The sequence below is a fragment of the Ambystoma mexicanum genome, chromosome 14 (assembly GCF_040938575.1).
Source record: "Ambystoma mexicanum isolate Mex_15411 chromosome 14, UKY_AmexF1_1, whole genome shotgun sequence".
In the NCBI taxonomy this organism is placed as follows: Eukaryota; Metazoa; Chordata; class Amphibia; order Caudata; family Ambystomatidae; genus Ambystoma; species Ambystoma mexicanum.
This window is the reverse complement of record NC_090940.1, coordinates 116953821-117097999: the sequence shown is the minus strand read 5'-3', so window position 1 is coordinate 117097999 and position 144179 is coordinate 116953821.

Genomic DNA, 144179 nt, shown 5'->3' with positions numbered 1-144179 from the left:
ACCAATCCAATACATGCAAGTCACCAATAGTGAACAGGAACATTAATGTTTTGCTATTAAAAATGCCATGCCACATTGAATACACGATCCACTGGCTGCACAATGTAGACCAGTGTAGACACATAAAGCATGCCAGGCCCCATTTAGACATGCCTAGACTCATTGCACCAAAATGCCAGTCGAAGCAATAACACTCATTAAGAAGAGAGCACACATTCAAGCCTGGGTCTCTGCGGCCTCTAACAACACGGCCACACTCTTTAAAATCTGCAAGGAACTGGTCAATCCTGTTGCGGTCTCTACCTCTCCTGTTCCCTCCCAGGCCATCTGTATGGCTCTGGCCTATCACTTCTATGCTAAAACTCAGGACATCCTGTCCTCTATCTCCTCTTACTCTCCCTCTTCCTCTCTTGGCCCCCCGTTGGCCATCTGTACCTCTCCTCCTCCTTTCTCCTCCTTTCTCCTCTTTCTCTCCGACAACACCTGACAAGGTTTCTAGACAATTCCAATCTATAAAAGTGTCATCCAAACAAGTGCTCCCCTGCTCCTCCAGAACCATCAAGGACCATATCGACACCCTCGCTCCAGCCTTGTCTGATTTCTGTAATCATTCTTTCGCCACTGGAATGTTCCCCTATCCCCTTAAGCACTCCCTTGTGCACCCACTCCTCAAGAAGCCGTCTGCCGATCCTACTTGCCCAGCAAACTATCGCCCAATCTCCATCACCCCTTTCCTAGGCAAACTTTTGGAAAACGGCCCATCTCCCAGCTTACACTCCACAATGAATCTTTTGGTTGACACCATAACCATCAGTCTGGCTTCAGAGCTGCGAGAGGCACAGAAACTGCTTTCCTGAACACCCATGAAGATCTGCATGCTAACCATGATGTTTCCTCTAATTTTGACACAGTCAACCGCGGCATCCTGATCAATCGACTACGTGAGAACCTCTGGCATCACGGATCAGGCCCTGGAGTGTTTGACCTCCTTCCTCTTGGACAGCCTCTCCCAGGTCTAACTTCGTCTTTTTCTCTCCACCACCTCTCTCTCTACCTGTGGCATTCCCCAGGGCTCTATCCTCTCACCCTAGATGTTCAACCTCTACTTGGCCCCTTTGGCCCACCTGATCCCTACCTTCTCCTCTAACTTTCAGTGTTATGCGAATGAAGCTCAGCTTTCCTTCAGGCTGCTCTACTCTCTCGCTCATTCCTTATTGTCTATCCACGATTCAGGATTGGTGCGCCTCCAACAATCTCTGCCTTGATGCCAGTAAAACAGAGATCCTTCTCATTGGGACCCCTGCCCATACTTTCCCTTTTCTCACTCAGGCCGCCCACCTTGGGCCCTCTTCCTTTGCCTTCCTGCGAGGCAAAAACAACTTGGTGACATCATCGACTCCACTCTGTTTCTTTCCTCACATCTCACATGTCACCAAGAAGCCCCACTACCAGCTGCTCTTTCTCAAAGGGACTCTTCCCTTTCTCATTTTTCCCCAGAAGATCACTGTCTCCAGAGCCCTGTTTCTCTCTAGGCTGGACTACTGCAACAACCACTTTCTCAATCTGCCTTCCTCTTCTTTCCCCCCTCTGCAACTAATCCAGAACACGTCCGCAAGACTTATCATTGGCCTCAAGCCCAGGGATCATATTTCTCCAGCCCTGAAATCTCTTCACAGGCTCCCGGTGGCTACACGGATCAAGTTCAAGTCCCTTTGCATTGTCCACAAGGCTTTCTGGGGTCGGGGCCACACTAAATCCAACGCTCTCTTCCAAAATACCTTCCTTCTCGGGCCCTTCCCCCAGCTCCTCCAACTCTCTAAGGGTTAGAAAGGCATAGAGTGGGGGGTAGATCTTTCTCCTCTGCAGGTGCCTCCCTCTGGAATGGCCTCCCTGCCCCTCTCAAACTTGACCACCTGAAGTTCCGGAAGCAGCCCACAACTTTCCTTTTCTCCTATGCTCTCTCTCCCTCCCCTGCTGACCTACCCGACCTACCTGTCTGCTGCACCGACTGGTTGCTTGGTTACCATCAGAGTCTTACTGAGTCCAGGCTCTTTCTTGATCAGTCACCCTTGCACTGCCTCCAGGCCTACCACGTACTTAGGGTCTGTAACTCTAACCCTAGAGTCCCTTGTTCACCTTGCACTACCCAGAATGCACTGCCCTGGCTGCACTTACTCAGAACATTACTGCCCTGGTTTCCCCTCCCCTCTTCCTTGCACTTCCCCCTCCATTTGCCCTTGCATTTCTCTTTCTCGCACTTGCACGATCTGAATGACACAAGTCCTAGTAAGATTGTTTGTCTTCTCCCTCTATGATCGCTCCCTTGTCTTGTCGCACCTGGAAACACTTGTGTACAGGCATGTTATAAATGACATATATCATATATCATATTATTTTATCACAGATGCCCAGAAAAATATACAATGCTGCAGTAAGAAACGGCTAGACTGGCAGCACCCAAATGCCAGTCTTGCCTGGTAATTGCACTTAGCAGGATTGCTTTATCAGAAATGCACAGTTAAAACAAAATCATACCAAACTGAGGAATGACTAGACTGACTGCACCAAAAGGCCTCTCTAGCCACCAATACCACATATAACACCTGCTTAGCCTGGACATGGACAACCATTATGATTTATCACACAATCTTGCCCCCACACATCCCCTCTCCCTCCCACTTCTTAACCCATCTGCCAAAATCATCTCTTGGCCCAGAATTACCTTCACGTCCCCCTTCCTTGTCCCAGAGCTTACGTATGAGGCTCCTTGCCTCATAGTTAAGTACTGGGATGAGAAAGCTTGGGACTAGGAGTAATGAAGATTACACCTAGCTCAGTCAGGCATTACCTCCATGTATCTCTACCTAATCCCAGTACTTGTGTATGAGGCAGAGTGCCTCATATACAAGTACTGCCTCATACACAAGTACAGAGACGAGGAAGAATAGGGGTAGGAGTAATGATGATTACCAATGAGTAATCTAGGGATTCAACACAAGTAGTGGCGTAACACCATTGAGTTGATTGGGCTTCAGCATTCCCCCTGAAATTCTGGGCTATGTTGATTTAACCTGGCTGACCTTCAGAGCAGTTGCCGGACAGAACAGGGTACAGATGTTAAATGGCACCTGGGTTTCCCTGTTAACAAGGGCCCAGCAATGTAAATGATTTCACTGTTAGTACCTGCATTCAAATGGCAATTTCTTTAGGCAATTTAAATCATGATGTGGGTTTAGTACTTGCATGCCAGGGGAGTGATTGAAAGGGTAGAGAGGGAACAGGAGACCAGTCATTCTCACAGCAGTCCATAAGTGGGTGCTTTTAGACGTAACGGAGAGAGAGTTAACTGCTTGTTCCATTGAAGCTGGACTAGAATAGTCACATTAAAATGAGTAAAGAAGTTAGATGCCCCCACACACATGAGTTTGCCCCTCCCCTGCCACCCGTGAAGCTAGCTCCTCTCCCAACATTTGAAGGATTAGCCCCCCAAAATGTAGGTTTTGTTGCGCCCCTGAACATAAGCACACACACCATTCACCATATATACACACGCACATCCAGCCATCCGTACATTTAAGTGTGCACCCTTTCACCATACACTCTCACAGGCAGAAACCCATACATTTAAGTGTGCACCCTTTGACCATAGAGGCACACACACCCAGGCACCCACCCATATAATTAAGTGTGCACCCTTTCACCATAGACTCATACAGGCAGCCACCTACACATTTAAGTGTACACTTTTTCCAAATACAATCACACACGCACATGTCATGGGGTTTAGGGGAGCCCTATAACTTCAAAAAGAAATTGGGCCTCATGACAGGTCCGGCGGTAACCATGCCAGTGCACCCGCAGGGTGCCACCGTCCCTGTAATGATGTACCTGCGCCTGACTTCCCGGTAACACCTGGGGATTACAACCCTAGCGGACCAGAAAGTCAGGTGACGTTATATTGTAAGTCCCCGTACTCATAGAGTCGCTCAGGACTCTATGGGAATGGGGACCACGGAAGCACTCGCACCTTTGTTAACAAGGCTGGTGCTGCGTGAAAACTCTGTGGGCGGGTGCCATTCCGCCCAGCAGGTCTGACCTGCCAGGCAGGATGGCACCCACCCGCAGAGTTGTAGTTTGCAGGTCTGGAAACATCAGAGCTGGTAAGCTTACCGGCACCGTTGTTTTCGAACCGGCAAACCTAGAATGAGGCCCATTGTTTCTTTTTGACATCACTCTGACATCAAAGAAATTATTTCCGTTAAGGACCGAACCATAACGGAAATAATGTCTTTATGAAGGCAGAGTAACTTCAAAAATAAACTATTTCTTTTTGAAGTCATAGGGCTCCCCCCACCCCATGACATGCAGGCCTCCCGCTCTGCCTTCATAAAGAATTTTTTTTTCTGTTACTGAAATAATTTATTTATGAATACAGAGTGGATTCAAAAAGAAAAATGTGAAAAAAAAGAATTAGAAAAAATATTTGTATTAATTTTTTTTCTCCATGTAGGGCCCCCTCCCAGGACATGTGCTAGCGGGGCCCCCCACACCACAGGAGGTGTGGGGGCCCCATTACGCCAGTGGCTGTAGACAGTGACAGTCTGGAACGTTAACTTGTACTTTAACTTTTGCAAGCTTAGCTTAGCTGACATGACTGCAGCCCATATTTTACATGCTGCAGAGACACACATTCTGGGGGGGATAAATGCCATTATATCCCCCCCCACTTAAAATTGTGGGGGGGATTTGTCCCCCACATGTCCTACGCCCATGCTTGCACTGTATTCCTTCCTATCCGACGTATGAGTCCGGAATTCTACATGCAGGCGATGGCGCCGCTCAATGAGGCTACTCGCCACCAACCATTGCTGAGCTCTTTTCGCTCCCTCCTTCGTCTATGGGGTCCCTCCTCCTCTGTGTTATTGCTACCGTCAGGGCTCTCCTCCGTATTTGTGCTCGGTCACCTAGGCCGCCCAGGCCGTTTCTGAGCGGTCAGCCGGCGACAAATTATTCACTGCAGGGTGGTCCCCTCGACTGCAGTTTCCCCTGGGACTCACTGTGCAGTCTTGCTGCAGGCTCCGTCTGTGTCTGTGCGCCTGCTGTGTCCCTCTCCACGGTGCTTCATTCCTGCTGCGCTTCACTGGAGTTTGGCTGTGCCTCCCTCTCCTGCTCCGCTCTCCTCATCTGTGGGTCCAGGACTCAAGCAGCTCGGGTGGCGCCGGTCACCATCTTCCGGTGGGTGCGCTCCCGGTTCCGGAAGCTTCCCTTTTCTTCAGATGTCATGTCTCCCCCAACATTTTCAGCAAAGTTACTCCACTGCCATGAAGGTAGACAAGCCCGGCCTTAGGGGGGGGGCGAGCCGGGCGACCGCCCGAGGTGGTGCGCCCCCCAGGGCACCTTAGCCCCCGCCACGACAGCTTGGGGGTGTCTTTCAAGGGCTCCCCCTAGCTGGAGTAGTGGGAGAAGGTGCAGCAGTCGGGCGAATTCAAGGTCAATCTGGTGCTCAGCACCGGATTGACACCAAATGTGCCCCTCTGCCGCAGGCGCCTTAACCAACAAAAGGCACCGCTAGCCCCACACCAGCTTGGGGGAGTCTTTCAAGGGCTCCCCATGAGCTGACATAGTGGCGGCAGGCACCTCATTGTTGGTCAATGCGCCCGCGGCAGCGGAGCACATTTAGGAACAATACGGTGCTAATGCACCCTATTCATAGAATTGCCTCCTCTCCGGAGGGAGGATGTTTAAAAAAAAAAACACACACACTCTGTGGCCACGCCCCCGGGGGCCTAAGGCCGGCCCTGAAGGTAGATTTGGTGAGTTGAATTGCCCCCCAAATGGCTCTGTTCCCAATTGCCTGCCATGATGAGCACAGCCGCCATTGTCTGAGTCTGGAGTAAAGAGGACGGAGTAGGAAAAAGCGCCATTGTGGGCCTCATTACACGGAAGGCGGTAAGGGTTAACGGTCACCGGTAATTGTACCGGTGACCGTTAACCCTTACCACCTTACTAAGAGGGCCCTTTGCAGGTTGGTACTTTAATGCCTGCTTTTTAGCAGGAGTTAAAAACCAACCCGCAAAGGGACCAGGGTGCTAATTATGGTACCACAAATTCCGTAATTAGCACCTTCCCCATTCCCATTATGCCCTATGGGGCAAAAATGGGAATGGGGAAGGGCAATGGGGGAAGGGGAATTACCGCCCCGCCAGCCTTGGAATAGGACGGTAATTCCCCTTTCCTCCAAGGCGGTGCCGGTATTTTACCGGCATGGACCAAGGTCGCCTGCCGTGTAATGAGGCCCTGTGTCTCCACTGCGTTGCCTCTGCACTGGCAGAGGCGTCCACCCCCTTCCTGCCTCCTTCCCTTGCCAGAGTACGGATAAAGATGTTGTAGGCACTAGCCTGCAGCAAAATTTGCAAAAGAGGGATCTTGTTTCTTGGCTGCTCAGAGATGAAAGATAACTCATCGTTAGCTTTGTAATATGCTCTGCACTAGTTGGTGAAGGCTGCCTGGTCCACTTGCTGGAACTGCATGCAGTCTCTATCTCCGGTCTTAGCAAGTCGCGAGCGCACCATGGGCACCATTAAGATAATGGGAATCGTACAAAAATGTCGACCTGGGAACTGCGACGGCCAAAAATGCTGACTTTTTTTTCTTTTTAACCCCTCTCTTAAACCATATATATATATATATATATATATATATATATATATATATATATATATATATATATATGTGGGGGGTTTAGAGTATAATATTAATATGGGGAAGGGGATGCGGGGGGCTCCCCCTGTATATATATGTGGTGTAAAGGATTAAAAAAAAAATCTGCATTTTCGGCAGTAGCAGTGATCACATAGATCCAGATAAAGCACTCTCCTCTTCTGCATATGCAATTATATGAGCACAGGGCAAAAATGGCCCTGTTGCAAAAGAAATTCTTTCAATGCATGTTTGCAACAGGGTATTTTTTGCCCTAGTTCTATTAGGACATGGTATTAGCACCAGAATAAACATTTGCCTGGTGCACATATGGTTTGCCCTATGACACAATGAAATGTGATGTTCCACATGTAAGGATATGATATGAACGCGCCTATACACAAGTGTTTCAAAGCGCGACGTGGCAAGGAACGGGGAACAGAGGGAAGACAGAGACAAGGATCTTACTAGGCCAAGTGACATTGAGATCGCAAAAGTGCAGGGGAGGGGAGAAAGGGAAAGTGCGGGGGAGGGGGCAATGCAGTACATAGGATCAAGAGTCAAAATAAATATAAAAAATAAAAACAGTAGGTAAAGGTGCGGCCAGCTAGTGTCAAGTGCAGGGGTAAGTGCAGACATCAAGTGTCAAGAGAGCTGGGGGGACTGTAGGGATACAGATACAGCCCCCAAGTGCAGGGGTTGCCCGGGAGGCAGTGCAGGAGTGCAGCTGGCGGGGGAGGGGACTGGGGCCCGAGATCAAAGAGGGTAGCCAGACCGGGGCCCGAGATCAGAGAGGGTAGCTAGGTAACCAGTGCAGTTTCAGTCAGGAGTTCAGCAGGGGAGAGGAGGAGAGAAAGCAGAAGCAAAGAGGAAGGTCTTGAGGTGCTTCCGGAACCGGAGATGGTTCTCCTCAAGTTTCAGGGGAGCAGGGAGGCTGTTCCAGAAGGAAGCCCCAGCCGAAGAAAGAGATCTACCACCAACTCGTTACTTGGAGAAGTGACTGACCCTGAGGGAGTGGAAGTGGATGAGCGAAGAGCTCGAGAAGGAAGATATATGACACCGCTGATTTCCAGAATAACCACTGTCTACACTACTTGCATGTAGATTCATGGGGCCTCATTACGACCTTGCCGGTCCGGATACAGCGGTACTGGTAAGCATGCCGGTACCGTTGTATCCGGACCGGCAAACACTGAGTTGTGCTTGCAGGTGCCTTTCATTACGCCAGATCTGACCCGGCGGAATGAAAGGCAACAGCGAGCACAGCATGTCGGATGCACCGGCACCGTTATAAACGGTGCCGGTGCATCCGACCTCTCCATTCCCACTGAGCCCTATGGGGCTCAAAAGGGAATGGGAAGAATTTTTTCTGGCGCCCAGGAATGGGCAAATACCGGGTCCGGCAAGGTCATAATGACCCAGTAATTGCCCATTTCTGGGCGCAGAAAAAAAATGAATGCCGGCGGCAGCCGTGCCTGTCTTAATGAGGCCCATTGTATTAAAAAATGTTTGTGTTGCATTCCTGAAAATAGGGAGTGAATCGTATCCAGTGATTATCTCGCAGCAAAAAAGCTGGGGCGAAAAAGCCGATTTCAAGAAATTCATTTTCCGACACATTTATGGGTGGGGTGGTGGGTTATGGTTATATATGTGAAGGGGATAATAGGGAAGGTGTTGGGGGTCTCCCCCGCATATAGATGCGTGGAAAAATGAATTAGAAACCGCTGCATTTTCTGGCATTATCACAAACACCGAGTGAATCTGGTGCACTGGGACAGGACTGGGAATCGTCCGCCTATAGACCGTATTTCAGGCCTTATTGTTACCTTATTGCCCTTGTGTGCCTCATTGGGCTACATCATACATTCCCGCCAATCTCCGTTCATTTGCATCTGAGAAACCCTTGGTTTGGCTGCTTTGCTGTGAGTACTTGGAGTGACTCAGGTTCTTTATTCTTCGATTCCTGTGCCAGGTTTCTTCTGGTGTCCAGCGGGGCCACAACCTTATTTACTAGGCCCTTATATTTCTCTGGTGTAAAAGAAGCTGAGCCCCGGAACTGTTCAGATGCTGAGACTCCTTGGCCATGAGCAGTCTCAGGTGGATAGCTGGAAGCAAGAGGATTCGGTGCAACACAGGTTCGATCCCCGGGTCCGTGCTTAGAAACATTTGGGTATTAAGTGCTTTATGGGAGGATAGCTGAGGGGCAATGCCCTGGTCTTGGAAGCAAGAGGATTCGGTGCAACACAGGTTCGATCCCCGGGTCTGTGCTCAGAAACATTTGGGTATTAAGTGCTTTATGGGAGGATAGCTGAGGGGCAATGCCCTGGTCTTGGAAGCAAGAGGATTCGGTGCAACACAGGTTCAATCCCCGGGTCCGTGCTTAGAAACATTTGGGTATTAAGTGCTTTATGGGAGGATAGCTGAGGGGCAATGCCCTGGTCTTGGAAGCAAGAGGATTCGGTGCAACACAGGTTCGATCCCCGGGTCCGTGCTTAGAAACATTTGTTTATTAAGTGCTTTATGGGAGGATAGCTGAGGGGCAATGCCCTGGTCTTGGAAGCAAGACAATGAGGAGCAACACAGGTTCGATCCCCGGGTCTGTGCTCAGAAACATTTGGGTATTAAGTGCTTTATGGGAGGATAGCTGAGGGGCAATGCCCTGGTCTTGGAAGCAAGAGGATTCGGTGCAACACAGGTTCGATCCCCGGGTCCGTGCTTAGAAACATTTGGGTATTAAGTGCTTTATGGGAGGATAGCTGAGGGGCAATGCCCTGGTCTTGGAAGCAAGAGGATTCGGTGCAACACAGGTTCGATCCCCGGGTCTGTGCTTAGAAACATTTGGGTATTAAGTGCTTTATGGGAGGATAGCTGAGGGGCAATGCCCTGGTCTTGGAAGCAAGAGGATTCGGTGCAACACAGGTTCGATCCCCGGGTCCGTGCTTAGAAACATTTGTTTATTAAGTGCTTTATGGGAGGATAGCTGAGGGGCAATGCCCTGGTCTTGGAAGCAAGACAATGAGGAGCAACACAGGTTCGATCCCAGGGTTTGTGCTTAGAAACCTTTTGGCATTAAGTGCTTTATGCGAGGATAGCTCAGGGGCAATGCGCTCGTCTTGGAAGCAAGATGATGCAGAGCAACATAGGTTCTATCCCCGGGTCCGTGCCCGTTATTGGAGGATAGCTCAGAGGCAATGCGCTCGTCTTGGTAGCAAGATGATGTGGAGTAACACATATTCGATACCTGGGTCCGTGCTTAGAAATTTTGGGTATTAAGTGTGTTATAAATAACCAATTTCAATTTCTATCTCAGTAGCTGTCACCTTTGGCCGCCCTCCTGTTTCCGTACCCGGTCATTTTACAAAAAACGTTATAATGTCATGCCTGGGACCACAAATGTTATCACTTACGTGCTGTTGGCTCCCCTGCATGCAATTTTAAAACTACATAAGGTGGAGAAGGAAACAATAAAGGCGGGCAGACTTATCACTTCTCTTTCATGTGCCTGTCTGCTCATGAAATATATGCTTTGCGTTTACTGATGGATTCCCATGGAATCAGCCTGGACTTGAACAGATGCAAAAAGCATTGGAATCCATTAGTTGCACGCCTGCATAAAACGCTTGTGCAAGCATAAAAGAAAGTGCTCACAGAAGATGGATGAGGTAAGCAGAGCGGTGGTCTTTTCCCCACTCCTTGCGGCTTCTCCCCCTCGTCACTGCTGCAGGAAATGGAGGCATACAGGCATCAGTCCTCATTGCGAGTTGGCGGGTACACAGTATACGTGACAGTAATAACGTTCACCAGCACTTTTACTGGACCAGTCAACTGCAAATTTGCAGGTAGGGGTGAAGGATTTACCTCCAGCTAAGAGCGGAAGGTAAATATGACCCCTACCGGCAAAAAAACACCTCTATTACTGACATGGTAATACCGCTGCTGGTAATGGAGTCCATGGAATGGGGATTTACCACCGTTGGCAGCACTCGTAATCTGGCTGTAATACTGCCGGACTGAGTGCCGGTAACAGTAATACAGTTTGCCATTATGCTGGTGGATTTACCGGCAGGATACCGGAAAACTTGTAATGAGTCGCAATTATACCTTGTTTTTCCGCTTCTATATAAAGTGTGGCCCTTATCAGCAGTCGCCACCCCAATTGCTGAGTGGTATCTTCTTGTCATGGCAGTAAAACACGACCAAGGAGGGGAAAGACGTTCCAACATTTTCAAAAATAGCTAAATGCATTGCAACCATTGTGAGAAGGGGTTAAAAAAATGTGCTTTATAAGAAGAATCCATCGGGGAATCTTACAATTTAATTGTATCTGGCAAGTTATTTAAAGTATTTCTCTCATTAATAATCTTATTGATTTTTCCTGAATTATTTTCATTTAATTGCATTAAAGGAAGCCACAGTGGCTTGAATATTGTCATTTAAAAGCCAGTATAAGTATGCATAGAGGGGAAAGGATGGGAGGTGCAGTGTGTATTGATGTGACCTCGCCTAATCACAGCCAGACACTTTATGCAAGGCGAGCATAGAAGCATTCCAGTATTTGATCGCTTCATCTAAATGCAATTACTGGTTTTTACAAATGAAACAGGCTATAGACCCGATTCACAAAAGCATGGTCATGTACAGTTTGTGCAGTGCAAATTTTGTGCAGAGATGTCAAAGTCTGACACTTATGAATGTGTTGGTTCTCAGCATCTAAGCAAAAAGAAAGTGGTGATGGCTGGAAGGTTTAGAATGAATCTTAACCTCTGCCATTGCACTGGGCAACCCTCCAGACCATCGTTCTTCTCCTGCCAAGCCATTACAGAAGGGGAAAGACCATGTGCAAATCAGGCTTGGTCCCAGCATCCATGCATGTGGAGAGCTGGGGCTTGCTGACCTCAGCTGCCTCTGGCTCTCCCATGCTAAACTGGGTGAGAACCTGTTTGCTATAGCAGAAGGCAATGGCCCCCAATGCCGCAAGATAACAGCAAGGCACAGCGTGTTCAATAATGACCCTTCTGTGCATTGCACATTCTTCCTGGGCTTTTGAAAGAGGTGCAGAGTAAAGGCAGGATAGGTGTGCGCATTGGTGAGCAGGTCTGAATTGTGAATACAGAATGCAAAAGCAGACCTGAGGCCATGGTCTCTCATGCCCTGCGTTGCACACTTGTACAGTGCCAAATAAGGCTTCGGCAAGTGTGCATCACAGGTGCGCCTCAATGGATGCCCACTTGTTAATTGCCTATTTTCGATTCATGTGCATTTTTGGCTATTGGGTGGCACTGCGCTGCCTATAAGCCGATACGATTGGGACGGGAAGTGAAGATAAGAGAGAAGATAGAAAGGGGGGTGGGACACACAGCCTCTGCGTGTTGTTTGGCTTTTTAACCACCCTTTGACCACCTAAGGTTGTGCCAGTCCTTCTAGCCAACGCAGCCTGGGCGTGTTGTATGAATTTGTAACACCCATTGACCACCTAAGACCGTGCTAGTCCTTATATCCAACAGAGCCTCTGCGTGGTGTTTGACTTTTAACCACCCATTGACCGCCTAAGGCTGTAATAGTCCTTATAGCCAACACAGCCTGGGCGTGTTGTTTGACTTTTTAACCACCCATTGACCACCTAAGGCCGTGCTAGTCTTTATATCCAACAGAGCCTCTGCGTGTTGTTTGACTTTTAACCACCCATTGACCACCTAAGGTTGTGCTAGTCTATATATCCAACACAGTCTCAGCGCGTTGTATGAATTTGTAACCACCCATTGACCACCTAAGGCCGTGCTAGTCGTTATGCCATTTCCAGCAACTGCTTGCTCCTTGCTACCCCAAGCCCCGCCCCTTGGAACTCTTTGAGCTAGCTCTGTGCTTTCTGAGTAGTCTTCTTAAAGGTAATGGCTTAAGTGCAGTTAAGAATCAGCCCCCGGTTTATTGAAAATGCCTTAGGCAACTGCGTCTTCGGCCGCTTCATTTATAAGCAGCGACATGTGTGTCTATGGCACTGCCATAATATGCCCCGGGACTAACACCAATTCCCAGCTGTTGTCATCAGGCCGGGTAGTGGCATCATGGCAGTGCTTGGAAAACACCTAGCCCATGCCTACAAAATGTCCAAAACAATTGGCTCTGCCAATGCTTGTACCATTTGCCCCAGCTCATGTGAACAAACAGAATTAATCCTTTGGTAAAGGGCCATCTTTGCCTTAAGCGAACGTCTTTGTCTTGGGAGGATAGCTCAGGGGCAACGTGCTCGGCTTGGAAGCAAAATGATGCGGAGCAACACACTTTCGAACCCCGGATCCGCGCTTAGAAACCTCTGGGTATCAAGCGCGTTATAAATAACTAATTATATTAAATTCGTGGCTTTTCATCATAGAGTCCCCACCTAACTACCACTGCCTCAGCAGCATCCGTGCCCACAGCTCATTCATGCGTACACACAATGCTACGTGCACATTCATTTATTGTTGATAGTTTTGCAACTGTTATTTGAATTTTCAAGTATTGCTTTCACTAAATGCAGTAATTAAAGAAATGACTATGGGTGGATCAAATAGGAAAATGCAAAGCGCATTTGGGACATTGAGGAAAGTGAATCGCGCACAGTGCGTTTCCGATAGTTCCGTGGGTTGGGTCCCTGCTGTACTGATCTATGCATCGCTCTACTGGCCACTATGAACACTGACATATGTCTGAGCTGAGCTCACGCTTGTATCTGGCCCAGAGAAAATGCACTCTGCAGATTGTGTTTGCCATGCCATGGACTCCCTTTAAACCAGTGAAAACGCTTTTATGAAGCTATTTTTATTGGACATTATTTCTGTGAGTTTATTGAGCGTGAACCGAGCGCCCGAAAGCAAAGGAGCCCGTTTCAGTGTAATAGGGGGAAGCAAAGAAAGGGGGAAGTTAGGAGCAAGGAGTATAACATAGGGGCAGGGGCTGAGTGATGACTGGGTGGTGGGTGACAATCCAGAGATGCAGGCCAGAGAGGGCTAGACTCTGGTAAAAGTAGTCGCACCCGAGGGTTTAACATAAAAGATGGTAAAATAGCGGTGAGCAGAAAGAGTGGGCAACACAGCAGTGAGGCGTAGAAGAAGGGGTGAACGCTTGACCCAGCCGCAGGGAGCAGGCCAGGGGTAGGAGTCATTATGCGGGAGGGGTACACAGAAAGGCCCCGATGGCCCACCTCAAGTCTAGGGCAGGGATAAAGTCATAGATGTCGAGAGGGGGGGGCAAGTCCTTGAACAGGAAGATCTTGATTCCCCCTCCTGAATTGCAGAAGCGTGGGATTGAGTGTGATAGTGTTGGGCAGGGGGTTCCAGAGTGTGGGGGCGTACACAGAAAAGGCCTGCCTTCTGGTCCTTTCTTTCCTGCTGGAAGCCTCCCCCATAGCCTGCATGTGAACTGAAACAATCCGGGAACTCAGCGGTCCTGAATTCCCAACCTCCATCACGTGTCATGCATTAGTCAATTAACATGAGACATATCTCACGAGGCAATCTATTGTAATTTTAACATATGTGTAAGATTAACCATTGAATAACCGTGAAGTGAGCCCAAGCACTTGGATGGCACTTCTAGGCTCATGCACATAACTAAATCCGCATTCACAGAATGCATAGATATGTTATGCAGAAACTCGAGGGATGAAGGTGTTATTTACGTCAGGTGCCACCTCCACCTATGGTTTCATTCTGCCATCCTCAATTTCTTTTGTGTCTGTGTGTTTTTATAACACAAGGGGAGATGGGGTGTCTGACTGGACTTGGGTCCTACAGAAAGTGCTTTATACCTTCAGTTCAATCTCTGCCCATGTCAGTTCTGTGAAATTGATCAAACAAGGCGTTTGCTCCTGGATGACGTGAAGTTCATGATGTCAATGAAAAGATTGCAAACACCAGTATTTGTGCGGTTAAAAGTGTGTTATGAGGCTAACCCTATCTTGCAGGCATATCCATTCCACAGACCCTCAAAGAGACTGCATATGAGTAGAGTATGAATGTGACAGCGCAACACTATGCTGCATGAATTCTTGCCCTGCTTTTGGGATTCACAGCTGCATTCACGACTCCAATGCAACTATTTTTAAGCTGCATGGAAGTTCAGAAATATCACATACAAAAGACTACCAACCTCAGCTCCATGACTTATCATTATTATTTATTTAATGGTTTTATGTTGTTTTGTTGATACAAATTCGAAAGTGGCAAAATTGTTTGACCTAAATTTGGTTGTTGCATTTTGTTTTTTAATTTTGTATAATGGGGGGGTCTCCTCTCAAATGCATCTCCCTCTTCCCTACCACCCCCTCCCCTTCTGGCACTCCTGTCTACCCTCATATAAACACCACTACCAAAATGAGGTTGAGCAAAAACCACATATATCTTATTTAATATCCTGAGACATTCTTTAATGTTAGAATAATCCATCTCCAGGAAAACTGAATATATTCAATAAATCTCTTCCCAGCAATAGATTTGCAGTGCGCTCTGCTAACAATGGGCACCGTGTAATGATTTGTCCCTTTCATCCCATGACTAAATTTGCATAAGAGGAGCACATCTTCTCCTCATCACTGTCACACTCTTTTGGGACTTATGTTAACTTTCGGCATTGACTGCATCATACAATATAGACACTTATATTTACTTTGGAAAGATCAAATGCAACATATTTTCACTTCATGTTCTGATTGACATTTGAATAAGATTTTTCCAATTATGACAACTGGATGTTGAAAAACATTCACATGTTTACATGTGGCTGAAATAGGAATTACCGGAATTGGTGTAGATTTGGATCATTAGGAACTGATGATGAGCTAATTATACGCATGTTTAGAACTAAAGTCGTTTAGCTAACGTTAGTATTGTTTTCATAGTGATCGATATTAGATCAAGTTTATTATGGAATTTATTTTAAGTCTCTAAAAAAAACAGGAATATTGCTTTAGTTGTCACCTATAAATCATGAGACAAAAAAGTTATGAACATTTTGAAAGCAAATAGTATTCAATTCAATAAAGCAACGATTTAGAACAATCCATTTATAAATTAATCTGAGGGGCCTTTTCCAAGATCTAACGCAGACTCGGAATACTGCACCCCATTTAGCTAATCCAAGAATGCTTGCTATGAGGGTAACCAATGAAAATGTTGTTGCATAAATATATACATGCATTTATCTGGAGGAATTGTTCATAGAACAGATTATGTCAATTTGACTGCATTACAATTCACCATGTGTTTTAATATGTGTCGTTTGGTCTATTGTGGTTGTCATGGCCTCAGCCCTTTCCAATGATAACTAAGATTAAAAAATCAAAACAAAGAGGCAGATGTTACTATTTACATTTTGTTTTATTGTGTATTGTGGTTAAACAATTATTAAAACCTTTCACACAAATTATAATTCATAATGCATAGTCAATAAATGACATTTAGTTAGCAATCTCAGAACATTAAACTATTAAAATGATTCATTCATCTCAGAATACTTTCTAAAAATTCGAAAATAGCAATTGTACTATTTCTTTATATTTCTCCCATTGTTTATGGGGTTTTGCATCCATATGGATGTGCGCTACCAAATTGTTTATTTTACATGCAAATTACCTCTTATGATCTATTCATGACATTGCTTTATTATAACAATTAAAACAATTCTTTATTCATAAATGAAGTATTCTTTACAAAAAATACACTGCATATTCTTTTTCAACACACACTTAACAATATCACTTTTTTTTTAAAATAGAGCTCGGGGTTAGTAAGTGCAAAGTGCAATGCATTTTTCGCAATCATTCTTCACAGTTTAAAAACCTCGACACTAATTTGCTGCACAACTAAATCACAAAATATTCAAAACAAAATATCTCACACAGTATCATTGAATTCTCCACGAGTCAACCCTGTTACAACAGCTACACAATAATATTATCTGCGGCAAGGGTTTAATCCTTGTGCTCAATGTGAGTCAATACCATTCTATCTATTACGACACTGTGTGTTTCAGCCATAGAAACTGGGTCCAGAACCCTCATCTGTCCCATAATCACTCCTTCTCTGCAGGCCTTCATCAGGACTAACATGGTACATTTGTAAGAATCAAATGGATACCTGTCGTTTCTCAAAGTCTAGGGCTCAGCAGGAATGCACAGACTCAGTGATTGCATGGCCTGGGGCACGAAGCTCCAAAGCACACAAAGAAAAACATAGAGACTTTTCTCATTGCAAATAGAAAAATCCTAAATAGAAATTATAGTAAGTTCTTGTGTTCCCTGGTGTAGGATGGTTTGGACAGTTGGGATAAAGTGACCTGGTAAAGCTAAGTTTGCTTTCTTACTCTAGTTAATTTTGGTGATCTGTTTCTTATGTCTCTTTGGCCAAAGCATTGCCATTGGTGGGTTCTTCAAGTAGCACCATCAGCACCTATTTTAAATCCTGTTTTATAGCCAGAAATGGCTCAGCTGTTGCTGACTCTTTAGTCCATTGTGCCTGTAGATTAGGTTGTTGGAATGTTGCTTCTTAAGTCACCAATTCTTTTAATCCTTGTTTTCAACTTTAACATTTCTGTATGTGCAATTTGCTTTTGGTTTGCCTGTTCAAAAACATCTGTCAAGAGTTTGAAGAAAGCATCGTAGTCGCCTAGCCAGGTACTCTTATTAGGATGGTGGTGTGGCCATGTCATAGTGTCCGTTCAGAGGTATTGATGCTCTGCTAATGATCTCTGCCTTAATGCCAGTAAGACTGAGATCCTTTTCATTGGGACCCCAGCTCCCTCCTTCCCTCTTACACTCTGGCTACCCTCCATGGGTCCCCTCCCGTACCCCTCCTGTGAGGCAAAAAACCTTGGTGCCATCCTCAACTCCTCTTTCTCCTTCTCTTGTCACATCAAAGATCTTGCCAAGAAGGCCCCCTATCAGCTGCACCTCGTCGGGGGCATTCTCCCTTTCCTCACAATCCCCCAGAAACTCTATGTATCCTGAGCTCTGGTCCTCTCTAAACTGGACTACTGCAACAGCCTCTTAATCAATCTCCCTTTATTCTCCCTTCACCCCCTTCAACGAATCCAGAATAGGACTGCAAGACTTGTCCTTGACCTCAAGCCCAGGGACTGCATCTCTCCAGCCCTAAAATCTTTACACTGGCTCCTGGTGGCTGCTGGGATAAAATTCAAAGCCCTCTGCATCATCCACAAGGCTTTCTGGGGCCTGGGGCCCGCTACACTCAACTCTCTCTCCCCATATACCTCATTGATAGAGCCCTTAGGTCTTCTAGCTCTAACTCTCTGTAAATCACCCTCTTTTTGAAGCCGAAACTTGGGCGGGGGGGTGGTAGGTCTCTCGCCTACGCAGGTGCCTCCCTCTGGAATAGCCTCTCTGCCCATCTCAGACTTGAGCCGGATCTCGTTAAGTTCCGGAAGCTTCTCAAGACCATCCTTTTCTCTTCAACCTCCCCTCTCCCCCTCTCCTGCTAATATCCCCCTCTGCCTCTTGACTGGTTGCCTGATTGCTTCAGATTCTTACAGGGCACTAAGCCCTCCTCGACCAGTCTATGCCTGCACTTGGTTCTCCCCTGACCCCCCACGTCCCAACCTGCACTTGCCCTTTTGGGCCCCCTCCCCTCTACACAGCCTGTCTGGGCCTGCCTCCTTGAGCCCTTCCAGCCCATTACCTTGCGTTTACCATTTACCACGTGAACTTTCTTTCCCCTGTACTCTCTGCATTCCCCTGGATCTGTCCACCTGGCCCTCCTGGCCCTCACTTGGGCCCTTCCGCCCTGACAGTCACTTCCCCTTCCCCTCTGCCCCACACTTCTTGTTACTGCACTCGCACAATCTGAATGTCACAAAGCCTGGTAAGATCGTTTTTGTTTTTGTCATCCCTGTCCCCTCATAACCTCCCTTTGTCTTGTTGTGCCATGAAACACAGTGTGTATATGTGCATTATAAATACCCGATAAATAAATAAATATGTTATGAAGGCCTCCTTGGTCATATAATTGGGAAATTGCTTGAGCTGAGCAATACAATGTAGATTGCACAGCGCTAAAGAATTCCAGAATTCCTTCAAATAATCATGCATATTTCTCCAGTGATAAAATTGCTACAGTGAGAAGACAGATTACCTTCTGTTTCATTTGTACTGTGGACCGGAGGATTACGAGAGGTCGCATGATCTCCTATGTTGTCCTTTTCTGTATTGGTAAATGCATTTTGCATCAATGTGAGTGTTAGGACTGATTTTCTATACTCTGGCCTGGTGGACAGATGTATAGAGGCCAGCCTATATTGTAACAGAAACAACTCTGGGAAGCTGTAGCCAAACGTGTTTAGGTAGCAGTGACAGGAGATCTAGGCTAAATTCTTCAGAGGTGTTAAGCTTGTAAAGGGTCCACAATGAGGTCCCACAATAGGAATCACAGATTACACTTAGACACAGGATGTATAAAAATACAGTTATTTATTTATGGCCAAAACACACTGTAGAAAAATGACTGCTAGCAGGTAGACTTAGCACACAACACTATCAAACTAAATACATCTATACATTCACTTTGTTATAAGGATTAATGCACACCAGAAACTCCTGCAAAGGAAAGGTTAGAATAGAATTATGCACAAAAAGGGATAAAGAGATGATCCCAAACTAAAATTGTCCAGCCCTAAGTTGTCTGGGGCCTTTGGCCCAATAGTTCAGGTTAATGTTCCTGGGACGTTATGAGGCAGGAAAAAAATGCAGGTAGGGTCTCTGGGGTCCAGTGAAGGGTTCTTAGGGTTAGGGTTCAAGTTAGACTAATGCCCAAAAGTATCCCCAACAGTCAGATGTCTTGCGCAAGCAAGCAATGACAAAGCCAAAAGTGTTAGAATTAAGATTTATTATAAGCCCATTGACTTATAATGGAAGTATAGGGTAGGATAGAAACTCTGTAACTTACCCCTGTACTCCAATTCTTCCCCAAATTTGGCAGAACAAAGGAAGATGGTATGATGTTGCTTTTCCTGCCAAAGGTTGCAGTCCTCGATTCACAGGGGTTGTAGGTTGGTGTCTTTCATTGTTGCAAGGACTCTCTGTCAAGACCGGTGGGGGGGTCTGTACTTCCGCTCTCTATATGGTAGAGGAGAGGCACAGAGGACCCCAGCCAAGATTCTCAATTATGGTAGCTATGGGCGAGCAATCAAGGCCTAGCTTCTCAGGAGGTGATGCAGGCTGGTTCTTAAGTACAGTGTATCCCCAAGCCCCCACAAAGGAATGTCCACACACTGTATTACTGAAAACACAGTCTTTATATAATTAATATTCAAGGGTCATGTACACTTATCACAACAACGCACTTTGTGCTCAGGAAAACCAATAATGGTAAATATCTACAATTCTAAAGTGGTACCACTAATATTAGACCTCATTAAAGTGCATTCATAATACTGTATCAATGGCACGCAGATCAATGAGAAGGAAACCAGCAATAGAGAGAGGAGAGATAACAGATGGTTGAAACAATAGGCAGAAGACTGGCCCTCGCTACTGGACACAGTTCTGTGTGGAGATCCCCCCACCTGGGCAACCTGTAAAATAAAGAGATATAACACAAGCCCAGTCCATATATTGTTCAATAGTCTTATTCTCTCCTACAATGTTTTTACCCCCCCAATGTACCTGGTGGAGTCGAGTTCTTCGAAGAGGCGTCGACAGATCCTTCTTGAGCGACCCCCTTTCAAGCGGGAGTCACAGATCGTCGAGAGGCGTCGGGAAACGTCGAAGACCTCGGGGTTCGGCGACGGGGAATCGACGGCCCTTCTTGAATGCCTTCCCTTTCAAGCGGGAGGCACGGGGCGTCGAACGTCCGTCGACAAACGAGGTAGAACGATGTCGAAGGGGCGGCAGCTTCGTCCGAGCGGTGCTCGTCGGCGTCGGGGCGTCGGCGTCCTGCAAGGCGGAGGTGTGCGGGGCACCTCGATGACAATAGTTCTGGACCGCAAAGATTGTAGAGACGGGAGCCCAGCAAGGGCGTCGGGTCGTCTGAGTCTTTGAGGTCGTTGGGTGGCGGGAAACCCACCGGCAGGTTTCTCCTCGGCGCGTTGGTCGTCCTCGACTTTCTCCGGCAGGATAAGCGGTCGACGATGCGGTCGAGGGAGTCCTTCGATTGAATGTTCTTAGGCAAGGGAGCGGACGGCTCCGGTCGTCGGCGGCACGGCGTCAAGTGGTTCCCACGGCTGGGCAACACAACTTCGACGGGCCTCCAGCGGTTACACAAACCTGCGAACCCTGGTCGACGGCAATGGACTTCGACGGCGTCGATGTCCGGGTGCTTCACTTCGATTTCCTCGGCGGTCCCGTCTCGGGTCGGCAGCCTTTCGAGGGTCTGACTTCCAGGGCGCTTCGGTGAAGATGTAGCGGTGCTCGATGATCCCTCGGAGCACGGGAAGAGGGCGCCTTACCAGGTCCTCTCTCGGGTCAGTCCTCGACGAATTCGGCAACCTTCAGATCTGTCGAAGCAAATGCAGCAGCAAGTCTTCTTCTTCCAGCTGGACGTCGAGGATCAGCAGTTCCAGTTACTCTTGAGTGGAGACTCAGCTTCTGAACGCTTCTGAACAATTTCCAGTGGTGAGAGGTCCCCAGATATACTATTCTGTCTCTCATCCACACTGCTGGCACACACACTGCAGCCAATCACACAGAAGGGCATTCATGCAGTCAGTCAGCCAATCAGGCACACAGTGCATTCAGGCCACACTCCTCCCTTTCAGACACTCACAACAAGGAATGTGGATTGGGACAAGTACCCAGCCATTCAACACTACACACTGCATTCAGGCCAGTTTCGGGCAGGGCTGTCTCAGTCTTTGTCTCACATGCCAGAAACCAGACAACCACAACAAGGAGTGCATATTGGTCACACACTCCATTCACCCAGGTCCCACCCACAGGAGGTACCCACAACATACAGGGAATGGGAAGGCTCCAGTCAGTCTAGCTGGGCCTTCACAACAACACCATATATGGAACTTCCACCCAACAGCCAGTCAGGGGGAAGGGACAGAGTCAGGGCTTCCCAGGACTTTGGGAAAACAAGGTAAGAGGCAATAGAAAGCAAGAGGCCACAGGGGCCATCTTGTTTTCCATCAGGAATCAACTGATTCTAATGGCAGGGCCTGGGTATCCCAAAATGGAGGACACCCAGAGCACCTGTCAATTTCAGCATGGAGCTGCCACCAGCCCATACCCTGCTCTGTGGGCCACCCACAGGTGCCCAAAAACATACACTAGGGGCACAGGGTTGTACCCCTACCCATGGGTGCCATAAGGGTATCCCATGGGTCTGTTCACCAAACCAAAAGAGAGAGCTGCACTGCCAGGAGTCCCAAATGGACTCATGGGCAGAAAACATGACAGAACACACGATAAAAGGCAGTAAAGGACAAGGATTCAGAGGCCCTGTCCCCCTGATGCATTTCCAGCATCACACTCTCGATTGAAGAATGCAGTAAAACCCGATGCAGCACCCCTCTCAGGACTGGACTCGGGTCAAGTAAGCTATTTCGGATGGTGGTCACAGCAGCAGGGTGATGCAAAAGGACTCAGCATCCGCGGTTGGACTTTTCCTCCCATCTCAGTCCCCTCGATGCTAGGATGCCGAAATTATGCAGGAGGTAGTTGTGTAGGGCCACCTGAGGATCCCCGAAGTTTCAGGCTGAAACTCGGTATGGTGACGCTTGCAGCACATTAGCCCAAAAATGAAGTTGGTCAGCCACAGGACGGTTCCAGGGCACTTCTGAAGGCTACCTTTGGCAGTGCACCGAGCAGACGTCAGGAATGGATGGTCCCTCCACTCCAAGGGTTGTAGCTCCTTCTCAGGAATGCTAAATATCACAGGCAAGACAGGGCTCCTCCAGGACAGCAGCAGAAGTTGGTTGCCAAGCCTCCTTCGGTCAGGCCTCAGGTTTCTTCGTGGGTCTCACAGCTGGACAGGCTACTTGGCTCCTTCAGGTTTCTCCAGGATCTCTGAAGAATAGGTGCCGGGGTCCTCCTCTTATCATAAAAGCCAGGTAAGAGCTGCTGCCCTTATTAGCCAATAGCAGGATTAGCCCAAACACACACACCCCAGCAGTGGTCCAATCAGGACCACTTGTGGGAACATTCATGCATACCACTCAGACACACTAAAACCAGTTTGTGTATTGGGACCAGACAGTCCCAGCCCACATCCTGCCAGCAAACACACACAATCCTCCAGTAGCCTGCCTAAAGCTTCTGCTTTCCTGGGCACTGGAAGTCCTTTTAAGGATTTTACTGGCCTCTCAGGCCAGGAAGAAGGCTAATGAACAAGATGGCAAAAGGACAGGCAAAAAAACATGTTGCACAGCTATGTTTGGACACTAGCCACAGTTAGTAGCTAAACGTGATAAACGCGGTAAAGCTAAAACTGCTACCACCAGCCTACCCTTTAAGCACACCTAGAGTAACCAAAAAGCCTCTTAGTGTTAGGTTAGGCCAAAACAAAAATGGACCCTATTGTACTGCAGTGTAAACTGCATTGTACAATGATACTACAAGTGATACAAAAGTAAACGTAAACAAAGGTAGTAACAGTAACACGACTAAGGGAAACAAAGTTTCCCAGTACAGACAGCCTAAAGGACATATCAGTTTCCCCATAACATATGAGCAAAAGCCAGTGCAGTGAAACTTAAGGCTTCACTGCACTGCAAAAAGAACAGGTCAGACAAGAAAATGAAAGCAAAATGTTTGGGGGTTGCATAAAGATGGAAGGAAAAGTCCAGTAAAGAGAAATCTTTCCTAACACACGCCCCCCCCCCCAGACTAAGGGGCAGGGGGAACTAACCCACCCCTGGATGGGTCCTCTGTTCCAGTCGGTTATTCCTGTTGGACAGCCCATAAAAATTGCTACATTTGGGATCTGGCCTAAGCCCAGTAGTGAAGTTCAAGGCCTGCAGACTCACGAACCACCTGAGCCACTTTGGATTCTCTCTCCTTAACAGCTTTCAACCACTTCAAAGGTGTAGGGGGAGCATACACAGTGAAGTGAGTCCATTGGAGGTAGGACCTCAACTTCCTAAGGCACCATACAATGGAAAACAACTCTTCTCCTCTTGGGACCAACTGAGTTCTCCACTTCTAAACCGGTAGCAGATTAGACATATAGGATGTTCCTCACCTTTGTCATTAAGCTGTGAAAGTTTTCCAACTATCCCAATGTCATAGGCATCTCTCTGCATTTTAAAAGTTATCTTCCAATCAGGAGCCCTTAACCAAGGGGCCTGACCTAAGGATACATTCAGGATAGTGAAGGCCTTCTCACACCCAGGAGTCCATAAGAACTCTTTAGGTCCCCTATGAGTAGTGAGGGCAGTAAGAAGGACAGCTATATTACTGTAGGCTGCCACATTGCTCCTGTGTTTCCCAGTGAAGCCCAGGAAAGTCCTCACTTGGGCTTGGGTAGAGGGGTCACCTGTTCTGCATATGAAGTACTTCCCTGTCAAGAGGTTGCATCTTGTCCCCACATACACCAACTTCATGCTTGAGGATGGCCAAGGGCTCCTGTTCAGTTTGACACTTGGCTGTCTTCCTAAACAAGTTGGCCTGATGAAGGCCCTGACACCCAGTCGCTTGAGTTAGACACAGTTCCTTTCAAGTGGGGGTTGATCTGCCATGTGATCCAGACATGTATTGCTGTGATCCATGTTCCCATTCAGAAAAGGGGCTTAGCTCATTTGACATGTGTCAGTTGCAGCCACCAATTCAGAAGTCAATACACTAAAGTAAGGCTATGAACAGGCTGAAACTGCTGTCTCCTCCTCAGCATACACTGCAAGGAATATGTTGCCATGCCCTGCAGACAGATCATGACAGGAGCCGTACCTTTCAATACAGAGCTGATCCACTAAGTTGTTACCTCTTAGTGAAAAGTGTGCAACTGTCTTGGGGACAGAACACAGAGCTCTAGTGTCCATACAGAATTCAAAACTGGCTTTACCTGTATACCCCTCCAGATCCTCAGATCTGGACTCTGGACAGCTTGAGTGCTCAAACATTCTTTGTTCCAACACAGGGTGGATCTCACCAACTGTCAGAATTTTCTCTTGTTCGAGCCACCATGATACCCAAACATGGTGGGTTCACTTACTCTCAGAATACAGTCTGGTATACACCAACCTGTTAAAAAAGGGTGTCAGTGACAACAAGGGGGGAGATTGCTTCAGCAAACTCTCCAGCTCACCTTGCTGATGTGGGGTCAGGTGAGGAGACACTAGGCCACCCTCACTGAAGCCATTAGAAGGGCGGATTTGACACAGAGTAGGGGGACGCACATATTTATCTGGCCCCACTCTATAGCCATAAGCAGGGCTCGAATTTTATACCTCAAGATAAAATCCTCCATACTAATTCCAGGAAACTGTATGGCAGCCTGTCCAAGTTCACCAAAAACTTGAGAATAGTTTACATTGCCAAGCTGTGAAACATGGCAAGGCCCAGACCACTGGCAGGTGGTCAGGGATTTACAGAACAGGTTTGACAGGAGAAGGTCCCACCTCCTTCTCTGGGGCTCACTGAGAGCTCAATCAATCTCCTGAGAAATCTGACAGATCTCTCTCTCAGACCATCCTGTGGATGACAACTCAGTGACACTTGACAGGTCACTTCACCATCCTTCCAACAGGTCTGACCATTACTGAGCACAGCAGAGGAGCTACCTCTGCAGCTTTCAAGCAGTAGGGTGTCAATGACTGACTTGGCAGTCATTCCCTGTGGTTTGGCACAAGGGCATATGGGATTGGGATCAGCAATCACCATTAGCAACCTATTGCCTGATGTCTCCAGAGTCAAAGCGTTAATCAAATTAGGCTTTGTCTCTGGTAGCAATGAGTTCACTCCTATAAGTGAACTCTGGAGTAACTGAATTCCTGTCTCAACCCTGTCAGGCTGGTGACAGAGAGTGCGACTCCTACAGTGGTTTACTTCTGGGACCCCTATCATGGGCTAGCAGGAATGTGTGTTAGACCACACAGGTGATATCCTGACACTAGGATGCATCACCAGAGGAGTGTCACACACCAACCTCAGGAGGAAGGGACTCACAATCTGAGTAACCTCCAACCTCTCAAGGTTTTCTCTGTTGGGCTCAGTGGGCCTACTTTGCAGTAACCCACTGTCCTTGGGAGACCTTTGCTTTATTGGAGGAGAATTATTGGATGCAGGCCTTTCTGCATAGGCCTAACCATGATGGTTTTCTCTTTTGTTGGCCCATACTTCTCTCTCTCCTGGGACTCTCCTCTACTTGTATACTAGGCAGCTGAAGCGGCCCATAGGATTCTAGGTTTTCTGGGGGTCCCTCTTCCAAGCTAGGAATTGGGACTCTTCCAACAAGCTCAACATCAGTTGTTGGTAAGGCAGGGGGAATATTCTCCTTCCTTCTGCCTCTGTTTCCGACTCCTCTGACCATGGGTTTCCCTTAGGCATAGGCTTTCTCTTAGGCTTGGCTAAGACAGCCTGATTTTGAGACCTAGTGCTTGAAGGGTCTGGTGAAGGCCTATCAAGACCTAAGTCTTGAAGGCTCAACTCATCCTGCACTCTTCAAGGAACCACTTCCCTCATATTGACAGATACCCTGACCATTCCTCTATTCACAGCTTGAATGACAGGTGCTACTGGAACATTAAGAGAGGGCCTACCAGCCAACTGAGTATCCCCAACAAGAACTTTGGCAAGAACCTGGGGGTTTACCATGAAGGAAGATACATCAGTAGGACTGGGACCAGTGTTCCTAACATTAGAGGTGTTTACACCTCCTACCTGAACACTATCCTCATAAGAATTATTACTATGTAAAAGGACTGGGATGGCAGCCAATGCTCCAGCATTACTCGTTTCCAAGAGATCTAGACTACCTTCCGACTCTTCCTCTGAGGGAATGCAGTCTAAAGGGAAGGACACCCAGCTACCTCTTCTTCCTTATATTGATAGAAGGCCAGACTGGTTGAGTGGACCCCAAGGTCTTACCCTTCCATTTGGGGTCCCCCTTCCTGTGGTCACTTGCTCCACAAGTGTAACAAGTCCCACTGGCACTTCACACATAGGGAGGCTTAGAGAAACCACTCACATGCTTGGGAGGATTAGTCCTACTACCCGGACCTGATTCTGATGAATTCCCCTTATTAAACATTTTGTGGGCCTTCTTGGACATTGTTTTATCAGTACCCCAACCCCTTATGCTTTCTGTTTCTTTCCCTCCTCCTGCTTACCTGAAGCAGGTTGTCCTTATGGGACACTTTATGTGAACCCCATAGGTCAGCAGCAATGGCTAGCCTCTTTGGATTTAACGCCTTTGAGTCAGCCAAATGCTGCTTAAGCTCTGGGGGACAAGAGGCAAAAATGTGTTCAAGCATGACCAAATTGATCATACCCTCAAAGATGGTTACTTGATAGCCCTCTATCCAGCCACACACTTTTTCGTAATGAATCAGCAACTTTATTTTCTTTTGTATTCCCTAAACCTCCTCAAGTATTGGGCAGGAGTCTTCCCAAACTTGAGGATCAAAGATTGCTTCAGTTTTACAAAGTCTAATCTATCAGCCTTTGACATTTCCATAATGGCACTACAGCCAGAATGGGGCAGTCTGCTGATCAACCATGCAATCCTGTCCGCATCACTCACTTCTTGTACCTCACATGCATACCCAAAGTTACAAGCCAGACAATTGTGTCATTATTCTCTTCATACATACTTAACAGATCTTTAGGAAACCTAGGATGCGAAGAGAACCCAGAACCATCTCCAGATCCTCTGGAAGAACCCTGCCTTTCTGCCTTTCAACCCTCCCAATTTCCAATTTGGCCATTTCAAACTCAAGCTCTTTCTCTTTGAGCCCAAGTGTGTCCTTTTTCAAACTGAACAATGCATCAGCATCTGAGGAGGTCACAGCCAGAATTTCAGAGGATGCACTTTCTTCCTCCTCATCCTCAACACTAGCCACTGCAGTTGCAGCAATTACATTACTGGTGCTCGGTCCAGCTCCAGCTCCACTATCAGGACCATTTGTTAAGTTAGGCACAACCTTATTTCTTTCCAAGTCCAGAATGTTTACAACCAACTCTGCTTTACTGCCAGAAACTGTCAAGCCACTCTCAGCACACAACTTGCTCAACTGATCCACTTTTGAGTGATTGTCTCCATTATATTTAGTACAGTAGGTAACTTGTATCTACAAGGCAATCAAAAATTATAGTGTTCTGTGTAAGTAATTCCATGACACGCCACCAGTGATCTACACGTGGTACCCAATATAGATCCTTTTCATAAAACACCCAGGTGTTATGTGGAGAGGGTCATCCCTCCACTGTACACCAATTTCTTAGGACTGATTTTCTACACTCTGGCCTGGTGGACAGATATATAGAAGGCCACTCTATAATGTGACAGGAACAGCTCTGGGGCCAAATCAGTTTAGGGAGCAGTGACAGGCGGTCTAGGCTAAGTTCTTCAGAGGTGGTGAGCTTGAAAGGGGTCCACAATGAGGTTTCACAATGGGAATCCCAGATTACACTTAGACATAGGATGTATAAAAATACAGTTATGTTTATTTATTTAAAGTGCAAATTGGTTAATTAAAACCTTATACACTAAAACAAAATTCTAAGAGAAAGACAGCGATTACAATAATTCATGAAAGTTACAATTAGACATGTATACATTCATTATCAAATCACATTCCACGCAATTCCTTACTTATTAAAATGTCTAATCTAAAGTCATAAATTCATTGTTTTCATCTAGACCAATCACAGTCCTTACAGCGCTTTAGGTATTTTGTTAACCACCCCTCTTTTCCAGATTTAAAATGCTGCCCCTATATACACCAACGGGTCTGCCATATATATCAAAGATCAAAATTGGTCCGTTACAATCATATTTATGTTGCATATCAGATCTTTATAACCTTTCACATAATATTCTTGAAGCGCTTGGCATTCTGTCAACAGATGCCTCGAAGTTTCTATCTCTCGACAACCATACCTACACGATCTTTTCTCTTTGGGTATGTCTGTCCATGCATCAGTATATTCATGGCAGAGTAATATATTAAACCGCAGCATTATTATGAATCACGCAAACTCTGTTTCTGACCTTTATTAAGTAATTGCGAGGGACCGAGGGTTTTAACCCCTGTGTTGAGTACATTTTATACCTTTGCTTTTTTCTCAAATTAGTTAGATTTGCGCTAGCGTCCCAAATATAGGCTTTCTTTTTAAGCTCTTTAAACATTGGCCAAATATCACTGGTCGTTGTAGGTAATTTCACATTGACAGTACTATGGAATCTAAGGATAGTGGATTTTAGACCTTGGATAACTATATTACCCTTTTCTTTCTTACTTATGGCTTCTCCTAGTAAGCTCATCAGAGTTACCTCTTTGTTATTCTGAACCACCATTTTCACATATATCTTACAGCAGTTTACTTTCCTTAGTGTTTCCAGTGAGGTGATGCCCAATTCACATCTGATTGCTTCAATTGGCATTGATCTAGGTAAACATAATGCCGTTTTCCACATTTTCCCTTCTATCTTTCCAAGATTCCCCATACTTTTTTCCTCTATGGATTCCAAGGCATATAGAGCCCCCGGAATTATGCAGATTTTATGGCTTTCCAAAAACCTTCCACTGAATAGCCCCCTTTCGTGTTCATATAGCTTCGAAACAGATTCAATTTTTTGGGTTACTTTGAGCTGTATCATATCCAAATAGATATTATGAGGGGGGTTATTTACAAGAGGCATTCCTAAGTATGTGTAGTTTTCGACCACCTCAATTGTTTTGGAGTCAGCTCTCCATACATAAGGAATTTTAGGTAGCCTACTTTTCTTCCCCTTAAACACCACAATCTTGGTTTTTCCTACATTAATGTTTAAGTTATTTTCTTTTGAATACTGTTGTATCGCATTTAGCATTCGTTGCAGGCCCACCTGTGTCTTATCTAATAAAACGGTGTAGTCCACATACATTAACCAGCTAATAAATAATTTTCCTATTTTTGGGGGGAAATTATTTAAATTCATAAATCTCTCACATATCTGCGACATAGTGATTGTAGAGTACTGGAGAGGTGATGCAGCCTTGTTTCAATCCCATATTAATTTTAATCAGTGGGGAATATTTAGATCCTTTGTCCAGGCATATTACCGCTGTGGTTTCCCATACATTTATTTTAAGAAATGCAATATAACCGGACATATTTGCCATTTGGCTAATTTGTCCCACAGTTTTTTCCTATCTACACTATCAAAAGATTTTGTATAATCTATAAAACACACATATGTTGGTTCCTTTCTTGCCCAATGTGTCGGATATGATGTAATTTAATGTAACCAAATTATCTAGGGTGCTATTATCTTGTCTAAAGCCCATTGGTTGCATAGACAGTAGTTGGTTCTCTTTGCTCCACCTGTTGATATTTCTTAATAGCAATGAGCAGAAGATTGTACAGCTACTGTCTGCCATAGCCAAAATTTGATAACTGTCTGGGGACATTCTGTCCTCTTTTTTGTATAACAGGACAAAAATATTTTTTGCCAGCTCTCTGGGATTTTTCCACTTTCCCAAATAGATGAAAATAGGTAGAACAATAACCATGCCCATCTATCAGGGTTTCGTTTGATGACTGTATCTGCCACCCCATCCGGGCCAGGTGCTTGGGAGGATTTCATTTTATTGATTACCTGTAGCATATCTTGTTTGTTTATACAGTTATTTATTTATGGCCAAAACATACTATAGAAAAATGACTACTAGCAGGTAGACGTTTCACACAACACTATCAAACTAAATACATATATACATTCACTTTGTTATGGGGCATAATACATCAGAAACTCCTGTAAAGGAGAGGTCAGAATAGTATTAAGCACAGAAAGATCCACAAAGGTGATCCCTAATTAAAATTGTCCAGCTCTAAGTTGTCTGGGGCCTTTTGCCCAATAGTTCAGGTTAAAGATCTCCAGCAGTTAGGAGACAGGAAAAATGCAAGTAGTGTCTCTGGGGTCCAGTGAAGGGTTCTTAGGGTTAAGGTTCAAGTTAGACTAATGCCCAAAAGTATCCCCAACAGTCAAATGTCTTGCACAAGCAAGCAATGGCAAAGCCAAAAGTGTTAGAATTAAGCTTTATTATGAGACTATTGACTTATAATGGGAGTATAGGGGTAGGTTAGAAACTCTGTCACTTACCCCCATACGCTGATTCTTACCCAGACTTGGCATAACAAAGGAAGATGGTCTGATGTTGCTTTCCCCACCAAAAGTCGCATTCCACGATTCACAGGGGTTGCAGGTTCGAGCTGATCTCCGGTTGGTGTCTTTCACTGTTGCAAGGACTCTCGATTGAAGAATGCAGAAAACTTGATGCAGCACCCCTTTCAGGACTGGGCTTGGGTCAGGTAAGGTATTTTGGATGGTGGTCACCGCAGCAGGGTGATACAAAAGGACTCAGCAGCCGTGGTCGGACTTTCCTTCCTATCTCAGGTCCCCTCCATGCTAGGATGCTGAAACGTCGCAGGCGGTATTTTTGTGTGGCCCCCCGAGGATCCCCCATGTTTCAGGCCGAAACTCAGTACGGTGTTGCCGGGAGCACTGTAGCCCAAATACAAATCTGGTCAGCCACAGAACGGTTCCAGGGCACTTCCAAAGGCTTCCTTTGGCAGGGCACCTGGCAAATGTCGGGAATGGGTGGTCCCTCCACTCCAAGAGTCACAGCTCCTTCTAAGGACTGCTATAGATCACAAGCAAGACAAGGCTCCTCTAGGACAGCAGCAGAAGTGGGTTGCCAGGCCTTCTTCAGTCAGGTCTCAAGTTTCTTTGTGGGTCTCGCAGCTTCCTTCAGGTTTCTCCAGGATATCTGTAGAATGGGTGTGGGGGTCCTCTTCTTCTCCTAATAGCTAGGTAAGAGCTGATGCCCTCACTAGCCAATATGATAGGTCATGATATGATAGATTATTTATAACGCGCTTAATACCCAGAAGTTTCTAAGCGCGGGCCCAGGAATCGAACCTGTGTTGCTCCCTGTCGTCTTGCTCCCAAGGCGAGCACCTTGCCCTTGAGCTATCCTCCCGGGACCTAGCAGGACTAGCCCACACACACACCACAACAGTGGTCCAATCAGGACTACTGGCATGAACATTCATGCATATCACTCAGACACACCAAAACCAGTTTGTGTATTGTAACCAGACAGTCCCAGCCCACATCCAGCCAGAAAACACACAGCCCTCCAGTAGCCTGCCAAAATCTTCTGCCTTCCTGGGCACTGGAAGTCCTTATAAGGATTTTCCTAGCCTCTCAGGCCAGGAAGAAGGCTAAAGAACAAGATTGCAAAAGGACAGGTGAAAAACCATGTGGCACAGCCACGTTTGGACACTAGCCACAGTTAGTAGCCAAACACAGTAAATCCCAAAATAAGTGGGGGAAAGTCACTGCTGCCACCAGCCTATCCCTTTAGCATGCCTAGAACTACATGCCCAACTAAGTTTCCCAGTACTGACAGCCTGAAGGACATATCAGTTTTGCCCATAACATATGAGCAAAATCCAGTGTAGTGAAGCTTAAAGCTTTACTGCACTGCAAAAAGTGCAGGTCAGATTAAAAGATAAAAGCTAAAAGCTTGGGGGTTCCATAAAGATGGAAGGAAAGGTGCAGTAAAGTGAAATCTTTCCTAACAGTGAGTCTTTCAGTGAGTTCAACTGCCTTAATTTCTTCATATAAATCATGTATTGCTTGTGCAATGTGCCTAAAGGAATTGTCATCCATATGCATGGTGGGAATATAATTATTGAGCTTGACAATCTGTCATGGACTAAGTCTCTTCTCCCACCATTGACTTCAATGATAAACCTGTGCTTCCCTGTTCAAGGCCCAGAATGGAGGCAAGACCCTTGATGCCTGGGGCCTAGCGAGATGCGCCGACTCAGTGATCACGTGCCTGGGGCATAGCCCTTTCAAGCACACAAAAGAGAGATGCAGTCGACTTTGTTGACATTGTGCCAGTAGCAAAATGTCCAAATAGCAATTCTAGCAAGTAACATGACAATTCTTACCCTCATTTGAGTTGTAGGACACCAGGATACAAATGAGAGCCAGCCAAACCAGTTAGTCGCTAGATTCTTCATGGGTAAGCATCATAAAATCAACTCTAATGTACCATGGGTGAAGAGAGGATAAAAAGAAAGCCCCAGTAAGCAAGCGCTCGATTGATAGGTGTCTTGGGATGCCATGGGTAGAGTAGGGGGAATGAAGACGGGCTGCCGGCGATGAACCGGAAAGCAGACTGGCACTACTAGAGGCATGAGGAGTCAGGAGCAAGAAAGAGCCGTTGAGAGGATTATGGAGGCTGGGATGAATCCATCCCCCCTCAGTTGAGATAAGTTCAGAGGGCGAGTTCAGAATACCAAGGGGGAGGGTTCGTACACGATGATGTCATTTAATGTCATCATGCCCAGGGGTGGACTGGGAACTAAAAGAGGCCCTGGAAATAATTACTGGGGACCAAAGGAGGCCCTGGAAATAAAGTTCAAAGTGGCCCTATTTGACACATTTTCCGCAAGCCCAATGCTTTTCCTATGAGAAAATTTGGAAACACCACACAAAAGAGGCCTAGGGTGCAGAGGCCCACCGGGAAATCTCCAGAGTTCCCTAAAGGCTAGTCCACCCCTGATCATGCCGGTAGAAAGCCTAAACCCTGCGCTGCCAAATGTCCCGCTCACTTTCTCTTTCCCATTCTCCATTTCTTCCAGAATCTCCATGAATTTCTAGTATCTTCTACTCTTTATTTTGTTCCTCTTTTTACTCTCTCTTCGACACTCTTACTGTTTGTAGTTGTGATAGTGGAAAACGAGCAGAAATGGGAAATTTGAGAAAAAATTGATGTAAAAAACAGAATAATAGTTGAAAGAACAAATATTGACTTAGTAACTATTTTTAGCTCAAACGCTAGTTCTCAGCTGGGTCCATTCAACGATCTATTCCAATAGAACATGGGAACATGGATGTTTCTACAGACAGGACCTATTCAATTTACTTTGGGGATGTTAGTTGTTTGGTGACCAGGAGAGTGGAGCTGGTGGATCCAGAGGGTCACCAGATGTGGAGACGCCCTGAACGTATGGCCTTTACCAGGTGTCTTCCTTCACTATAACGGAAACAAAGCTCAGCCAGCTGTAACGGCCTACCTAAAATCAAGAACAAATGCAATGGTGGTCCAGATAAGGACACGTAACTGGTCACCAACTATTTGAAGTTGGGAAGGAACAAGCCAAGGTAACAGGACTGCAGGACTTTCAGTGGAAAGTAATAACTACAAGCCTGGACATGTCAAAGGGTTTCACTACCTAGAAGAACATGTCTCTCTCCCTAGAAGAAATCTAGCTATTCTCAATCTTGGACTTCTTCCCTGAGGATTTCAAGACACAATTTGAAGACCCTCTCACCCGTCAGCTGATCAAACTGAATACTCATGTGATATGCAAAGAAGAGGAATCAGAATAATTCCTTCGGCCAATGTTTACCGAAATCCCCAAAACCAACTAAGATCCGATAAGTTCCATAAACTGTCACCCAATTCCATTCTATTCTGACTGTACAATCTCTGCAAAGTGCTTAACCAAGTTTGTGTGAAAAAATGCCATGCCTCCTCATCGGTGCAGACTAAATGATCTCGGGGAAAATCTACAGTTTGACCTGAAAAGTGCTTTGCATGCCCCCTCAAATAGCCATATGAAATTCTGGTACATTTGACAGTCTGCAGATTTCTTTACCTGCCCAAATTTAGTGTTATCCATTCTTTTTTAGTGTCTTCCTGGAAGTTTGAGACAGAATTGGCTCATTTGGGTGGATTCTTATGGAGAGGAGCTGGATAGGGATGTTAGGAAGCAAGAAAAAAAGACCTCTAATCTGCAAATGTTATCCGGGTAAGGTGGAACAAAAAAACTCTGCTGTAAAATAGCTTAATAGGTCAATAGACCTATTGTGGAGATTGGTGTGACACCTGGAAGTCCCAGGCTAGACCCTGGGTAGGAACAACTCAGCCATTCATGTTAATGAAGTTGGTAAAAGTGGTTAATTTCATAGAAACCTCTAGAGTCAACCTCCTGTCAGGCGTGCCTAGATTAGATTTGTATCATTTGATAAGTACCATTGAGGTGAATAATATTAAAATATACACAACATCACCCTCTCGCTCTCTCTTTCTCTGTCTTTTTCTCCCCCTCTCTCTTGCTCTCTCTTTCTCCCTCATCCCTCAAATGGCATGGTCTGAGAGACTCTTATCAGGTATTACCCTGGAGTTTTCTGCAATTTGCCATTTTCCCCTGCTTGTGTCTTCTGCTCACTGTTTCTGGTTGTCCCCTGTTCTATTATGTGCCACTGCTTGCTATTTGTTTCCGTTATGCTAATCTTTTTGCATCTCTCACCCGTGACTATGCTGGCTATGGCAGAGGGGGTTTAAAGTCTGAAACATCTGGAGAGCCAAACATTCCAAATCCCTGGCCTAGCCTAAGAAGAAATGTCCTCACTTTCAGCAACATTCGGTGCGGCAATACAAAGATCCTTGTTACTGGTACTTACTGTTTGCATTTCGCAATCCCCTTCATTCCCTAATCTTGGAATGGAAAAGAAGAGATAAGCTTATCAAATGTACTGGATTAACTTTAGAGCAGCTGATATGAAGCTCTCACCTTGTGCCGTTGACCTCCTAATCACCACACCAGGCTCAGTCACATGACTCACACCTTTTTTGAAGGAAGAAGGTGATTTCTTTTTTTTTTTTTTTTTTTTTTTTATTTTCATTTAGTTTATACAAACTTTAGAAAATCTTTTTATATCAAAACTTATATATCTACAATATGCAATGTCCAATTACTCCCTCAGCTCTTTCCGGGGCTCGAGTTTTCCCTTAAGATTTCTCTATTTCTCATGCTTCATTTTCATTTCTCAATGTCTCATTTATCAAGCATTTGAACGGCGCCGCAGTCTCTTGAAGCGTCCATACTCCGAGGTTCTTTTGTATACAAATTATGTCTGGGTTTGATCCTCCATTTTCCCCCACATAATTTCTATTTGTTTCAAGAACAGTGCGAGTGCCACCGCCAGTTTTTTGTTGTTACTGCAGTGTAAAAAGAAGGTGATTTCTCAATGATCTTGATGTGCAATCTAAATTAGACATAAGACTTCCATGTCTTAAATTAGCATTGGATAAATCTAACTCATCTAGGGGAATGCTGAAACCGCATACTTGTGAATCTTATTTCCCTCCATAATGAACTGCACAGAAGCACTCAATATTAAAGTAAGCACATTTAAAATTGAACTTTTAGTTGTCAAATAATGTCACTCACGGCCATCACGGTGGAACAGCCTGAACACCATTTATTTATTTTATTTAATTTTAGCATTTATTTCAGCACACAAAGCCCGCAGGCTTCTAGGCGCTAGTTACAGGAAGTGCTTATGAAAGGTAGTTACAGGTGCATTGAATAGACAGCACAGGGCTACACAAGTCATAATAGGTAGTTAAAGGTATTACATAGGCAGCACAAGACTGAACGAGTCATAATAGGTAGTTGTAGGTATATTACAAAGCCAGCACAGGGCTGCACAAGTCATAATAGGTAGTTATAGGTAAATTGCATAGGCAGCACCAGGCTGAATGAGTTAAAATAGGTAGTTACAGGTAAATTGCATAGGCAGCACAGGGCTGCATAAGTCATAATAGGCAGCTAAAGGTATATTACATAGGCAGCACAAGGCTGAACGAGTCAAAATAGGAAGTTACAGGTAAATTGCATAGGGAGCAGAGGGCTGCACGAGTCCTAATAGGTCATTACAGGTAAATTGCATAAGCAGCACAAGGGTGGACGAGTCATAATAGGTAGTTACAGGTAAATTGAATAGGCAGCACAGGACTGCACAAGTCATAATAGGTAGTTACAGGTATATTACATAGGCAGCACAAGGCTGAATGAGTCAAATAGCTAGTTACAGGTAAATTGCATAGGCAGCACAGGGCTGCATGAGTCATAATAAAAATGCAAATAAATAAATAATAGGTTGTTAGAGGTAAATTGCATAGGCGGCACAGGGCTGCACGAGTCATAGTAGGCCATCAATACATGACAATTCAAAATACATGTGAAGAGCACACGTAAATTCAAAATTCAAAATACTTGTGAAAAAGCACACCTTGAGTGAAGAACTGGGGAAGACGTGGAAGAAGAGTAGTCCAGTACAGTCATGAGTGAGGCCGGTACCCACAGGTGGAACGAGAATCAAGTTAGTAATAATGCCTGTGAGACATAAACATGGGCAGTTGGTGTGGGCATATACTGCATTAGAGCGTGCAGCGGCGAGAGATGCACGGGCTTGAAAGAAAATCCCAGAGAGCAGTCGAGGTGCTCTCTGGGATTGTTTAATAATTTAACAATTATTAAAAGTCAATTATGGCACATTTAGTCATTTGTGTTATAGTAGGCCCGAATGGTGCAAATTAATGTCCTTAAGAATTGTGATTTAAGCTTAATAAACCACTGAAACTATCCCCCCCGACAACCAGTTATGGAAAAGCTTCAAATAAAAAGATAAAGCTCATGAAAAGAAATTGAGCTGAACGATCTGGTGATGGAGAGTCCTTTCCCCAGCCACAAATTAGTGAGGCATCAATGTGATGCTTTCAATAATGTGCCCTTCGCCCATGCTCATTGTGCCCGGGCCCAAAAATAACCGTACAAATGTAACTCCATTTTATCTGAAATTGTAGAGACCTAAATGAGCTAAGACTGGCACTTTGGGAACATAAAACATACACATTTGAAAGCGGGGCTACATTTCCAGGATCATATTATTACTACAGAGATTTCGGGATAAAGCAATCACGGCACTGGACATCCCAGAGATTATGTGACAATCCTAAAATTGGAGGATTCTCCAGATGTTTTGGACTACTACTCCCATCAGCCCTAGTCACCATAGTCAGTGCTGATGGATCATGGAACACAAGACAACAATATGTTATGGTATGTTATTTGGCATTTATATATTGCTCTATATATCATTGGTGTGTCCTCAAGGCGCTTGTGGGTTAAACGCCCTCGGGGACTGTAGTCCAGGTCAGTCGAGAGAGCAGGGTATCATAGGGTGCTTGGGTGCACTCAATGGGTGCGCAGCTGATGCGATTGCCTGATGGTAGCTGCATCTTAACATTAGGTGTGGTGGTATTGAGATCAGTTGAATGTGTGCAGTTTGGAGGTTGGTCTCCTAGACTATATTCTGGCTTTGTTAGGCCTGTGTAGGATGCTTATGTATGCAGCTAGGCCGATTTTTCATGGGGTACAGCTGCGTTCTAGCAAGATGTTGGTGTGTTCATGGAGTTCTTACGAGCCCACTGTTATTCACACGTTTGTGATTGCTGCATTCATAGTGACTTATTAGTCATTACTCAGTATCTCCTTGAACATTTGTCCGCAGGTTGCACGGTGTCAGAGGCCTTAAATGGTCTCAATCATCTTTATAGAAAGAGACAGGTTTTTAAAGCTTTGCGGAAGGCCATATAGTCTTGGGTGCGTTGAATGTGTTGGGGGAGTGAGTTCCACAGAGTTGGAGCCAAGGTTGAGAAGGCAGATCCTCCAATCCTGGATGAATTGGAGGATGGAATAATTATTAAGAGGGCAGTGCTTGATCTTAGGGTGCGTGATGGGAGGTAAGGTTTAATCTTCTCTTTTAGGTACGTTGGGCCGGTCTTGTGCACTGCTCGGTGGGTAATGCATAGGGTTTTGAAGGTGGCCCTTCGTCCAACAGGGAGCCAGTGGAGGATGCAGAGAGCGGGGGATTTGTGGTCTCTGTGTCCCAGGGGGAGAAGGAGTTTGGCGGCAACGTTTTGGGCTCTTTGGAGTTTGTTAAGTTGGTATGCCGGTGCTCCCAGGTATAAGGAGTTGGTATAGTCCCGTCTCGACATAACAATAGACATAACAGTGGCAAATATGTTGGGCTAGGTTAGGTAAGGGAAAATGCATCTAAGGAGTTTGAGGTGATAGTGACAGGATTTTTATGCATCATTGATCTGACGGGAGAGGGTTAGGCCTGAGTCCATAGTAGAGCCAAGGTTTTTGAATATGACCAAAATAAGACTGAAAAAACAATTGCGATGAGTTAGAGCAGATATTAATGTCAAAGGAGCGATGTGTGTTTTCTAAATGTGCTACGTTATCGTTAATTATGAGTGTAGGACTCAGGAGAGTACAGGTTGGTTAAGCGCAGAGTTTTCTTGTAATGGCAACGTCTAGAACTGACAAAGCATGGTACTAGATGTAGTTAGTTGGTGAGTGGCTGTGTGATGGACATACGAGGTGCTCAATCAGGCCTTTATAGTGTGGAGGCTTTCACTAGATTAGTTTGTAAGAAACAAACTCTACATCAGGGGATAGTACTGGAGTTGCTAAGTCAGCTGACAGGAGTGTCAGCGCTCAGGGTATTACAGTGTGTATGGAATTATGCCTGGGGAGAACATGGGGTAAGTGTTAGGGGAGGGACAGAGGAGACATGATGATCAACAACACTTCCAAAATCAATTCAACCAATAAACACCTTCCGCTCTCTTCTGTCTTCAGTATTATGTTATACAGGGGTTCTTGCCCAACAGGTTTCAGTCTCTTCTGGCTAATGTTATATTATTTCTTGTTTTCTCCGCTGTCATCAAATCCCCCCTGTTCTATTGGACACCACTAGTCATGGTGTTTCTGCACTGTTAGGTCCACTGTTCTGGTTCATGAAGATATGGCGTGCATACCCTGGTTGTTAAAATACCCTTTGCCAATAAAAATAAACGTGCACATTTAAAGAACAAACTTCAGGGTGACATGGATGCAATACACAATCTAAAAACCATGGAGGGTGATAGTATCATGCATGATATCACAACTGACATCATTGATGTCATCTCCAATAACATCACAAATGACATGACTAATTATATCGGTGGCGAGTAAAGTTACAGTCACTGTAAGTCTCATTTGTAATGAAATTGTGCATGGAAGAGAGATTGAGATTTAAGAAGCATGTGACAAGGCAGCACTCATGGTTATACATTGCTGGTGGCTAACATGAATAGCAAGGCTTGGGAGCGTGCACACAACTAACCGACCCACACATGTAAAGCCCCATGGCACATTTTCTGTTCATGTTGAGCTGCCAACTGCAAGTGATTTCTGTTTGGCTTTCTATCAATAGATTTTCCATTTGAAGTCTGAGGTATCAAGGTGTGCCTGAAAGGATAAAAGGGAATTCTATTTGCTGTTCCTTCTTCTAACCTATAGACCCAGCATATGGTCTCTGTCCTCACCCCTTTCTCCTCCTCAGCCAATACTGGCATCACCAGATGGGAAGTGCTCTTGGCTCACTTTGCATCTTCCAAATGCATCATTGTCTATCATAATGGCACTATCATGGCCCAGAGGATTCAGCCCAACTTCTGACTTCCTGACAGGTGTCTTTCTTCTCTCTTCCACCCCCCCTCTCCTTCAACCCATCCTTCCCTCATACCCCTCTCCGCACCCCCCCCCCAGTAGTGGCACACCACCTCTGTGCCCCCTCATAAATATTTTAAAGGGGGCAACCAGCTTCACTTAGCTACCCTCAATTCTCGCTCTGCCATCAAACACTCCTCTGACATCTGTCACCCTCCTTGAAGACCTTGACCTTGATGTCCTTGCTCTCAGTGAGACCTGGTTCAAGGACAGCTCTCTCACTGCTTTTGACACACTTCTCCCTGAGGGCTACAAGATCTGGTCCAATCCCAGGACCTCTTGGCCTCGTGGTGGAGTGGCTTTGATCTTCCCTGAGTGGGCTCCTGCCTCAATCATCCCTACTTAAACCAACTTATCCTTTGAAGGCCTAGTCTGCAGGCTGTCCATCTCACCTACGTTCTCTCTTACTCTTGCTATCATCTACAGACCGCCGACCGTCCTCCCTCTTCTTCTCAGAATGGGCCGACCTGTCTCTCTCTCTTCTTGTTTCCTCCCCCAAACGTACCTTCCTTCGGGACTTTAACATCCACCTTGACTCTATTGATGTGGTCACTGTTCTCTTCTGCGACCTTTGCAGCACTCTTTCCCTCTCTATCCTTCCCTCTGGCCCAATCCACTCTGCTGGACACACCTTGGATGCTCTCATATCAACAGACATCCCTCTCTCTAACCCTCTCACTACCCCTATCTCTCGGTCTGACCACTCTCTCCTACTCTTCCCACCTTGACCTACCCTGTTCCCTAATGCATCTGCCTGCATTGCCAGTCTCCTCTGTCAATCGACCAATGAAGCATGTGACGGTCGCTGCATTTGCCTCTTCCTTCATCCCTCCTCCGTCCCCTTCATTAGACTCTCCTTCTGACTCTGTTCTAGCTAACCTCCATCTCTCTATCTTTAACTCCCTGGAAATCCTTGCTCCCGTCATGAGGATCCGCATGAAGGCTACCTCCAAATGCAACTCTTTGTATGACTCTGACTTGGCCGGTTTGAAATGCAAGTGCAAAGCTGCAAAGCAGAAGTGGCAGGAATCTAGCTCATCCTCTGACAAACTGGCCTGCCGCCTACTCCAAAGGCAATACCGTCTCTCCATCTGCTCCAATGAGAGGGCTCATGTCCAAGCCTGCATCTCTGAAGCCACCAAAAACACAAATGAACTCTTTGAAATCTGCAAGGGACTTGCCAACCCTACTGCAATCTCCTCATCTCCTCCTCCCTCCCAGGCCCTCTGCCCTGCACTGGCCGCCCACTTTTCCTCAAACTCTGGCCATCCTGTCCCCTCTGTCACCTGCTCCCTCCTCACTCCCCCATCTCTCGCCTCCCTTGGGCCCCTCTCCCCATACTCTCCTCTTTTTCTCCTATTACACCAGATGAGATCTCTATAGTTGTCCGCTCTATGCAGGTCTCCACTAAACAGGTGTGGCCCTGCTCCTCCAGAACCATCAAGGGCAACACTGCCTCTATCTCTCCAGCCTTGGCTGACTTCTGCAACCACTTATGTGCCACTGGCTCCTTCCCTGAACCCCTCAAGCACTCTCTTGTGCACACTCTCCTAAAAAATCTATCTGCTGACCCTTCTTGCCCGGCTAACTATCGCCCTATCTCTATCACCCCGGTATTTGGGCAAACTCATGGAGAAGCTGGTTATCCCACAACTGACCCTCCACACCAAAATGGCTGGCTGCCTCCACAACTACCAGTCTGGTTTTAGGGCTGCCAGAGGCACACAAACTGCTCTCCTGAACACCCGTGAAGACCTACTCTTTAACCTGGACTCTAACACTCCCTCTGTTCTGATCCGTCTCGATCTCTCTTCTGCTTTTAACACAGTCAACCACTCCAACCTCATAAAAGGTCTCCATGATAGCCTAGGCATCGGGCACTGGTGTGGCTGACCTCCTTCCTTTCAAACAGACCTTCCCAAGTGCAAATGGGCCCTTTTCTCTCCTGCACCTCACTCTCTACTGTGACATCCCTAAGGGCTCTATCCTATCACCATGGCTCTTCAACATCTACCTGGTTCTCTAGCCCACCTGATCTCCACTTTCGCCCTTCATTTCCAGTGTTATGCAGATGACACACAGCTCTCTTCCATGCTGCCTTCCTCTACCTCCTCCTCCCTCGTACCTGACGGCCACACTGCTATACAGGCATGGTGCTCTGCCAATGATCTCTGCCTTAATGCCAGTAAGACAGTGATCCTTCTCATTGGGATGCCTGCTCCTTGTTTCCCTCCCACTCTCTGGCCTGACTCCCTGGGTTCTCTCCCCTCACCTACTTGTGAGGTAATAAACCTTGGGATCATCTTTGACTGCTCTGTCTTTCTCTCCACAAATCATGGACCTTGCCAAGAAGTTCAATTTTCAGTTGCACCTCCTCAGGGGCGTTCTACCTTTCCTCACCTTCCCCCAGAACCTCAATGTCTGCAGAGCACTGGTTCTCTCTAGGTTAGACTACTGCAACAGCGTGTTCATCAGCCTGCCTCTTTCCTCCCTTTGCCACCTTCAGCTAATCCAGAATAGGACTGCAAGACTTATCCTTGGCCTGAAGCCCAGGGATCACTTCTCTCCAGCCCTAAAATCTCTCCACTAGCTCCCGTTGACCATAAGGATCAAATTCAAGACCCTTTGCATCATCCACAAGGCTGTCTGGGGCCTGTGTCCACTTAACATCCAGCTTTCCCTCCCTAAATACCTCCCGGCCAGAGTCTTTCGGTCTTCTGGCTCCAACTCTCTGCAGGTCAAAAGCTTCTCCAAGCAGAGAGTGGGAGGTAGATCCCTTTCCTCGGCTGGCTCATCCTTCTGGAACGGCCTCCCTCCCCCCTCAAAATTGAGCCAGATCTTCTTAAGTTCCGGAAACTTCTCAAGACTTTCCTGTTCTCCTCTTCCTTCCCTCTCTCCCTCCCTTGCTAACTCTCCATCTGCCACTGCAAATCGGGCCTGGTACCCTCAGAGTCATACAGGGGCCATACCACCCGCTAACTGTCCCCCAGCATCCTTTGCCAGCACTTTCCCTCTGGCTCCCTTCCCCAGATTTGCCCAACTTGGTCCTCCCTGTCCACCACACTCACCCCCCCTTACCCTGGCACTTGTTGCCTTGGCCCGCCCAATACTTACCCGCCCCCACCCTTGTGGGTTACCCACTCCTGCACTTCTCCCTCTACCCCCTCCCTCTTGCACTTACCACCTTGTCAAGCACTTGCACGGTAGGATTGTCACAAGGCCAATATAACTGCTTTTGTTGTTCTACATTTTTGATTCCCATGCCCCCCCCCCTTCCCCAACCCCTCCAAGATCTTGTCTTGTGCTGCCTGGAAACACATGTGTATAGTCACCATACAAATGTCCAATAAATAAATGGAATATTGTCTTTACCAGTTGGAAGTGTTTCTTAGCTGGGTCGGACTGGGGCATACAATTGCCTCAGGCACCAATGAAAAAGTGGCCCACAGTTGAAAATTGCAATTCACTCCTTTTGTGACAGACTGTTTGAATAGCACAAATGTGATGCAAATGGAGCATTTGAAAGATATTAATTCAGTAACACTGGTCAAAACTACTGGCCGCATGGTGAAGTAACACATCAAACTTTTCCACCTGGGCCAATCAAGTGGCCCACTTTGACCCCACAAACTGGCCCACACCAGCATTCTGTGTTTGTGGTTATGGCATTGCCCTATTGCCCAATAGGACAGTCTGAGCCTGTTTCTTAGCCTTTCAATTCAGCAGCTGTTAATACATCTGGATATGCAGAATTAGGGAGAGGTGACTTCAATGGGGTAACTCATAATTAGGGAGTCCAATTACTAAGAAACAAAGACATGGAGCCAAGATGGAGGCCCATGCACAGCCCCCACCCACACTCCATAAGTTACACGGGTGCTGCTAGGCCCCTGAGGGGCTTCTCTGAGTGGGAGCGTACTAGTAGTCGTTAAAGGCCTATACCTTTAAGGAGGAACCACGCCCTGTGCACCAAAGTCATTTTAAATACATCTCGTAACAGTGTTAGATGAAGGTTATTACTAATTACTACTAATTATTACAAATATTTACTTGATGACGTTTTTACTCCCAATGTTTTGCCTTATGCCTGTCGAGCGCTCTGTGGCTCCCGAGCTAGGTTAGCGCTATAAAATATATGATAATAAGTGCTAATTTAAACTTGTGCAGCAATAAGTGAAACTCTTGTGATACTGTGCAAATGATTTTCGTGCTCTTTCGGAGGAAATGTATAGTGTATTTTACTGCCATATACAACCATAGTAAAACTGAACTCCTGTTCATTCTGTCCCAGAGCTGCGAGCTCCCTGCAGAGGCAGGAGGAGAGGATGTGTGTATTTACTGCGCATAATCAATCTTAAGTCTTTGATGGTTACAATCGCTGGTCACCTGTCCCACTGCACCTGATTCTGGGACCAGGCAACACAAGGCTGCCACCCAGAGAACCACCTTCAACAGTAAAATGCTCCCAATGGTACTTACTAGGCCATCATTCATGTAGACCACCTCAACACAAAGCCTAAAATACGCAACACACAGTAGGTAGCTGATGCTCCCATTCTGCTAAATTGCATGCCAATGTTTGCAATGACGTGCACACAGCTCCCACACCTCCTGCCATTTTTGGAATTTCTCATGTGAAGTGCAAAAAGAATGTGTGAAATGCTAACAAAGACACTGTTACGCCTCTGCATTGCAAAATGAGTAAACGCTGCCTGAAATGTATACATGATAGGCAGCGTTTACAATAGATTCCTATGAATCAACCTTCTTTTTTGCTGGTGTAAAAAGCAGGCGGCTTCCATAGGAATCCACAGCATTTACACCATCATGAAATGCTGGCATAAATGCTGCCACAATTGCATTGCGGAGAGGGTGGGAGAGGCAGAAATGCATATTCTGTTCGATGACCCCTCTCTGCCATACAAATGAATGAAAATGAGGCGTGGCGAAAAATACGTATGTAAAGCGCTTTGCGCTGTCTTTACACATGCATTCTGCAAAAACACAAGGCTCAACATGTGCTCTAAATGATTTCATTATAAAACATATCAATGTATGCATATCCATATATCATCTACTCGATAAGATGAATTTAGACACAATTCCGAATGTTCTAGAAATATTGTATGATAAATGTCATCCATAACTGTAGAGTACGTCCTTCTCCTCTATTCATTCCATTCATTCCTCATCATCAAACCACATAAGTGTATAACAACATCATCCCGAACCAGAAGCATTCTAGCGACACTGGTTTCGACGCCAGGGCTCCTTTATTCTCTAGCACTGCCTTCCTTGGGACAAAAACTCACCTCGACAGAGCCATTCAAGTGAAAACTACTTCCTTTTAGATGTCTTTGATTATACTCCCACGTTGCCATCACAATTCAATAGCTCCGGGAAGTTAACATTTAATATACTCAGTTCTGAATTTCATTTTCTTTGATCCTGAAATAGCCACAATACATTAAAACAATTATTCAAGGGGAAAGGAAAACAATCAGTACAATTCTCTTTAAGGGCACTGTGATTAATCTGATGAGGTCCTCACTTCCTTCCCTGAGGTGACCCCCCTCCCATATGGCAGCTTCTACCTGATCATGACCCTGGGGGCTTCTATATGAGGGAGGACCATCTGGGGGGAGGTACACCTTGGGAGAGTGACAGAACATTGTCAGAGGAAAGCACATACCCACCTATTCCCCTTCAGGGATGTTTCATCAGTCCCCCATGCCTTAATGGCATATTGTTACACTCATCCCCCACCTCCTAATAGATATATTATGATAAATCCCCAAACTCTCATTAGGGAGAATATGTTGGCAACAAGGATGAGGAAGAGGCAGGGAGTAATGAATATCACCCCAGGAGGCTCAGTATTCACATCCTGTAAACCATTCAGAAAGTAACTCTGTAATGACTGACAGGAGGAAGAGCAACAAAGTAATGAGGATTATGAAGACCGGGCGACCAACGCAGCTGTCTAGTAGTTGACAAATGACTAAGCAAGTCAGGAATTTCAAAAGCGGACTGTCTGCAGGTGATGAGAGGAAGGAGAGAGGAGAGCAGCATATGCCACGCTACCTCGCAGTCCTTATGACCGCTGAGCACTATGTTGAAGGCAAGCAAGCATTGGCAGGCGAACGAGGGGTGAAAATGATACGAAATCAGAGAAACCAGGGTGCGGGCAGACCGCTGCAGAAACAGAGAAGGCAGCAGGGGCTGCTCACAGCAAAAGGCGACATAACAGCATTGCAGCCCTTGACAGGGCGCACGCAAAGCCAGGACAGTGCAGCAGGGGAGAGGAGAGAAACACTGGAGACAACAGGTGAGCCCTGAAAAGGAAGAAGGGTTAGCGGGTTGCCAACAAGCATATTTCAGTCCACTGAAGCAATAGAAACAAGAAGTGAACCAAGAGGAAGCAAGTGGGTTACCAGGTGGCCAAATAAAGTGAATCACTTCTCGAAAACGAATTGCGAGGGAAACAGCATTGTTGCTAAAGATGTGTAAGCATTTCTAAAACAAGTTGTTTATGGGTTATTGAACCCTACGTTGTAAGAAAAAATGACTCGCTTAATAAAGTCCTGTTCAAGAAGTATGCCAGTTAAAGTGAAGTATCTGCATAACAAAGTAGGTATGTAATACAAGAGTGAATCATATAACAAAGTCCTAGCAGAGAAATATACCAGGTGAAGTTTAGTAGTTGTATAACAAAGTCCTGGCAGAGCAATATACTAGGTGAAGTCAAGTAGTTCTGTAACAAAGCCCTGGCATAGAAGTATACCAGGTGAAGTTTAGCAATGGTGTAACAAAATCCTGTCAGGAGACTGTACCATGTGAAGCTAAGTTTGTGTATAATAAAACCCTGGCAGGAGAGTATACCAGGTAAAGGTTGAAGTATGTATAATTAAGTCCTGGTAGGAAGGTACACCAGGTAAAGTGGAAGTTAGGCATTTGTGTGAGAAGACCTGGTGGGAGAGTATCCCAGGTGAAGACTAAATACATATTGTAAAGAACTTCAAGGAAGGCCATGCCCTTGAATTAATGAACTGTTGTGAATTGGAAACAGAAAAAGAGAGCCTTTAAGAAGAGATATTTGTATAAAAGGAGAAGAGAACGCTTGTGGAAGGGAGCTGATATCCCAAGAGAAGCAAAGCGTACCAAAGGGAGAGAAGAATCCTCTTGGAACCTAAGAATTCTTTTTGAAGTGGTGTAAATTAAGATACAAAATTTGACCCCTGGAACAGTGAACATTGATTGTTGGAAACACTTTTTGTTGACTTTGAACTTTTGTATTGAACTTGAGCACTTGGAAACCTCAATAGTCAATTCCCTATACATTGAAGTTTAGTTAGAGTGTGAGAGGCCAGAATAGGATTACGGACACAGGACAGACCTTTTATTTGAGCATGTTTACACTGGACAGACTCATTCGTTTTGTTGCAGTATGAAAATTCCTCCTAGATTAGCAATAGTGAGGCATTTTCCCACCTCATTTTATGTTACTAAAAGTTTGTAAACACAAACATGTCTCCTCTGTGTCTCATTCCTAGCTCCTCACAGCATTTATAACTTCAATAACTGAATCACAGCATCTTTACTTATTAATTGGGTCTCACATGTCTTCATTGTAATGCGCACGCTGTTAGTATTCAATCCACGGGTCTAAATTTTGCAGATTCATAATCTTAGTCCAGTGCCAAGAAGCCACTGATATAACATAAGAGTGTAGCATAGTGACCAACAGTGGTGCCAGATGATCTGCAAATTTAGCATAAACCCGAGGGGTGTGCAGCGGCAAATCGTAACTTAGTCCGGGGTGGCAAAATTCCTTGCTCTGGTCCTGTGTCATAGTATTCTGAGACACAAATCTAGTAGCCCAAATCAGAAAAACGTCTGCCTCTCACCAGCAACTGGGCAGATACACAGAATACCATGCAAGGGCCACACTTCTCCTCAAAAGTTAATCTAGCAATGCAAAACACTTCTGCATGGGCATATTCACTCTTGTGGATGAGGTCAAACCTAGAAGGGATGCAGTGGCATGTCTGCCACAGAACAAGGCGCGCCCCAACCGAGAATAGGATGTGCTTTGGTATTTGGCAGATCTGCACCTCTTTTCCCTTGGCCTGGTCTCCACTCCTGTAGATTAGGCGTAAGCTCAATGGGCCGGGAGGATAGCTCAGGGGCAACACGCTCGCCTTGAAAGCAAGAGAATGATAACAACACAAGTTCGATCCTCTGGTCCGCGCTTAGAAACCTCTGGGTATTAAGCGCATTATAAATACCCAATTACAAATGCTACCTACACTGCAAAAGGCCTGTCACTGCAAATGCGCTCACTGACCCCATGTGGTTTGCCGGCTGTGCATGTGGCCGGTGAGCAAAAGTATCTTCATGTACTTGGGCCGGCCGAGGGACCCTTGCACCCGGCCAGTTCACCCCTGAAGGGAAGTAGCGTACTTCTATCCTCCAAGGTCAGATCTGCAGGCGCAGAGAGGCCCGGGCCAACATACCCTGCATTTCCGTACCTGCACAGCTTGGAGACCTGGTTCCACCTTGCTTGTTGAAATTGAAATCTCTCATTGCAGCCAAGTGCCTTTTCGGGGATCTTGTAGGCTTTTCATACGCTTTTGCCAAAAACAGCTTTTGAATCTAGATCCGACAGCTGAGTTGATACGTAAACATTCATTTTGTAACAACGTCCTAGGGGTGTTTTGTCTGTCTATTTCCTTGAGCCGGAGCAGATGAACTCATCCCAGGTCCTTACAGCAGCTGGTGCAGGCACTCCTCTTGTGTGTTTCCTCTAAAACCTGTTATTCGCAGCCTAATGTATTTGCCAAACCACTTGCCTTCTTGGAAGTCTTGTGTTCTCTTTAGAAATAATCGATCCTACATCAGTGTGTCAACAGCTCCCAGAGTACTCGCAGATCACACGCTGCAGCTGTTTAGGCAGCGATCAATAGCCGCCGGATGAGAAACTCGCGAGCCATTTCTCCAATGGCACTCGTGGTCGGGTTCCAAATTTCCCCCAGTATTGACAGCAATTCGCAGAGGTGGCAAGCCCTTCTCAAACAGCTCCAGAATCTTTGGGGCTCGTTTTGGAAGACCCCTGCGCCTGAATATAGCCCCAAAAGGCAGGTTTAAAGGCGTTACATCTGTTTTAAGGCCTCCAATCACGCTCCTTGGCACTTTCATTGTTTTCGAGGGGTGTGGAGGACCTGGAGTGGGGGGGGGGGGATCTGCGGTCGGTGGGGGCAGAGGGGGTGCGGTCGGGGGGCCGGGGTGGGTGGCAGAAGCTAAATTTCCACCACCTGGATTCACGCCAGCGTGAGATTTTCATGCTGTTGTTATATCAATGATTTCTTCTGCAATCCGCATGCTTTTACAGTAAAAAGCGGGCGGATTGTATAGGAAATCATTGTAAACACTGCCTGCCATGCGTACATGGCGGGCAACATTTACTCATTTTGCACAGCACAGTGCAAAAGAGAGGCATAAATCCGCTTCCGGCGTCACTTTACATTGCTCCTTTGCACCCCACAGTGCAAGTGACAATAATTGCCTGTAGGGGACCTGTTTTCAAATAAGTGCAAATGTAAGCGTTCCCCTCCAGGCGATTTAGGCTCATTTGTAAAATGAGCTCCATTGAGTTAATGCGGCTTGCTAATTGAAAGACACAATGGGCCTCGTCACAAGTTGGCCAGTATACCGCCCAACTTTATTTGCCATAGTGCCCACCCGTCTGGCAGTATTACCTCCATATCACGGATTGGATTCTAACCATTACTCCCCAAATTTTTAGTGCAATTACTGCGTGGCAATATCGGCAGCGGTAATTGCGCCGAAAATGGGCATTTTCCCAGCATGTTTGCTCCCAGCTCTGAGCTGGGGGTAAACTCTCTGGGCTCAAGATTTGGCAGACCCTTAAATGCTACCGCCCAACTCGTGATGAGGCCCAATGCCAGTTCTCCTTATGCATTATCAGCAATCATCAACATGGATTGCGAAAGCCAACAGTATTGGCTTTGCTAAATGGAGCTCCTTTTGTCATACATGCCTACTGCCAAGTCCCAGGTAGACATACCAGAGTGTTGGCCTTTGTGGCAGAAGGAGAACTGACACAGAGGAGAGGCACACAATCCCTGCACTCTGATCCTCATCTGCCTCACCGGCGTCTTTCGCTGTGTACTGTCTGTGGCATGTCACCCCATTCTACAGCACTGTCGTTGATTACATCTGGTGCTTCAGACCCACCCGCAAGCTAAGACTAATGGTGGCACTAAAGGGCCACCTACGAGCAAAAACTAATGGCAGCACTAAAGCACTAGATTTCAGCTAACATTGTATAGCCTCATCAGGTGGTGCCAAAACTAATGTTGGTGCATAACCGCCACTTATGAGTCCAAACTAACGATGGCATTAAAGAGCGCTCACTTCGACCACTGCTCTAAAGACACCTGTTGACATCCCTACCCTCTACAATGCCTTCTCTTTCTATTCCCTTTAAACCAATGGACTAATCATCCTTCTTGATAAGGGCAGCAAAGATCATTTGAAGATCTGCTCCAAAATCTTGCTTGCAATAATTTGGAGCACTGATTCCAATGTATAACAAGGGGGGGGCGGGTCTGGGAAACTCTCTACCAGCACGAACACAGCCCATTGACTTGTTCTTGGGTGGATGGCCCCTGGGAGAGTCTCAACCAAATCTTTAGCTCACTGTTCTTTTCACAGAGAAGACATTTCCCCCATATCAGTCTTTGTCCTGCCCAAGGGCAGTCCAGCACCGAAATGCTAGGCAATTCTCCCCTGAACAAGAGTGCCACAGCAACCCCATACACATGTTTCAGCCTAGTTGGGCATCATCAGTGAGGTGAAGCTGTGCCTCTCTAAGAACAGTGAACAAGGGGTCCACCTCTGAATCACCCTGGTAACTTAGGGTTAGACCCAAAGTTAATTTATGCAAAACAAGGGGGGAGTCTGGGAAACTCTCTACCAGCATGAACACAGCCCTGTTTGTGCTGGTAGAGAGTTTCCCAGACCCCCCTCTGTTTTGCATACCAAGTAACTTTGGGTCTCACCCTAAGTTACCAGGGGAATCCAGATGTGGACCCCTTGCTCACTGCTCTTAGAGAGGCACAGCTTCACCTCACTGATGATGCCCAACTAGACTGAAACACGTGTATGGGGTTGCTGTGGTACTCTTGTTCAGAGGAGAATTGCCTAGCATTTTGATGCTGGACTGCCCCTACAGCAGGACAAAGGCCGATGCGGGAAATTTCTTCTCTGTGAAAAGAATAGTGAGTTAGACTTGTTTGAGACTCTCCCAGGGGCCATCCACCCAAGAACAAGTCAATGGGTTGTGTTCGTGCTGCTAGAGAGTTTCCCAGCCCCCCCCCTGTTTTGGATTCCAATGTATAGCCTATTGATCAGGCAGGGATTAGTTAGGGTCATTCAGTGCTCGACTAAGGGTATGCCTTGGCCCATTTATGATATAGATACACAAAGCTACCCAGAAAACCACTATGCGTGCTTTGTAGATTTCACTGCTGACTTTAACAGTGTTTGTCGTGGCATACACCACAAGCAGCTATACACCCGGGAGTCCCAGCTCGGTTAACAGAATCACACTGAGATACCTGGGTGAACGTTGCAAGAGAGGACCACACCACAGAGACATGTTATGAACCGCAATGGATTAAGCTGAGGCTGCGTCCTCGCACCATTAATGCTCAATTGGTTTATTTCTGATCTCCCAGGCTCATTGTGCAAACTAAAGGGGTTGCCTCCTCTCACGGATACACTGCAATGCCCCAGCTTGCCACACGCAGGTGACCTCGTATTATTGTCTAGAACCCGAGAGGGTCTACAGCGAGTCTTGAATCCGCTTGTGATCCGGTCCATGGAACACGACCGTCGATTTAACATCACTAAAAGCAAGGTTCCTGTGCTTGGTCAATGACTCAAGTCAACTTCCCAGAAGTTCCATTGTAATAAGGATGTGGAAACAGTGAAACCATCCAAGTGCTTTTGTCTGCTTTTCAATGGAAATTGCATTTGGAATAGAAATCGAATGCATCTAACCTTATAGACCGTGTCAGCGAGGAGATACAAATTTGCTTAGCAGGAGAGTCTGCAAGGGTATTATTAACTGTTTAAGACCAAGATTTGCTCAATCAATTTGTATGGGGTCCAGATATGGGGACTCCGAGAAAATATATGGCACAGGGTTGAAGGAAATATTGGTAGGAAATGCCTAGGCATGCTGAACAGAATACCAGAATGCCTGATTAGGCCGGAGATGGTATTCACAAGTCTTAAGGGTTCCATGTGTTAATATCCCCGCAAAAATATCACCATACAAAAATATCGCCATATTTTTGCAGTGATATTAAAGCATGGAGCATGCGGGGGACACCCTTGCATCCCCCACATTATTTTTAAAGGAGCGGGGGACACCCCCACAACCCCTCCTCTCAAAAACCATAAAAATTATCCCCCAAAAAATATTGACTATGGCCGTTCCAGACGACCACATATACGCCAATATTTTTGGTGGGGATAATATGTAGTGATACCATCTTAAGTCATAGGCATTGGCCACCAGTTGGCTAAATTAGAACAACATGGCACTAAAACACTGAGCCACATGTTGAGTTGAGCAGAATTAGCTGTGTTAATTCTGTCAAACTCGAAGATCATTTCCACCATCAGAATTGGAGGTAAATCCTCCAAATTCTTGTTATTCTGCAGTATGGCATCCCATAGGAAACCTTTGGGGACTGGAGGAATTGATGCTGGATGTAATCCCTCCAGCAATAATTCTCCATTGTTCTGGAGGAAATACCTCCAGTCATTTCTCCTTATTTACCTCTACACTCTTGATATCAAGGCGCAGAAATGATTGTAATTCCGATTCTGCCATTTTATGCCCCAACCACAATTCTCAGAATGAGGCCCATTTTAGATCTGCCCAGTCCCAGGTCTTCCTGGGGTTGCTAAGGAATCTGGTGTTACTTTCTTCCATGATCTTGAGCGAAGCTGGGTGCATTGGAGCATACTTAACGTTCTGGTCGCATGGCTTCCTCTTGACCATCTTGATCATCTCTTGACCATCTCAAAGGATTGTCTGGCTTTTTGAATGATCTGGGGAAGTCCATAAAAATTGCTACTTGATGCCCATCACCTTCGATGGTTGATATTTTTTCTGGTCTGTCCTGTAGAACTCCATCTCTGTCTCAGGAGTTTTGTGACTATCTTTACTTTACTTCATTATATTTATAATGCGCACCATTGACCCGGAGGCTTACGGGCGCAGAAACAAGACAGACATCAAACAATATGACAGGGCCCAAATCATTAGGTGATTGTTCTAACGTAGCAGCAAAAAGCAGAGAGTCCTTCTGACTGAATAACAAATAAAAACAGATTATCTCAACAATAAGGTCTTCAACTTTTTCCTGAACATTGCATTCTGTCTCAGTGCGCCCTTCACCCTCCTGCCCCCCCACACCAGGGTGCGGACAGGCTCCCTGTCAGCTCTCTTTATTGAGAAATAAACAAAGTGGACACTGTGTCCAAACCCCTTCAGGAAAAGGTCTTCTGGATAGAGCCCCATCGTTTCCCCCTCCACTTGTTTCGGTAGGCAAACTGTGTGACCATTGTTCCTCCTAGAATGCTCTTCTGCGTCCACTACACTTTTCTCTAATGTCTGGGTTCTATCAAAAAGGATGCCCATGTTTTTGAAGGGTTGTCATCATGCCTTCCACTTCTGATACCCTCTGTACCGCCTCATTAACCAACAACACAATTTTAGAAGATCCTGCCTCAGCAGTCTGGCATCCAGACCAATGGTATCTAACCTTTGTTCAGTTGTCCCTGGAGTCTTTGATTGCCTTGTGGATATTGTTATTTGTGTGTTTCCCCAGTGCCATACACCTAGATCCGGTGCCCTGGGTGTATTTGGGGTCCCTTGGTGCCTTGGAGGATACCACTGTGAAGGTGTTCATATTGCTCTGTTGACCCGGCCACCTACGCTTGTCTATAACCATGAGAAGCAATGTGAGTGTGACTATGCAGCCACTGATCATTCAGGGAGACATGTGTGCGCACGGCTCAGGGTGCTCCCATTCTACACGGGGGGCCCTCATTCACTGCGCAGAGAGCTCTGTAGCCTTGACTGCATCTCTCTGCCGCTCCAAGGGCACTCCTTGTCTACCACTGACCCAAGGTGCAGTATTCCCCCGACAGGGTGTCCATTCCTAGTTCAGGTCCCCCAGGCAGGAGAGAAAGTGGGGGGGAGCAAGAGAGAGCAAAGACTAGACATGTACCCTTGCAATATCCCCTTGCGTCCCACAGGACCTCCCACGCTGGGGGTGTTTCGGCTAAAATCTCCTCCTTCTTTTTTCCACCTCCCTTGGAGATGCGCTCCCCTGTGTTGCAGGGGGCCTATCCTAGGACAATGCCTTAATCCCTGATCCTTTTGTTATTGGGTCCAAAACACAACAACCACCAGTCCTCAGACAGCCAGTCCTCAGACAGCAGTGTGCTGCGCTACCGAGCAGGCGGGAGACCATGCAGCCTGTGGTAATTCCTCCAATGGCCTCCTCTCCCTCCAGCCACCACTTGTACTGAGGTAATTTCTGCCCCACGCAGATGCTCCTATGCAGGGGGACAACTTCAGACGGTGTGGAAGCCTACATTACCCTCCCCAGTAGAAAGGTATCATATAATATCTGAGTTAGAAATTCTCGCCCCACAGGCCTAAAAGAATGTAACATTCCAGGTCAAAATGGGCCATCTGAGAGGATCAACCCAGGGAAGACCTGAAATGTGCATTAGGTAACCCATGCTCTACCGTTACACACAGGACAGTCATTCTTGGCCTTGTTCACAAACTGGAATTAAAGTTTTGTTTATCACAGAGTTATGGATTGTGGCGTACTGCTTCCAGGATTTAAAATCATTACATTTACGCGAGGAACGGGACGGGGTGCGGCTTAGCAGGAATCTACTCAGAACTACAAGTCCATACCTCTCATCTCACTCTTTTGATGGGTTTCACCCGCCTTGTAATCAGTGGGCTCACCTGTCAAGCCCCCTACACGCCCATACCATACGCCCAGGGGCGGCCAGAGTTTTTCCGTCTACGGATCCTGTGTATGGAACAGACTAACCCAGGAAATTCAGCCAGCTCATTTGTTGAGTCTTTTTCAAAAAAACATCAAAGACCCATCTTTTCAAATGAACCTAGTTGTGAGCTAGTGCCTTTGACATTGCTGGACTCTGGTTGTTGCCCTTTAGTTGAATTATGGTTTTTCTGTTTCTCTTGATGACCAGTTGATGATCCATCTGTTCCGAAACACAATAAGGTTTGTCAGGTGCATGGTATAATTAAATCAAATCAAACAATTCAATGGGCTCTCAACCCCCAAAAACAAAATTGGGTGTTTTCACCAGCGGTGGCAACACAACATTTTGAGAGCTATCCAAGTCAAATGTCACCATCAGAGTGGATCCCAGCTGCAAGCAGTCACTAATCTCCATCTCTGCTTCACATAATTGTACTTCCTATGTTCTCCTACTTTACATCCCTCCGAGACATGATAGCTTATTCTCCTCTAAACTAATAGATCTGTATTATAAGAACTGAACAAGGAGACGTGAACCTCTGGTTTGAGGATGCAGAGGCTGTTCCTACCAAGCCCCTCACCATTCTTCTAGAGCACCTATCCTTCAAACAACTCATGCAAGGGACCACACACAATGCGTTAAACATCTTGGATGTAATTTTCAATGGGGGCGTGCCAATCAAGGTCAGCACACCCCTGCGACTTGCATGGTCAGATCACGGCATCATTCCCTTTGAGCAGCCATGAATAACTCTTCAACAAAGATGGCCGACACAACATAGAAACCGAGTACTGCTTCTATGTGAATGCATCTATCTGAGACTCTCGGCGAGACAATGGACTGGACAAACTGGGGGGTGATTGGTGGGCAGTAGATGGTGGCTGGATTTTGGGGGGTTTATGAATTGTGTGCAGGGCTGGGGGCTTGCTGTGGCCAGTGGGGAAGGTCAGTGCTGGTTAAAAAAAAACACAGCCGGTGGTGGGAGAACAGAGCTGCCTACATTTCAAAAACAAAAACCCAGAGATTTACGTCACCTGTTTCACTGCCCATATCCACCCAGGATACAATGTGTTTGTAGCCAATCACGTGCAGGTGTGGGTGGAGTTGCTGGGACAGCTGGAAATTCCAGGGACTCCACACTCATCCCTGGAGACCCAGAGAAGAGCTTAAAACCCCAAAGTCTCCGGGCTAAACCCGGTGAGAGGCCCCAAAAGCCAACAGGGAATGTGTTCTTTACCCTGTGGTAAAACCTACACTCCTGGCCATCAGAATGGATGCCGCCTCTCCCATTGGTGCAAACTAATGCAGGTGCTAATTCCCCTTGCAAGCACACTTTTCTGCTATTTTAATAATTTCCTACCTTACGGCCAAGACCTTCATCTAAATACTTCTTACGTGTGCTTAAAAATCCACACCGGGAGTACCACATACACTGCAAGGATCTTGCCAATAGCCTATTGAAAAGTGTAGAAGGATTAATACACATATTCTGCACTAATTAGGAATATTAAATGGTAATTCAAATGACAAGGACATCTACCTTGGACCAATATAAAACAGCATGGTTAAGTATTAGACTTAATACATTTTCAGTAACAAAAATCTAGTTTCTGTCATTGTTATTCTATTTTTTCAAGCAATGGCACACATGTAAATAGACCATTTAATATTATCTGTTAGAAGACACCCTGTAAATCCTCAAAAACTCATGTGCATCTTTCGGAGAAGAGCAAAGAATAGGATCTATGATGTTTCCTCAAAACAATTTGTTTGCGGGAAATGCTAGGGAATAAGTTGCAAGCAACTGTTAAGTGACTGGCAAAGATCGCTAGGTAAGAGTGGTCAACTGACAATAAATAAGTGCAGGCCTGTGATATCACAGGGCAATGGGCGGTGAGGCAAGTGCTGGGAGCGGTCAGAGGCTGAAGGCGATTGGGGGTGGGAGGCCAGGGCCCAGGTGGACACATAAGGGCACTGGTCACCAATCTCAGCAAAGGTTTTAGGGAGGGGGAGAAGGAGGAGCTGAAAAGGAAAGTCTTGAGGAACTTCCGGAATTTGAGGAGATCCGCCTTAAGATGAAGAGGGGAGAAGGACTGTTCCCTAGGAGGGAGCCAGCAGAGGAAAGAGATCAGCCACCAGCTCGCTGTTTAGCGAAGCGCTTGGTTTGTCCCGGAGGAAAGTAAAGATCTGGAGGTAGTGTATTTAGATAGAGCCAGTTGTAGATATTAATTAGTAAGTTTGTGATGAATTTAATCATGCCAAATGTACTGTACGCTGTCATTGCAGTGTCAGTATAATGATATCACAATGTATAGCTCACAAAATAACTGCTGGTACATTTTTAATTTAAAAAAGGAAAAACGTTCACTAGAAAAAGCAGCAATTTGAAAAAACGTTTTATTCTTCAGAAACCTACAAATATTTTAGTTTTGAGTTAAGAAAACGTGAAAAATAACGTTTTTATTGTTCTAGTGTTCTGACTGCTACATTTTCAAAATAATTGGAAAAATATCCCTCCAGAATGGCTAGCATTCACAAAACAATGTCGTCCTTTTCTTACAATTCAGCGTTCTGCCCATGGTTGATGCCAGTTCCACATGGGATGATACACTGTCCTGTGAACCTCTATGTGTTCTGTGAACGGCATTACAGGATGATCATCCCCCAATAAATGAAATTTTGAAAAAAAAGTCCATCGCTTGTAAAGTAGTCAATATTGCCTTATAGGCTAAGGCAGGGCTAATTATCTCAAATGATAGCGACCACACTTGTTGTCTATATGGCTATGAGCAAATACTGCTAATGACAATATAGGTCGTAGAGTTGGGGTGGTGGAGTAAACATGCTAGTTTAAGTTTGTAAATTAAATGTGCAAAACACGTTAGTTAATACAATGATGTTTTATATTATAGTATTTAAATAACAAAATTGTCTTTATAAGGTGAACATTTTAATTGTAATCTTTGTTGAACTGGGATGGTTTTGACATGAGCATTCTTTGGGAGCAATGCAACAGTAAACAATTTCTCTATATGTAAATGGAGGTATTAGTATAAATGACATTATTTGAAAGGGGTTTATTTGAACTGCTTTGTCTGAATAACGGAGAGAATTGTAATTTTGATATGTATTCATTTATTCATTTGTATGTAGTGAAAAGGTTTATTTTAGAACCAAAACCCTAATAAAGAAAAATTGAGGTATTTGTCCAAGTTTTAGGTTTCACTTTGATACCTTTAATTGGATGTTGTCTGTCACATTGAAGGTGCAGTAAAACAAAAAAAGATATTGCAGGGATGGAGGGTCTTGCAGAAGGAAATATTGCATCAAAATCTTGCTAAGAAATTGCATAGTGTTTTCCTGAGTGCAGGGAAATGCTTTCTGCTCTTTCCCAACCTGCTTCTGAAATCAAAATACCTGGAAACATTCAATATTGATTGCTTTCTGCACATACTAACTGGCTCAGAGTATAATAATAATGACTTCCATGGGCTAATGTTACCGATCAGTAGCTTGGGTAAAGAAACGCGGCTGACCCCCGAATACCCTGAATTTTCAATCTATTCTGGTGATTCTGGTTCGGCCAAATGTTTAAGGGATTTGGTTGACAGATTCAGGTTAAGCTCTGAGAACGAGAGTCTGAGAACCCAGCGAGCCGGCAAGGCAGACAACAGAGAAAGTGTTGGGAGGACTGGGTGAGGAGAAGGTCTGACGTGGAGGCATGACCATGTTAGTACCATGGTGGGCCAGGCGCAGTCAATCAACACTGAGACCAGTTCAGCCAGGAGCGCTAAAAGCTCCCACCCACCAGCATCCAACAGAAGCCTGCAGAGATGCCGAAAGTGGGACTAATGTGAAGCCCGAGACCTGGAAGCAAGAACGCAAACCAATTTACCCGAGCGAGTGCCGAGCCCTGCATGGTCTCCCTTAATGAACTAAGGTACTGGGGTGAACGAGAGAAGCGGAAGGACACTGGTGCAACCTTCATCATTGGAAATATGAGGGATGAGTAAAGCACATGACAAATAAGGTTGAATGTGAAGCAGAGAGGACGTGGAAACAAATATGATGGGAAGGGGGGAAAAGCCACAAGAAATAATTATTGAAGAATAGGGAGAACACTCCTTAAGAATGTGTAACATGTGTTGTGAACCAAATAACAATAAAAAGGAATCCAGTAGAGAAACCCAAGAGAGGGGGGGGTCCCTAATTCAGATAAAGATATATCAGCCCTCAGTAAGGTTGGATATCAAGAACGTGAGAGGTGTAAAATAAAAGGGAAGAGTGTGAGAGAATATCTCAAGGAGAACTAAAGTATAACATTGTATAGAAACCAGGAGCCAAGAACAGTTGGGAGGAGCTACAAGAGCTCCTGAATAAAACCACATGAGATTGTCAGAGGAGATCAGTATAACAAATATATTTGTATATTGAAGTTATATCTGGATCAAGATAAACCCTGTAGAAAGCCCCAACAGAGACGGCAAACAGGGAAACGACGAGAAGGCGAGAGACATTACTTTGGCCAACTTTAGTTGTTGATATTAACGGTAGGGTCAGTTAGAGTTAGGTTTGGACTGAGGACATTGGCCCTCATTAGGACCCTGGCGGTAAGGGGTTTACGCCAGCGTTAGCTGCGCCGACCCCTTACCGCCAACTACGAGTTCCCAAAGCGCCATGTTCACTTTTACGCCCGCTTTTTGCGGGCGTAAAAATCCATGGCGCTATGGGACCTTGGTGTTAATTACGCCACCGTAATGTACGGTGGCGTAATTAACGCCTTCCCCACTCCCATTGAGCCCTATGGGGCCGAAATGGGAATGGGGAAGGGTAAATGGGTCAATGGGGACTTACCGCCCCGCCAACCTCGGAATGGGGCGGTAAGTCCGCCATCCGCCATGGCATAAACGGACTTTACGCCATGGCGGAAAAGTCCGTCGATGGCGGAAAAAATCCGCCAGGGTCGTAATGAGGGCCATTATCTTTGGACTTCCTGACGACAGACAAGCACCTTTAGTTCCTTTAGTTAGTTAGGGAAATCCCTGTAGCGAGGGGGAGAGATTGGGGCCTTTTCTGTATAATTTGATTAAAAGAATACAGAAATGTCCACATTGTGTCTTACACCTTCTTCCGACCTGTCACATAATGCATTGGCACTTTGTTCCCTAGCAAATGCGAATTCTTTGAGCTTCTGATATTGGTCATTGTTCCTGATCATTCAATTGAATTTATAAGTTGGGATGAATTTTCAATTTATTTTTATACCCCTGAAAATCTAAATTTCGTAAGTTCTTAAATTATTGTTTACATACACCAATTGCACTTACATAGGCATTAGCACTTTCATATCAATACATGTAATGGGTATTTTAATAAGCGTATTAAATTGTGCATATGTTTTTTTAGCATTGGAATTGTATTCATGTGTAACTTACTTTCGCATTTTGAAATATTATGCATGTATTTTCATGTGCTCAATATTTATACATTTGTTTTGTATCAATGCATGTTTTAATACAAATATGTATGTGTTAGCAGACATTATATGAAGGATGAGTTAATACCATAGAAATTAAGCTCTTTCAAAATCTCTGCCTGTATGTCAGATTTAAGCATGTGACATTTGATGAGTTATGGAAAGTAATGATTGTCTATTTTGCTCTATCGGTTTGTTTTATTTGTTATGTAACTCTGATGAAGCCCGAGATAGGGAGAAACATGTTAGTTCTTTGAGATGTTCTCTTTTCTCCATGGAATAAATAATTGGACTATTATGATATGATATATGGCATTTGTAACGCGCCTATTTCAAGGCGCGATGAGGCGGGGGAACAAGGGGAGACAGACAACGATCCTACTAGGCCAGGTGTCATTCAGATCGCGCAAGTGCAAGGGTAAGGGGACTGGGAAAAGTGGAAGGGGAGAGGGGGGGAAAGGTGCTGTACATGGTTAGTAGAATACAAGATAAATAATAGGGCCAGGTAGTGGCAAGTGCAAGGAAAGTGCAGTACATGGTTAGTAGAATACAAGATAAATAATAGGGCCAGCTGGTGGCAAGTGCAAGGTAAGTGCCGGGAGAAGGGGCTGAAGGAATCAGAGACAGTCCCGTAGTGCAGGTAGGCAGTGCAGGGAAGAGTGGCTGGGCTAAGGACCGAGATCAGTAAATTTCCTACCTTGCTGGGGTACCACTGTTTGTGCTGGGGGGGAGGGGTGCTTCCCCTTCAATCCCTTTTAATATATATTTACCTTTGAATTCTCTTAGATTTGTAATGAGTTTCTTTGCATTACAGAATTGTTGTTTTTACACTTTACTACCCGCTTCTCTTTTTCCATTGTTCCAGTTTGTATATCGTTCAATAAAACATATCCATATTGTAATAAACCTAATATCCAACAACAATATTTCCTAAAACTGGTGGTATTTTTAGCCCAGGTTGTAATTATCAATGGTGTTAGTTAGCACCAACAGTGATTCATACCGCTGTCAGCAATACCTTATTGGAAATCCAAAGAGATTACCCCCAGTTTACTGTAAACACTATGTTTCAATGTCTTTTTACTCCTCATTTTTTCAGTGCACAATGTTACATTTTTACCTTTTAACCATTTTCAGATTCATTGCCGCAGAATGAATCCTGGGGGAACCCACTGCAATCCCCATTAACTTCCCAACCCAGACCCCACCCAAATACATCATTATTCTCTTTCCCCAAAATACTTTATGTATCTTGTTTTACAAATGTATGTTGCAGTTGAATTTGTTTAAAAAGATGTTTCTACACTAAAAATGTGTGCGACTATTGTTTTGCTGAATGATCGTTTTTGCAACAAGTGCCTCACTTTGACATTTGGAGCAGACTCATGGTATTCCAAGGGCCCTAAAAATAGACTTTGGTTCGTCTGCTATTTGCAAATATCCTTCTTCATTCTCAGCACTGATCATTTGGAAATGTGTGATGCTTTGAAGAACCTCTGAGATGTTCTTTTTATATATATATTCTCTCTCTCTCTCTCTCTCTCTCTCTCTCTCTCTCTCTCTCTCTCTCTCTCTCTCTCTCTCTCTCTCTCTCTCTCTCTCTCTCTCTCTCTCTCTCTCTCTCTCTCTCTCTCTCTCTCTCTCTCTCTCTCTCTCTCTCTCTCTCTCTCTCTCTCTCTCTGTTGTGGCGTGTACCTGAGAGGTTGGGGGGTTCGAGCCAAACCTCCAACTTCAAAATTCTGAGAGTGTTGTAAAAAATGATTACGGTTTTAATTACCGTAGCACCCAACCATGCAAACCCCGGACAGGGTTTCAAAAATGAAAAAATGCCCGGACCCGGGTGATTTCCCCTGACTGTACCGGGAAAACCCGGACGTCTGGTCACTAACAGACGATCATATACTATAATTGTATTCTGGGACTGCAAACATCAGCACTGCACCCCTACACCTTAAATAAACACAATGGGTCTCATTACGAGTTCGGCGGTAACCATGCCGCTATTGGCATTGCTGCTTCCGAAATCGCGTTGGGGTCCGGGTCCTTGGAATGAGGACTTACCGGGCCATTCCGAGTTCAGAAGGCCCGGTAAATCCTTCCCTCCAAGGACCCGGACACGGTCCTTCCCCATTCCCATTTCAGCCCCCATAGGGCTGAATGGAAAAGGGAGAGGGAGCAAACAACGGGCCATTACGAGATGGCCCGTTGTTTGCTCCCTCTTCCCCTCGCGGGACCCGGTAAGCACGCCTGGTTTTCCCAGGCGTGCTTACCGTGTCCCGTGAGGGGAACTCGTAATGCGGCAGTACAGAGTGAACTGCACCGGCACCTTTTACGGCGCCGTTCACTCTGTACCGCCAGGGTCGTAATGAGGCCCAATGGCTCGCAAATACACAGTTGTGACATTTTCAAAGCTTTAAACCTGGTCGCAGGGACATCACAAGAAATAATCCATGGGGAAGGTGAGGGAGGAGAGGACCAAAAGAAAGGAATGTAATTAAAGGTCCCCTTTAAGCAACTAGAGTGTATCTATCTTTTTCTGAGAGACAAGCAAATGTGCATTTTTGAAAGAAGAGAGTCCTACATTTCTGCCTGTTTTTAACAAAATATTCCCATAACTGTCTCTTTAAATGTTAAATGTGTTTTATGCCTCGAGACGATGAACATGGCAGAGGTGCAGGTATTAATCACAATAACATAGCATAACATAACTTTCTTATGCAATACTTTGTCTATTAAACCCATGTTTTAACAGTGCTCAGTGCTTCAGGTACGCCCCCTTTGGAGGTGGTTATACCCAGAAAATCAAAAACATCTTTCAAATAATAGGAGACAAAAAGCGAAAAACTTACATACAGTGCAGTGTGTGGAAAACATGACTTCCATTTCTGGAGCCTAAATGTTATTCTTGAACATGCTGATCGTAGACTTCCATAGAATGCAGTGCGTTGAAACCATGACTGCCAGGTCGTGAGCCTAACTAGTTTTCTTGAATGTGCTGATCATAGGCTTCCATACAGTGCGGTGTGTTTAAACCATGACTTCCATTTCTGGAGCCTCAGTGGAATTCTTGAACATGCTGATCACAAACGTCCATACAGTGCAGTGTGCTAAAAACCATGACTTCCAGGCCTGGAGCCTCCATGGTATTCTTAAAATTCTGATCGTAGACTTTCATAGAATGTGTTGTGTTGAAACCATGACATGACCAGATTTTAACCAGGCCCACAAAAACAGCACAGCCCTCTATCTGATATTTGCCAATAAAGAGGCGACACAGAGGATGTGGTATGCAAAATGCAAAGCAACGCAGCTGTTACTGATAATATGCAAAAGCTGTGGGAAAAACAAAATTAACAGCTAAGCTCTCACTCAAGATTCTCCAACATTTGAACAGGAAACAGCAGTTTATATAATACAAATGAGTCACTACTGATTTCATCATGATCACCAAGTTACAAAAACATATCTCTACTGTTCATTGGCTCTTCTTACTAAGCTCCATATATTTCCTACACGTCCCAAAACAATGATTGGATGGCCCCCTATGTAAGGTCCCACCCAGAAGACATCCCATTTAATGTGCACCATCCCCATTCTTAAATATCATTGGCTAGCAGTAAAACTACTTCTGCAGTGGGGCAACTGTACATGTTTATTGGTTGGCATGTGGTCAGGCTATCCTTGAACTGCCAGGCATGAAGAAATATGGATGCAGATGGGGGAGAGTAAATTGTGTATCACTCTTTTTTCTTAATTAAATGAAACAGCCCATGTTATCACTGCAATGATGTCTCTCTGAAGTGCTAAGACTTTGTCCTTGCAAGCCTGCCAGGTTCCGGCCCTCCCAGTCTTGCAACAGTAAATGCGTCATCTTGCCATGGCATATTATGAATAACTCTTGTTAGGAGCCATTTTACATTGACTACGTTTCAGATTTCCCTTTCTGTATTTATTTTTATTTTCGCCACATCTGTGCTTGTGCGTTACGCTTAGCCGATCACTGGGACACAAATCTGTCAGCTACTAGGATGTTTCCTGGGCAGCTCATTTTGTCCCATGGACTTATTTGAAATGTTTGAATGCTCACCGCCGTAGACACTATCTTCTGCAATTCTTTCCTTCATGTAACCCTCCTCTCCAGTTCCTTTGGCCTTGGGATTCCTTTTCACTAGCTATCATAGCCACTGCAGATTTTTCTGAATTAACTGTATTTGTTTGAATAGCGTGTTTTGCAGTGAGGCCTTCTTAAAGCTACAGAACGGTGTTCTCAGCTGTGCTTTGTGCATTTTAAAATGGCATTGTATTCCCTGCAGGACACATTTACTCTTCTGTCTACATACTGTGTCCTGGTGCATGCCTGTCACATGCCATCCCTCCCTATGGGTACGCAGCATCCTTTGTCTACCTGCAATCTTCTGCTCTACTTGTGTACTGAGTCCCTCAACTGTGTATACTTTTTCCAGTCACCTAATCTATAAAAGCACACTATTTTGCCTTCATGCTAGACCCTGTCTATTTCCTACTTGTGTAGCGCAACTAGGTATTTTTTATGGCAGCTGAATATCCAGGAGAGTTTAAAGTGCAATTTCAAATGTGTCCTTCCTCACCTTATATGTTGTTACTTCTGAGGCAGGTAAGAGGGTGGAGTTTCAACATGCTCTCTAATCAATAACTGCCTCTTAACACTCCCCCGAGTCATCAACCATTCCTTCATTTTTCTCATCACATTATAGCAATACTTGGGCAGCCACATTTTGGTGCCCTCCCTCAAGCTACCTCCTTATACTGTGTATGCTGCTGGACTACATGTCATAAGACAGCACTCGCCATTCTCGTCACATTTCATCCAGCGCCCAGTGTTATTCTCGGTATCTTTTGGACATGTAAACAATGCTCCAGGTAGTTTAACTGGATGACCCAATGGGTGCATGTGACAATAATCTTCATCATCCGTTTGAGTGTACTAATGTACAGTGTCATCCACATTAACCATTATTGTCATTTGGAGTGCCTTTTTGCCAGCCTTTTTACTGTGGCTTATTGCTATTCTCAGGATGCAAAAAGCTATAAGGACCAGTACCAAGATTGACAACGGTAATTTGAAGGCATCTATTTGCCAGGTAGGCATCCAGCAGAATAGGTAACTGAACCAGCTCTCGCACTCAAGGTCATCCACTTCCTCCTTCATTTTATCATGCAGCTCTTGCAAGGAGTATATGGCCTCTGTGAAGATCCCATTCTCCTCATCGTGTGCAGGTTCTACATACAGCAACTTGGGCCTATCTTTGTGCACACTCCTCCCTTCATATCTGTGAGGAGGTGCAGAACATATCTGTTCTGTAGAATCGTCAGTCTGACCGCTCTTAACTGCATTAACTCTAATTGCATTGAAGCCTTTCACTGTGGCATTAGGAGTTTGTAACAATTCCCACCTAGTTATCTGGATCTAGTGTGCATTTCTGCCATTTGCAGGCCATGCATTAGAAAGGGTGTGAAGAGCATTGTTAAATCAAATATTTATGCTCTTCTGGAATTTCATTGAATGCAGCATTGGCCTTCTTGTAAAAGTAGACAAATAACACAAGTTCCACTAATACGTGCTTAACCCTTCTATAATGTTATAAATGGAAATAAGAGGCCACTTAGAGGAATTTTGCCTGAGAACTTGTGCTGATTTATTGTACATATACTGCATATGTGTAACACATGATTATCAATGATCTGATGGTATTCACTCTGATGACAAAGGTGACCAATTGTTTGTGCATGTATGTAACAAATGAGTATCAATAATACTGATAGTATTTACACTTCACAGATGTCAAGTAATAATGGTAGTACTGTACCACTAAGGTGCCAGAGAATTGCCTGTACCACTAGAGTGACAATGATTGCCAACACGTATTTCAACCTTTTCAACTCATATTGCAAACGTAAATAAGTGTCACCTGTTTCAACAAAAGTATCATAATACTGTGTCAGTGAATAAAGAAGACATAAAAATAGACAACAGAGGAAGATGAGGGAAGGGAGAGAAAGGGGAATAGTTAGTAATGAATTCCAATTTCTGATTAGATACTGTTTATGCATCTGAAACATTTTCTTAAATCAATTATCACAAATGTGATTCCATAGCATTACAATTCATGCTTTGAACATCATCAAGTGATCTGATTTGTAACTTTTCTGTTTCCAAACTATCTCTTCCTGAAATAGTGACTTGTTACTTCTAGGACTTTGATCAACTAATGTCCAATTCAATTAAAACATATTTAAACCATATTTAAATCATATTTTAACTGAGAGTGCATAGGAGCCTGCCTCAGCTCTCGATCCCAAATTATGGTACACATCAGAAAAGATCATAATTTATAAATATGCCCATAGACTGACTGCTGCTGCTGAGGCAGCTATTAGTAAAAGATTTCTAGCATTGCATGAGGTGCAGTTACCTGACATTAATATTTGCTCAAATGCTGCTGATTGATAGTGTTGATGGCTGTCCCTCATTCATTGGAACTTTTCTTTTAACTTCGGCGTGATTAAATGCTTGCTGTCTAATAATACGAACAATTTCCAATGTTCGGCTGTGTAAGGAAGTTACACTTGTATTATTATTTGAGAAAAGGGGGGAGGCAACGACTCTTGATTATACCACACTATTAAAAAATGTGAGTGATTTGTTAATTGGCAAGTGATATTCTTACCAATCTGCCGCCGTATAAAAGGCTCTGCTAGATTGTATGCGTCCCTGCATTTCGCACTGCTCGCTGTTTCAAAAGCCTGTTCGTACTCACTAAGAGATATATTCAATGCTGTAAAACATGAGCGTAATTTCAGCTGTAACATATCGAGTACTGGTCTTTAATTCCATATATTCTAATATTTCCGGTCTGTGGCGCATGTTTCTTACCTTGAATTTGTCTTCAATGACAGAGAAACTGTCCGCTGCTTAATGCTCGCACCCTGCTCCGTCCCCGGCAAAAGCCGGCATGCTAAAAACTCAATGTTTATATGTGGTCCAGCCCGTGAGTCATGTGATCTATCACATGACAAGTTTCATCAGCGCAAAGTAGTTTGTGATATTTAAAGTGCCATGACTAAAAACGGGTGTGTTTTATTGAGAAATATGTAATGAATTAAATATTAAGCAAGCCATTTTAACCTCATTTTGTGCTTTTATTTTGTTTTAACACACATGGTGTATGGTTATTCCATTTCCTACATGTCGCAAAAACGTTCCCTGTAAAACTGTTTGGTAACAAATGAATACCATCATTGGACGGTGCTTTTGAAAGGTTATGCGTACTTACATATAGAGAATTCTAAGTGGAAATATCAATTATGATTTCAATCCCCTTATATTCAAATTTGTTGGCCTCGGGGTGTGCTGCAGGCTCCAGTGCACCTCTCTATATATAGCTATTTGATCATTTCTGACATTGTAATTAACCATTCATAATATTTGGGTCTGATAACGTGTACTTGAGTACTTTACTTTTCATTCCCATATTCTACATCATGTGTGCCTCTTTTACATAGTTGCTTATGTATGAGAATTCTGATCCTGTGAAATACTTTATTATGGCCAATTGTCCTTGAAACTGTCCTCTGGTCTGGCATACTGCGAGATGTACCAAGCCATGTGCTCTCGATTGAGGTACTTCTTGAGGTATAAATAGTTGTGAAGCTTGCATGGTTTTAGAAATAAGTGAGCAAACAAAGCAGCTCTCACTCGATCTCGCTCTCCCCACCTTCTCCATTCACCTATACCAAGAATTTCTTTCAATATTTATAGAGTTATCAAAGTGCAATGTTCACTTTTGTTTTGTGAATTCAAACTTTCGAATGTGTATACTAAACTGCAGAGATGCATTAGCTATGAAGGGGATCAACGTGTTTGAGGACACAAAGGCAGAAATATGCCACTTGCATGACTCATGGTATTTCTGGTATACGGAGTGTGGGATTTTAGATGAGTTACAACAAATAATTGAGAGTGTGGGGTGCCAGGAGCAAAAAAGAAAGTGTGTGGATTCTAATCACCTAATTATTAACTTGACAAGACCAGAGTTAGAGCAGAGGCTTAAGCAGGCCACTAGTGTGGACTATCACATATCCAAGCAGGCAGGAGAGAATGTCTATGCATATGCGACACAGACCCCGCCTCTAAAGCAGCTCTAAGGGAGTCTGGGCCCACAGGGAAGAGGGGGAGTAGGGCTGCGACAATGGGACCGAATGAGGAAGAGACCCAAAGTTATAATCTGGGGGGGTCAGACTCCAATTTCAAACCAGGAAGTTACTCGGTAGCGGGACCCATTAAAGGGGGCAAATGTCTCTCTATTATTGTGGAATATTGCAGGGGCCAAGTCCAAGTTCTTAAGGGAAGATGTAAGGGACCAAATGCATCGGTTTGAATTTGTTTTCCTATAGGAGATGTGGACATAAGGTAGGCTGTTCTTGGATGTTTTTCAATAATTCCAGATCCCAGCATTAAAAAACACACAGGGTCAGTCATATGGGGGGATGGCAGTCTTTTTTAAGTCCTTGTATGAATGCTGTCATGTCAACCCGGGTACTCCAAATTGTTGCTTGCAGCTGGTAAAAGTTAGCTTGGATGTTAATATGAAAATCGTCCTGGTTAACTTTTATAACCGCCCACCAAGTCCAACAAGGGGCAATGCCTGGTTCAACTTAAGCAACTATTTGATGACTATATTTGCGACTTGGATCAGGGCACACACATGGTCTTGCTGGAGGGGGATTTTAATGTCAAATGTGGCAGTGGGCCCTCACCAGATCTATTAGATAACACAGAAAACCGTTTGCGGGGAGTAACGGGACCAGAACTGATGGATCCCTGAATGTGTGGGGATGGGCTCAGCCTAATCTCCTGGCTGCACGAATGGAACTTAAGAACAACTAATGGCCGCAATAAGGGTGACAGACCAGGAAAAATAACCTCTAAAGGAACCAAAGGCAGCACAACTATTGACTATTGCTGCCTCCCAATACGTTTTTGGAACATGATTAAGGATTTGCATGTTCTAGAGGATGAGTGGAGTGATCATCACCCGCTGGTGTTGGAGCTTGTGATCGCCAAGCCACAGGAGAATGGGATCATCCCACACCTTGATGCAAATATATTGGAGGGCTCCAAATGTATGATAAGGTAGTGACCAGGTAACAAAGAGAAACTGTTGAAGAGGATTTATAACACTGCTATACCATTCCTTGGCCATATGCTAGAGGGGATGGTTGAAACCCGGCTATTAACTAGTAATCTGGACAATTTTGATTTTCTATGCAGGAAACATACTGCAGGGTGCCAGAAGGAGGTCACAAAAATTGTCCAGAAAAACAAGGAGTGCAAGAAGACAAAATCATCTTTGCTGGCCCTCTTAAAAAGGAAAGAGTCAAATAGACACCTGATCAGACTCGCAAGAGCAAATTACAAACAGGTAGTAGCAGAGCGCAAGCGAGGACTGGATAAGGAAGCATGGTGCGACTTTGTGCTGGCTAGTAAATCCAACGATACCAAGATGTTTTGGGATTTAGTCTATCTAGGGCCTTAACATAAAGATTGGGCGATGGGCTAGAAACCAATGTTGCAGATGCAGACTGGTACGAACACTTTGCCACCCTTTATAATTTCCTAGAGGTCGTAATGGGTGTGGAAAACACTGACCCTGATGAGGCATCTGAGTCTCCGGAAATAAGCCAACATAGAGAGGAAGGGCACTCTGTGTTATCTAGCATCAAAGAAGTAGCAGATGCAATTGCCCAACAGAAACTCAGCCGCTCGCCGGGATCGGATAGTATTCCAGCTGACATGTTCAGAGAAGTAGGATTGTGGGCACCAGTATTAACAGTCTGTTTTAACGCCATGTGAATGAAGGTGCAATTTCCAGAATCATGGGGGAAGGCGAAAATCCACCCAATTTATAAAATGGGCCCAAAAAACACTTTGGTCTCGTAGAGACCGATCTCACTCCTCGGCTCTCTGTTTAAGATCTTTGGAAGAGGGCTGCTGGGTAAAGTCGAATCGTGGGTTAACACGAGCGGTACTCTTGATGAGACACAACCAGGCTTTCGCCGAGGATTAGGGACAGATGAGCAAATCCTGAACCTGTACCTGATTCTGGCTAACTCACTCTATTTAAAGTGTGAGCCAATATATCTTGCCTTTATGGACCTAAGCACAGCCTTTGACAAGGTTAACAGGAACAAGCTGGGGGCTGTGCTTGGGTCAGAGGACTGTTTGGTGGGGATAATGGACTTGCTGATTGGTCTTTATAAAAGTACCCAGGCTTGTGTGAGAAGTGGTTTCTCTGATCATTGCACTTCTTACTTCCAGGTCCACACGGCAGTCCGACAAGGATACGTGATGGCTCCCATCTTGTTTTCTCTATATATCAATGGGCTAGGGGAGGTGTTTATGCAAGCCACTACGGATGTGCCAAAAATGAATGGGAAGCTATACCTGGTCTTGTCATATGCTGATAACACGGTCCTAATCGATCGTACACCAAGAGCTTTGCAAGACCTTGGCACGGCATATACAGATTTTATCATTGGATCTGAAGGTTAATGCTTACAAATCGTCTGTTATGTTGTGTCATCTGAGTAGGAAGTGTCCAAAAATGGCACCAATCTGTACGAATGGTGTCATAATCCCAAGAGTTATGTTCTTTGGCTACTTGGGGATATATCGGATTCCATATTTGAAACCCGCTGCTCATATCGAGAAGCAAGGGGCCAGGTTCAATCAATCTCTTGGAGGGGTTCGGAGATTTATATCGATGTTGAGTTGCAAGCCACTGAACCTGATAAAGACGTTATACACAAGCAAAGTAAAGGCAGTAGCAAAATATGGAGCATCCCTTTGGGTCTATGGTAATACACATAGTATCCAAGTTACAGAGAATTAATTTTTTTAAATCATTCTCGTCCTCCCCCAATTGGCCCCAAACTATGGTGCACATACTGAGCTAGGGATGCCTTTTTTGGGTGATGAAATGGAGCTTGAGCCAATCATGAACTGGGGCAGATTATGGGCGAATCCAAAAGCTGCAATAACACATTCTTCGATAAAAAATCTGATAGCCAGAGGTGGATCTAAGAAAGTCCCCAGGATATCACAGGTAAGGAAGTGGTTGGTATAACTGAATGCTGAACATCATTTGACCAACCCCATGCTAATAAATAAAGTCTTGGTGACCCAGCTTAAGCAACAAGTGCTATTTATCCCTAGGGCTGAGAGAGAACACATAGAAATACAAAAGGGCACTTATGTAAACCTATGAAACCTAGCAATTATCTCAACTGACTCAATACAAAATTATTTATTATGGGAAATCAATCCGGCTGAGAGAAATCTTTCAACTCAAGCTCGATTCAATTGCCTTCCCATAAGATCCATACTGTCCCGATGGTCAGGGGGAAGGGAGGGCAATGTGTGTCCCTTTGGGTGCAAGGCAGTAGAGGATACCCTGCACTTTGTGCTCTTGTGACCAGTCTTTATGGACATTAGAGCAAGAACGCTGGCACAAGTCTTTAGAGAGAGACAATTTGCACAATGTCAACCTGTTTTGTTATATCTTCTGTGGGCAAAGAATCCGTTTGTGAGTTGGTTGCTACTGTTTTCTTTTAGACAAGCATTAGCCTGAAGGGCATGTGTGTTGTCTTCTATTTCTACTTTATGGGTGCCCAACACTTGTCTAGCCCATAACAATAAAGAGGGTAGGCACACAGGATTGTGTACATATTAAGAAAACAGGTTGGAAATGTACAATTTCTTAGTAGTTGTTTATAGTTTTTTTTATCCATATTTGTATCAATATTAGATGTATTTGTAACTCGGTTATACTGGTATGCACAAACAGAGTTTATAATATAGTATTTATGCAAGTCTTTTGTAATTGACATTTGTTTATTGCTAATGTGTGTATATATGCGTTTACTCTTTTATGGCAATATTGCCGAAATAAAGTAATTTTGATATATCAAAGTAAATTTTCATGTAATATTCATTGTCTGCAATATTCCTCACAGCCCTTACTTTCTCCACAAATGGCAAAATACCAATTCCTGCTCTAGCTGAAAATGTGACTGTTTTTTTTTACTTCTTCACTAACGTTATGCCATAGGGACACATTTACACTGTTATCATCAATCAAATGCACTGTGATATGAAATAGAAAATAAAAACAACAAAAGAAAAAAGAAAACAGAAAGATCATAATAACCATAATGTCATCTGTTTGTAAATGTGTCCTGCAACGTATCAAGAGCAAGTGAGGAACATAGGGATATGAAAACATTTTTATAGGCTTCTTAATACCTTGCATCAGTGAGTTATTACCTTGAAATAGTGACTGAATATATATAATTTCTTTTTCACCAGCATTAATAATTATGATGACATTGTTTTTTTTGTTCAAGCACTTGCAACCAATGATAATGACAATAATAAAAAGAAACATTTATTTTTTTCTTTTTTCAAACCACTTTCACCATTATGTGGTACGTTAATAATAAAAAAATACAAATATAAAAGTGTGAAAATAGTCCCAAAAGTATAACAATATAAAAAATAGTCCTTTATACTAGACTGGTTATATATTTGAAAATGCTTGCATCAAACTCCTTTGTTACTGTTATAGTGATAGTTCAGTGTCAATGTTTCTCAAGTGGTGCAACCTAAAGTATGTTTCCTTAATTCTCGAGTTCCTTATTTTTGTCACATTAATGCTCAGCACGCACTTGGGCTCTGGTCCTGGGTCTGTTATCATTCTCTTCTCCCATGGGGTCCTTGTAGCTGGGCAGGGATGCAGCACCCTTGTATGATTTTACGTTGGTGATTTGAACCCAAGCTTTGTCGTCTTCCAGCTTGACTGATATGGGAGTACAATAAGTCACAACATGGAGACCTGTGAACCTAGGGTGGTGCCACTTATGTACAAAATTGCAGCACAGCACAAGGTCCCCAGGAAATAACCAACGAGGTGGGATAACTGTGGCAGGATTCAATTCTGTGCTGTCATCTTCTGTGCCTTTTGTGATACCCCTGCCTTTCCTTTACATGTAGAGAAATGAAAGAGGCAATTAGTCATGGACATCAAATAGTCATGTAATTCATTTCCTAATAGTCACAGCAATCTGGGCATCTGTCTGCACATGTGTGGGCGGGGTAATGGGCATATGCATCCTGCGACCTGTCACCAGCTCTTGAGGAGTAAGGTGATGGTCTTTGCCTGGCTGATTGCGTAGGGCAAAAACAGCCAACGGAAAGCAGTACAGTCAGTCCTTATGCAGTGTATCTCGCAAACTTGGTATGTGGTCCTTCAGAAGGCCATTGAGGTGCTCCACAATGCCATTTGCTTGCAGGTGGTAGGCCTATGCCTGATGCCTAATAGGAATGTTACTTTTGCAAAAATCTCATTTGCGAAATGAGGTTCATTATTTGATCCCAGCACCTCCCACACTCCCTATCGGGGGAACACATTTTGCATACAAGGAATTTAGCGGCAGACATGGCATCTGGGTGGGTCTATCCATCTAGAGAAGGGACTCACCACCACAATTACATATTTGTACCCCCTGCATGCTTGGGCCATATCAAAGTAATCCACATGCAGGTGTCTGAATGGACCAGTTGGGCTGGTTATTGTTCCTCTCTGGGTCCTAAGTGTATGGCCTGCTGTATATGTCTGGCAAGTTGCACAGTTTAGGATGAAGTTTGCCACGTGTTCGTGCAGCTTGGGCACAAACCACTCACTGGAAATCTGAACTCTAATGCACTCTTCAGAAATATGTGCTGGATAATGCAATTGCTCCAGTGTTACTGTGAGTAACTCCAGTGGCATTACAGGCTTCCCTGTGTTTCCCTGTCACCACATAAGATCCATGGGCACAATGAACAGTCCTTCTTTTCCCATAATGCCTGCTCTTCTTGTAATGCTCGCCCTTGTATCTCTATTAACTGTGATTTTGGCAGTACATTGTAACGTTTGGTCACTGCCATCATTTTTGCATGTGGTTTCATGTATTTTGGTACCTCTGCTATGTCTGGCAAATATGCTGCTCATTTGGCCTCAGTGTCTGCTGCTGCATTTCTGCAGGAAATTAAATCTGGCCTCTGATGTGTGCTAAGCACTTTACCACGGCAACCTCTGATGATTTGGATAAGGCAGAAATCAATGTTTCTAATGGTGTGGCATGCTGAACGGGTGTACCATCAGCATGCAGGAAGCCCCTCCTTGTCCACTGTGACAGTCCAAAATGCACTGTGTACATAACATAGGTGGAGTCAGAGTACACAGTAACTCCCTCACCCTCATGTCTCTCTAGTACCAAAATCCTTGCCATTAATTCTGCTGCTTGTGCTGAAAAATGCGCAGGAAGCCTTATGCTTTCAATGGTCTCAAACTCCCCATTGTCTTTTGCTCTTACTATGGATGCTCTTGTCATTCTTGTCTCTGAACTCTGGTCTTTTTTTTAACTGCCATCTACAAAGACTTTCATTCCTGTTTCTAAGGCCACCTCCTTGGCACAAGGTATCTCATCATGATAGTCTGTGTATGTTGTGCAGTCAATTCCATATTCATCTTCCTGCACAGAGTCTGCTATGTATTTTGCTGGATTTACTACATGACGTCTAATAATCTTAAAAGATGGATTTGTTAGGATTACCTCATATCCCAAGGCACTCTGTGTAGTGAATGTACTTTTAGCCTTCTCAAGTATTGCAAAAAGTGCATGTTCCACATATATTGTTACTGAGCAGCCCATTGTCGCAGTGGATGATTTCTCAATTTGAAATGGTGCTGCAGCCAAAGCTTGTTCACATGGATAGTGGCCTTTCATCACTGGGTCTAACGGCCTGCTTTAATATGCCAAGGGTTTGTGTCCCATCACATTTTTTGTGTGAGGACCGCCATCATCACTACTCCATTGCAATGAGACAATATACAAAATTCTGTTTTGTAATCTGTGATTCCTAATACTGGTTCTGAACCTATGGCCTTTTTTAGTTCATCAAATGTACTGCTTGTTTCGTTTGTCCATTTTACGGGATTTTTACTTTTCTGTGCTTCCTTTAGCCCTTCTAACAGTAGTGGGATGTATGAGTTGTAGTCAAACACCCATACTCTGCAATGATTGCATAATCCCAAAAACTGTTGCAACTCGTTCCCTGTGTTTGGATGAGGTGTATTACTGATGGCCTCTGCTCTTCGAGGTGTAACTCTCCGCCCTTCTTTTGAGATTGTTTGGCCCAAATAAAGTACTTCTTCCCGACAATATTGCATTTTCAGTTTGTCAACATTGTATCCTTTCTCAGGTAGCAACGTCAATTGCTGCACTGAGTCATTTCTGCACTGTTCCTGAGAGTTGCCAGACATGAGCAAATCATCTACATATTGCATGATGGTACTGGGATTTTCTATGTTTCCCAAATACATCTGCAGCACCTTGTTGAACACACTGGGGGATTCACACTACCCCCGTGGGAGACGACAATGTTCCAGTCTTACTCCTCTATAGGTAAACACAGTAAAATACCACAAATCTTCATGATGGGGTATACTAAAAAACACATTTTTCAGATCAATCACTGTGAAATGTGTGGCTGTGGGTGGTATATTACATAATACCGTGGCAGGATTAGGCACCACCAGAAATTCAGGCTCAACAATGTTATTCAAGGGGCACAAATCTTCACAACCCTCCCTGGGATTTTGTTCACTGGGTATACAGCAGTGTTGGTAGGAGATTTTGATTGCCCGATCACTCCCTGTTTCATGAGTGCATTTATTGTTTCATAGATACCCTCATCTGCTTCTTTGGGCATTGAATACTGTTTCACTCTAGGTGAAATTGCTCCTTTCCTCAGTTTTATTTTTACTGCTCTAATCCCTTTTAACAACCCCACATCATATGGACTGGTCGTCTATAGTGTGCTGGGTACCTTTGCCAAATCATCTTCCACAAATGATGGTACTTTTTTTAGCTAGCATTATTTGTTGTGGCACCTCTGTATTCTCTACTCTCAATTGGCATGGTATACTTATCTCAAACAATAACTCATCATCAGAGTCACTGCAGGTAAACAACTCATCATCTGTCAGCTGGGTCAGTCTGTGTGATGCGTCAAGTGCAATTACTGTGCACCAACTCGCCCCTTCCTCATCAGTGCCATGTAAAATCACTCTGTCCTCCCTCACTACAGCCATCTCTAGCTCAATTGTAACCAGTTTCCCTTCAGTTACATCTGTAGGTATCTGTGCTCTGAATAGAAACGCTGTGGGTTGTCTCAATAGCTGTCCCTTAATGTGGGGGAAGCCATGCTAACATCACTTGTACTCCATAGAAAAATATTTCTGGATCCACTGGTACTCCCCTCTGTAGTTTCTGCCCATAAAAGGCTTGTATGTATTCCATCAATGTATGGAAATGTATGCCTGTTGTAGAGCATATTATACCATCCTCTGTGAAACTGACATGTTGAATTTGGCCATAAGCTCTCTTCCCAATATGTTAACAAGTGTCTTACGAGAATACAGGAATGGCATAGCTACTGTAGAGGAGGAGGTACCCGTCTTCTCCCTAGTCCCTGTCCCCTTGGCACCATCATATTGGTATGGCAGACAAAGAGCCATGATAGGGAACCCATGCATGAATCCTTGCAATATTCCTGTACCACGTTGTGTATATGTGAGACGATGTGTGCTCAGACAACCCTTCAGAGTGTACCCGCAAGCTGACATAGTGGAGGAAAGTTACCAAGAAGGATGTACTTTGCAGAGCTGTCGAAATGCAGCCATGAACAGAATGGATGTGCATTAAAACAAAGTCTGTCAACAGCGAAAGAAAGTCTTAAAGAAAGAACATATGCTGAAACAATATGAAAATACTTAAGAATGACGATGTGACTGAAGCACTAAGAGAAGCATGTACTCCATGATGGAGTACTCCCGAACACAGAAAAGAATGAAGTGAACTGTAAATGCACTAAAATGTAAGTTTGAAAGAATACATAAAAGCTTGCTTATCAGAGGTATATATTCAATGTTTAGGGTGAGCATTAGAAGAAGATGGATGACGCCTTATGCCAATCAACCCAGCTACTCAAAATAGCAGCCTAGGATTTTAAAGTGGAAAGATGATGAAGTTGTTTTCCCTTGCAAAATAGAGGAGTAAATTTGCTTGGAACCAAGGATGCTAATTTGAGAGATGGAGGAAAAGCACAAAGGGAGTCTAACGAGCAGACCATGTGCAAGGACATATTTCCCAAAGATTAGGAGGAACAAGAACAGTTATGGATACCAAATATTGGACAATTAAAAAGGCATGAATTTTATATGGGATAGAGTGAGCAAGTCTTTAAAGGCCAAGAGGAGCAACTGCACCCGGCATAATTGAATCAAATGGTGTTAAATGCACTGGCGATATGGACAAATTCATGGTCTTGTAACACGTGACTAAGAGCTCACAAACAAGGGCTATTCATTAAGTGTGAAGCTAAGAAAATGGTGTGCCTATACTCCCTTGAATATCCCAAGACAGTGCCATCTGGCAAGGTCAGCCTTCAAACAGAAGACACTGGCATGAGGCCTACTGATGAGAGAGGGTAGACTAATTGGGAAAACAAGGGGTGAGCTGACGTATCTCCAAGCACCTGGGTTTCATTTCTATGTACGCGCTGCTAGAGAGCCAAATGTCCAAGGTTGGATTTGGGTTGCCAACCAATCAGAAAAGCATGCCATGCACTTTTACATACAATGTTGCAAAGTATTATTCTCCTGCCATATTCTCTGCCATGATGGGTATATTACACCACGTGTATAGAAGTAGCTCCGGGTGTGTCTCACTGATAAGATACCGCCAATGAGGGATTAACACGCATATTATCTATATGTAACTGTGCTCCCCTAATCCAATCCCACCCCTCGATAGGTTTGACAGTTTGCCACGTAGGATGATGTCAGAAATGACGCATCTAGCATTATATAAACTGCGTATAATCGAAAAGACATTGTGATCTTGCATAAATCGATCTGATGAGTGTTTATTCGCCCTGCTTTACTTCTTTGAGATTAAAGCAGTATTTTACCATCTCATTTGAGCCTGTCCAGTTATTTGGTCTGAAATATTTTATTGGTAATTCCATCTAGCACACAGACGCTTCAAGGTGCTAGAGCACACTACTGTCTGGTCTTCTACTGTCACAGGCAAGCTCTCAGTGAAAGGAACCATATTTGTTGCCCCAGAAAAGCCTTGAGTGTCCATCAAAATTCCCGACATTTGGAACCTCCCCTCTCTGACACAGGATTTTGTCGCCCCAGTGTCAACAAAGAAGGGAAGAGTCTGGTCGCCTATAGATACCTCCACCATTGGTTCCTGTTCAGGGTCTGTGATTAATGATAGGGCACATCAAGCTTTTCTGTTGGCTGTCCTATTGGGGATACATGTTCAGTCCTGTCCCTGTTAAAGGGTTCCTCCGAAACACCATCATTCCTCCTATCTGGGGGATTTGAGTCTGTGGCAAAATGTTTGTATCCCACTGTGTCACTGCTTATTGTGATTGCACTGCATTCTGTGGTTGCTGTGGAATCAATGCCTGCTGTGGCGCTATCTGCGGCTATATCTCTGGCCCTTGTGGTTGCTGCACTGCTTGCCCCTGCTGTGCTTGTGTCTGGTCTGGTGAATATTGCGTGTAGTCATAGTAACCATAATCTTGTTGCGATGCACCATATGCTAATGGATATGCCATCCCCCTCTTTGCCCATATCGTGTTGCTCCTTGCTCCATTGCTCCTCTACTTCTGCACACTTGTGAAATATGTTCTACTTTCTTACATGTCCAACATACTGCTCCCGGACCCCCAGGTCTTCCAAAGCATGGATGTCCCCCACCTAACCCTCCTTGTGGCGCACCAAACCCAAATCCTCTGCCTCAGGGAGCAAAACCTCTGGATAAAAACTAATCTCCCCTCTTCACGCAAAGTGACCACACATGCCCTGCTGTGGCATGACTGCTCCCAGTCCATTATTTCCATCTCCTGCATTTGTCAATACCACTCCTTCTACCACTATTTTTGATACTTTCTTCTGCATCAATTTAGTTTCTTCCTTCTGCCTTTCTTCTATTTTCTTTTCATCCTTCTCCTGCTTTAACCTAGAGTCATGGACAATTTTCACTTGTATGTGTTACCATGGTCTCATTTCAACCCCCAAAATCTTTTTTAACTGTCTCTGTACTTCTTCGGGAGGGCCCTGACATAAAATATGATAAAACACTGGTATACTTTTTACCCCAATGGTCTTTAGTTTCCAAACACCAACGTTCCTTAATGTCCTTAAGATAGGCAACAGGGGCTGTAGTAGGCCCATCTTCTTAGTCATTAAGGCACTCATGTCAGATTGGTCTGGAAATAGCACCCTCAGTGCCTTCCATACCTTGGTTCCGCAATTATTGAATGGTGACCGGTCATATTTAGTGGTATTTTGTTCTGTCACTATGGAATAGCCTGCTTGTTTCTACACATCCTCTGTCTAGTCTCCCATAAAGGAATGCAAATAGGCTTTTCACGTCACCTGTAGCTAATGCTATCCCAGCTGTCTCTCGCTCTAGTTTGTAGATCCACTTGCCCTCCCCAGCTGTAAGTGATGGCAGCTTATCCATCAATGTATTTTTGTCTATCTGGTTCCATGGGGTGTAGTGGGGCAGCCCTAATCCCTTGTGGAGCAGCAGTAATTGTGTTATTCCTTTCTTGTGCAAAGGTGATGCTGCGGGAATTCTCCTTTTCAATGTCTCAGCTACATGGTGTCGCTGGCGTTCTGGCAAGTCTCTTAACAAACTTGGTGATCTATGGTCTTAATTTATAGGGAGTACTGATGTGTGGGGTGGATATATGCTTAAATTTGGGCCAGGCAAATCTGCTATCTCCCTTACTGCTGATCCTGTGGTATCCATTAGTGGGGCTTGTTCAGTCTCCTCTCCCTTTTAAATATCATCAATGTCTACCCAATCTGTCTCTCTGCCACTTTCTCAGCTCCTGTCATCCTCAAGTATGAGATCAACACTCGCTCCCTTAACAGGCTCCCTTACATATGTTGCACTAATTATCTCTGGCAACATATCTCTGCCCCTGGTCTCTGGAGTTATTGTCCCACTTCCTTCTCCCCACATTTCTGGCCTCATATTTCCGCTCACTCCTTGGCTCACCTCCCTCCTCATTTATTCAATTTCTTCCTTTTTTCTTGTTATTCTCCTGTTCTTCTCATTTAGTCTCTATACATAGTCATCCCTTTCTCCTACCTCCATTTTCCTTCTTTGCCTTTCTTGTTCTTATCATCCATGTTCTCTGCTGCATCTCTCTCTGTTTCCTCTCTCTCTCCCTTTGTGCATTTGCTCTATCTCCTCCTGTGTCTCTCTACTGAATTCCTCCCCGGCTGCTTCCTTCTTTTCTGCACACCCACTGCCTTCACATATTTCTGTGCCTTTCCATTCCAGTTTGAGCAATATTTCTCCTCCTTCTCCACTACCTTCATTACCTATCGGTACACTTCTCACCCTTTGGCCATCTATCTGCATGCCTCTCACTCTCTGGAGCTCTTCCTCTGCTTCTCTTTGTTGCTTTTCTAGGCTATATAGCCCTCTATTCTCTTCCTCATCCCTTAGCTGTGCTTCTATGCTGTACCTTGCTTCATTCCCTATCGACACTAATGGTGCCTTTCTTTTTACTACATTCAACCTCCTCCTACTATTGTCACTTTCCTCATCAGGGGATTCATATCTGGGGTTACTATATCCCAAAGCTGCCACTTGTAGTGGGTATATTCCTGGGATTGTCAGGGCTGTGGTGCTCTCCTCATATAGAGGCGGGACTGTGGACTGTTTGTAAACGCCTGCCTCAGCTGGCGAAGGCGGGGCTGTTGGCTGTGCGTGAGCACTCTCCTCAGAGGGAGGCGGTGGCAGCACTGTGGGCTACTTGCGCTCTCCCTCATGCACATTAAGCATCAACTCTTTCTTAGGCCCCTCTGTCTCTTACTAAAATACCTTCCAGAGCTCTAATATACCTACCCTGTTCTTAAGCTTCTTGCCCTTGTGTACGGCATGTAAGTAAGTGCACATGTGCTGGAGTACATCTTTCGAGTGGGTGCCCTCTCGTGGCCATGGTATATACATCTTGCTAGCAGTCTCTTTAATCCACTCTTTGTGATACTTAGTAATGTTGGTACTATATCTAGGAAATGCTTTACATAGGTGGATTATTGGGGTCTCTGACATGGTGACAGCTTTTAAGCAGTACACAGCTTGGCACTATACAAATGACCAATATGAACAATAAACAGTTTACCAATAATCAAAATAAACTTCTTTCCACAACACACTGACACTATCCACTTGCTTACACCCGCTCCAAATATATATCACCATAAAGTCAGTTTTCATTATCTGAGGCCACACCACGATACTTCAATCCTGCTTCTACGTTACACCACTAATAACAGCTCACAATCTAAACCAAACTTACCGTCATGAATCTCTTCCTGAAAATACTATCTGCTATGCTCACAATATACAAGAAACACCCCTCTACAGGACCTATCTCACAACACAACAACAATGCCGACAATCAACAATTTAATCAATTTAAACACAATACAACACAATAAAATACAGCTGTCTTCTGGTTTTCCACCGGGGGTATCCTTATCTGTCTATCTCTTTTATTCCCCCGGAAAAGGAGGTTGGCACCTCAAAGGCCCTGCTGTGCAGCCTTCCAAGACCCTTGTCCAGGGATATCCTTTATCCACTTCTCTGTTTCATAAATACTACATAATACATTTCCCCTCCCCCAAATGTTAACCCACACATAGCATACTCACATCCACAGATCTTTGAGTGTTGCCAGCGTCAGGGGTCCCCACCAGTCTGGCTGCTCCTCCTCTAAATCCAGCGGCGAGTCCAAGACTGGGGCAGGAATTCACTCAAAAGCAGGCTCCTGTCAAACTCCTTTTCAGTTGCTCAAAGACACACTCCAGACTGCTTTGCTGTCCACGATGCCTGGGGTCCCAACAATCCACCAAAAACCCTAAAGAACCATCCTCTGCTACCAAATGTTAATCAGGCCCCAAAAAATAGGACAGTTCTCCATCTGATATTTTCAATAAAGAGGCAAAACAGAGGATCTGGTATACAAAATGTGAGGCAACCCAGCTTTTATTGATAATATGCAAAACTAGGGGAAAAACAAGATTAACAGCCAAGCTCTCACTCAAGATTCTCCAATGTTTGAACAGGAAACAGCAGTTTATATAATACAAATGAGTGACTACTGATGTCATCATGATCACCATGTACATTGTCTCTCCTTGCTAAGCTCCATATATTTCATATACGTCCCACAATAATGATAGATGGTTCCCTATGCAAGGTCCCATCCATTAAATGTGATACATCACCATTCTTAAATATCATTGGCTGGCACTAAAACTACTTCTGCGGTGGGGCAAGGGTACATGTTTATTGGTTGACATGTGGTCAGGCTATCCTTGAACTGTTGGGCATGAAGAAATATGGATGAAGATGGGGGGAGAGGAACAAGTGTATTGCTTTTTGATCTTAATTAAATAAAACAGGCCATGTTGTCACTGCAATGATGTCTCCCTCGAGTTCTAAGACTTTGTCATTGCAAGCCTGCCAGGTCCTCCCTGTCTTGCAAGAGTAAACGCGTCATCTTGCCTTGGCACTTTATGACCAACTATTGTTATGAGTCATTTTACTTTGACCACGTTTAAGATTTCCCTTTCTGCATGAATTTTTTATTTTAGCCACATCTGTGCGTGTGCGTTACTCCAAGCCGATCACTAGGACGCAATTCTATCATGCACTATGATATTTCCTGGACAGCTAATTCTGTCCCATGGAATTCAAACACTGCCTGCGTGTTATTGTAACTAATTAATTCAAATGGTTGAACACTCACCACCGTAGACACTGATATCTTGTGCACTTTGTTCCTTCATGTAAACATACCCTCTGGTTCCTTTGGCCTTGGGAATCCTTTTCACTAGCTATCGCAGCCGCTGCAGATTTTTCTGAATTAACTGTGTTTGTTTGAATAGCAGGTTTTGCTGTGAGGCCTTCTTAAAACTACAGAACTCTATTCTCAGCTGTTATTTATAAAGTTTAAAATGGCAACTTGTCGGGTTTTAGTCTCTGCAGGACACATTTACTCTTCTGTCTACCTACCGAGTCCTGGTGAATGTCTGTTATATGCCATCCCTCCCTGTGGGTACCCAGCATCCTTTGTCTACCTGCTGTCTTCTGCCCTACTTGTGAAATTAGTCCATCAACTCTGTACACTCTTTCTTGTCACCCAATGTATCCTATTTAAAAGCACACTATTTTGCCTTCATGCTAAACCCTATCTATTTCCAACTTGTCTAGCACAACCAGCTATTCTTTATGGCAGCTGCATTTCCAGCAGAGTTTAAAGTTCAATTTCAAATGTGTCCTTCCTCACCTTTTATATTTATTTCTTCTGAGGCAGGTAGAGGCTGGAGCTTCAACATGGTCTCTAGTCAATAACTGCCTCTCTACACGGGTCTGAAGCCTCAGTAGTACTCTTGAACATGATGGTCATAGACTTCCAAAGAAGGCAGTGGGCCTCATTACAACCTGGCAGCTTCGGATCGCGGTGATTCCGTGACGGCGGTAATAAAGTTTCCATGTCCCTAAGGTTGCGGAAAGACCGTCCGATTACGTGCTGTCGGTCGCGCGCACCACACGGACGCGGAAACGTTGTTACCGCCGTCACGGAAAAAGCCACGGAAATGGACATAGCGCTGCCACAAGTAGCGCAAAACCTATGTCCGCCTCCGTCGGCACGGAAACGGAAATACCATGATCGCCAAAAACCGGAAACAGAGAGGCGGCCATCATATAAACCACAATCCATTGCCATCCAGAGTCAGCACAAGCACAATCCATACTGTGAGAAGGCAAAAGGGACCACCAGCATGTCTGCCAGGATTCCAGCGCAGAGGCAGCGCAAACCAGTGAGGCGGAGCTAACTGTGCTCGTGGAGCACATAGTGGAGCATGCAGAGATGCTGTTCAGTGCCGATCAACGGCGTGCCACACAGCAGCGGAGGAAGGAAGTGTGGGCAGAAGCAGCACGCAAGTGCACCGCTGTGGGGGTGACAGTGAGGAGCGTCAAGGACTGCCACAAGCGGTGGGACGACCTCAGGCTGAGGGTTTGTAACCTCATCTCCACACACCGCCAACGCAGCCGTGGGACAGGTGGAGGACCCCCTTCCCCACTGAGGCTGCAAGCATGGGAGGAGCGTTGCAGCAGTGTCCTCCACCTTGAGGGCATTCATGGGATCGGGGAGGCTGAGGCAGGAGTGAGCCCACCTGCAGATGCTGGTAAGTGGTCAAACATGAATGCCATAAAAGAATATGATGATGCCATTACAGTGCCAAAGGAGCCATTAATAATACCCCCCCAGGCAGTGCATGACTGGCCCAAAGGATCCATTAATAACCCCCCCCCCCCAGGCAGTGCATGACTGGCCCAAAGGACCCATTAATACCCCCCCCCCCAGGCAGTGCATGACTGGCCCAAAGGACCCATTAATAACCCCCACCCACCCCCAGGCAGTGCATGACTGGCCCAAAGGACCCATCAAGATCTGCATGGCATCCAATATCACAACAATGCATACCCCAAGCAATCAGATGCATATAACGAACACTATACAATGACCAACCTGTATAATGCATGTGATGCACCCATCAGCCACCACCACAACACTAATTGCATGTCCTCTGTGTCCCCACAGCCGTATCCAGTGACAGTGACACTGCACAACAGGCCAGGCAATCAGCACCGGCACGTGCCCAAGCCACCGCCCCCACACAAGAGGATGCTGCCAGCAGTTCGGCATCTCAGCCCCCACTACCAACTGCAACAGATGTGCCGGCCACCACCACCGACATCCCCACCGTCTCTACGCTGCCTGAGGCAAGGCGGGTGCCACGGGAACCCACCATGCCCACCCAAACCAACACAGAATGCAGCTGCACTGCAGAGGAGACGGTCTGTAGTGACAACAGTGCCCCGGTAGAGCACTCTGATACTGGGCCACAGGGGGCGATGCCCACATTTGATGACCTGGGTTCCTTCCATCAGCTGGAGTTTAGCCCCACTTCACTCAGAAGTCCCATGAGGTCACCCACCCCATCCATGGCAGAGCTGAATTCCCGCATGCAGCGAATGGAGGAGCAGAAGGCAACCCTCACCCAGCTGGTGGAGAGGCAGCTTGAAGAATCTAGGCTGCAGAGGGAGTGCTATAGCACGTCAGTGCGTCGCCTCTCAAGGTCTATTGGACGCTTTGCAAGCACAATAGTCACCCTGGCACGCCATGTGCGGGAGGGTAACGACAACACCTCCAGGCTCATTGAGGCCATGTTGATTGGGCAACAGGCAAATCTTGCACTGATGCCATCCATACCGGATTCTGTGCCATCAAATACCTCCTCCCCATCAAGCTCCACTACTGCCAGTCCAAGGAGGCGCTCAAGTCGGCTAATGGGGCTCTCGGGCAAGGATGCACAGGCACAGAAGCGCACACGGAAGTGATGATATGTGTGTGGGGCACTGCAGGAAACACGTGGACTTGAAGGGTGTGAGGGGTGGGTACGTTTGGGTGGTGGAGGAGGTTGTTTTGGGTGTTTGAACATTGGGGCTTGGGTGGGGGTGGGTACGTTTGGGTGGTGGGGGAGGTTGTTTTGGGTGTTTGAACATTGGGGCCTGGGTGGGGGTGGGTACGTTTGGGTGGTGGGGGAGGTTGTTTTGGGTGTTTGAACATTGGGGCCTGGGTGGGGGTGGGTACGTTTGGGTGGTGGGGGAGGTTGTTTTGGGTGTTTGAACATTGGGGCCTGGGTGGGGGTGGGTACGTTTGAGTGGTGGGTGGGCTCGGGTGTACAGCTTCCCTAACCATTTCACCTCCTTCCCTGTTGTGAATTCATCAATATATCATCATTTGAAAGCAAAACATACATGTGTGGCCATCTATCATTTCATTTTCAGTACAACAAATCATTTATTGTCATCACTCTATGCATTACTGTGAATGTGCTGTGTCTCAAAAGTAAATGCGAATCAGCTCATCCCGTGCGCTTTGGCCAGCCAGTGCACCCCCAGGGGGAGGTGGTGCCATCCCATCCCCATCTTCTTCATCTGCGTCTGGGGGCATTGGGATGTTCCTGCGCAGGCACAGATTGTGCAGCATGGCACATACGAGCGTGATTTTACCCGTCTTCACTGGGCTGTACAGCAGTGATCCCCCAGATCTGCTCAGACAGCGGAAACGGGCCTTCAGCAGTCCGAATGTCCTCTCAATCATTCCACGTGTGCGGACATGTGCCCTATTGTATGCCTCTTCATGCCTGTTCCTTGGTCTCCGTACAGGTGTCATCATCCATGGCGTGAGTGCATATCCAACATCACCTACATGGGATGAAGATGGGGGGACATGTCAGTGTTTGTGGTATCATGTCTTAATCTGATGCTGTGCTATCTTGTATCATTGTTCATTCATGCATATGTGCCATGCAGTGGTTTGAAGTGTTCATTGGGCATCACAGTGGATGTCCCCAACTGGATATTGGCCTACACATTTATGTGCATGTGTACTGTGCCCTGCGGGTGACATTGGATTGTGAGTATGTCATAGTGCAGTGATGTGCACACATGGCAGAGTGACTCCACTGTACTGAAGTAGTCAATGCACGACGTCTCATTTACAGGCATCTCGTGCATTGGGAGGGCAGTGTTCCATTTGTGAGTGGGTGTCTGCAGTGGCACAAGGTGTATGGGACAGTGACAGGATGGGCTGTGGCAGGGTGTGTACAGGCACACTGTGGTGACCTGTCATGTCTTCCTTTGTGATGTTTGGTATCCGCTGTCTATTTGGTAGATGGGAGGGGGGTGATGCATGTGCGGTCCAGCGGCACACTCACATTGCTCATTGGCCTGGACACATAAATAACGCTTCAACAGGGTCAGAGCATTGTCAGCTGTATTCACCCAATAGCCATGTGCTTTGTCCGGCATAGCGTTCCATGTACCGTGGCAACGTGGAATTCCGCAGTACCATTGAGTCATGGGTTGAGCCTGGGAAACGTGCGCAGCAGTGTGTAATCAGTAGCGTGGCATCACATACCATCTGTACATTCAGTGAGTGATACTGTTTCCTATTGCGGAACACCATCTCAATTGCACATGGTACTGTCAGCTCAATGTGGGTGCAGTCAAGTGCAACTATGCAATTTGGCATGCCTGCTATGGCATGGAAGGCCAACTTTGTGGCAATGACCTCGGGGAGGGTATGGGGTAGGGCTATGTGTTCCGACACATGGCACAAAAGGGCATCCAGTACCTGTACCAGGAATTTCGAGAAACAGGGTTGTGATATGGCGTGCAGCTCACCGACCGTGTGTTGATAGGTGCCAATACCAAGGAAATGCAGCACAGACACAACCTTCAGGAGGGGGGGTGGCAGTGGGGGTGTCTATGTGGCTGCTGATGTCGTCCTCAATCATGGCAGTGATGTACAGGATTGTTGGGTGGTCCAGCCGGTATAGTGTGTGGATCTGTCCTGGGGTAAGGTTCCAGGGTGAGGCCCTGATGCGTGGTATTGCAGGCTGCCTGTGGGGTAGTGGCGGCTGCACAATGGGGTTTGCCATAGGTGCAGGGTTGGCTGGTTGGCGCCTGCGCCTCCTCCGCCTCCTCCTCCTCTGCACCATTACTGCCATCATGTGCAGTGCTGCCTGTTGGTTGAGTAGGCCCAGTCCAAGTGCTACTAGAGCTGCTGCCTGCATGGTTCTGTGTTGTGTTGGGCTGGGTGTGGCCCTTTTGTGGGCTCCCAGTGTGCTGCTGGGTCCAGCTGGGCTGATTTGGTGCACCTGTGCCCTGATTCTGTTCAGTTGGCACTGTTTAACGTCATGTTCGCGGTGGCGGCAGTACCGCCAGCGTGATCACGGTTTTAACGCCATTTTCCTGCCGGTGTTTCCATGTCCGCGCTAGTTGTGATGCTCGCAGTGTTTCATGTTGCCGGTAACGGAGGGGTTTCTGTGCAGGTGGACTTTACGGGACCCTTAACTCCGTGGTGGCGGTTTGAGGAGGTGCTATTTCCGGGGCCGCGGGTCATGATTGGGCGGACGTGGAAACGGTGCCGGTATGGTTTTACCGTCGGCATTAACTCCGGACCGGTGTACTTGTAATGAGGCCCATTGTGTTCAAACCATGACTTCCAGGTCTGGAGCCTAATTAGTATTCTTGAACATGCTGATCATAGACTTCCCTAGAATGGTGTGTAGAGAAACAATGACTTCCAGGTCTGGAGCTTCAGTGGTATTCTTGAACATGCTGATCACAGACTTCCATACAGTGCAGAGTGTTGAATTAATGACTAGCGGTTTGAAGCCTGCATGGTGTTCTTGAACATGCTGATCACACACTTCCATAGAATGTGGTCTGTTCAAACCATGACTTCCAGTTCTGGAGTCTCAGTTGTATTTTTGAACATGCTGATCGTAGACTCCCATAGAATGCAGTTTATTGAAAACATAACTTCCAGGTGTGGAGCCTCAGTGGTATTCTTGAACATGCAGATCATAGACTTCCATACAGAGCAGTGTATTGAAACCATGACTTCCAGGTCTGGATCCTAAGTAGTGTTCTTGAACATGCTGATCACAGACTTCCATATAGCGCAGTGTGTTGAAACCATGACTTCCAGGTCTGGATCCTAAGTAGTATTCTTGAACATGCTGATCATAGACTTCCATACAGTGCAGTGTGTTGAAACCATGACTTCCAGGTCTGGATCCTAAGTAGTATTCTTGAACATGCTGATCATAGACTTCCCTAGAAACTAGTGTGTTGAAATGATGACTTCCATTTCTGGAGCCTCTGTGGTATTCTTGAACATGCTGATCAAAGACTTCCATACAGTGCAGTGTGTTGAAACCATGACTTCCAGGTCTGGAGCCTCAGTGGTATTCTTGAACATGATGATCATAGGCTTCCATAGAATGCAGTGTGTCTAAACCATGGCTTCCAGGTCTGGAGACTGGGTGGTATTCTTGAACATGCTGATCATAGACATCCATATAGTGTGGTGTGTTGAAACCATGACTTCCAGTTCTGGAGCCAAAGTAGTATTCTTAAACATACTGATCATGGACCTCCATAGAATACAGTGTGTTGACACCATGACTTCCAGGTCTGGAGACTGGTTGGTATACTTGAACATGCTGATCATAGACTTCCAGAGAATGCAGTGTGTTAAAACCTTGACTTCTAGGTCTGGAGCCTCAGGGGTATTCTTGAACATGTCAGTGTAGACTTCCATAGAACGCAGTGTGTTGAAACATGATCATATATGTTTATTTTCCATGACTGTCTTCCACCGACACACCCTCCACTCCTGCCTGGTCTTTTACCAATCAATGTGCTTTGTTCTCTTCCATTTGGTCTCAGCATTGACCCAGAATGCAGGGGAATTCTACATGTCGACTGATCTCAAGATTGACTTCCATTTCAGTTGTCATAGAGGCCATTTATAGGCCGAACTTTAAGCATGGACATATTTTGACTTATTAAAGAATGATCTGTTTCCCAGCTGTGGAGTTAGATGGCTTCCTCTGCCAAAATGTCAACTCAAGCTCTGGCCATTGCGCAAGACCCTGAAACTATTTTGGTTGATTTTGGCATTATTTTATTATATAAAAAGAGAAATGATACAAATAGAAAAAGTTGCATTTTGAAAATGCCATTTCTTTTAACATACAATTTGGAATATATTCGGCCTCAGTACGGCTTTGGCGGTAGCCATGACTTTATTGGCGGCACGGCTGCCGCCAAAATCGGGTCTGGGTTCCCAGAATGGGGAATTACCGGGCCATTCAGAGTTCGGAGGGCCCGGTAATTCCTCCCTCCAGGAACCCTGGCCCGGACCTTCCCCATTCCCATCTGAGCCCCCATAGGGTTCAATGGGAATGGGAGAGGGTGCAAACAACGGGTCGATTACGAGCGGCCCGTGGTTTGCTCCCTCTTCCCCTCTCGGGACCCGGTAAGGACGCCTGGTTAACCCGTTCCGCCTCAGTCGTAATGAGGCCCATTGTATTATTAAGAGTTTTCTGAACACAATGCCTACAAATTATAGGAGTATAAATATATCTTAGTTATAGATTTTTAGACACCACCTACTTCAAAATTTGAAAAAAGACATAATACATCCTTTTATGCATTTTACGCTTTTGATATCAATAAAATCAAGCTTATTGAAATAGGCAATTATGAACTGTTAATCTACCATTCTATGAAGCTGTCTGACTGAGTCCACCGGGCTATAAAGAATACAGCTACGGCACCCGTAAGCATTTTGACGACATGACTGATGTCCTCTCAGACTCACTCGTTGTATGCAATGTGGTTACCACTGCAGGTCGTCTTCAACTTGACTCCCATTCAGTGTCTTGGCAGATTCAACACCAAGAATGTGGAGACTGCTCTTTGAAGAACGCTTCCTCCCCAGTTTAGTGCGTAATCGAGACAGAACACTGAACTCCCCACCCCCACTCAGCCCTATTGTGACTGTGCCCGGTTGATTCCCAAATAGATTTGGGCTATAGCAAGGGTTTGCAACCTTTGGCTCTCCAGAGAGTAGGGATCATCTCTCCCTACTAACCCAAGGAATAGGGAAGGCTGGTTTAGGGCTGCACATGCTATTACTAGACGAGAGATAGGGACGGCCCTAGCACTCTGCTGAATCCCCCAAATAAAAACCTTTGAGCCATCTCTGGGAGTTGGAGTATTCTTTTAGCCATCTTTGTCACCCCTCACAATTTAAAAAATAGCTGTGAATTTAACATGCTTTAAAAAGCGTAATTACCCCTAAAGTCTTAATAACTTAGCCTGTCTTGGCACAGTATCATTTTGATGGCATTGAGTTCTCTGTTTGCACTGTACTATATATGGGGGGTCAGCCTATTATAAAATAATATAATACAACATAACATCACATACACCCTCACACATATGTATGCTTTTTTATTCTTACACTTACCTGCTTGCGGAGCTTTAACGTGCCCACTGTCAGACACTGGCCCATATGTCCGACCTCACGCCTCTATCTGCAAGTCAAGCCTCCTGTCGGTCGGGGCCACCATGCTTATGCATACAGGCTGAGGGGCCTGTATCTATTGAATGTATGCATGTGTATTACTGTGATGAGTGTATGGCATATTAGCATTGTCTTAGAGGTAATTAGGAGATTGTGTACTTTTCTAATTTGTCAACATTTCAGTGTTGCGCCTTGAAACACTTGTGTGTAGGTACGTTATAAATGCCATATCATATAATTGTCTGTATTGTGTAAATAACGATTTATTTGTACAATAATAATAATAATAATAATAATAATGATAATAATATCTAGTTTTATATAGCGCTACAATCCTGCAGGCATCTAAGCGCTGAAATAGCAGTTGATATCATTATCCCACTGCATGGTACTCAATTTATCGGCCCCGGAAGGATGAAAGTCTGATTTGGTACAAGCAGTTTATTTGCATTAAAATTATTTAATACATATTTTTGTTAATTAATAAATGGTTGAATGTATGCATAGACTAGGCTGGCCACTAATAGGCAATTTGATATAGTTTGTACCTAGCTTTAAGGCAACCAATAGACTAAATCCAATTTGCGGAATGCAGACTTTTTTCATAAAATATCGCCAATACAGTTCTCTTGTGTGGTTTCACAGGGTCAGACCTCTGATGCCTGTCAACTTACAGGTCTGCTACACCTGAGTGGATCCCTTCAGCTCTGTGCAGAAAGTAAGAAAAAGATGGGAGTGCGGGACGTGCCCTTGAGAAGAGCCACCTCCAGAATAACCAGTCCCTGCATTGTCTGCCCACATAGTCTGACTGCCTTGCCTGGCCCGGAGGGCACCAAATTGTAGCTCTGGGGCTGCCTGTCACTGCGTGCAAGATGAAAAATATAGGGCCTCATTACGAGGCAGGCGCTCCCGTAATGAAGGGTGCCGGTACGGGACCGGCACCCTTCATTACGGAACGCCCTATTACAAGGTTCCCTTTGTGGGACCCGGTAAGGACGCCTGGTAAAACCAGGCGCCCTTAGCGGGTCCCGCGAGGGGACCAGGGAGCTAATAACGGGCCCGTTATTAACAGGCCCGTTATTAGCTCCTTCCCCATTCCCATTGAGCCCTATGGGGGCTCAAATGGGAATGGGGATGGGTTTTTCCAATGAGGATTTACCGGATACTCCAAGGTTGGAATAGCCCGGTAAGTCCTCATTAAAGGAACCCGGTACTGGAACCGGGTATGGAGGCAGCCATGCCCTTATTAAGGGCATGGCTGCCTCCATACTCGTAATGACGCCCATAGGTTTTTGAAAAAACAAACATCTTTTTACATAATGAAAAATGCAAAGGAGCGCCCTTGCATGCCAACACCACAGCCGCCACTGCATCACCGTAAACATTGGTAGGTTCTATGTTCTTAGATCGCCAGGTTTTTTCCTGGAGTTTTTACTGAATATTGTCATCTGAAAAAACTCATCGAATTTTGTATTTATTTATTTGGGGGGTTCCCCTCAAGCTCCACTTCCCTATTAGCTAGTCCCTATTCACCACACCCCCTACACCTTATAACCCCTTACGCCCCCCGGCCCCCATATATTTTAGATGAGTTTTGTTGGCCAAAAGTTTTCGGCAGAAATCTCAGTGTCGGCTGAGAGCTTTCAGCAAAAATCTCAGCGAAAAAAAGACTGGCGATGTAACACATGCACTTGTTTGGTAGAGGCTGAGCATGTTCCCCACAAAGCCTGTGCCGCACTCTATGGCGCTGGTCCACAACCTTTGGCTGTCCAGATATTTCGGACTCCAACTCCCATCAACTCAAGCCAGCATATTCAATGGTGAGGAATCATGGGAGATGTAGTTCAAAACATCTGGCGAGCCACAGATTGCACAATTTTGCTCTATGGCTTGCTGTTATAAAAGTACAATTCTGGCAATGAAAAAGGCCCAATGGTGCCCCTGCTGGTTAAAAGCAGTGCTACAATCAGTAGTTGTCTTTCTTTATCTGGTACCTACTGAGGAGTGTTCTCTTCCTTGCCGAGAGCAGTGGAGTTGCAACCTGTGACAGAGCTGAGGCTCTGACTCTCTCATTTTGGAACCACGAGTGGGCCAGGTATATCTTTTTCCTTTTGAGGTGGTGGGGGAGGGAAAAGACTCTCATGAACGAGTGGTGGAGGTTGGAATAGCAAATTGGACTCCATAAAAAGATGTATGTCCATATGTAAAAAGATGCCCTCTCTTCAGCACTGGCAGCCTGTCCGTAATGGGTGAAGTGGCCTTCAGCCAGTGCATCCTCTCAGCAGCAGCCAGCAGCCCAGAAAGCGCTCCTGCGAGAACTGAGTTCATAGAGAAAACAGGTTTCCTCGTGGCTTATTATTCCCCTGCTGTGCTAGACAAATGGGCCATGCAAGGCCTGGGGCGTTTTGCTTCCCCAGAATTGCAGTTGCAATTTGACATTCTGTCTGAGGTGCTGCAGGCAATTAGGGCTTAGGGGAATTAGGAGGCGTGTTTGCGCTGGTGTGCTCTAATGGCCTGCAAGGGGCGTTAGAATGTTGGCACTCACAGGCGCGCGGCAGGAAGCAGGACTCAATGAGAGATGCTGCTGACACCACCCCCTGCTTCCTGCTTCCTGTGTGCAGCGTGAGCAGGGTGGACCATCAGCTAGGAGAGCATCAGACTGTTACATACGGTCTCTGGATGTGAGGTGGAAAGTAAAAAAAACAAAATAATAATATGTGTTTATGTATGTATCATTATAGGTGGACAATTAGGACCAAGAACATTCCAAGGCTAGCCTTTCTCTCTCTCTCTCACTCTCTCAGTCTCGCTCTCACTCTCTCACTCTCACTCTCACTCTCTCTCTCTCACTCTCACTCTCTCTCTCTCACTCTCACTCTCACTCTCTGTCTCTCTCTCACTCTCACTCTCTCTCTCACTCTCACTCTCACTCTCACTCTCTCTCTCACTCTAACTCTCACTCTCACTCTCTCTCTCACTCTCACTCTCACTCTCTCTCTCTCACTCTCACTCTCACTCTCTGTCTCTCTCTCACTCTCACTCTCTCTCTCACTCTCACTCTCTCAGTCTCGCTCTCACTCTCTCACTCACTCTCACTCTCACTCTCTGTCTCTCTCTCTCTCACTCTCACTCTCACTCTCTCTCTCACTCTAACTCTCACTCTCACTCTCTCACTCTCTCTCTCACTCTCTCAGTCTCGCTCTCACTCTCTCACTCACTCTCACTCTCACTCTCTCACTCACTCTCACTCTCACTCTCTGTCTCTCTCTCTCTCTCTCACTCTCACTCTCACTCTCTCTCTCACTCTCTCTCTCACTCTCTCTCTCACTCTCTCTCTCACTCTCTCAGTCTCGCTCTCACTCTCTCACTCACTCTCACTCTCACTCTCACTCTCTCACTCACTCTCACTCTCACTCTCTGTCTCTCTCTCTCTCTCTCTCTCTCTCACTCTCACTCTCACTCTCTCTCTCACTCTAACTCTCACTCTCACTCTCTCACTCTCTCTCTCACTCTCTCAGTCTCGCTCTCACTCTCTCACTCACTCTCACTCTCACTCTCTCACTCACTCTCACTCTCACTCTCTGTCTCTCTCTCTCTCTCTCACTCTCACTCTCACTCTCTCTCTCACTCTAACTCTCACTCTCACTCTCTCTCTCACTCTCTCTCTCACTCTCTCAGTCTCGCTCTCACTGTCTCACTCACTCTCACTCTCACTCTCACTCTCTCACTCTCTCACTCACTCTCACTCTCACTCTCACTCTCACTCTCTGTCTCCATTACATTCTACATTCCGCAGGGAGATAGTTGGGCCTCCATTGTTACAGGTCTTTCACTGTGGCCTGTTCTTGCTGCCTCTACCATCTCTCTTGATTGTATCTTCTCCTCCAGAGCGGTCTTAATACCGCCTCAACCACATTCTCCTTATCTGCTATGACCTCTTTCTCTCTTGTTACTACCACCGCCTTTCACTCCCCGTGGGTTTGACCTCATTTTTTCTATTTCTGATATCCCTCCTTCCACCCTACTTTGGGTTTTACCTACTGCCCCGTGTCCTCTGAACCTACCACCTCCTTTTACTCCACTCCAGGTTTTACTTCCTCCCTCATGTGCTCTGACTTCCTCCCTCCTCCTGACCTCTTCTATTACTCTTTCCTTCCACTCCAGTATGAGTTTTACTTCTTCCCTCCTGTCTGGTATCACTGCTTCCCTCTATTTCACTCCGAGTTTAACTTCTTCCATCCTTTCCTCTGATATTACTACCTCCTCTCTCACCCCTTTAACTCTCACTGTCCCCATCTTTACTGTAGATGTCCTCTCCTCCCCACTTCTACAACTCTCCCTATCTCTCCCAACTCTCTCCTCTTCGGCACTAGCCAGTCGCCATTTCTCTCAAAAGTGTCTACTATCTCTCTCCTCTCAGTTTCCAGGTTTCTGGACTGGGCTGCCCGGCTAATATTGTGACAGGGCTAAGGGTCGGCAGCTGCAAGCATAGAGATCTTGAGGGTTAATATTGGAGCCTCTTACTTCATGATGGTCAGAATGAGGCTGGAAGCCCTGACAGCCATTTTGAAAATCCTGTATGTGTATGGGGGCCTGGGAGAGTTGTCTGTGAGGGAGACAAGCTAGCATACTGCAGATAAATCCAAAATGGAAGTTCTAAAGGTGGTTTAGTGCTGTATTTTCTGTTTTCTCGTTCCTGGTGCTTTGACAATTTCAAAGATTTGCTGACTTCACGAGCAGAATTGTGGATCCAAATGGATTGCCAAATCCTATAGAATATAAAAACGGGTATGCAGCTTCCCAGGTCCAGGGGGCCACCAGGCTTATTAGGCTGCAGGAGGGGTTTTGGGGGTCCTTGTTGAGGGGATACAGCGGATCTTCCAAACTGAGTCCCAGCTAGGGAAGGCAGTGGGTGTCCTGCAACTGCCAAGCTGCTAGAATCACAGAAGGATGGTCATGGAATACTACTCCCAGATGCATTATCCATGACATGAGGAGCTATCAAACCCTCTGTGTTAGGAAGAATTCACATATATGTGCTAATGCCCTTCACTTTAGAGACCCCCAACAACTTTTCTGGATTTTGAGAACTTTATTTTTTTACCTGGAGCGAGTGTGAGCCTTTTTTCTCACTCTCTCGTGTATTTTGATGTGTGTTTTACTCTTGTGTTCTTTGATTGTGGAGTTTTAGACAACTCCATAGCCATCATCTTTTTGTGTGTGTCACACAGCACCCTCAGTGCAGTGACACAGAGAAGCCTTTCAGGCTGTCCCAAGTTTTAAATACCTTATCTGGGATAAACTACTGTTTCCCAAAGAAAGTAAAGTGAAATTGACTTTACTAGTCTTTCCAAATTGTGTAAAAGAGTCTCTTTGAATAGTTGTAATTATAGACCTTTGTGTAACGCCCTTACAGCTCACATTCCCTCTTGAGATAAGCCTCTTGAGATAAACCTGGCTGCTCAGCATTGCTACCACAAAACTGTGTAGTACAGACTTATACCAAAGGTTGGTTTTGCTTACACCTGTAGTCTTAGTTCTGTTTAGTGGTCCCAAAGGGTACTGGATACAAACTCTGCCTAACACTGGTGGTAAGCGGTGAGGATCAATTGTATAGTTGTTCCATTGAGAGCTCTGCCTGCCTCAGCCCATGGTCACAAGAGACAGGATTCGGACTTCCTCCCAGTATGTATGTGGGCGCACACGTGAAGGGTTGTACATATAAGGTGTGTGTGTGTGTTGGTGTAGGGGAGTGAAAGCTTGGCAGTTGAGGGGGGACTGGTGAGGATGGATGGGTCAAAGTAGGAAAGACATGTCACTGATGTGCAGCCATGCAAAGAGTAGTTGTTCTGTGGGCCTTCTACGTCAGAACATGGCTACATGTAATAGTTATGGGGAATTCACTTCTGACATGTATTGGCACCACCAGCATGACAATTTATTCTAGCAGTGGCAATGGTGCATTTATTGGGCAAATGCCAACACAGGTGTGTACTTAGAGTAGCAGTACTGTGATTATTTCAAAAACACATCATGAGGGTTTACTTACAGTCGCTCTACTGGGATTGAGCAAGGCTTTCATGTGTGTGTGCTTAAAATAGTACTATTGGGAAAAGTGCTGGGATCGCTGGGAAAAGCAATTCTGCGTTGGCACTTAGAGTAGCAGTTCTGGCAATTTTGGGTACATCCAGCATGATTGTGCATGTACTTTGCAATGGTAGTACTGGACATATTGGACAAAGCAATCATGAGTGTATACATACAGTAGCAATATTAGGATGTGTGTCAAATCTGGGGAATTCGTCCCTTCTCCACAAGGGGGAGCCACCCCTTTTGAGACTATGGAGGAGGGCCCGCTATGTAAAATACTCCCTAGGGGACAGACAAGCATGCTCTCACTGGGGGTGACCTCCCCTTTGGGGACAAAGGCTCCCCAGTGAACACTTCTACACCACCCCCTTTAAAATCAATGTCCCAAGTGTTTTCAGCCTGTACAGGAACTAATAATGATGACAATGTAGTGGCACCTGGGCTTTGTTGTGCTGCTGGCCCCTGCAGGAGGCCTGACCCACAGGACTAATAGTGTTGTGTCTCCTGTTGCATGGAGAGGCCTAAAAGAACCAAGACCACTATCTGGAGGGGAGGAAATCCAAGCCATGGCTGGAAGAGAGCCAGCCCGAGTATTGCTGCGCACAGCCAGAGCCTAGGCTGCAGCTCTGAGCCAGTAGAATCTGGAGGTGGGACTATGTACCATAGGTGGCAGCGGAGAGGCTGCAGAACTCTGCAGAGCCCAGGAGGACTGTGAGTCCAAAGCTCTGAGGTCCCCGGTGGAGGTAGACTGAACTGCCACTGACAAGGCACTCGGGAGCATTCAAATCACAAAACTGACCAGAGAAGGAACAGCAACAAACTGACGAACCAACACAATCTAAGCACTTCCCTCCCTCGATGAACACCAAAGAGACAAACGTACGCAGTTGATGCTGAGGAGAGGGAAGAGAACACCTGAGCTCCAAAGCATTCCAAAGGGGAACAAAACTGACACAAAGTCAAGGGAAGTAACAAAAGATCCTGGTGGGGGTACCAGAGACCGGAGACAAATAGACAGACCAAAATGGGGTGGACAAGAATGCAGTACCCAGCAAGGGTTTAAGAGAAAGCTGAACTTTATGAAAATACCCAAAGAAGTGGAGATAAAGCCTTAGAGGGGTCACCAGAAATCAGAATACAAGTGAAACACCCAAAAGAGAGTGAATCTTAAACTGCCACCCTAAGAGAGGTAATGCAGGTGCTGATTCAGCACCAGGCAGGGAGGTGCACATACCAACTGCAGGAATAAGAGGGACAGGCTGGGAGCCCTCCTAGGGATATAGGGGGAAAACAGTAGGGACTCTGGGAGCTGTAGCCAGGCCCAGGCCAGGCATGGAGAGGAACAAGGGGGGGACACTCTGTATATGACACAACATGGACACAAGGAACCTGCATGCACACATGCGTGGAAAGCGAAACTACAGCTAAGCGCTCTCCATGGGGGCACCACAGGTTGTACCTCGACCTGTAGGCCCATCCTAAACTCATGGCCCATGCACCACGGGTAAGGGAGGGGGGAAACTGAACTCAGGTTGCTCGTCTCCAGCAGACCGCAGTGGCTTGAAACCGCACCAGGTGATGTAATCAAGGCCGGCAAGCCAGCCCCACGGCTACTCGTGGGAGCTGGGGAAATCGACCTGACCCAGAGCGACGCTTGCATGGCAGCAAGGAGGTTTCAAATTGCCCCTTGGCTAGTAGGTATGGGAATGAGGATGTGGAGAATCGAGGCGTGTTCCAAAAATGCTTGTTAAGAGGTCAGATCACCTGTAAGTGGACTCCTGCCAAATAAAGGAGTTGCAGCCTTTTCTACCAACTGCAAGTTGCTATTTTTTTTTGTGTGGGGCAAGGAGACGTGTGTGTCTCTTGGAATGGAAGGATGGGGGTTTAAAAGAAAGAGGAAATCTTTTTTGTATCTCTGAGTAAGCCCTGTTATGGGAGTAGAGGGACCAGGTGTGTTGCTGCTTTGACTGTCCTCCAGAGGTGGGGCGGGGGGTGACAGCAAACAAGGAGGATGAGTGATTGCAAGACCACCCCCTTATAAGCGCTTCTGAGGTCCGCGGCCGGATGTGTCGGACCCGGGGGATGCCTAGTAGGTGGGGTGTATGTGGACCCAGTGGGGTGGCCAGAGGCGCCCCAGCGAGGGCCGGGCCAGCCTCTCACGATGAGTCTGGTCCCTCTTATTCCATCTCATGCTGGCTTCAGAGCCTAGCCTTTCTTTGCCTTTGTTATTCTGAATGCAGAGCTGGATTCTGTTCCTTTCTCGTTTAACATTTGCTGCAAAGCCTGATCTATGTGATTCTCTCATATGTTACTAGGACGGCGGAGCATGGGTCCTCTGCCCTGTTACATTATTCAAAGAGCCCCTCTCGCCTTTCTTTGCCTCTCCCTTGTCTCACTGCTTGCTTGCTTATGCATACCTTCTTGCTTGAACACTCAACATATTCTCCCTAACACAGCAATGGCAGCTGCAGTCTGTCTTAACTTATATTTGTTCCGCATCTTGAATTGGCCTCTTGTTTCCGCTTTTCTGTCTGCAGGGGAAAGGCATTTGGCAGTCACTACCATGACGGTTCTACCTGGCCATAAGAAGTCAACAGCTAGCCAATATTGGAAGAACATGGGCATATTGTGCCAGAGGCTGGCAACTGCCTTCCTAATGCCTACACAAGAGACAACTCTTGCCTTTGTTTCCAACAGTAATTCAGTTCATGAAGAAACGCGAGAACACACATATTGTTTATAAATGAAGGGGATGATGTCACACTTGGTTAAGGCATTTTGATCACGCCAAGAGCTAATTTCAAGCTGCAATTAAGCGATTACGTTTTAGACTTCTGGCTTTAAATACATTAGTATCACCTGGAAAGCACGTATGTTGCTCAACAGGGTTCCTGGTGCACGAGGGGTACCCTACTCGTGGGCATGGATGACTGGAGGGCATTCTTGCCCTGGTTTGGACCCTGGCCCCTACAGCGATGATGGGGGGAAAGGCCTATTACTTTTGGTTGTGCGTACCCTTTGAGGGAGGGCAGACATTGGCCCTCATTACGACTCCGGCGTTAACCAATGGCGCTAATAGCACCCATGGTTAATGCCGGTAACTTACCGATTCCGCCAATGGTAAATGGGGAATTACCACGCCATTCCAAGGTTGGTGGGCCGGTAATTCCCCCCATTTACTATTGACCCTACCCCATTGCCTATAGGGCTCAGTGGGACTGGGGAAGGCGGTAATTATGGTACCGCAAATTGCGGTACCATAATTACCTCGAAAGTCCCTTTGCGGGTCCCTACTTTAACGGGTGATCCAGACCAGCCGTTAAGGTCGGGAGCCGCAAAGGGACCTCGTAATCAGGCGTTAAGGGTTTAACGGCGCCAACACCTTTTACGGCTCCGTTAACCCTTGACGCCAGGGTCATAATGAGGTCCATTGTCTCCTGCTTTAGCCCACAAACAGCTCTGCTTTGCAACTTTATCACACATACCTGTCAGGTGGCATGTAACTCAATGGTACTAATGTTATCAGCCTCAGAAGTCTGGAATCCTTTGCCACATCAACTAGGGTACAAGGCTTGCTAGCTGAGACTTACCCATGTCTGAGTCGGCAGCTGTCGCCCTGTGGGGAAGACACACGCAGAAAGAGCAGGGCACAGCACCCTTGTGGGGTTTTCACACTTCTTCCTCGGGGTGGGCACAATTCACTCCGCAGAGAAAGTGGCACATGCTGGGTAACATTCTCCCACTTTGACAATTTCACCCAAAGAGCGAAATTGGCCATTTGAAATACCTCTATCGACTTATTATTGCGCAATCCACACTGATGGGTTTAAACACCTGCTTAACACGAGATAGAAATTAAGTGCATTTGCCAACACAACCTACCAGCGACATGCCATGCTCACTCATTCTGATCACGAATTGCCTTTTATCTGGGGTCATGTTAAATGTATTTATTTATTTATTTATTACAAGTGCAGCACCACGCAAAACCCCCAAGAATCAAGGCGCAAAGTAAACTGCATGGAGTCGACCACTTCCATTGGCACACGTTTTTACTTTTCCGCCACAAAAAGGAAGATTCTAGCATAAAAGGCAGGTGAAATCACATTGCGTTTCCACTTTGGAAGAGTGTAAATACCTTGCAGAATTAGTGATTGCTGGCAGAATTGACAATGGCTTCCTCTGGACTCCGCCCGATTTTATCAGGTTTAATTTCCAAACATATCCCAGAGGAATCCCTTTCCTTATTTCCAGCATGAGAATCCATGCTGGCAGTAAGGCCGCATTTGTCTGGTGGAGCAGGAAATACAGGAGGTCCTGGTATGTCCACTCGGCTCCCGAATTCCACCCATAAAATGCACGAATATCTGGCTAATTAGAAAAAGCGACAGTAATAGTTTTTTCCACCACTTTTTCTGAACCAATTGACCTGGAAAATGCTGTGTTGCATTGGAAGCTGAATGCATTCACTCTGCATATTATCCCATTGGAAGATTAAGCCAGGAAGTGAACACAGGTGTTAATATATTCCTGTGCACAATCTGCATTTGGAGCAGTAACTAACTGAGCTACCTTACAAATGATATCTCCACTGGGGCTTTACCGTCTTAACCCCTTAACTGCCATGGGTATTTCCCCCCAGTGCAAAGGCCTTTTTTGGTGATTTCGGTATGTTGCCATTCAATCCCTTGTAACTTCTTTGTTAAATGAGATATCTTGGCCAAAGTTTGGCCCTTTTTTCCCCACATGTAGGCGGTCATAACGCCATCCAGGAATCCTAGTTTGCTGTAGGGGGGTGAGATAAAATAACCAAAAAGGTGAACATTTTCTTTTTTTTTTCAGAAAATGCCAATAAAATGTTGTACAAAGAAGCCTGTGGTGTTTTCCTTGTAAGAGCTAGGAACAAATGGTTTGCTGTGCTGGATTCGCCATCTTCCAGGCTTTCAAGAACAGATTGAGTGGAAACCAAAATAACATATTTTGATATGCTAATCAGCCATTTTGTGAGCAATAGGCGATTTTTGTGTTTTTTTGTCCAATAGGACATGCGTGGACGGAATGGAAGAAAAGGGTAGGAAAGCTGAATGGGAAGCCAGAAAGGCATACATTTCTGAAAAGTAGACAATATTACAAGTTTGGTAAGGGGTGATGGCGCAGGTCAGTCAACAACTATGTAGAGAAAGAGTCCATAGTTTGGGGGGAAATCGTGAAAATGACAGAAAAAAAACACAATTTCTGCAAATTTCACTCTGGTCACCCACCGAAACACGCAGCCAACAACACATGGCCTACCTTCCCACGTTTGGACAGGTTTCCCGACATAAACGGTGCCTCACATGTGTGGGTGCACCTACTTGGGTGCAAAGGGAAAATCATAAAATACTGCTAACCCCAAGTCTTTTCGCACAGCAGATTTTCAGCAATTTTGCCCATGTGGACAACCTACAGATTTGGTACTAGGGTGTTGAAGCTAAGAAGGAAAACAGGGAACCCCATGCATTTCCAAAAAGAAGACACCCGTGGCAATCCACAGAGGTGTGACCCGCGCGAATCGCTTCATAATTTATGATCCACAATCCCTGACAAAGTCTGAAATTTGGTGGAAAAAACACAATTTTCACTTTGTCTTGGATTGTGGGTAAATTCTGAGGCGATTCGCACAAGGCAGACCTCTGTGGATTCCCACAGGTGTCTTCTTTTCGTAAATGCATGGGTTACCGTGTTTTCCTTTGTGACTTCGACACCCTAGACCCAAACCTGCAGGTTTTCTCCCCAAACCCTTTGAGGGTTACCAGTGGTTTAGCCTTTTCCCTTTGCGCCCAGGTAGGTGCACCCACACATGTGAGGTACCGTTTACCTCAGGACGCGGGAAGGTAGGACATGTGGAGTTGCGGTGTGTTTCGTGGGTTGCAAGAGGGAAATGTCTGAAAATTGTAGTTTTTTCACTAAATTTCAGACTTTGCCGGGGATTGTGGGTAATACATTCTGGGGCGATTCGCGCAAGTCAGACCTCTGTGAATTCCCACGGGTGTCCTCTTTTTGGAAATGCATGGGGCTCCCTGTTTTCCTTGATGGCTTCGACACCCTAAACCCAAATCTGTATGTTGTCCACATGAGCAAAATCTTCTCTGCCGAAAGGCTTGGGGTTACCAGTGGGTTAGCCTTTTCCCTTTGCAACCAGGTAGGTGTACCCACACATTTGAGGTACCATTTTCTTTGGGACACCTGTGGGAATGCAGGATGGTAGGACATGTGTTGTTGGCGGTGTGGTTCAGTAGGTGGCCGAGTGAAATGTCTGAAAATTGTGTTTTTTTCAACAAAATTTCAGAGACATTTCCGTCTGCCCACCCACCGAAACACGCCGCCAACAACAGATGCCCTACCTTCCTGCGTTCCCACAGGTGTCCCAACGAAAATGGTACTTCACATATGTGGATGCACCTACCTCGGCGCAAAGGGAAAAGGCTAACCCACTGGTAACCCCAAGGAAAAGAGAGAACCCCATGCATTTCCGAAAAGAAGACACCCGTGGGCATTCCCTTTCCACTAAAAACATCCATGGTGGTTTAGTGACCCCGACACTCACTCATAACAAGTTATCATTTCTTTTTTTTTTAATTTCTTTTTTTGCCTCTTTCCTAGGGGCAGATTGTGCTAGCAATCTGCCCCCAGGGAGGGCTACATGAGATGCCTCCATCCATTTGGGGTGGGGGGAGAGGGCCACCCACCTTTCCACTAAAAACATATATGGTGGTTCAGTGGCCCCAAACACCCACTCAAAACAAGTTATAATTTGTTTTATTTTTGTTTTGCCCCTTTCCTAGTACTGCCCCAGGTTTGGGGGGTGGGGCGGCTCTGCCAATATTTGCAGTGGCCTCCCCCATACCCCAAATGGATGAAGTACATCTCATGTACCCCTTCCCAGGGGCAGAAATCTGCCATCAGGGAGGGCTACATAAGATGCCCCCCATCCACGTAGGGTGGGGGAGAGGGCCACCCCATTGCAAAAATCCCTGGTGACTAGTGGTCCCACCCACACCCACCCAAAACTACGTTTTCCAAAAAAATCTTTTTTTTGTTTCCCCCCCTTCCCTGGGGGCAGATGATCACCCATCTACCCCCAGGGTATTGCCCCCATGTGTTGGGGGCCAGAGCGGAGAGGGTAGCTTACATAGTAAGCAACCCTTCCCCCACTTCAAAAACAGATCTCTACACGACACACCAAACACATATTCTGAGGGGGATAAATGACATTACACCCCCCCCCCCACTTAAAATTGTGGGGGGATTTGTCCCCTCTGTACCACCCATGTCCTACGCCCATGGGCAGGTCTGTTTGCTCCAATCATGTCTGACTAACGTATGTTTAGCTGTATGAGTTTGACATATTCTAACCAGCTTTATGGGAACTGAGAGATGTGAAGTTTGAAGTGCAACTGTTTCTAACTCCATGAATATTGTATTAGCAGTATAAAAATGATGTTTTTTGTGTGTCAGTTTGTCAACTCCCATCAAACAATTCTGGTCCACTGTGCAGGGTCGGATTGACCCGTCGGCCAATCGGCCCGTGGCTGGGCTGAAATCATGGCAAGGACCTGGGGGCCGGTTCCTGAAGCCCACGTCTGGGCCGGACTCTGGCCCAGCCGTGGGCTTCACTTCAGGAACCGGCAGCCAGGGCCTTGCCGAACGCAAGTTGCAAAGGATCTGTAAGTAAGTAGCTTACAGATCCTTTGCAATTGCAGCCCCACCGCCCAGCCACAGACGCAGAAAAAGCTAACAACAAAGTGTTACCTTTCTTTGATAAATGCGGCGGGCTGGCAGCCAATTGCCGCGGCCCACAACACCATGGCGCCAGCATCAGTCAGTGTTACAAAACACTGGAATGAAGAGGCAGGGAATGGAGGGGCTAGCTCAGCCCGGCCTGCTCCCTCCCAGTGTTTTGTATTACAGACTTTGTTCTCCGCCGTCAGTGCCGCCACTGACTGTGTCTAAGGGCAAGGCTTCCAAGTGATTCTAGCAGGCGGCAGACCCAACGGTAGGCGGGATCTCCTATGCATTTTGCTTTTCACAAGTTGCAGTAATAGCATGTTTTTTCTGCCGTTGTCTCTGTTATGATCATCACAAGACATTCCATATCGGTGTCCTCAGTCACTTGACAAAATCCTTGTGCCTTAAAGCTTCTGTTAATACGTAATCGTGTATTTTTCTTTGCGTTCATTTTCCAATGTCATGTATATTTGTTGTGTTATCATTTGATCTATTGATGAAATTACACATGCCCCATGTCATGTTTATATATGAATATAAACCTGATTACAATATCGTGCGCATGCTCTCTGCTCCAACAATAGAAGTGGTTAGAGCCAGGTATACTATTAGTTATTTTGACATCTAATCTCATATCCTGTCCTTTGCTTTTCAATCGTCTCCACTGTCATCTCATCGGCAAGCATTTCCAAATCTTTTAAAACTCATTGGTGCTCATGTGGTAGTGGGTGGAGGGAGGCAATGGTCGTAATTTGCTGGCAGAGACCTGGACCCCGCAGTAATTTGCGGTCTATGCAAGGCAGAGGTGTGTGGGGCTGGGCATCAAATCTTCTTCTGCCGCAGTCTGCAAATTCCACCTGCTTTTTACACCTCCAAAATGCAGACGGAAGCCACAGTGATCGATTTCTTTGTCCCCAGCTCTGCCCATACAAGACAAGCGTCATCAACAATGGTTATTCTGAAGGGGTGTAAGCAACTACGGAAAGCAAAGGCCACCCGGAGTCCCATGTCTGAATTGACTCCCCGGTCACCCCCCACCCCCATTTCACAAAAGCAATCCATGTAGCATGGAGAGGACTGCAGTCGGCCCCTCTCTGCGCTATTTACAGATTCTATCAAATGGGCCATGCGGTGCTCCTTTCAGAGTGTACCATGTATGTTCCACTGTCTGTGTTTTGAGGTACTTGCGCTACTGGTGGCAATAGGGGGTTGAGAAGTATTATTGCATATGATAAGGAACTTGGTGATTGCTTGAGGCCACTACTTGAGTGGCCTGGCTTTCGTCTATAGGGAAATTGGGAACTTTAGAACTGGCCTATATGGGGTATTGCCCAAAGTGCTGGTCTCAATTCACCACTGCATTTCTCTAATCAGTGGAGCAAATCGTGTATAGATTAGTCTTGGGTTAATTCTGCCTATTGGTGGCTCAGAATATCAAGACCTTTGCTCATTTTACTATAGCCAATTTGATAGCTCAGTGGGTTGAGCGCTTGCTGCAATGTGATCTGCAGGTTGCAGGTTCGAACCATCTCAGCCTTTCATCCTTCTGAGGTCGATAAATGAGTACCAACACAGATTGGGTGATATTGTATGCATATGTGTTCTATAAAAAAGAGCTTAGCGTAAGTGCTATACAATAACATATTATCATTTGGCCTTGGACATCTGCTTGCATTCACAGTAATTTGACAATATGTATCTATACACACAGATATTAATGATACATACGGTGATCCATTCTTTTATGAAATGTATATCACATTGGTGAAATCATAACCATATTTTTCGTAGTGTACTCAGGAACAATGCTATTTGATGCCACTTCCTGTTTTGTCAAGGGGTGAAAGGTCGTGTTCATGCCACTCCTTCGCCTCGGGGCTGTGGACCCTGTCACAGAACTGTATGCAACGTTATGTTATTTTATGAGTTGTGTTGTAATGTGACAGACACATGAACCCTCCATAAGTAGCATTTTCTGTAAAGTCGTGAATTGACACGATTCACGGATGATGGCTTTAGGGCCACTTGTTTTGAGGCGAGGGGTGGGCCACTTTTTTGAAGCGAGGGGTTGGTCACTTTTTTGGGGCGAGGGGTGGGCCACTTTTTGGGGCAAGGGGTGGGCCACTTTTTTGGGGCGAGGAGTTGGCCACTTTTTTTGGGGCGAGGGGTGGGCCACTTTTTTTTTAGTGTCCGGGCTTATTTCTTGTCCCAGTCCGACCCTGCCACTGTGCAGTTTGATTTGTGCTCGCGCAGCTGTAATAAACAGTGTTACTCCTTTCCCGGTGTGCGCTTCTTTTTGGACTACTGGTGGTGACTTGTTTATTACAAGCCTTCTGTGACCCCTGATACAGAGGGAACACTAGCAGCCGGAAAGAAACAGAAAAACCCGGGAGGGAGAAAACCCCAGCCAACAGTTAAGAGCCCAATCCGAGCTCAGAATCGAACATACTCAGAGAGGGTAAAAAAAAATCAGAGGAAATCTGACCCTCAGGTACAGTCAACAGGTCCATTCTGGACCTCAAATCACCTGCAAGAAGTGGTGGCGCCTCAGAAGGGTGAGCTGGAGACATTAGGTGAACTCTTGAAAAGCTTACAGACACAAGTAACATATTTAAGGGAAAAATTGCTTTGGTTGAGGGGCACAGAAATGTGCTCATTTTAGCTGGCCTTGAAACCCATGGTATTTGCTTTTGGACCACTCAGAGAAAAATTGGAGAACAAAAGCAACCCAGTCTCTCAATTAGAATCTGCTGGTCCATGCTGCCCCCCCCAAAACAAAAAAAAACTATCACCTGCAAGAAGCTATGACACCCTGGATGGGTGAAGAAAAGACATCATTTGGACTCTTGAAAAGCTTACACATCCACGTGCCCGACCTAAGTAAATTATATTTTGAACTGTTGCAGTGAATCCATACTTTTTGGTGGCGCTCTGCCATATTTGTACATATTAGCTAAGGAACTTGTGGTTGCAGACTGCATGAGCAGGCAAAAGCCTGAGAACTCTCAAGGAATATTTAAAGAGAGACTTTGGGTCACACACCAGCCAGCACAAACAAAAGAAGGGGAGTAAAGAACACCTCTCTAGGTAGAGTTTTGTTTTCCTTTCTTAGTGGTAGAACTAGTTAGTACCAAAGCATAGGTCTGGACTGAGGGCAGGTTTTGATTTGTGTGAGACATCCTGAAGAACACCTTTTTTATTTTCTAGAATAGGGAACTGTGAGGCACCCATATAACAAGAACCTTCATTGTAACAATAGGTCAAGGTGACACACTTTCTTTACTTGAATAAAGGGAAACACTTTGCTCCAAATCTCGTTGTCCATCTTCTATGTCTGACCTACAACAGATTATTGGACAAAGCCTTCATGTGTACTTACAGAATCTAGACTGGGATTATTGGGAACATTCTTCATGTGGGTGCACTTACAGGAGTTGTACTGGGATTATTATGCAAAGCCAATATGAGTGTGCACTTAAAGTAGCTGGGTTACTAGGTAAAGCCATCAGAAGGGTGTGCTTAGAGTAGCTGTGCTGCCCTTATAAGGGAACGCAATCTTGAGTGCGCACTTACAGCACCAGTGCTGCGCTATGGAGTAAAGCCACATGAATGTGTACTTGGAGTATCAATACTTGCATTACTGGGCAATGTCAACACTTGTGTGTGAATTTACAGTGGCAGTACTGGAATTATTGGGCAAAGTCATTGTGAGTGGATATCTAAGTAACATTTCTACCATTATTGAGCAATGCCAACATGATTGTGTAATTTACAGTAACAATACTGTCTTTATTGAAGAAAGCCATCATAAGTATGTACTTTCAGTAATGTTACTGGGGTTATTGGGCAAAACCATCATGATTGTGCTGGGCAAAGCCAACACATGTGTGTGCATGCATTTCCGTGTGTTTGAATTTATACTGCCAGTATTTGCCTTATTGGTCAAAGCCAACATCAGAGTGCATTTTCAGAAGCAACAACAGCCTTATTTGACAAAGCCATTATGAGTGTCTACTTACAGTATCAGTGCTGGTATTATTTAGGAAAGCCTTTTGTACATATCTATGCATTCATATGTATTTATTTATTGAGTGTATCGATGTTTCAACCAAAAAGACATACAAAAGCAATTAACAGTGTGGTAATGGAGATGAGAGTTGCACAAGGCCAGGCCTTCCCCCCATCTGCTCCCAGTTATGAATGGCGATAAAAACTAAGAAATGTTCAGTGAACTGGCAGCAAACACAAAGAATAACATAGCAACATTCAAGAATAGAAGTGCTGTACAACACAAGTAGGGCACAAGGTAGTTAACACTTATAAAAGTGGGTTCCAGAACACGTAGATAGGGCATATGTGCAACAGGCATAAAGAACATACACTAGACACAAAGAACACCAAAATGGCAGAATGAAAACCAAAGTGCTGCCATTACTTTGACTAAAATGATCAAGGCCTCAATTCTGAAATACTGCATCCAGACAGAAATTTCTTAGCACACAGATTTCCGGGACACATGAAGCCCAGACAGCAGAGCAATGCCAAAGTCAGAAGTGTGCTGAAGGGAGGGTTGCTTGAGGAGCCGAAACGGCACCAGATAACATTTTCCAGAGCACACAGCATACAATTGTAAGCTTAATTAGTTTTAGTCGGCAGCAATGAGAAACACACACATCCTTGGATACCATGTATCTATCGTGCCAATTGATCCCACAATAGCAAACATACAGCGCCCCAAATGGCCACTGGAGGAATGCTGTCAGAAGACCAGATGAAAGGCGGGCACCACTTTATCAACATGTCTTTTCTTTTGGTGCAAGTAACTAAATTGCGTGCGGGGCACCCAGTCTGGTAGGTCCTAACAACACCAGGACCGTATGAGACTAAGCAAAAAAGAAAGAAGAGGCTGGATGAACCATCCAGCCAAGACTGGTGCTCACGTTTGTGTTCCAAGAACTGCGTGGTGTGATTATTTTCTAAATAAAGTTAGTTCGAGTTCCATTTGTACCTTATTTCTTCACAATTTAATGAATATTCAAAATATGTTTGATCATTGTGTTGATCAATATGCATAGTAAGCTCAACATCATCCAAGTTGATTGCCAAAAGCATATGGTTAACAGTGCCTATGCATTTCGGAGTCTAGCTCCTTCCTCAGGGCAAAAACCATAACGTAATATGCTGTATCTGAAGTTCAACTTGGATATACCATGAGTTTCTTATCCCAATCGAGTGTGTGGAGTAAAACTGTCTTCCTCGAATGGCGGGGTCCACTCTCCGCAGTCCACCAACACCTGGAGAGCCGAATAGCACGAAGGAATGCTCACACACATAGAGCAGTAGGGAAATTATTTTAGCACAGCAGTCCCTCACCACGTGACCAAAACTATAGCCATTCATTCAAAGCCGAGATGCCCAAGGCCACAAACAGGATGGTAGATGGATCTCAAGCATGGGAACAAGTTGGGAGTATTACTTTCACAAGATCATGACAGTTCGCCCACTTCTCCTTCCCCACCACATTACTTGGCACAGCATAACCGCGTCCAAGGCCCAATGAACGAATGACGGGCCAATCAAGTTATGTTCTTCTGTCAACTGAGTAGCGTGCCAGCCAGTAGCAACTAGGATATATTGTATCATTTGTAGAAGAATAATCTAGGAGGTGTTAGTGGTTGTGAAAGGACCAATAGTAAAAAGGTTCACATATAGAGAAATAAATGTTCCATACTCTATCCTCCTATCAAGTTAGAGAGTAGAAGTTTTTATGATGATTATTAAAGTGACGTCAGTATGACAATTTTAACGGTTAAGAGCTTGTTGTTTCTAACTCCATTTTGAGATTGTCCTTTGTACGCTCTCTCTGCAGATGACTGTATTAGAATAAAGTTGGGTTTCTTCGTGCACTTGGAGTTACTCTAATTATTGAACCTTCATTGACTATTGATATCTGGGACTATCTTAACAACAGTCAGCAGAGTAATCCTATGTATGTCAGGTGCTGTGCAATATAGGGAGAGAGGGGGTTGCTGGCTAGTGGATGAATGTTTCGGAGCCTGGGATGTAGAGGGTGGGTGGTCCTAATGCACAGAATGGGGGACAGGTGTAGGCGGGCACAGCAATATACTCTTGATCTCACTTCTAAATACTTAACCCGCCTGATACCTGTCTCCAACAACTGCCCCCACCTGAGTTCGAGATCATCTTGGTGCACCTGCGCGGGAAGTGGACGTGGGTGGGAAAGACAAAGGTAAGGATTCCCTAAACCCCTAATAAAGAAACACTAGGTTATAATAACACACACAAGTAAACGGTTCCTTTAGTTGGTAGTTAGATATTTCCATTCTCCCAGTGCACCAGCAATTTTGTAACTTTTGTTTAAAAAAAAGGGAGACTCACATGACACTATATACACTATCACTATATTTAAGCAGCTGTGTAAATAAAAAAGAAGACTTCAAAACACTAAAAGAGTCCTTTTAAAATAGAAGTTCTTTAAAAATATAAAATAGAAGCCTTAAAAACATATGAAAAGACTCTTTACACAATGCACTGTGACTATATACAAACACCTTGCATCTGCTGCACTTTTTGGGTTAGCTGCTTCTAGATGGTCAGCTGGCAGGCAGGCAGGCAGGCAGGAAGCAGCAGCATGTGGGCAGACCCCAAAGTCCTTGTAAACTGGGCTGCATATGCGAGAAGCAGCACACCAACTTAGCAACAGAGTAGATGGAATCCTGTTAGTTCTTTGTGGCAGTTGTGCATATGTCAAGTGCAACCAGGCATTCATTGCACTATAGGGACCCCAGTCCATTTCCTCAACCCGCACCATGTCTGCCAGCAGTTGCACTGGGAATTCTTGAGGGCCGCCTGTGTCCTTCACTATTTACGCTCTGTTTACGGCAGGAGTGGCCGGGCAAGTCGCGTTGACCATTGGGCACACCCCACTCGGGGAGCGCTGGTGAGCAGGGCCGCGGCGGTGCGGGAAACCGTCGGGGGGCGGGTTCTGTCTTTGAGAGCTCCCCTCCCTCTCACAGGGAGAGTCACACTTCAAGCCCAAAGCCGCAGCGGTGCTGAGTGAAGGGCCCCAACCACTCTCATAACGGGCCCCCATACGGCATCAAACGCCAGGGGATCCTTCATTTTTTTTTTTACAAATAAGACAGACCGAGTTGAGAGCATGTTAGAACCTACACTATGACAGAGAGAACAACGGTCGGGGAGGAGGAGCGGTGTGCGACTAGGCAGAATGTGCACCTTCTTGGTTAAGGAGGTGGTGCGTACGTGAGGACTTGAATGGGTGACAGAGGCAGAGTGGTAGAGTTTTTAAAATGTTGGAGGGTAGGGGCCTCCCAGTGAAGCGGGACCAGGTGGGATAAAGAGCGGAAGCAAGGCCGGATGGCAGACAGAGAGATTAGGGAGACTGGATAAGAGTGGAGGGTGCATGGTGGAGCGCAGGTAGAGATAGTGCTAGCTAGGTAGGACGGGACATGTCCATGCAGAGGTTTAGAGACAAGCTGTAGCCATCTAAGCATGGATTGGTTTCTCATGGACAGCCAGCATGATGGCAGTGTTTGGAAGTGAAAGAAGAACGGGGAAGATTGTGGAGGGTACGGCTAGTTAAGTTGAGCGCCTTGAAGAGCGGAGAGCAGGAGTAGAGAAGGGAGCCAAGAGGATGGTAGAGTAGTCCAGGCAGCAAGAACCAAGTTTCTACTTAAGGTTTTAGTGAAGTTGTGAGTTAGGAGAGGGCCCGTTTCCCTGATGTTAACTGGGTCAGTCCTAGCTGCAGTCGCGTCATAGCGAATAAAGTGGTGAATGTTAAGTTCACTGTGAGAAATGATCCCATGGGGTTATATGTGATCTTACCGACCACAGTTACAGAGTGGTACATTTCAGCGCTTACAAAACACAGAAAAACTATTTGTTTTTGTTTTTTTAACTTGCGAGTTCTTCCCCCAATTAATTCCACAGAACGTGCACTGTAAAATGCACCATTTTATTCTTTTGTTTTTGAGAAGATTCTTGGGGGAGAAGCCCCACAAGCTCTCCAAGGTTGGGGTGTGCTCCCTCACTACGACCGGTCACTTGCACTGTTTAGTGGTGAAGGTGTATGCCACTCCATTCAAAACATTCAACAGCTGCAACAGCTCTTCTTCGCTTGCGTAAAACAGCCAGTGTCCGAAGTGTATCATGATCCCTGCATAGATTGCACGTTCTTATACCTTATGTACAACCTATGCAATGTGCACAAGGGCCATTCCTGACCTTTGTGTGCATTCTTCTAGCACTGGAAAAGCAGCAGGGTGCTTGTGTCCCAAATGCTTTTCCATTCCCTAAACAAGGACGGAAATGCATTTTTAAAAATAAAATGGACCAAAGTTGGTATTAACAGCATAACTATAACCGGTTGTGTTGGAATAGAAGAAACTCTAGTCTGTAAAGAGTGATTTATATGTGGTGAATATATAGATAAGGGGGGAGACGTACAGGGAGACAGACACTAGACATATAAGGACTAGGAGGGTAGAGGTTGGGGGGGAGAATGGGTATATTAGAAAATGTTATCAAAATAATTTAATTATTTCAAATATTGTTTAATGTAACTGAATTTATCCAATGTATTATTTATATTGATATACTTTTACAATTGACCTCAATCATTCAATATGTTATTATTAATTGTTCTTGTTGCATTCAAAGTCTGTAACTTGTTGATACCCGTATCAGAATTAATATTTATACAATAAAAACATTATTAAAATAAAAAAATAAAAAAAATGGACCCAGGTTATTTTTCAAATACCACATTTGTTATTTAAAAATGCATCTTGTGTGCACGGTTTCTTGCTTTGGGAAACCATTGTAAAGGCCTCCCGCAATTGCTAATTGATAGCAGCATTTATGCTTTTTCCAACACTTAGTTGAAAACAAAGGTGTAAAGGTGATTTCCTGTTTTTACTCTTTTGTTTTACACTACGTCATTATTGGAATTGCATGGAGGCAACCTTTTTGCACAGAAGTCCAAACGTAAGCGATCCGTTCCATGCAATTTACTATGTATATGACAAGGACCCGGCCGCAGGTGTTCAGTTTCCCTGCGTCCTAGTTGGAGAATGCATCGCTGGGCTGTCTGCTGCTTCAGGCAAGACAAAGGTCTCACCCAGCATCAATGGGGAAATCTAGACTGCGGACCCTCATAAAAAAATGAAGGGTCTAATTCAAGCGACTTTGCACTGCCAACAAACACGATGAACTAGGCCTAATTCACAGAGCGGTGTAAAGTGCATTTTTTAGGAGCAAAGTGACTTTGCACTGCAAAAGTGCTCTTTGCACCGAGCTAAACGTTCCAGGAATAAGGCCGTAAGTCAGATAGACGGAGGAACGACCCACGGATGGGATTCGCACTGGATCCCCAACGAAGGCACAGATTCAGGATAATGGCAACCTGAGGCGACCTGAGACTCAAATCAAGAATAATGGCGTTAGCAAAATGGAGGAACGACTGGCACTAGTAACAGGGATATTAAACCAATTCCTAGAAGACAAGATACTTTGGGCAGCCTGCACTGGAAGTGTGGGAGGTCAACTCTTGCCAGTGAATTTGCAGTGGGGGAAAACGGTGCTTCAGAATAAGGACAATGCTGTGGACTTGCTGGTGTTTGTGGGACGGCAAAGACCATAGGACGCTCAGGGAGGAGAAAGCATATGCCTTAGGAGTGCAGAATAATGGCAGAGACTTTCCATCTGCACACAGTTCACAGGAGTGTTAAGTGGCGCAAATATGGGCTTCCCTGAAGGAGTGTGATCTTGACATTTGGAAAGCAGAAGGAAATGGAAGAAATACTGGAACTTGTGCAGGAGCAGGTGGGATGGATTCTGACAGGGAATTGTCAGTCTGCAGCCTCCAGTTCCAGCGTGTATCTTTGCAGTGTGTCTACCAGGACGTGCCCTGTGCGCAAGAAGGGCAAGAATGCGTAATCGTTTCCCCGGGGGTGGTTTTGGGCGCATAGAGTGCTGCTCCTTGGGTATATAGGGGTGCAGGGAAGGTTTGGGAGCAAGCAACGGTTGGAGACATAGCATCTGTCTGGTCGCTGCTCCGAGCCTTACCTGCCTTCGGCCTGTTTTTGGTGGCATCGGTTAGGGGGCTGAGGGATTGTGGGTGAGGGCAGTGTTGTTTGTGGCTGGGTGGGTTATATAAAAAAAAGTATTAAATAAATAAATACAGGTTTATTTCATGACAGCTGTAAATAAAGCACCACCCTTACCCGAAAGGAGGCCTGTTGCTCTGTGCCCCGGAAACTCGGTTCCCCTTTCTCTTCTGTGCGATTTCCTGGGGGTTTTTGAGCCTGCTCCTGTGGGCCGGGTTTCCTAGCGGTTGTCCCTTGCAGCGTTGGGATTGGAGGGGTGCAGGCACGTGTTTCGGCTCTTGCTTCCCTTGAAGGAGGCATCTGGGGTTAGCCGCTGTGGGTCTGGGGGTCAGGTAGAGTGGGGCGCCAGGCTGTTTGCCGGTGTTTGAAGTTCCTTGCACGCAGTTAGACTGTGATGCCGGTTGTGGCCAGAGGGGGCAGTGCGCTACGCGGCCTATTTATTACGGCCCTTTAGCCTGTGAGGGAGCATTTAGCCACCAAGTGGCAGTGCAGCACGGGCGTGTTTACATGTTCTGTTAATTAGGGAAGTGTGGGATCTGCGGTTGGGGGGACTAAATAGATTAATAATAGCAACAACAAATAATACAAATAAATACATTAAATTAAAGACAATCTAGAATGAAGAATACAAGTAATAAGAACCAGGTAGGGAGCAATTCTAGTGCTGGGGATAGTTGGTGTGATCTAGGTGGAGGGGTAAATAAAAACAAAAAGAAAAGAGGGGCTGGATAATTGGTTTTTCCCCATTGGGGAGGTTTTAGGTGCCCTTGTGGGGGTTTTGATCAGTGAAGGGGTTTATTGAAATTTGGTTCATTGTGGGCAGGCAGGTGGCACTTAGGTAATAGAGGGGTTTTAAGGATCCCAGCAAGGGTATTTATAGACAAAGGGGACGCAGATTGTGGAATATAGCCAAGTACAGGCTATTAAATCATATAAATGATATAAGACCATAGCAGGGAGATTTAGCTCTTGGCCAATCTTGGGGTTATCTCGGAGGGGGCGGGGGGGTTCGGTGTCATTAGGGGCTCTAATTCCCACTTGGGGCAGAATGGCAAGACAGGTCGCTGGGTCAAGGTGTTTGGGGGACTCTCAGTCTTTGCGGGAGGCGCTTAGCATTATTAGCAGGGCATCAAAAGCTCAGCTTGAAGCGGCAGTACAGGAGGTTATGGGTGGGAAGGGAACCGGGGACGGGAGGCCACAGCGCAGAGTGGCTTAGGATGGGACCCTCGCAGTAGTAGTGGCTTGCGCCCATCAGCAGGGAGCGGAGATGCATGGGACAAAGGGGCTAGGAAGAGTAGGAAGGACATAGCTAGGAGGGTAACCAGTAGTAGGGGAACAGACAATGGTGGGTTAGGTAGTGGGTCGGGCCCAGATGGGATGGGTGAAGGGGCCAGCAGAGAAGGAGTAAGGGCAGAGGGGCAAGTTGGTGAGGATGTTAGGGTTGGGTTGGGTTGGACCAAAGAGGTGCAGCGGTACAAAGGAGCCGAGGTGGGAATGGCTGCAGAAGAGTGCAGGGGGGAGGAGGAGGACATTATCTCTGGTAGATAGAGAAGAAAGGGAAAAGTATGGAGCGGCCATCCCGTGTGGTACTCGGAGGGAAATGCATGGCCACTGTGATCGCAGAAGATGTAGAAAGAGAGGGTTTGAGAGCAGCCCCTCTAGCAGGCAGAGATGACAGCCTAGAGGGTGCAATATGGACTCTAGCATGACAGAGCACAGGGCGGAGGAGGGAACCCCTCGCCCAAGAAGAGCAGTAAGGGGCTGGCTGGCCCCGCCGAGAAGACGTCATAGGAGCATCGGGGTGGACGCCCCATGCTCACCCAAAGTGGATCTGCCCGGCCCGAGCGTGTGCTCGCAACATGAATGGTATTTGGCAGGGGATGATGAAATAGAGGAAGAAAATTGTGAGCGTTGGGAGGATAAGGATCAAGGAGAGATGTTGGGGAGAGTAAATGTGCGGAGGGATTTAAGGTTTGATGGGGAAGATGGCACTGGGGCAGCAGGAGTTAAAGAAGACAGTGGGGAAATTGGCCTGGAATCTCTGCTGATGTTTTCTGTCCCCGCAGAAGGAGCCTGTTAGGAAAAGACAAGAGGAGTGGCGGTGTGGAGGCCAGGATGACACGTCTAGGTGACGGCGGGGCAGCAAGAGGTGAGCAAGAAAGGAAATGGTCGGAAGCATGGGTCAGGCTGGGTACTAGGTGGGGGACACACAGTGGGGGGTTGAGGAACAGTGGGCAGGGGGGAGATGGAGAAGGTGTCTGCAAGGGCATTGGTGAGGTCGAGCGGGAGAAGTGTCTCCTCAGTTGAAGTACAAACGACAAGGTTGCAGAGCCAGTGGCCCAAGGGGTGGTAGAAGTTATTATGGAAAGGACAGGTGAGAGTACAGAGAAGACCAAGAAGATGCCTTATATGGGCATTACAAAGCCGTTGGGCGCACATTTGATGGTGGCAACAAAAGAAAAAATATGGGTAGGGGAGTTTGTGGATGTTTTTAACCTCTTACACAGGGAGGTGATAGCAAAATAAGGGTCCAAAGAAGAGCAGGAGTTGGTGGCAAGACTAAGGATACCGGTGACTATTGAAAATTGGACATCAGCATTTATAATATATGCTAGTGTTTGTTGCAAAAAGTTCCCCGAGAGGTGTGTAGTGTTGCTAAAATATATGGACGCAATCAGGAAAGCTTTTGGGGGTTTGCATGGGTGAGTTATGATCATGAATTTAGGGCAAGGGTGGGGGAGGACAACCAAGCGGTATGGAGAGAGATTGATATGGACCTTTGTTTAAAGTGGATGGCACCTACGCGTGCAGCCCCGACGCTGCATACAGCAAGTGGTTTACCTGTGCCTTACCAGCCCTTTCATGGTCACCCCGCCTCAGATGGGGTCGGGGAGGAGGCAGGGGTCAGACATCAGCAGCATAATGGCCATTTAATAAGGAGAGCTGCACTAGAGCAGTGTGCAAACGTAGGCACCAATGTAGCGGATGCGTGGGACGGCATCCCGTTTCAAAATATTTTACAACAGGTGACAAAGGGGGTGGGTGGGGTGGGGTGAGGAATTGTGGGGAAAGGTCTAGACTCCAGTTAAGATTGAGGGTCTGGAGGAATGGCTCCGTTTTTATCCAAATTGGGAAGGGGCCAGGATTTTGGAGGAAGGCTTTCTTGAAGATTTTAAATTGGGTTATTAGGGTCTGAGGATGAGGCAGTGGGCTGAAAATTTGAAGTCTTCCAGAGAGAATTTGGAAGTGGTGAGGATGAAGTTGCAAAAGGAGGTGGCAACGGGGAGAGTGGTTGGCCATTTATGGATTTTCCAGGTAACTTTGTGGTGTCTCCTTTGGGGGTCATGCCTAGGAAAGCATCAGGAGAATTCATATTGATTAATCGCCTTGATATCATACCAATGGTACATAAGGCGCTATATAAATGCAAAGTAACATAACATAACATGACATTTATCATGGCCAGAGGGCATGTCAGTGAATGACTTCATTGCACCGGAAGATTGCGGGATGTCCTATACCAGTGTGGATCAGGCAGTGGGACTAGTGAGGAAGGTAGGGTGTGGCACGTTGATGGCCAAGTGCGATATCAAGGCAGCTTTTTGTTTGTTACCGGTGCATCTTGAAGATTTTTGGTTGCTGGCTATGCAGTTCGAGGGCCAGATTTACATTGACAAAGTGTTGCCAATGGGCTGTACATTTTCATGTGCATTGTTTGAGAGTTTTAGCTCTTTTCTGCAGTGGGTTTTTACTTACAGTTCTGGTTTTGAGGGAGTTTTGCATTATTTGGATGATTTTCTGTTCATCAGTGGGGCGGGCAAAGAACAAGAATGTCAGCAGATGCTGGAGATTTTTCAGGCATTGATGCAGGATTTGGGAGTGCCATTGTCGGAGGACAAAACTGAAGGAGGGCAGGGGTGTTGACCTTTTTAGGAATACAGCTGGATTCTATGGTCATGACTTCACGCTTGCCGTACGACAAGGTGAGCAGGCCTGTAGGGTTGCTGGAGAAGGCGATAGCGGGCCACAAAATGAAGCGGGCGGAGATGCACAGGTTAGTGGGGCATCTCAATTTCGCATGTCGGGTGGTGGCCCCGGGTCACACTTTTTGTAGGAACATGGCACATTCTATGGTGGGGGTGAAGTATCCACTTCACAGGGTGAGGATTTCAGGGCGGTCAGGGAGAACTGCAAGAATTGGTTTACATTTTTGAAGAATTCAATGGAGTGTCAATGTAGCTGCAGGGGGACGCAGTGGCATGGGAAAGTGTGTTGAGACATGGCAGCTTCAGGAGGTTTTGGAGTGTACTTGAGTGGTAAGTGGTGTGCGGAAAAGTGGCCTGAGCAGTGGCAGAGAGGAGGGAGGAGCATAGCCTTTTGGGAGTTTTTCCCATAGCTGGTGCCACTGGAATTGTGGGGTGGAGAGTTGCAGAATAGGAAAGTGGATTTTAACATTGACAATGAGGCAGTGGTCAATATTGTGAACAGGTAGTCAGCTAGGGACCAGAGGGTAGCCAGGCTAATGAGAGAATTGGTACTGCGATGTCTGAAGTTGAATGTGGTGTTCGAGAGCAACTCACATGCCAGGGAAGGATAATGGCATCGCTGATGCATCATCTCGTTTTTAGTGACAGAAATTCTGTGGAATGACACCAGAGCCAGATGTAAGCGGGCATTGGATCCCAGAGGAGCTGTGGTGGCTAGGAAGCTGAGTGCACTGCCTTTAGTAGAGGGTTCTCTAGCCCCTATTTCTAGGCTGCATACAAGAGGGCATTGTGCGATGTTCTAGAAGGGGGTGTGTGCAGCTGGAAGGGTATGGAGGATGCAGAGGAGAGAAGGGATGATGATGTAGTTAGATTTATATTGGGGTTGGTTTAGGACAATGGTAGCATGGAAATTGGTGGGCATTGCGTTTTATGGGAAATGGTTTTGGGGCTTTCAACCCAGTGGGGGTAAAATGGCACATAGTATGTTGGAAGGATGGGCAAGGTAAAAAAGGAAGGGTAAGGATAGATGGAGACTAGTTTCAGCGGCCCTGTTATTGAGGTTGTCCATGGTTTTGGAGGGAGTTGCTGGTCATCATGGGAGAGTGACATGTTTTCGACCTGTTTTATTTGGTTGTTTTTTTGGGGCATTTCGGGTGTCGGAACTGGTAGCGGGGAGAAGAGGAGAAGGAGGTCTACTGTGGAGGGATGTACACTTATCAGAAAACAGCATACATATTAAGATTCGTAGATTAAAAACATATCGGAAAGGAAAGGGTTTTTGGGTGCCTCTAGATAGAGGTAGTAAAGATTTATGTCCAGTGAGGGTGGGAGTATTGTGGCAGGAAAGATGTAAGGGAAGAGAGGGTTTGGTTTTCCAGCATGAAAAACAGGACTGAGTTTTGGGGTCTCTGCGGAGAGTACTGTTGACTTTGGGAGAGAAAGCGGACGATTTTGGTACTCATTCTTTTAGGATGGGGGCGGCATCTGAAGGTAGTAGGATGGACCTATCTGAAGGAAATGTCAAGAGTTTGGGGCAATGGAAATCAGCAAAATACAAGGGATACATTAGAGATTGGAGAAGTGGAATTGTTTAGTAAAGGAAAGAGATAAAGGGGTGGGGTGTGATGCAGTTGGTGGAGAGAAGGCTCATGAAATCTTTTCTTTTTCAGATGTGGCACAGAGGAGTGATGAGTTGCCGCAGATCTGGATATGTGGACACTCCACAGTGAAATGGGCAGGGAAAGATGCAGCAAAAGAGTTTTTGGGACCCAGTTAGGATGTAGTTATGACATTGCTTTGTTCAGATGGTCTGGGGTTGAGGCTCAGGTGGGACCGACTGCTGCCTATGCTAGCGGATGTGAGGGAGCTTCATGGGGTTCCGGCGGCAATAATCTTACATGCAAGAGAGAACGATTTGGTTATGATATGGGGGTGGCACTGTTAAAAAATATGAAGAGGGATCTGAGTTGGTTGAAGGATACATGGCCCAGGTTGGGTTTGGTTTGGACCAAGATGTTGCCGAGAAGAGTATGGAGGGGCTGTGAATGAAGGTGCGGTAGAAATGTCAAGAAAAAAGATCAACAGGGGGATGGTGAAGTTTTGCAGGTCATGGGGGGGTTGCGAACGCTGGTGCACCAGGAGATCATTTATGAGGATTTTGCATTATTTCAGGAGGATGGGGTGCATTTGTCAATCATGCTAAACATGTACTACTTGTGTGATGTTAGGTTGGCTGCGGAGGCTATCATAAAGAGTTGGAGGTAGTGGAGAAGTATAGTGGGGAAGGGGTGGGGCAGAAAGAACACCTCAGGGGAGGGTTTCTCTGGTGCCAAGGACATGGTCCTTTGGAGGAGGGTTGGGGGAAGCACAATGAGGCACTACCACAGTAAAGGAGGGGGCAGTGCTGTTTGCACGAATGGTCTACCCCGGAGGTACAAAGAGGGGGAAGAGGTATTGAAAAAGGAGAGGCGTAGCCTCCGGGAGAAGATGGGAGAAAGCGGGAAGGAAGGTTGAGAGGAAGTGAAGGGGAGGGGAGGGAGCAAGGGACAAGAAGTGATTAATAAAAATCATTTATTTATTTAATTAATTTGGCAATTGTTAAATTGATCCGTTAGTCTGTAAGGCCAGGGAGCCAGGTTAGTGTATTTTTGTGAGCTGTGGCCTATCACATTAAAGCGACCTTTTCCACTTCAAGCGAGTCTGGGAATTTTTGTGCAGTAAGCCCAAAAGGGGTATGTGGGGGGGAACGCACAAGCCTTTCCCCCCGGGGTAGTTTTGGGCGCTGCACAGGCAAGCGAGATGCCGCTTTCGGGGGGTGTATAGGGTCAGGGAAGGTTCGGCGGCAAGCAAAAGTTGGAAACATACCCTTTGTCCCCACCCTCCTGCCCCCTTTTTTAATTTTGGTGGGCTTGGGTTTTGTTTTGGTTCCCCCCATTTACATTTTTCGGGTTTGAGAAGGGTGAGGGGCAGTCTATTAGCGTAGCATGGTGTTTTTGTGTGACAGACTGAGGCAGCAGAATGGGGCAATATATTTTTAAGGAGTTCATTTGTTGCTGATGTGGCAGGTCAGCCTGGCTGCAGGTCATAGAATAGGTTTGGAGGAGATTGGTGTTGAGGGGAGTTTGGTGGAGGTAAAGGCGGTCATGGAATTTCTGGGGACATGGCCCTTTGCAGGAGGGCTGGGGGAAGCCCAGTGGAGTACTAGCACGGTAAAGGAAGGGGGTGATGCTGTTTGCATGAACAGGCTACCCCGGTGTACAAAGAGAAGGAAGAGGTATTGAAGAAGGAGGGGCGTGGCCTCGGGGAGAAGATGGGAGAAAGCGGGAATGAAGGTTGAGAGGAATTGAACGGGAGGGAGCAAGGGACAGGAAGTGATGAATTTAAATGGTTTATTTATTTATTTAATTTGCCAATTGTTAAATTGATCTGTCAGTGTGTAAGGCTAGAGACCCAGGTTAGCATGTTTTTGTGAGCTGTGGCCTCTCACATTAAAGCAACCTTTTCCACTTGAGGCGAGTCTGGGAATTTTTGTGGTATAAGCCCAAAGCTGTATCCTGGTTTGCAGGTTTATTGCATGGATGTCATTTAGAGGATGGCAGCTATTGGAACTGTGATCTCTTATCATATGCCTATGATTCCCTATGTTTCTCAGACTCTCAGTTTCCGTCAGTGTGCTTTCTACTGTGACTCCAACCCCTAAGGCAACACATATATTTTACTCACGTCCCCCACATCCCCATACCAAAGGAATAGGCAAAGCTCTGCTCTTCAGGTATTGTGTGGCATAGTAATTAATGGAACACCATTTAGGGGTATAGATTATTTTTTTTCTCCTTGGTATATGTTCAACATTTTTACACCCTCACCAAATGGCTCAGCACTTGGTGTCATCTTTATGCTATTGTACAGGCAGTGCAGGCGCCCTATGTGGGAATGATTCTGCTATATACATCTTGGGAGGATAGCTCAGGGGCAACGTGCTCGCTTTGAAAACAAGATGGCACGGAGCAACAGAGGTTTGATCCCGGGGTCTGCGCTTAGAAACCACTGGGTATTAAGCACGTTATAAATAACCATCATATCATACACATGTGTTATTATTGTAAATCATTTTTGATCAAAATTGACATCCCAGTTCTCCAAATAAATACCAATACAATCCTATCTCCTCTTTGTCCAGTTCAGGGAGATGTTAAAGTTGTTTTCTTACTTTTGCTCTTCATGTGCGTTTACCTAAACAGTTTTGGTGTTTATCGTCAGGATCATAGGCAGTGATCTGATGTCACTTCCTTTGATGTCAGCTGGGTCAATTGCCATATGTTGTCACGTCCTGCAACGACAAAAGGAATGACCAAAGACATTGTGATGTCATTTCACCATTCCTGTGATTTTGTTGGAAAAACACCAGTGAGAGTTTCCACAATATGTCTTCCAACTTTCACTGGTCTGCTCCTACGACACAGAAATCTGACACCGGAAAGCGCATCTGCTGCTGATGCGCAAAACCTGGCCTCTAAGCCATGCCCCATCTAAGGGTGCCTCTTAGGGACATTTTCTAATCCCTTTCCAAAATGTAAGAATTCGCTTTAAGGGATTTAAAAAGTGACAAGGGAATGCTTTAACTGTAGGAGACTTTAAGTGGAACTCGTTGGTGACAACCAATACAATCTGACCTCTTGAATTCAAATTTCCGCTGCAAAAGTTGGATAATTAAAACTCTAGTTTGACTATCTTTCTTGTGAACACGCACAACTGAATTTATAGGCCCAACATTTTATAAATCAAGCTGCTGCTTACTCTGTACAGGTGTATGGTCATTGCATCGAATTCCTTGCATCTAAATGCATTTGCATCACATTTTTTCCATCCATGTTTTTTTGGGGGGGGTCCCCCAAACACCTGTTTTTTACCCTTTAAAATCCACCTGAACATAAATTAACCCTAAACCCACCAAAAACATGCATTCAATACACATTTTATAGATGGAAAAATTCGGTGGAATGGCATTCGATGGAATGGCATTCGGTGGCATGGCATTCGATGGAATGGCATTCGGTGGAATGGCATTCGGTGGCATGGCATTCGATGGAATAGCATTCGATGGAATTGCATTAGATGCAATGACCAGATACCCTCTGTACATATTATTTAAGCAACTGATTGCATACATTTCTTTTTGTGGGGGGTAGGGGGGCTGGTGGGGGCTCAGTGGTGGCACCGATCCAGCTTGCATAGTGCTGCCCATTTCAGCAGGAAGAGCAGGTATTCACGTCTCCCTCTGCTGCAAAATTGTTCCTTTTCCCCCAAAGGGGCTCCCAAGCTCAGACCTGCAATGATGACGAAGATGATTGCCCGCACCTTACGCCAGCGGCGTATACATTAGCCCCATCGCATTTATATCAAAACGATCCTGACAGCTCCAGCGCGCGCCGTCCTCGTGCATGTCCATAAATATTAGCAGTGCAAAAAAAAAAAAAAAAAACATAGACTGCAGTTCAGGACTGCAAGGAGTGGCGCTGCGCCAGCGAGTAATGATACATCTGGCCGCGTGCCTTCTCTTAGAAAGCCAATTACCAATCTATTTTTTTAAATCTTTTTGACCCGCACCTAGCGAATCAGTTTCCTTCATTACTTATAATAAAGAGACTGTCTCAAAGCTTTAGCGCAATTCGAGAACTGCCAGGCCAGCAGAAGCGCACCTGTGTCGATTACAGGGGACCTGCTTTAATAGAGCAATCTGAAAACAGACACATGCTTCGCTCAATCATCAGAAATGAGCATAGCAAGCTACATGGGTAGGACAAGTGAGTGCTTGCTCAAGCTGAACCGTGCCTACTAATATTCCGGATAGTGGTGAATGGATGCCAGAGCTGATAATGCGCCCACTAAGGTGTAGGCTTCATTGCTTATGTCACCTTCCTAGTGTTTTGGCCTTCAACTCCCATGATCCATCGCCAATGGTAATGGTGGCTGGGGCTGGTGGGAGCTGTAGGCCACAACATCTAGAGGGGGACCACAGAGTGGCTGCCCCAGCCCCACGTGACCCTTGGAATGTTGTCTGTGTTGAGCAATGTGATTGGTCAATCTGAGCGATGAACCATGCGTTGAGTATAGCTCACACGCCAGAATATTTGAAATAGAACATGCCGATAAATGCACCTTCATGTTGAATGTGATCTTTTACTCAGTGGATCAACAAGTTACACAAAAAAGCTCTGCACTCTGTGCTTTAAGTTGCCTGGGGCCAGCAGGGGCTGTGCCTCATCAGTCTTCAAAAAGTGAGACTGAGCCGGGGTCCTGCCGGGTCCCCCCGGTCCCACCACACCACAGCGGGACACATTATCCCGCCATGGCCGCAGCCGTGACGGGAGATGCGCCCACCATGATTAAGTCAGGCAGCTGTGACTGACAGAAGTGCCAGTCACGGCGTCCCCACACTCTAACTTCCTCTCGTGACCCCTCGCAAGGCTTTCAAACCTTGTCCGAGGTCACAAGAGGAAGTTGCAGTCCCAGGCAAACCTGGGGACTCGGTGATGTAGTCTGCTCTGCAGCGTACAGAGCAGATCATATCACCGAGCCCTCAGCTGCGCCAACAGACAAAGACGCCTCGGGCTTGGTGATCTGATCACCGAGCCAGAGGCGTCTTTGTCTGTCGGCGAAGGCAGTGTAGCAAGGTTAAATAAGAGTGCAGTACTACCAGCTGTTCCTGTGGTGCCAGCAAATACCTTGAATACTAAGTCACAGAATTGTATTGGACCGGATGGTTCATTGCAGTACCACCGATTGCTAATAGGGATCCCTGTTGAGTCAAGCACAGAACAGGACGGATTAGACTGCAGTCGCGCTGATTTTTACTAGATGTGCCTTTGGAGAAGAGGCACAGCCAGAATGAAACTGGGCGAGATGGAAAAGTGGCTCTTGGCATCATTATATACAAATACAAGGCATGGCATCCATCAGCAGGCAGGCTTCGACAGACAGAGGTGTGACTTGGAGATGAGGAAACCACCTCTCCTGTGCTGCTGCACTGAAACTGAGGTAGCACTGATACAGTGCCTCAGAGTGTGGATGTCAGCCAGAGATACCACCTGGAGACAGAGCCCTGTGTATGATTGCCCCCAATGATTGCCCAGCAACTGCCTGCATGGGTATCTGGTCATTTTAACAAACGTAAAAGTACAATTTCGTTGAAAAAAATTCGAAAGTGCCGTCGACATGGGTTAGGGTTGGGGCTTGAGTTAGGGTTGGGGGGTATGAGGGTTGCGTGGGTGTTGGCGGGTTGGGGGGGACCCCCCAATATACACTAAAACTTTGAAACGTTACATGGAGCTGTCCAGTGCTGAAATTACAGAAAGTTACAAAAAAAGCATTGCATGCTACTTTTAACATGTGAAAGTGGATTTCAATTGGAAACGGATTGGTTTAGAAAGAAATGAACTTTGCATGTTAAATATAGGATGTCACAGCTTTTGTTTTCGAAACTTTGATTTAGAAATGTTTGTTTTTCGAAAGTTTTGTTTTGAAATAATCACTATAAACCGCCTGCATGTAGTAAGAAACACCTGAGACAAACATGCAAAAGATACAATTCCTGATGGGTAAAACAGCCACACACAGGAAAAGATGAACATCAGAGGTGCAGAGGAAGCTCTCACTGAAACTGGTCACTCCAAGGGAAACACAGTTGCTGCAGCACGGAGATGCCGGATGAACACACAGGACCACCCTGAGATCTTGACAAGGTCTATGAGAAGCACGGCATCACACGCCGACGATTCACTGTGCGATTGAACGACGCACAAGCATGATTCACTTATGGAGATCAGGTCTCCACTCTCATGAGTGAATGTATCAATACAAAGAGAACCAAATGTGTCAGGCGAGCCCAATTCCATTTGGAAACTCAATATTGGCCTATAATCGTCCTAAAACAGTGTCCTTGAAATATACAAACTGGAGATTGAGAGGTGCTCTCCAAGAGCACAAGTGTAATTTGAACATAGACATTTTACCCACAGAGTCTGCCCTGACGAAGCACACATCGTCCGAAATGCATTGGCTCGGGCCTCTGCTAATTAAAGATCAAAATAAAAACTTTTGTTGAACATTTGTAACAAACAGAATCACTAATTCTTTGATGCAACCTCAATAGGTGAACAGAGAACACAATATTATGATCACAATTAAAGATAGAACATTGAAGTAGTTTTCACTACAAATAGGGCGTCTCCAAGCTCAGTGAGGGTCTCACTGAGCAAACCCTGCCTTGATAATTTGTTGCGACAAAGTGTACGCCGCATTTATTGGATGATGCCTTGAACTGCCTCATAACAACCGATTAACAAATAGAAATGTTATGAATCAAGCGGTGCCCGCCTCCCAATTTTTCTTGCCACTCCACAAATTAACCCATATGGCTTGGAACTTATGGTAAAGGTGCAGAGGTGACCCTTCAATAAATTCCGGTGCCCATGAATGATCCAACCCCCTTATATGTAGTGAATGTGACATTGGGCATGAGGCTAACCACTGCATTATTGGTGTGATAGAATAGCAGTGTGGCCGCTGCCTGCATATTTTCTTGCACTCTCCCTCAAAGGAGAACTAAACTCTCCCTGGGAACCCAAAATGATGCTTGGGCGTGGTGATGCGCCGCCTATCTAACATGGATAGGAGTAGAGATTATGCCACCACTAAACACAGAACTGAATCTAAACATAAAGCAGATTAATCCAGGAACTGAAAAGCCATGTTATTTCAGTCATCCAGCCTGTCTCCTCTGAGCACCTCCGTATAGGTAGCGGGTCCACTGATCCTAACGCAGATGTTCAACCAGCAGACAACTTGGTGCAACCTCATTAAAAAGAGTACAATTTAGAAACTAAGAAAGGCAAAATGTCACAGGACCAACACATCTAGCATTTAAGGGGGGATTCTTCTTTTATTCAACCCACCCTTAAGTGTGCGTCTATGTGATTTGTCCAGAATTTGTGCCCTTGCAACCAGTCACATGCGACAATGTACATAAAAACATAAACTAACAAATAGTATCCCTATAGCAAATATCAAAAAAGGATATCCACTGAACTGGTCGACCGGTTTCAGTGACGTATAAGATGGCACTTTCTTCAGGACCAACAACAAAGCACCAATTTGAATCTGGGGGGTCAATCTCCTGTCATCAGTGGTGATGGCAGGCGGTAATTGGACAACCTAAAGGAGATACAGTGAACAGGACTTCAATTTCTAGACTGGTTCATCCGCTTCTCATTATTTTAATAGTTCTCCGTACTCCGGTCTCAAAACACATTCTCAAATCCATGACACGGGCACCAGCCCCGAAGACCCCCCACTTACCTGTAAATAGCCCAAGGGTGCTTGCAGTCTTTGCAACTCTCTAAATACTCCTATTCTTCCAATGCCAGCACTTCAAATGCCCCACCATCTGTGAACAGCCACCTAGGTACCTAGGTACAAACATATGGTGGGTACCAGGGGTGTAATTTTAGGGGGGGACAGGGGTGTTTGTCCCCCCCAACTTTTATGGCACACCATTTTGTCCCCATTCATTTGGCTGGGGCAGATGAATGGGGACAGATGTCATGCCCCCCCCCCAACATTTTCAGCAAAGTTACTCCACTGGCAGGTACCCACGTTGCTACCCATTGTAGTGTGTACAGCCTCAGCAGCCTGCACTTAGCCAGAGTCATATTGGCATATGGAATAAAACATGCTTGCTCCCCCAGTCCCCAGCTAGGTGCTTCATTAAGTAGCAAACACCAGCTCGTGCTGTCTCTGCTCCGCTGCCAGATGCCTCCCATGAGCCTGTCATGAGAGAGCAATGAGCATGGCTCAGAACTCTGGTGAGTATAAAGGACCGTCTGGCGTCTCATGCGTCATGTGACTACTTGCAAAAAGTTGAACGTTTAGTGCTTTAAACCGCCTGGATCTTGCCTAGAATTATGGGGCAGGACTGTTTATAATTATAATTGGTCTTTTATAACGCACTCAATACCAAAGATGTTTCTAAGCACAGACCTGGGATTCGAACCTGTGTTGCTCTGCGTCGTCTTGCTTCCAAGATGAGCAGTTGTCACTGAGCTATACTACCCGTTCCCCATTTAATTAGAGGGTACTACATTGGGGTTTCCCACCTGATGTAATATATATCCATTGACCAAAAAACATCTTCAAACACAGAGTATACTGAATCCAAAACACGGCATTTTATCATTGGTTAACTCATGCATGTTTTTTAATTAAGTGACATGTTTTTAAGCACTAACTATGGTTCTCTGTTCTGAAATATCGAGTTTTAACATAATGGGCCTCATTCTAAGTGTGCCGGTCTGGAAACAACCCTGCCGGGCGGGATGGCACTCGACCGCAGAGTTTTCACGGAAGCACCAGTACCGTTATGAATGGTGCCGGTGCTACCATGGTCCCCATCAATTTTGTTGCTTGTTTAATAGAGAATGAAGCAAACAAATTGTGCCCCAATCCGTATTATATTAAGGCAAGAAGGAGTCAGACTGTAGTTTTCACTCCATGTTCTGCGCAACATAAGAAGAAATGTCATAAAGACATTTCTTTTAATGTCATGCAGGAACCAGCACAATAAAGCAGTCTGATTCATTTCCCCCCGAATGCAAAGGTTCTTAGAAAATATGAATTAGGAGAAAGGCTGTTTGCTCCATTCCATATTTCCTAAGCAGCAAAACTTGTCCGAAGTACAATAGCTCAATTTTTAGCACCATTTATATAATCTGGCCGCAGGGTATAATGCTTCCAGGGAGTCTTTTTTTTGGCTCACGCTGAACTCATATAAAAGTTATTGGGCCTCATTATGACCCTGCCGGTCCGGAAAGAACAGCAGTGGTAAAACCGCTGCCACCGTTCTTTCCAGACTGGCTGATCAAGAGTACCGGAGGCGGGAGGTGTCGACACCACCCGCCTGCAGGCGGACATGGAAACACCGGCTCTGTCATAGATGGACCCGGTGTTTCCATCGTCCCCATCCCCAAGGAGTCCTATGGGGCTCCGTGGGAATGGGGACTTACAAAATTCCGGCTCCGGAATTCCCGGGTCGCCGGGGTCGTAATGCCCCAGTGATTTCAGGAATCACGGTGGCGGAATGGTAATACAGGTCCGGCGGTAACCTGCCGGTTTTTCTGGCTCGGTTGCCGCCGGACTTGTAATGAGTCCCATTGTTAACCTGGCTTGTTCAGAAAGCCACCTGGTGCATATTCATTCAATACAAGTCAAGAAAGCAAAGAACCCTACTCAAAAAGGAACACAAAATGTTAGCAATAAGACGAATATTAGCACAAATAAACCTCTCCTGAAAAGGTCAGGTTCTAACGGCGCAAAGAAATTTATAAGAAATCTGACAACCCCTCCACGCCCTGTTGCCACCAAAACAAGTGCCCTGAAATCCAGATTGGAAAAACCGCAAGACAAGTACATCTCCACCAATGATTTAGATCGCTTACCAATTCCATCTGTTAAGCGTAGACGTGAAGAGTCAATCCTCTCAGAGGACTTGTCTTCAAACACTTCAATCGATCTATGCGACCTCTCTACTTATTCAATTGACGACGAAGATTGTTTAGCAACTGTCGTCAGTCTGGCTGACGAATGTCCGCAGCCACGGCGCGATCCTCATGGCGACCAAGCGGCGCGGAATTCATCTAAAAATTCGTTCAAGCCTCAGGAATCCACAAGTCCTAAGGATAAACAAAAAGAAAGACCGTCGTCATCGTCCAATACGGCACAGCACCCGAAACCTTCAATAAAGTCAACATCAAAGGTAGTTGAGTCTCCTGCTTCAAAGCTTAATCCGAAGCAAACTGCAGCTCACTCGATGAAAAACGCTCAACCTGAGACCAACTCAAATAATCGAGTACCTGGACAATCTAATTCACAATGGTGGAAATTGGAACTAGAAAACATCCTTGAAGAAAAAAACGATGTAAATCTGAATCGTGCCAATATAATGAAGCTGCTGCACTATATCCCAGCTCTATGTATCATATCATCTGACGACATAGCGATCGTAGAATACAAATCAGAACGTAGAACTGATTGGGTCATTCTTCACATGAAATCTAGACACGTAGCAAAACCACTGTTCAATGCCAAAGATGACCTATTATTTTATGGATTCGATCTAAGGATATGTGACGAGCAGTCTTCATCCAATACTGTCAACTCAAATTCTTCCAAAACCACCGGCCGCAATATGTCAAAAAGAGACGATCTGTGGAAACAGCTCAGAGAGCAGCCTTTGCTCTCATCCAACATATACAACCGGAACAAGCGCGATTAGGATAACGTCGGGTCAAATTGTATGACCCCATTTTTAACCTCATGGAATACAAGAGGATTCACACATTTGTTTCAACCAGGATCAGCGGCAGACCTAAGAAGCCCAATAATTTGCCTGCAAGAAACTTGGCTCCGTGATTTACCTGTCTATGATGGATATTCCATGGCCCTAAATGCTGCGGGGAAAAATCAATTTGGCAGACCATTTTCAGGGCTACTCACACTACTAAAAAACACATTTGAGTGGGCCGTGATCGACAGTTGAAACCCAAACTTGTTCGTGCAAGCCTTAACCTTAGAATCAACATGTGAAGCCCACTTTAAAAAGAAAAAACATCTTCTGATAATAAACACTTACTGGAACCCCGCAATGATTTCAGAACTTGAGTACTTAGCATCAATCATGGCGCAAATAGATGCCAGTTTTGTGCAGTTTGACGTCCCTTTCGTCCTGATCTGCGGAGACCTAAACTATTCTTGGTTCAATCAAGACAAAACACGCATCTCTCGGAATCAGTTTAAAAATTCTTCTGACCCTGCCGATCGCGGTCACAAATGGGAATATGAATTAAGTTTGCGACATTGCACAATGCTGAACGGCTGTACCACAGGCGACATTCCAGCAGCCGACACCTGGCATAGAGGTCAACTAAGAAAAACCTTGGACTATATCTGGGTGTCTGATAGTTTACACCGATACATTTCCATGCTGACCATAATAAAATCGGCCAAGAGCGATCATGATGTCTTGAGGGTATTTTGGGAGCTGAAAAACAAAACTATCCAGCCAAGATACAAAACATCCCTAACTACAAACACTGCGCAAAACCGACTAAAGATAAACAGCCGTCAGATTGACACCTGACCGCTGACTTTTGTCACGATAATAAGCTGGGCAACGCGAATAACTACGCGCCGTTGCTGTTGCAATTTTCTTCATGTTCAAATAGGCATAACATCAAAGTGACAAAAAATAAACATTCCTTCAGTGAAGAACTATCTGAAGCCAAGAAGTCGCTAAAAAAGGACATTCGGCGGTTGAAGAAACTAGCAGATGGAAATGCACATGAACAAATTGCGAAGAGACGATCACGTTATCGAAACTGGCTAAAATCATTTAACTGCATTCGTGACCAAGATCAAGCAGAACAAATGCTGCGTGTAATAACACAAAAAGATAGCAAAAACATATGGGAACTAATTAACAACGGCCATTTAAAACAGACGTTTGCATTATCCAATGGTGTGTCTGCATCCTGTTGGGTAAAACACTACACGTCTGTATTTACATCTTTGGACGCTGTGGAAACTGGACCAACGCTGTCGGAAAGCCGCATCTGCAATATAACTGAATCTGTAGAAGATATCGAAATTGTTATTAAAAAGCTCACGAATTCAAGGGCGGCGGGCCCGGACGGCATATCAAACCTAATGCTAAAAGCTAATAGCAAACAATGGGCAACTTTCATCAAAGCACTATTTGATCGAATAGCAGCAACACAAACTCTTCCGGCCTCATGGACTTCAGCAGTAATTGTTCCAGTGTTCAAAAAAGGCAATCGCGAAGATCCGGCAAACTACCGCCCTATCGCGTTGCTCGATACTATGGGCAAAATATTTGCCACATTTTTACAAAAAAAACTTGCAAGTTGGGCTGACGAAGCAAATCTGATCGATGAAAGGCAAACTGGCTTCACAAAAGGAGTGGGAGTGGAATTAAATCTACTGCTTCTCAATCTGGTAAAGCTGGACGCCCTGAGCCGCAAGAAAAGGTTGTTTCTTGCATTTGTTGACCTCAAACAGGCCTTCGACACCATTTACCGACAACTGTTATGGTCAAAACTCAAGGCCTGGGGTTGCCCACCACAACTACTGTCGCCCTTATTGGCACTTCATTCGAACACTACCATCCGTGTGCACACGAATGCAGAGGGAGACTTAACAGACGAAATTGTAACAACAAAAGGTGTGAAACAGGGCTGCCCGTTAGCCGCATTACTATTCAAATTGTTCATCTCAGATCTTCCAGCATCTTTGTCTGTAACAAGGTTGTTTCCACCGAAGGCGAATGGCAAACACCTCCGCTGGTTATTCTATGCCGACGACATAGTCTTACTTGATTCCACCGAAATTGGCCTAGAAAGACTTCTGACATCCTTACAAGTTTATGTAACTCAAAATCATCTGGCAATAAATGCTATGAAATTATTGTCTTCGGCCAAAACACGCAGGCCAAGAAGCCAGTCTTCACCTGGAAAGTTAATAATGAAGTGCTAGAAAAAACTGCTGCAATTCGTTACCTTGGAGTGTTGTTCAACACCTCTATCAGAGAACAGAGTTGGACCCTTGATGTTCTATCCCGAATGAAGATTCTCGCTCAACAAGGATCAAAACTGCATGCTAAGTATGGAAAATTTACTCTGCATCCATTAATAATCTTTTACTTGCAAAAGGTATCTCCGGCAGTAACATTTGGAAGCGAGGCAGGATGGAACATAAAAGCGGAATTTTGGACTCAAATCGAGGGGTTCTTCTGGCGAAAAGTTCTGAAATTACCCCGATGTCTCTCAATGGTTGCAATTAGATATGAATTGGGCCTTGAGTCGCTATATAATCTAGTGGTCTGGAAGTCGCTTTCAGCGCTTCGGAAAATGCGTCTATCAGCACCAGAAAAAGCATATGAGATCTTATCTGATCAGTCTAACGATCCATCAGCAGGCCTACTAAACAAATGGGAAGCAAAACTGAAGTCAATCCTACTCGACGCTAACATCAACATAGAATTGTTGTTGTCGACTCCGCAGATAGCGAAAAAAAAATTTCATCAATGGAATTGGATAACAAACATGAACAAACGAAATTCTCTTACTTCATCATTAGATCTGGGAGTCTCATCAAAGAGGCTCAGAGATCTGCCAAGATACCTTGAGAAATTTCCCTCTAGACATCACAGAAATCAATTTCTAAGATTACGTCTAAATCTCTATAAAACTCGTGAGGTGCTGATGCAAAGGAAAGATCTGCCTACACCGAGTAATATCTGCCGGTTCTGTACGAAAGATGTGGAAACGAGCAAACATTTGATAATGGGGTGCCCAGCAATCGCTGCCCAACGCTCCTTGCATTTGGAACGTTTTGCACCCAAGAACGGAAATATGCAGGACTGGTGGAGTTACTTAATTTCAGGGACAAACACCCAACTAACCTGTGCCACCATTAATTTGATGGATTCGATTCTTCCAAACCTTGACGCGTTATAAGTCATTAAGAGCTGGAATTAGTATAATCCCGTGTGTTTGTCTGTCCACACCCCTCCGCTCGTTTTTATCATCTTACTTTTATCATCTTACTTTGAACCTGTCACTTCATTTGTAAGGATTGCATTATGTAAACATTGGAAAGAATGACAAAAAAGTTTGTTTTTTTTTTACAAAACTAATGTCAAAAAAATAAAAAAAATAAAAAAATATTCATTTACACTAGATTTCATCACTAAACAGTCCACCATGGTTAGGCTTCCTTCTAGCCCCCTCCTCCAGCTGACTAGCACACTCAAGGGCTTTCAATGTGCTCTCCTATTAGCTTTACCAAAGCTCCAAATCTGTCTTCCAAAGCATCATCTCACAACACTAATTCTATATAGTGCTCTAGTAAAGGTACATTCCTTTTAAAAGGTGTACATGGACACCGACAATACTTTCACATTTTTCAGTTATTTTGTTTCATGAAGTCTTTGCCTGAATGGTGTTGCTATGCACTAAAGAAACATCTATCCTTGGTCTACGTCACCTAACATTGACCTGTGTGGACCCTGCTGCCTGTGTCTATTCACATGTTGTAGAGTATGAGCTATTATGATTTGATGGACAATGTCATTCGAGGGGCTGAGGATACAATGTTTGCAGCTTGAAGCATGTACTGTGGTGTGTGCAATATGTTATTGAATGGCTCAAGAATGAATGTGGGATGCACTTTATATAAATTATGCTTTTTTGGAAGCCATGCCTATACTACTACCGATCCACAAAGCCTACATATCATCAATAACTAAATAAGTTGAGAAAAGATACATTTTTGTTATTGCTTTGGGTATTTACTTTGCCTTTGAGCTATCGCTTTGCCTAGTCCTGCTACTTGCTTGCGAGCACCAATTGCATCTTTGCTCAGCCCCGCACTAATCATGCCCTGCTCTAAATATCTCTTACATTCTCTTCTACTTCTCTCTTCATTCCCCTCTGATCAAAACCATTTCAACCCTCTTCATATCCCTGTTATCCCTTTTCCTCGACACCACCCCTCTTCTCACCCACCTATTCTCTCTATTCATTCACAAAACCTCCAACCCTAACTTTTATCACACTTCCCATCCTGGCATCTACCCCGGCGCCTCTCTACTTTGCAGACTCAACATCAGCATGCTTCTGCATCTCACTCTCTTTATAGGTTGTATGTCATTTCATCGATGGGTGAAATTTCGATGGTTTCAGAGTATTTTATACTGAAAAGACCCATCTAAATTGTTTTATTTTTATTTTGGTGGGGGTCCCCTCAAGCCCCCCACCCCCTATGTTTTTTACCTATTCTCGACCACCCTCACCCCTTATAGATACTTTAATAACCCCCCCTCCCTATATATTTCGATGAGGTTTATGGTCAAATATAGTCAGGGGGGGAAAAAAACATCTACATTTCACCCATCAATGAAAGAACGCTATACTATCTTTGTATTGCTCTTTGGAATGCACAATCTGTCTGTAACAAGTCTCCCTTTACCCGCGACTTCCTTGTTTCCCATTCTCTCTCTCTTGACCTTGTTACCCTTACAGAAACCTAGATTTCTCCCTCAGACTCAGCAACCTTTTCTGCCCTTCAAGACATTATCTAAACCTTCACCCAATCTCCCTTCTCCCCGCTCAAATGGTAGGAGGGTGGTGGTGTAAGACTGTTTTCCTCTTCCAAACCTCATATCTCTCCCCTGTCTCCAGCTAGTTCTCCCTCTTTCAAATATACTCTCCACAATCACTGCTCCCTATGACATTCATATGATATCACTCTATTGGCCACCTAGTCCCGCTGGTCAATTTATTGACCACCTCCTACGAGTTATTGACTCCCTTCCTCCCCATCATTACCTTAATGTCACTGGTCACTGTAACCTCCCCTCTCTCACCACTACTCTATCCACTGACTTTAGCGCTCTTCTCCTTAGCCCCTCTCTCTCTTCTGTCCCCTCTCTGCCCACCCAATCAAATGGTAACTCCCATGACCTTGTTTTCCTCTCCTCTCAATTGCTTGTCTCTAATATCTCCACCGCTCACACTACCTCTGATCATTCCATCGTCTGCACTCCTACTTCCACTCTTCTCATTCCATCTACCCGTTCCATTACCAAGTATAAGCTTCCCTTCTCCAAATTCCCTATTTACCTCTCTGACCTACACCACTCGCTCTCGACCAATGCAAAATTCATCATTCCATCCACTGATGAAGCCTTCACTAGCTTTAGTGCTGTTCGTATTGCTCCCTTCACCTCAAACTTCACTCTTACTACATACACTCCTAAATCCTCCCCTCCATGGCCTTTATTTCCACCTACCATCTGCACCCTGAAAACAACAATGAGGAAAATACTTTGCACTTTGCAAACATCCATACACACCTCCAATCTCCACCTCTGCCTGACTGCTCTTCAAAACGACTTCTCTTCTCTTGACTCTGTCAAACTTGACTTCTATCTCTCTCTGATTTTGTCTCAATTGTCTCAACCGAGGCGCCTCCAAAAATATCTCAACTCAATTCTCTCACCTCCTAAACCCTCTTCCACTACACTTTCTGCTAACGATCTAGCTCTCTACTTTGCTTAAAAAATGTACAGCATTCAAAATACCCTTACAAATTACCTTCTTCCCCCACCTGCTCACTTTTTCCACCACCTCTACCCTTCAATCCTGCAACAATGTCTTGCTAACCCCACTAGCCCCGGTGAGATTCTGGACCTTCTCCTCAGGGCTAACCTTCATGTGCCCCTATCAACCTGCTATCCCCACACATAGTGGAACTCATTGCACCCACGGTTGCTCCACATCTTTCTTCCCTCTTCAACTCCTCTCTTGACAGGAGCGCTTTTCCTTCATCCTACACGTGGGCTACTGTCATCCCTTTCCTTATGAAACCTGGTCTAGATCCTAACTCTCCTGCCAACTTTAGTCCTGTCTCTCCTCTACCTCACTATTCCAAAATCCTACACCATGTAGTTTTCAACTGACTCACTGAGTTCCTTGACACACACAACTTTCGGGATACTCTTCAATCTGGCTTTTGACCTCTTCGATCTACTGAGTCAGCTATCCTCAATTTCAGCAACATCATCTCTTCCATTCATCATGCTAACCGTTCATCAATTGTTATTGTTCTTGATCTCTCTGCTGCCTTTGATAACATCAAAAAGAAAAATGCTCTGATCACACCTTATTACTGCGCCAAATGCTACTTACAACATATTTGGTGTCTAATTAGTTAATTTTATTGGTGGCCCTTTGAGATAACACGGGTTTCGGCATTTTGACTGCCTTTCTCAAATCAGGGCATATCCTGTATCTTCAGCCTTAGTCGCTATGGTGGTTAGAACGTGTAGGATATTACCGGGTTAAATCCCATCTGCAAAGATTCATGCTGTTGCGTCCCGCGCCGGGTGGAAAATGTCTGCAGTGCCCTTGTCTCTTGGCGATAACATCAACCGGTCTCTCAACACTATCTCTACTAGGCATCAGTTACAAGCCCCTTGCTTGGCGTGCTTCATATCTCAGCCCCAAATAAATTCAGGTGTCTCGGAGCAGCCTTACTTCCCCAGTCACCCCCTCAATGTTGATGTTTCCCAAAGGTCAGTCCTAGGTCCGCTTTGCTTCACTCTCTATACCTCTGCTCTTGACATCATGATCTCCTCCTACAGTTTTTCCTATCAACTCTTCTCTAATGACACTGAGACTGTCTCTTTGATTTGCCTTATCTGACAAGCTATGGTCAAACATATCAAACTTTTTCTCTGCCATCAAATACTGGATGGCATCTCATTCACTCATGCTCAACTCTACAAAGACTGAAGTTCTCTACTTTCCATCCAAACAGGCTATCTCTTTCTCGTCCCCTCTTCTCTTCTTCTCTCCTGACTACCACCCCTACTCTGCGTCTGCTTGCAACCTTGCGGTCGTCTTCGACCCATCTCACAACTTCTCGTTCTTCATCTCGAAATCTGTCACTGCAGTCAGACTTGATCTCCTCAATATCAGAAAAATAAGACGTTGTCTTCCTTCCAACACTGCTAAGCACCTAATCTCCACTTTAGTACTCTCTCCATCTGACTACTGTGCCAATCTACTGTATGGTCATCTCAACTATGCATTTTCACCTCTGACAAAGCCCTCAACTTCTCTATACATACACTCTTCAACCTTTCCCGCTTCACCTCAGCCTTCCCAGCCTGCAGTCAGTTAGGCTGGTTATCTATGAGACAGAGGGCAAAGTATAAAATCATTCTCATTATCTTCAAAACTATGTATGGATTTGTGACATCCTATTTAATGGCCCATCTCTCTCAGCCCATCTCTTTCAGCAGTCCCATCTACCTGTCTGAACGCATTAACATCAAGAGCAATGGAAGAAATCTTCGTTCATCCTCTGCCACAGTCCTTGCTTCCCCCAGATTTAAGACGGCAAAATTTGGAAGCACTACGCTTGACGTTCGGGGCCCTCTACTCTGGAATCCCCTGCCGGCTGGGCTACGACAAATCCCAAACTACCTCCTATTTTAAAAAGCCATAAAATCCTGCCTTTTTAACATGGAGTGATCCTTCTGACCCGTTTCTGCTCCTGCTGGCTCCCTCTTTGTTGTTTGTCTATGTCTGTGTTTTTGTCCACCCTGAGGCCCACGTACATGCGGCACGTTATAAGAATTAAAATAAATAAATAAATAAATCTCACTCCTTACTCTCTCCCTCGTTACCTCCAATCACCCTTGGCTCATCTCCTTGCCACCTCCCGTGCCCCTTGCGCTCCCTCTTGTTTCTGCTCTCTTCCTTCCCTACCCCCCTTACTATGGAATGCTCTCCCTCTCTGCACTGCTCCCACTCTATCTCTATTTAAATCTAACATCCTGGCTCTCCTCCTTTCTGTAGAACTACTTGCATATCATTCTATGCCAACAGCATCTCTCTGTTCTCCTCCCCCCTACCTTTCAGAGACAACTCCACGGCACGTATGCCTCACCCCTGCATTCTAAAACTTAGCACTTCCTCCACTATCCCGCTCCTATCTCATGCTCTACTGTCCTTGTCCTTGGTTCATGTTTCTACCTCCCTTGCATCATCTGGTCTGATAGCAACATCCTCTCACCCATTGTTAAGGACACTGGTCCTGCGCTCTGTAAATCAATGCTAAATGATTTTGCACGCATTTTTGTGCAAAAATGCATGCATTGTTTTCCCTGTCATTTTCATTAAATAAATACATTATACAAGGAGTTACGGTTACTACCTATCAAAGACAAAGTATGCAGACATTGGAAATGACATTACAGTACGAGCCCTATGTCTAAATCACTGATTGCCTTCAGCAAAGTACATCTGACTATACACTAAACCTACATCTGACTATACACTAAACCTTAACTCACACTTTATTAATTATATTTTTATTTTCGTGAATTTAACTCACATTACACCACTGCTTTTGAATACTCATTTTAACCATAGTATTGAGATAAGGAACTGAGCATTTTAAGTAAGTGTTATGAAGAAGTGGTGTGATGTGAGTGAAGGTTCCATGTGTGGTGTGGTGGCGTGTTTGTATTAGGGGCACAACTGATTTGGGCTGAGCATTTGGACCTTAACATTCCCATTTTTACATTTTTAGACTTTACTTCCTATTGCTAGTAACCTTAACGACTTGTAAAAAGTGTTTCTTTTCAATTATGTCCCCCTTGTCTTTTATTTTGGAAGTGTGTGATGTCCCTGGCCATTTCCACATGTCCTGATTGTTCCATGTCATGTTTCTGTGTTCAGATTGTTATGTGTGCTGGTGGTACATATCTCTCCCAAATAGGGTTGATTGCTTCCAAGTGTGTCTTCTGTTCATGTCTGATTGCATACATGCTCATATGTTTTCTTTATGTTCCGTGCATGACCATATTGTGAAATGGCCGTAATTACATGGAGATTTTGTTTTCCGCTTCTGTTTCCTTACGGCTCTTTCCTGCTACATGGTGTGGTGTGTTGTATGCATGTCCGAGTCAAAGTTGTTGCTGGCCGAATGTGTTTGTGTGCTTCCACATGCGTATTCCACTTTCATACGTTTGTCTATTTTCAATCTGGGTAGCCCAAATAGAGAACGGTGACAGTGTGAGAGTGAAAATTAGAGAGTGCTATATTGTGTGTGTGTGTGTGTGTGTGTTCAGATCCTTTTTCAGTACATACTTTTACTTTCTGTGTGTTTTCTATGTGTTTTCCGCTTGCCTGAATACAATTGATTGCTGTCATTAGTGTTTCTATATTTGCTCATGCATGTTCTAATGTAGTCTGGAATTCATGTTCCATGTGTGTGCATGTGTATGTGCTTTCCGCTGGTTTCGCATTAATTGGGAGCGGTCCACAAGTTTGTTTTCTGTCAATGTTTTCGCAACTGTTGTCATGCAGTTTCAGGTGTGTTTTCCATGTCTTTGAGACCTGTCTGAAAAAAAGTGTTCCCTGACTGCTATTTTGTTTTTGCACATGCATGATGCTTTTTCTTGTGTGTCTGTGTGTGTGTGTGTTTGTGGCATGTGTGTATTTCTAAATGCACTGTTCATGCCCGAAATATAGATACATGTTGAAACGTTAGAAAAGAAAATAACAATAAAATCCCTCATACAATGTTTGAAAATGTAAATGTTTGCTGTGTCCACAGGTTCCCGACAAGATGTATGGGCTACACAAATTAGCAAAAATTAAAGCAGACAATTCTGAGATATGTGTGTGACTTGTTTCGGGGTTTATGAAAGACCACATGCAATTGATACATTTTAAAACACCATGTTCTTCTACAATGATGACATGACATTTCTCCAGATTTGGAATATGGGTCCCAGTTGAACACGTTTGTCAAAATGTGGACGAGTACAAATGTCATGTGCTGAAAGACTAGACTGCTGCTTCACTGTTCTGCACTGCAGACATGAAGAAGGGGAGCCTCCTGAATAATGCCTAGACCAAGCGCCTGCTCCCTGATTGGCTAGGTAGTCATCATTCTCTGCAATGATTCTATTGGGAGTGAGACTTTGTAGTCCAAAACTCAGGGAAGAGAACATAAAAGCCGCTGGTGGCCATCTTGGAAACCTCTAATGTGCTTTGAGCGTTTGTTTGATGAACACACATATTTCCCACTCTACTTGGGTTGTTGCCTTCATTGCAGGTGAAATCGTTTAAGCCTATGGAGTTTCCGATTTCTAAAGTCTGTTCACTTCCCCTTTCATCGTGAGTTTCTATTTGATTTCTCCAGTATCTTCTTTTTAAGCCCAAGCAAGTGTTTTGTGTGTGTAAGCCATGCTGCTGAATCGGGTGGGGTGGTTTGCCACTGTACCGACCTGGCTAGGTGAGAGGGAGGTGTTTTAGGGCTTGAGGGAGGGCTGGAGTCTAGCCTTTCACCTCTGACTGCCTTTGTGTGTGTCTCATCCCTTGTTCCTTGGACCTGGAAATGGGCCTTCCACTGAAAGCAATGCAATTGAGTCATTCTGGACATTGGAGTTGTGGAGAGGAGGTGTCCTTCAGCATGTCTGGGTCTTGGGTTGTGTGAAATGCTTCCGGGGAATCGTGTGTGTGTTGCCTCCAGGGGTCTCGGTTTCCATGCAGGTCAATGTCACTAGTATGCCCGACTTCTTCACCTGAGGGTTTCAATCTGGTCTAGGCTCTGAGTTGGGCCTAGAATGTTGTGGGTCCTTTCCTCAGGTTTCCCCAACCTCACCAGCTCTGAGGTCATTGGTCTCCAGGTTGGGATCTCCAAACACTGCAATGGGATCTTATTTTGGAATGTCCCCTGATTGCTTCCTATGTCTGCCCTCTGGATTCCACGGGCTTGGGATCCCTGTTCTCTAGTCTGCACTCTTCCGGGGGTGGAGGGGGTCTAGCTAGCCTGAGAAGGTTAGGAAGGAAGAAGATCTTCATCAATGAAGTCTCAGAAATAAATGCCAGCTTGTTAGCAATGTGCCTATTTGTTACACAAAATAAGTCTGTCCCCTAATGGCACCAGAATCCACCCTGTGAGAGTGATACACAAAGTTCATTAAAAGTAGCCGCCTCACAGAAAGGCGGGAACAGCCCAAAAGAGGAATGGGAATGAAGGAAGGAAAGCGAGGATATCACAGGAATGACTCTGCAACTGAGCTCAATGAAAGAGGAAGCATTCACTTCCGGTAGCGGGTGTGGTGCTTGACGTACTGGTTGATCAAACACACATAAGGGTTCGACATATAGAAGACCTTCTTGTTCCACCCTAAATGGCGCAAGTAGTGGCACTGTAGATAATTGGCAAAGTAGAGGTGGTGGTAGCTATGGGGAAATGAAAGGATCCTCAGGTGGCATGGAGAGTTCAGGTTCATGTTACTGTGGGTGAGCCCCTTTCATGGGGGCCACGCCTGGCGGGTCGAACCAGGTCATGGGGGCCACCCCTGGCGGGCCCACCTGCATGCCTCCTGGCTTTTGAAAGCTAATGTACACAGAAGACACTCCCCTGTCGCATTCCCTTCTGTGCC